Raw genomic sequence first — 144,129 nt, 5'->3', positions numbered from 1 at the left:
GCACAGAGAATGAAAGTGAGTATTACCCTAATTACAACACTGGAGCAGCTAATGAAGCTACATTTTCAAGTTTAAAAAAAAAATACATTAGGAAAAAAAATTAAAGTACTGGTTTGGAGTAATTACTATTTAGGGGACTGAAACCACTCAAAAAACATCACACAGAATAGAGGAGGAACAAGAAGAAATATAGGGTTAGTCCAGATGAACTGCAATAGCCTCTGGGGTCCTTTAATCAAAGGGAGTGTTGTAGAGAAATAAAAATACAAGACGGTATGAAGATCCCTGCATGATCAGATTTACACAATAGATGGATGCCTTTTGTTATTTTAGATGACAGACACAGAGAGATAATGAGCCTTGTGGTTAAACATCAGCAAGTTCTACAAATTAAGATTTCTCAAATCCCTCAGAAACTTTGTACCTCACTGGACAGATAACAAAAACACAAAGAATTTGCCTTGTTTCTTCCCTACAGAATCAAAATCACATCTCCTCACCCAGTCCTTTTCCTCCTGTATACAGAGGAAATATATTTCAGACTCAGGAAATTTTTTTTATGCTTCATTTTGGTTGTTATGCTTTTTAAAAACACATGTATTGGCTGAAAAGACACCAACCTGACTGAAGACTGTTTACATATGTAATTTTCTGATATTAGATTAAGCAGGGACTTGTAATGGTATTTGATATTGAGGACATTATCACCTTCTTCAGAGTCTGCAGCCAACTTTAATTACTTTTCTTAGAGAGCTAGCAAAATTAATAGAATAAGGCTGGTAAAATTAAACAGAGTCTGTGGACAACACTGGAGCTCAGGTAACAGATGACACCACATCTGCAGGGAAGTGGCATTTATCAAAGCATCCAGACTGATTTCTGGATCCCATGGTGAGTAAAAAACCTGGAAGTTCAAAAAAACCCTCTTTAATTGTAAACTGTGCATGTGATATGGAATAGGAAGGACAAAACAAAGAATGACAAAAACTCTAAAAACAGAATCAGTAGATACAGCTAAATTTCACACAGCAGATTCTCTTACAGAAAAGAAAAGTAACTTCCTAAAATGAAGGGCTTTAAACGCACCACACATTTGGACAGACACTGTTGCGGAGGGAAGGCCAGAATTCCCAGAGGAAAATTATATTGTTTGTGTGTAACATACAAAAAAATGGGTTTACACACTTCAGTGGCTGGAAGTCTAAAAGCTACAAAGCTGGGTAAGACAAGCAGTATGGTCCTTTACACCCTTCTCTGCTGAAACAAAAAAACTTCTGGTTTTACTTTGAAAAAAATATTTAGCAGGTTTTGGTTTGGCTTGGTTTTTAACTCATCATTTGTAAATTGCCCTAACTTCTCCTAGGGACTGAGGGAGGGCTACCACAGAAAGAGCTGACTAGAGCCAGGCCTTGGCTTACTACAGCAATACATGGGGAATTGTGAAGGGATGGGTAGCTGTGTGTCAGCACATCACCAGTTCAGCTCAAAACCCTGCCTATGTTCTGTGTCTTGATGCATTCTGAGACAGCTCTGTTTAGAGAAGGATTTGCTTATTAGATACAGAGGTGACAAATCCTATTATAAATAAATACATAACAAAAATAATAAATACTTTAGTAGCAAAACAATGGAGCTAAAATTGCAGCCAAGAAGATTCTAAAGCTCAACGCTGAAATGTCAAAAAAAACCAAACCTGTAATGTTTTGTTTCACAAAAAAGAGGAAGCAGCACTACTACATGAAAAGTATCAGGAAGAAGCTTTCAGGAGGAGGCAGCTGCCATGGAAGCAAGAATAAGTCTACTGCAAGAAAACCCCTGCACAGCCCTAGAACAGTTCCAGAGAAGGAAGTGGTAATGTCACACTTTGGACATTACATATTCATGGGATGTTAAAAAAAACCAAACCCAAACCTCCCCATGTTTTGTTAACATAACTAAAGTTATCCGATGATAACTTCTGCTCTTCCAGAATGTCACGTTCAACAGTCTGCAAACCTTTAAACGATAAAAATAAGGTCCATGCCCAACCTCAGCTCCCTCACACAGATGACACTTTCTATAAGTCCACTGTGTGTCTTTTGCCGATTGTAATTGCACTGAGTTATTTGAAGCCACATGACAGACCTGATGGCAGCTGGGTTTCCCACTCTACTCCCACCTGTGAGACAAAAGGAGAAAGTGTACAAGGACTCTGAAAGATCCCAGTACATGTAACTGCAGGTACGGTTTCTTTATGCTATCAGTAGATAGCTGTGCTGCTGAAATTTTCTTTCCCACAAATAAGCAAGGTGGACAATGTTGTGTGGGGAGAAAGTAAGTGTTGAACTACACTGTCCCATGTAAGACTGCATAGTTAAACAAATTACTGGCTTTCACAGCAGTGCTATAAACAAAGCTTTTCATCCAACTGTTTTCATAGAATAAACTAAAAGATATCATAACCTAGGGATAATGCTATGCCATCTAGCAATCATGCAGAAATATAGGGAAATATTATGTAATTTCTCTCCTGTAGCCCCAAAAAGTTGTTGTACCTATTTCTGATACTATAGGTTTAGCTTAATAAATTTTCAACTTCTGAGACCCTTCCATGGGTGTGGATTATAGATATATAATTCAAGTTTTCTCCAGGACATTGGGAGAAGAATAGCACTGGACACTACCCTGAATCACTCACATTTATTAGTACTATTTCTTCATAGATATAGTTTTCAAAATGGAATGGGAAATTACGTGATACACAAGTCATAATAAATGAATCCCACCAATTCTCAAGTGTTTTGAGTTTTTATCAAACTAATGTTCTGAAAGGGAATGAGATTTAAGATTGTTATATTTAAGTCTAAGATCTCCCAGGCAAACAAAAAGTTTACCAGGTCTGGTCTGCATACATTTATAGAATGCTGCCCCCCAAAAGTGCAAGAAGATGCCTACACAGTATCTCAGAAAAAAAGGTACAAATAATAGTTCATGGAAATAAGAGGAAAACTTGTTAAATTCAAGTCTGGAAGCCACACTGAGATACCATTAGGAAACTAACTTAGTTTGGGTGCCACTCTTCTGCAAGTGGCACCTTGCTAACTTCTAGGTTTTACCTGAAAGATCTTTTTATAGAAGTTACTGACCGAGTAAGAGGTCAAAGACAGCACAAAAGCATGCCCTTTACTTGCTCCATTGGTCCTTTTCTGAATTCCTTCCAGTACCACTACAACCTTTGTTCAGGCAGGCAGATCACAACTGTGCTGAGTTTCAGGTTTATAAAACAGGAAATATTTTTGTTTTCTAGCCCTTCTCTGTTAGTTCAGACTGGTAGATGAGGTCTTAGAGCACTGAGATCTTGCAGCACAAAAGGAGGAGCTGCTGCCTCTTCCAGCACTCTCCATCTCCTAGGACACAGAAACCCACCTGCCAAACACCTTCCCAGGTGCCAAACAGTGCAGCCCTGACCTGAGCTGCTGGCTGTGCCTGCTGCTGCTGCCACACACAGACACTGCATGTGCATGATGGTGCACAGGGAGAGGAAAGGCGTGGAGAGAGTAGTACAGAGTCACAGGAAACAGTAAAGTTTCAGTTTTCTTGCATTGTATCTAAGTTGTTCTGCTTTCAGTAACTTAAATAATTATACATAGAAATTTAAATTAGCACACCAAGAAGCTATTTTAAAGTTATTTCCTAACACAGAGGTAAAGCAACACCATTTGTAGCTGTATTACTCCCATTATTGCAAAAGAAAGTGCAATATGCACTGTCCGTGAGGTGTGAACACAGCAAAATCAAACTCCAACTCTTATGCAATTTGGTTATTTTGGAGCTGAGTAAAAAGAAGGTTTTGACTAATTGTGATTTTAATGTCACTGTTTACACAGTTCTGTAGCAAAAAATATCAGGTAAATAGCCCATCTGTTGTTGGTGTAGCCAGACTTTACTCCTGTTTTATTATCTTCTACCATAAACTAGAAGTATATCAAGATAACCTGGACAGAGCTTAGCTTTCAATCAGCGTCAAAAATCCTATTTTCAGCATACAGCATTCAGTGTTTCCATATAACAGCATGACTCTAAAATCTCAGTTATCTACAGCGCAGAAATTTTTAAAACATTTTTCTTTCTGCACATAAACTTCCAGATATTGTTTTTATCTTAGTAAAATTAAGTCTACTGAAAGCTAGAGAAATAAAATAAACAAAACATTAGCACATTGAGCTATAAGCCAGATCTCAAAAATATGTGTACTCCTGGGTTTGGTCTGATTGTCACTGCTTGCTGTTCCTTATTGTTAACTCATTTTTTCCCCTTCACACAACAGACTTCAGACCAATGCAGATGACTGTGGCACTTGTTGAAGCCCTCTCAATACTTCCACCTGTTGGGGAGATCTGTCAATGATACTCTGTTGTATGCTTCTACCATATGGTTAACAAATTATAAAAAGCTAATTATAAAAGTTAAAAATTATAACATATAACTGTCACCTGACAATTATATCAGGGGATCCCTCCACAGCATCTTCAGAGCATCTGCTTGGCATCCAGCACTTCATCCTATTCTCAGTGTTGTCCTCCTTTCCTGTTTCTAGACCTTACTGTTAAAACACCCATTCTCTACCCTGCTACTGGTTTATTGAGCTCTATCAATTCTCTCATTTTCAAATGGCAAAAGGAATACATAGCACATCTGGTGTTGAATGAACCCACACCACACTGCTGAAGTGGCCTTCAGACAAATTAAGCAAAATCTAGGGCTTCACTACAGAGTAAGCTGAACAAAAATATGTCTAAAACCTTCTGATAATGAACTGGCAGAATAAACAGCAGTATGTGGTGACATGCAGGGGACAGATGTGGTTTCCATGTAGATGCAGTAAAAACTTCCCTTATAGTCCTCACCTCATCTCTTCTGCCCCTGACAGAAAACAGACAGAGAGAGGGCAGGAAGGCACAAAAGGCTTCATATAGTTGAACCTGCTTAATACTGAACATAACCTTGCTACAACATTTGAATGTGCCATCTGTCTCATCTATGCAATACTCTCAATCACATATATGTATTTTCAGAGCTGACAGTGCAAGAAGATAACATAAAACTAACCATCTTCCAAACCTGTGTCCCTGCTACAAACATGCTGAGATTTTAAGATTCCAAATAGCAACAAAAGTTGTTTTTAAGCTGTCATGGACTCTACTCAAAAGCTCCTGTGGTTAAGAGGTGAGGAAACACCTTCAATTAGCCTCAAAATACAGTTTTCTTCATAAACCTTATCTGCATCTGCCACTAAGTGTTGGACTATTCAGTCACAGCATAGCCTCAGCACAAGTCTGGGATGCTGGCTCAGACTGATCCCCACCTTTCAACCTCACAATCAGCATTGTCACTGCCAAGGTACAAGACTGTTCTCAACTCAGAAGGTGTTTCTCTGGCTTACCTTTTCTCTTCAAAATTATTCTGCAAATTTACACACAGAGCAACACTGTGACTTCTGAGATGTGAACTCTGATGTAATTGTGATTTCTTGACTATAGGTATCATGTAGTACAAAACCACTAAAAATGAGAGATTTGATTGCAGTCATGTAGATACCATGCACTGAGACGAGTTTATTTATCCAGTAGTTAGCAGTTACTGAAGAAAAGGTTTCAATGCATAAGCAAATATAAAACAATTTCTCAAGAGCAAACATGTCAAATAATATTCAATTACTTGGTTGCTATTGTCATGGTTAAATCTCAACTAGCAACTGAGCCCCACACAGCTGCTCACTCACTCCCACTCGGTGGTACAAGGAGAGAATCAGAAAGGCAAAAGTGAGAATACTTGTGGGTTGAGATACTAAAAACTTAGTAGGAAAAGCAAAACCCACAAACACAAGCAAAGCAAAACAAGGTATTCATTTACCACTTCCCATGGGCAGGTGGGTGCTCAGTCATCTCTGAGAAAACTGGGCTCCATCACGAGTAACAGTGACTTGGGAAGACAAATGTCTTTGCTCTGAATGTCCCACTCTTCCTCTTTCTTCCCCCAGCTTTATATGCTGAGTACAACACCATATGCTATGGAATATCCCTTGGGTCAGTTGGGGTCAGCTGTCCCAGCTGTGTTCCCTCTCAACTCGTGCACCCCCAGCCCACTCCCTGCTGGGGTGGGGCGAGGAGCAGAAAAGGCCTTGGCACTGTGTAAATACTGCTCAGCAGTAATGAAAACATCCCTGTATTAGCCCTGTTTCCAACAGAAATCCAAAACACAGCCCCATACAAAGTACTGTGAAGAAAATTATCTCTATCACATCCAAAACCAGCACAGCTATCCAGAAGGAGGTGGTCAACAGTGACAGTTGCTGAATGTTTGGGAATTCATAGAGGATGTGACAGAAGTTAAAGACAAGGTGTCTTGCCTTGCACCAAACATCACAACAGGTACTGACATTGGTTTATAGCACTATTTCTTCCAATATAAAAAACTGCACTCATTATTTTAATTTTTTTCTTTTAAAAGGGTCACACACAGATTGTTCCTGACAACACTGCTATGCCAAACAAAGACTAGCTTTGAAGAGAATGACACAGTGAGAAAGAGACCTACGTTAACAGAGGTAGGAAGATGGTGAAGAGTAGAGCAGATCTGACCTAGTTCTGTCACATAGCAAAATAAGCTTCCCAGCAGTAGTTTATGATAAAATTCTTATGAAATGGTTGTGTTACCATATGAAGTTGCAGCCCTTGTGAAAACTAAAGCAAGGTCTAAGAAATCTGAGAGGCAGAGCACCAAAAACATAAATCTGAAAAAAACCTTGCATTGGAAACAGGAATCATACCAAAGCGTCACAGACTCCCCAGACAAGTAGGAAGGAGTCAATGTGCTGCACAGAAACTGACAGCATCACCACAGGCCATGAGAAGAGATAGGTACACCAGATCTGCTCTCAGAAAGGCATAAGAGGTATTGCCGGATACTTATGCATCAAAACAGTGCGAGAACAATTTTAATTGAAAAGGGATATCTTAATTAAAAACAGAAAATCTAGTATCACATAGCCAAAAGTTAGTAAGAGCTCGAAAACAAAGTCCCTGAACTAGTGTTAAATACAGCACATTTTAAACAGTGCTACTGGAGCATATGGCTAATAAGGTCCTTTTTTCTTTTCTTTTTTTTTTTTTAAGGTATGGCAGTGATGTTGATAGAACAAAAATTGAATATTAGCTTAAAAAAAGGAAGGTTTTTGTTCATATAAAAACAGTTTACATGTGGCAAAACATATGTGTCTTGGTTTGTGAGGGCTGTGTTCCAGTCCCAAGCAAACGATCCAAGTATTTTGCTAATGTGTAACAATCAAACTATGCCCTTTTTCTCTCAGATGCCAAAGCCACTGATCATGTAAACAGTCAAAACACCACTTGCATATCAAATGGAATCTTATCTAGATAAAATTTCAAATAAAACAAAAGTAAAAAATGCCAAGCTATGTGAATAATTCTCCTTTTAGTTCAAATTTAATTAAGACATTAAAAGGGAGATTTAAATGGATATTAAACCTAAGCAAAGTTTGCTCTTTAAAAATTCAGTTTAGCTATAATTTACATTCACAAGCCAGATGTATCTAATTATATGGTGTTCATTCAAAGAATCATATTGATTTCTGCTTGTTCCAAATCAGTTTTAAATCAGTTTATTATTTGCCTAAAGCTTAGACTGAGGCCACAAAGAATCTGGAAGAGTACTTGCAAGAGCTGGATTTCTTCTAGGAAAATATTAACTAAGACTATGCTGAACAAGTGCTGAAAAATCAATACCCAAAGAAATTTAAGAGTTCATCATTGATGGCACTCTGGGAGGGAAGATTTTCAGCACTTGCTTTCCCCAGTTTACGGTGCCATTTTTGTAACTAAAACATACTTTAGAAAACAGTACTTCAGGCTGGTCCAAGTGAGAGTGACTTGTCCACCAGAGCAGAAGCATCTTCTGCTTCTTCTTCCTTTACACCTACCATGCCAGTACAGGCATGTGGTGTCCACTTAGAGAAGATCTCAGTTATAGCTCACCTTTAAAATTTTTTTTCCTTTGGCTAGGAGAATTTTAACCTAAACTAGCTCTCTGATTTTTTTTTATATAAATATATAATAAATGAATTGTGGCTAAAAGTAAGCATTTCTCTCAAAAAGGCGGCCTTGGATGATCTCTAATCTAGTTATGACAACTGAAAATTCCTTACCTTGATCATTTTTCCCTATATTAAGCAGGCTTACACTAGTGAGCAATGTAGGCAAATTTCAGATATAAACTCTGCTTAGCATTTCAACATTACATTAAAATCTCAATATTGGACTTTTATTGATTGCTCTAAGTTCCAATAAAAACAAACAAAACACATCAAAATTTTAGCTGGAGCCTAGATGAGTTTATTTAGTAGAAGCATGTCTAACCTTTCAAGGATTTTATCCACTTTACAGGAAACTCTTACTTCAGCTCTTAGAATGCTTTAGCAACAATAATAACACAGTTTGCATTCTGAGGCCAGGCCAAACTGAATACCATTTCACAGGGTTATTGCAATACTTTCATGAACTATTTCAAGTATTCACTTTCAAAAAAAAAAAATTCTGGATAACAAAATCTAAACAAGCTCTTAGTCTTATTGCTCAACATCTCATTTGCAGAAAGCTGAATTACTGGCATATAACTAAGATGATTTACTTGTTCAGGCAGATGGTCTGTCAGGGCTGTGCTACTTCAATTCTTCCTAAAGGCTGAGGACTTCACAATGTGTTTCCAAAATCTGAGGCTCAGTACGGACAATAGCCGATATCTTTGTCCACTCTAGAAAACAAATGGGACAAGAAAACAAATAAAGATTGCCATTGGCTCTGCCACTCTTGGCACATAAGAATCTGGCACTTTGATCAGAAATCCCATGTAACAAACTTCCAAGTGTTGCACAAAGATGAAGTCTCATAAGAAATCCACCCACTCCCCTCTGTGCATCCCACATTCACCTCACTCATGACATCTGTCAGTGACTGATTTAGATCACAGAGCATTTGCTGGTGGTTTTGACCAGTGCCACGAGGTGGCAACAGTATCCTGAGTCAAACAGAGCTGGTCTTCAGGACTGTGTTTTGCTCCAGACTACGGAACAGAGCAGGACCAGCAGCAAAGAGTGGTACAAATGTCAAGTGAGAGGCTTCATGTACAGCCTGGCAATAGTATTTCATATTGTAACTCACACATAAAGGCTGAAATTGTGACTCTGCATGCCGGAATGGCAAGTCTGGAGAACTAAAGGTTTCTGAAGTGGCGGCCATCATCTGAAATCAGTCGTCAGAACATCAAGCAGCAGCAAAAAATATCTATCATTTTCTCCAACCTAAATGCCAGATATGTTTGAAAAATATATCTAGATGATACTTACTAAGACTGCAATACAGCAGACGTTACAGTGGTAACAGCTTGGCTCCATGAAGTTAAAACCACACCAAAATTTCAAGTGTCACTTCAAAGTATGGATACAACTGTGCTACTCGTGATACTCACCCCTTGCTCTCTGTTTCTGCCTGCCACAACTTGCTTCAGCCCTGCTCTGCCTGCATGCTTTTCCTTTCCCTATCCTGCCACTGCACTTCCAGAAACGGGATAATTCTTTCTTCCTTCAGAGGGGAGGCACTGAGTTACTTATAACTCAACTTTCCAGCTACAGAGTCGGTGTCAGCCCTTCCTCATACCGAACACGCAGGATTCTTTTGCAGCCAGAGATAGTGAATAAATCAGGGGGACAATGGATCATTGAGGGGGACAGTGGATGAAACAGGGGCCTGGACTGGAGTAGGTCTCTTCTGTTTCAGGAATTCAAACAGGATAAGAGGGACTCTTCACTGTAGTCAGCTCAGTGAAGAAGTAGCCATGCCGAAAGCTCCTACGTCCCCAACACGGTACAGATGGGGTGCAAGAGCAGTAGGGAGGACAGTGTGGGAAGGGAGAGATGAGTTCCAGCGCTCATCAAGTCATTGGGAATCCTGATGGCCCCTCACCTGATATCTAGCTGTGATACTAGGTCTGATGTCAGGAAGCCACAAACAGTAGTGATCTACTGTGCAGAATTAAAATGCCCACCATAAACAAGGAGTGCCATGGATAAAGACTGCACATACAACCTCAACTTGGCCAGCAAAACAATCCCAAGTATCAGGCTTTTCTTCATGTTACTCCCAGGAGAAGTCAGTGTCTCATTAATTCTGTCAGAATTCAAAAGTTCAAAACATTTGTTTATTTCTTCTGAAAACTAAGAGCAATTCAAATGGTGGAGAAAGGACGGTATACCTAAAATTAGATAATAGCTGATGTCTCTGTACACTGTAAAACTGCAAGTATCTCAGGACCACACCCCCCTCCAATATTTTTCCGCCAAATATTTTTTCTGCACATCAATTAAAACCTCTAGAAGACATTTTTTTTAAAAAATGCAGGTAATTTATAGAAAGAGATGCAAAAAGAAAAATTAGGATATTCTAGTTTAATCAGTGCTGGGTAGAGACAACTGCCTACCATGTTTTTAGATGTGTATGAAAGTAAAAGAAGTACTAAATCTATGTTTTCTACTTCCTGGTTGCCTTAGAGCATTTAATCCTAAATGTATGTACAAATGCATTCACATTCCCCATCAAAATAGATGAAGCAGGAACTGCCACCACTTAAACACCACTTTAACATTCCCATTACTCAAAACAATCTAATCAAGTAAGATTTTCCCCAAAATCTTGATCCATATTTTAAGCCAGTGTAGAGTTATCAAGTTTTTCATGTCTGTAACTGAAACTGAAAAAACCAAATCTCCATTCTTTAACAAATACCAGAAATTACATGCTTGTCTTAACCGTGGAACAAAGAGAATGGCACCAGAAAACACATTAACTGAAAGCAATAAAACAGCATCTATTTAGCACAAAGCTCATAAATTCACTTGGCTACAGAGCTGTTTCGTTCAAATTGGATTTTTATAACCAAACAGGCTTACTTGATCTCAGAACAGTTGACTGCATGTAGAGAACAGTAGCAAGTCTAGTTGATGAACCGAAAAGCAGAGCTGAAGTGTAGCATTATGAGGCCAGGTTACAAATATATTTGACTCAACGCTAATGCAATGTCTTCCCAAAACAGATTATTCCAACATCTACATAACACAGCTAATTTTTAACATCAGGAAAAAGCCAGAAGGAACTCACCTGAGAGTAAACAGTGAACATGTTTGGGCAACATAATACTAAAGCCATCATGTTTCCCCATTTCCTGAGTGTTTGGTTTCACAATTCTCTGTCATTTTCACTCCATAGTTTATACTGTAAATGCAGACTGACCTTCAGGCTTGTGACCAATCCTTGACAGCTCCTCAACAGTCACTGCACAGATAATCTAATTTCTTTGCAAAATTCCTATGGAACTTAAACACAGCAGACTCCATATCTGGAAATCTTTAAGTATATCAGTCTATCAAAGTGAATCAGGGATAAAGAAGAGAAAACGTCTTTGCAAAAATCACAAGCATGACAAAAAAACTAAGGATAGTGTTGATCCTAATGACTGCAAGGAAAAAATGAAAAATTCCAATTTGTCATAGTGGGTTTCTGGTCTTTATTCAAATATTTATCATTAACAGGTGAAATACAAATACTTAATAGTGAATGATTAGGTAAATAAAGAAAAAATAACCTACTACACTAAAATATGCAAGTATCTAACACCAATAAAGAAATCTGTCTTAATATAAAACTTGGAGAAAAGGAATGTCAAAAACTTTTTAAGAAATTACTACTCAAAACTGAAATTTTGTGACAAATGATTTCTTTTGTCTGAAGAGTTGTGAACTTGATTTTCTTATTTCTCTAGCTTTTAAGAAGCATGCAAGTACACTCAGGGAGAAATGCTGCATTTTGAAGTCTTAAGGTATAACAAATGTCAGTATCCCCTGCATGATTCTGGACAACAGAGATTCTACAGAGCCTTCACTGATGATGCAGTCATGCACACATGGAGCTCCTGCGTGGTACCTCCTTGTCTGTCTATTTCTTCCGGATCCTTTAAAATACAGAATCTATGAATATTTACCTTTTGAAGAATGTTACACATTAATGCCATCTCCTTCTTCTAAATCCAGCTTTAAAATTCTTTGCAGAACTATAGATGTACTCAGACCAATGTGCGCAACAAAAACCAGAAACCACTCATAGTTAATAACATTTGTGCAACAAAGACCTGAAAGAAAGTAATGTATTTGATGACCACAGAGATTTATGCTCATCTTATCTGATCTCCAACTCAAACCTACTTATGGCTTTTCACCAATTGGTTTCTAAATGAATTCAAAATTGAACTGGATTACAAATGCTTGACCTTGACTGAGACTTGAAATAAGAACCCTTTTATTATCTTGAAGCTATTTCTAACCTCAGTATATAAAGAAAAACAAACCCCACAAATGACATTTAGTCCAAATTAATGCATTAGCAACTTCCATGAATGGAAAAGCCTTGTTTCAGAGGTCCAGGATATGATTTTGTTTTGGAAACAGGCAGTACCTTTCCATGTGAAGTAGGACATCTCTCTCCAGAGAGAGGCTAGGACCTCATGCATGTCAGTTTCTCCTACTGATGCCCAGGAAAGTCCTTACCTAACCTACTGGTGGCTGTGAATCCCATTTAAGTTGTCCAGCTCTCTTCAAGGGTGTTGATGTCTGACGCAGAGCAGTGTGCTGAAATCCCCTTATTCATGCTGTGAATGAGGCAGCAATTTCCACCCCCCACCCCCGTATTTCTTACAGCAAAACCCTCTGGTATAAAGCAACAGATTTTTCCTTTGACATAGCACTGATTTCATAGGGTAAAAACAGAGTAACTACAAATATCTACTCTAAAACTCCCTCATAGGGAAGTTAATTATTCACAGATGGTTTATGCTAAAACTCAAACTAGACATAAATGTTGTTTTGACTAAATAAGACAAATGAAACTGTATCTTCTGCACCTCAGCAGAACTAACAACCCCCAACAACTAAACAGTATCTCTTTTTGCAGTGAACCGGAGACTAGCTCTATTGATCAAAGTGTCTGATATACCCTCAGGGAAAAAAAAAAAAAAGGTTAGCAACAGTCCAGGTAGTGACAAAACACATCAACAGTCAGCATCTGTGAAGGCACTCTTAAGGCTCTTGTTTAACTACATTTGTAATACCTGATATGCCATCAAAATGAAATATATATATTTCTACTTTTATATACATTTTGGTAATTACAAAGTTTTGGGAACCAGTTTCATTACAAAATTTAAGTAATTTCTTTTTAGCCCAAAGGCTTGTTTTGAATATATTCAGCACTCTACCACAAGCCTATGTCATCATTCTGGTCTGCATAAACCTTGATTTATTATAAAATAAGACAGCAGTATTAAACAACTCTCTCCCTGGTATACTGTTCAGAAATAGTCCTAAGACATGCACACTTCATTCACAAAGCATACTGCCTTCCAAATTTAACTCTGCTGTATTCCTAATTGTTTATGTTGGCAGTAACCAATACCACTCACATTATGACTAAGTACGACTGGAGATGCTGGGTCAGGAGAAGTGCTCCATCTCCTCCCTCTGGGAGGACTCAAATAGCAGGAACATGCTGCTGGATTCTTGGTCTCTTTACAGTCTTTGAATATTAGAATTAGTTGACAGCACTTGAGGCAGAAAGCCAGAGGACTATGAATAAGAATGTGGAACATATCTGAAATTATCTGTAGTGATTAATAAACAGCCTTCGCATCTCCTTCAGACAAGTGCTCATTCATGTTCACTATCCTTGTCCCCCAGAAGAAACAGCAGACCACTCAAGGTTGCAACCTTGAAAGGCTCCTCTCCAAAAGATATCAATGCCTGATTAAGGTGCCCTGTGAACTGCTATCCCTGATCAAAGGAAAATACTAAGGAACTAATTTGACTAACCCTGTGTTTAAAACTGACAAGTACAATTAGTGGGACTGAGAAACACACACATTAATGCATCTGAGACAGTCTAGTTGACATGGGGAAGCATTTGGTAAGGGAAGCTGTCCCAGCATTCCCAGGATTCCTGACAGTTTTTTGAAGATGAGGCAGAAATGCTCAGTGAAAACTCATACCTCATTTCGTTTAGGTAGAACACATTGATATTCATTGCTTTAGACATCTGGCAGCAGCCTATTCCAATCTTTGTAGCATTCAGACACCAGAAGAAAGCCTCAGAGCCTTTGTCAGTCTTCAGACTGGTCACCATACATTTCAAGAGCTTTGGGAAAGGCCCCAAACTCTGGTAGCAGCAGATGCTGGAGGTATATGCCACCATTGACTGAGGTGGTAGGGTGAACACTATCTGAGACTGAGCAGGGAGGAAGGCATCCAGTTGCAGTGCTAGGAATCAGTAGGCTCAGAAATAGAAAAGCCACTGCTCTTTAAAGTAAAGTAAAGTAAAGTAAAGTAAAAAAGAAAGGTAAGGCCTAGGAATTCTTCTTTCAAGTTGTGTTATTTTGAGCTTTTGTCCTGGGCCTCTCACTAGAAGCCCAGATGTTCAACCAGACTTTATGTTGTAAGACAACCTCCCAAAAGTCAATGACTTTCCTACATAGGAAAAAGATCTCATACTTTTGTTTATATGATACATTATGGTTGTTGACTGTCAACACTAAAGCATGATAGCTGTTCATTCAGTGGGCAAATGCTAGACATTCCTCCACACTGCACGGAGCTGCTGTGCAGAGGTACACAAAAATGCTGTGCCTTAACCACCCAAGTGTACTACTAAGCTGAAGAGAATAGCTTCCATGTCATCTGAATCTGGATAGGTTGTTCCCCCCAAAAAGCCCTTGTCTAGCCTTGCAGCATTCAGAAAGAACTTAAAATTCTCAGAATGACTGCAATCACAGCTATCTTCAGGGATTGTTGATGCCTTGCATCATTTTATGTGGAATATGGCAGCTGATGGCATCACACACTCCACTATAGTTAGACAGGATATCATAAATCTAAGAATTGATGTTCATGATTATACCACTGCAATGAAATGGAAAATGTACATTCTGTGTCCAAATGCATAACAGAGGAAGAAGAAAAACACACCACTTCTGGCAGGCACCCAAAGACGTGGTGGTGAGATAGCTGGAGGTCAAGACAGGAAGAGTATCAGCAACAGCGCTGCTTCCTTTTCTGAATACATGGATGAGTACAAGTCGTTGTAATGTTAAGTAACAGAGGCAGAGTTTGCGGTTCTAGAGAAGGTGAAATTATGGTTTAGCTTCTTTCAGAGACAGGGAAGAAAATGAAGAGGAACACCTCAGTGGCAAAGCTCTATCCTCGCAGTTGTGATTCCAGCATCTCTTGTAGGGAAAATTCAAAGCAAGATGATCTTCTGGAAGAATAATGGAATCAGCTTACTTCTTTGAGGAAAGGAAATTATTTTAAGCATTTAAGTCTAGTGAATATAAACTATTTCAATAGTTTATATTCAAATACTTGAATATAAAATTATTTCAATTTGTTGTACTAACATTTGTTGTGTTTAGTAGCTTGGCAGTACAAACTTTAACACAAGCATATGCAGATTTCTGTCAAAAGAGCAGAGTAAAGCTATCTTCTTCACAGTCAATAGTACCAGGCAAGTGAGTTCAAGATGGATAAAGAAGACACCAAGTTAAGCAGTAAAACCATGTGAAATTTGTGCTTTCCAAGAATTTCGTTTAGGTAGAACACGTTGATATTCATTGCTTTAGACATCTGGCAGCAGCCTATTCCAATCTTTGTAGCATTCAGACACCAGAAGAAAGCCTCAGAGCCTTTGTCAGTCTTCAGACTGGTCACCATACATTTCAAGAGCTTTGGGAAAGGCCCCAAACTCTGGTAGCAGCAGATGCTGGAGGTATATGCCACCATTGACTGAGGTGGTAGGGTGAACACTATTTGAGAAATCACTGAACTGCAGCAGATGAAGAACAAAGCATGGTTACATGCTTTCATGTCCCTGTATAAGAAGAAGCATCTTGAGGTTGTATGAGTACAAATAAACTAAAATTTAAAGAAATGAGCTTTAAAGTACTAAAGGAATAAACTTCAAACTATTAAAAGAAATAATTTATGTTTTAAACTATTTTTGAAGCAGAGTGAGGCTGACACACATGATCATACATACAAGGAAATCACCAGAAAGGTGATTTCTGAATTCTCTGAATGCCAGAGAGTACTCTGCCACCTGAGTTAATCTTACCTGCTCTGAAAGGAGCTGAAGAAATCAGCTATCAGTAAGCATCTATCTGACACTGGAGAAAAAAAAAATGCCAGGGGGCAGATTCCTCTGCAGTTTCCTTACTCTACCTTTGAACCTCAGAACATATTAAGCTCTTAATTAAGAAAAAGATATGTTCTTTACAGTACTAGAAACCTCCCAGTTCATGCACTGCTGCAAACTTGAAGGTCTGGCTGGGTGACAGAAAAATTAAGGATACCAGTGAAGCATATGCCTTCATAGCAACTTTTGCTGTTATGAACTTACACTTTTCTAAAAACATAGCTAGGAGTTTTCCTCACTCTAAACATTAATCACTTGTGAACATAAAGAGGAGATCTACCAGACCAGACCAAAGGTAAGTTTGTCCCAGGTCTCTGCCTTCAACAGCAGCCAAAAGCAGGAAGAGCACAAGACATCTAAAAAGGTACCACAACCAGTCACCATCCTGACCACCTGCAGTTCAGGATCCATCAGAGGCAGAGATGGCAAGGCTGGTAGGTAGTTACATGCAAAACAAAGGAATTTCAGAAAGCAATTGAGTTAATAAATAAAGAAAAACATAACAGGAAGGATTAGGAACATATTTAAAAGTTCATAAATCTGTAGCTTGGGAAACACATCTCATAACTCATTAGGTTAAAGCTCTTAGCTCGTATAATTCGTAAACAACAGAGGACACCACCATATTGATCACTAAGAATTATGACAGCATTTACTTAAAGGATTTACATGGAAACTACTTACATACTGAAACATCTGTGCAACTTTTTCGTGTTTTAAAGTTATAAATGCATTATTTATTATTTGCTGGATCCAGTCCCAGTACCAACCTATCTACACTTCTTAAATATTACAATATTGGACAAAATTTATTCTAAGTCTTTAAGGACTAGCACTTAATAATTGTTTTAATTTACAGCAATTAAGGGTCCTAAAAATAGGAGTTATCTGTTTATACTGTAAAAGTAAACCTGAAATTAGAACAAAAGTCATATTAATTTATAAAACATTTGAAATATCTACTTTTGCTCATTTATGTCAATGAAAAAAAAATCCCTAAACAATGTACTCTTCAGCTTGAAGAAGTCAGAAAAAATCCTGAACAGTGAAATCATACGTCTACAGCTACCAAGCCTTCACCACTCTGCTTCAGCAGATAATTAAATACAACTGTAACAGGGAAGCAACTCGCAGCAGCTTTGCTTCTCTGTATGGTCTTGTTTTGTTCAAGTATCTCTGTCACAACTAATATTACTTCAAGTGGTTTCCCATACTGTGGATTTTAGAGAACAAGAGAAGAATTGCAGCAAATAACACAGGACTTAGTCTAACCAGTTCAAGAACTAATACAAGTTTAACTTTCTCGTGTATTTTGAAAACAAGACTGCAGATCAGGATTAAAGTTTTCCTCCCTTAGTCCAAGTATTTTGAACAATCTCAGTCCTTCCTTCACATCCTATTTGCCATTTGCTACACAAAAACAACTAAACAACTGCTAAGGAAGCGTAGTTTTAGAACTCTCTATGTTTGCTAGTATAAACATAAAAATATTTTGACATGCATATGTATGTCAGCTACACATTGTTTACTAAGATGTTTAGACAGCAAAGGGCTTTTTTAAAACACAATATCCACATGTGGATTGCAGATGGTACATAGGCCCTTCTCATATACATCCAGCAATTCAACCCTGACACTGCTGATACTGAGAGGCAGATATTTCTAAGAGCTAACTACAAAATTAAATCATTAAACATAGCCAAAAAAAAGGTTATGATTAATGAAAAAAAAACCAGTGTCTGGCATCTTCTATTTTCCTTTTATCCATTGTACTTAAGCATTCCTGGGTCAAATGCCCCTGCATTTCAAGGTAAATCTCTCACTTTACTGTGACAAGTGGCATTAACAAATGCCAAACACTACTGTGGCACAACATACACGTTTCGGATCATAAGCCTTACTCAAAGGGAGTTTTTTTCAGGTGTACAAGTTAATACTTGAGAAACAAAGCCAACCTGTATCAAGCACTGAATGTTCCAATGGAAAAAAAAAAAAAAAACAACAAAAAACTGGCTTAAAGAGGATCAAACACTCTTCCTAAAAATATTTCAGAATCCAAAAATTGTACAAAATTTCCCCAAAAATTCTCATACACAGATGATGATTATACTGATTTAAGGTTGAATACATTATATCTGTAATTTAGGAAAACTTCAAAATATCAAACAACAAAGGGGAATGGAAAAAGGAAAAAAGAGACCTGACCAACTACTACTGCCTCTTGGTTTACAGTAGTGTTCCTGGTTATGCCATGCTTTTTAAAGAGAGGTTAAAGAAACTGAAACATTATTCAGAAATGGTTATCTCAAAAGTAGGTCATGTGAAAACAAGCTGTTATCTTTCCCAATTCAGACTTATTATATGGAAAGCTACTAGTGAACAATTAGTGACTATTAATGCCTAGTTAGACAGTGGTCTTGCTAAAGGAAAAATGGTAACAGGAAGTACTGGGAGGGTATCAGACTAAAATAAGCCTTCTTCTACAGTTTAGGTAAACTTAAATCTTGCAACATATTTAACCTCAACTTCAGTAATATAACTTGGCTCAAAAGGAGGTGAGCGTTTGCACCATGGCTCCCACAAAGCTGAAAGACTTCCTCAACACAGAAAGACAAAACACAAGTCCCTCTGAGGAGGGCTGGTTTCAGTGAAGTGGGATACAGACCAGTATATCTAAGTGCAAAGTCACACTGAGAGACTTCCATGAACACAAATTTTTAAGCATTGCCTTCAACTGAAGAGGTTGCACAATTCCCAACCTTAGTTACACTCACTCTGTCTTCTCCTTTCACCCAGTCTGAGAGCTCCCTGCGGTAGCAAAAGCATGTTTAGCTGTACAACACACCACGACTGAAGAACTGATTCACAGAAAAAGATTGCCGAGGGAAAAATAAAAAAAGGCTAATTGATCTCATAATTGAGTTCCTCAGTCTGATGAACATGAATGTTTTTGCTGACACAAGGAAGGAAATAATACAAGCATTGGAGCAGGACTGCATGACATTTTTGGCAGACAAAGATGTGTGTGAAATTAGTGCTTACTGACTTGAATCCTTCAGCAAAGAGAGGATATCATCAACTGGAAGCAAAAGGAAAAGGTACTGTGCCACAAGATCATGCCAAACCAACCAATCTGTTACAGCTCCAAAAAAGATAAGACAACAATGGTGAGACACACAAGACACTCATCTGCATACAAAGGATGATACGGACATTTGGTATGTGACTAAACAATAAAGCACAGTTTCAGCTCTTCTGTAGAGACTCACCAAAGTTACAAACTGTGTGGGCTTAAGGATGCCTTGTTTCTTATCCTGTACCCAGTCATGCAAGTATCACAATCCTCTAACCAATCAGAGACTACACAGGTAAAAACACTGCTCCAGTCATCTCTTTTCTGTTCTGAGGTTGAAAATTTATTAGCTCACAGTATTTCCTTCAGTTATGCAGCCCTTGACTGCAGCTACCAGTCCAGAGCTGTATCTGTCATGCATAACCCTTTGCAGCTTGATTGCGCAGAGACTCCTGCATTTGAAGTAACACTCGTACAACATACTTTTTGAAAAATTCTACTGCTGCGTAGCCTAATTCTCAGTTCAAATTTCCATTACATTCAGTCAGGCATTAAGCATTCTCAGTAAGCAAGGGACATTATCTGCCCTCAATAGCTTTTCCTAGGTGTACTGCATTTGTTACTATCTACTGATACTGAGCCCAACTTTCATTCTGACCATCTCAAGACCTAAATTCAGGCCTGCCACGACAATGTCCTTAGCTTGGATATCATTGCATCATACCTGCCTGTCAGCATTGATGACTGATCCCATTTTTCATCAACCCCTACTTTCATTGCATGGCACGCAGTTCTCATGGTGGAGGTGGGCAAGAAGATGACACCAGAACCACTCCCCACAATATCCTGGGTGATGTGCCAGCACGATACTCACCCCACAGGTTTCCTTTGAGGCTCACATATCCACAATCTCAATACCTACTGATGCTTGAAATGCTGTATTTTTCAATATAAACAACCATCATCGAGCTTCTCTCCTGCTGACAGGGTATTTGTCTTATTAAATTAGGCCCTCCTCATCCTCAAGCCAACTTTAGATGAGCAGCTACCTCAGCAATGCATGCTGAGAACAAACACTACTTAACCTTCACTTGAAATAAAGATAACTTCACATGCTCACAAGTTTTCCACCATTTCCACCAGCTCAAATGGATGTATCCTGACTACATTTGCTAAGGAATTGGTCTGTACTCTTTCTCATTTGCAGAAAGTGAAGGAATCAAATATGCTGCATCTCCTTTTGCTTCAGTTACCACTTTACAGCCTTAACTATGCACCAGGACCTCACCAGGTTTACCCAGGACCTCACAGCCCCATATGCCCCTGGGCTCCAAAAGCGGCTGCGACACCATCACACACACTGCTCAGAGCAGCTGCCACAGCTAAGCATGAAGAAAAACATGTCTTGTCACATGTTTGCTAATATGTGCATAAGAATCTGATAGTAATGCAGCCATATGAGCCTGCATGTTGATGATTAGTGCTAGAATCCTAGAATCATTCACCTTGTAAAAAGATCATTGAGTCCAACTGTCTTCTAAGCTGTAACAGAAATGCTGCCACAATGCAACAACAGTTAATGCCAAGGTGTATGTATGCCTGTGGCAGCACAAAAACGCTTAGAGGGGTTGATCTCTGTCACTCCAATAAAACCAGGAGAGAAAAATCATGAGCAATGATTCCAGCAGAGACAGAACTTCCCCAAAGATGTTATTTATGACAGCTGTGTATGTATGTATGCAAACAAAAGCATGTTCTTACCTACATTGCTCAGGAGAGCAGGATTCAAACCACAGGAATCACAAAGTCAAGGGGAGGCAATGTACAGCATGCAGTAGCAGGCAGAAGAGTTTTGACATATTTACTCTTTCAACAAGCACACTAATTACAGAAGACCTCAGTCTATAAAAATATCCAGGGTCTGAACAGCAGGTCATAGAAAGAACTAATTCAGCTCATGATATGAAAACAAGGGAGAACAGACCAGCCACAAAAGACAAGTAATCATCAGAAGCCTCCAACACTAGAGCAATCCTTCATCCACCTCTGTAAATAGTGAAAATGCCTGTGCAGAATTAAAATTATGTTTGATCACAATGTGAGATGCAGCTGCTTGCTACAGGGCCACCTGGAGCCTGTGATTCAGAAGGCAGGCTTCTTCCAGCTATCTCTTCCTAAAACACAGACATCATCATCAGCCTAATAAGACTGGTATAAGTTTATACAAGGCCAGGACTAAAGCAATAAACCTTTCTTATAAACCTTATAAAAAAGAATTAGTCTTAATTATTAATGGCAAAAATTCTGCCAAGTGTCACTAATTTCAAACTAGCAGCATAAACATTAGGAAAAAACATTTAGTTTGCATCCCAAGGTAATAAGTGATAAAACATCAGAAAATACTTTCTATGAGTCAAAGTGAATAGCATTCAATATTAATTGAAAAACAGCAGTTAAATTTATGTCCGAAACATAGTACTATTTTTTTAAAATTGCACAACCAGCAGAACTACAAAAATTGACCATAATTAGTTTGATTCTGATGAGTTTGATATTATGAATATCACTTTTTAAGTTAAATTTCTTTAAACCCATATACCTACTGAAAAAAAAGAATCAACATTTAGTAAAGTTGTAAACCCTTCTCTACTTCTGCCATGCTAAAGATTATTTTAACAGACATTTAGGCTTTTTCCTAAAAGCAGCTTGAGAAGTGAGGGTTTTTTTAAAGTCTCTATTTGAAAAACAATGGAAGAGAAGAATCTGAGTGAAAGTAGCTGATGACTGCAACATGAGAGCTCATTTCAGTCTATGACTGGAAAAGCTCATGCTGGTTTTAATATGCATCATCTGAAACAGTCTCTTAACAGTTCCAGATTCTTGGCTTCAAACTCTCCAATAAGGAAACCACTATCAGTCACCAAGGGATTGGTCTCCCTGCACAGTCTCTACAACAAATATATTCATTATTTTCCAAGAGGGCAAACAGCTGCACTTCCTGGAATGTGCTGTAACTAGTCATCTTTACCTCCAGGTAATGTTAGCAAAGCTCAATGCATTTGAAATAAAAAGACTTTATCCAAAGGACTCTCTGTAAAATTTCCTTATTATATGGCTATTGACAAGGTACACTTCCTTAGGGTTATCTGGTGCTAGATCATAGAATCATAGAATCAACAGGGTTGGAAAAGACCTCCGAGATCATCAAGTACAACCACCACTGTGGTTACAAGGAGGTGCTTTAATTGCTCCTCTGAGTTACTGTTAAAATTTCATTCTAGGCTACACAAGTAACTTGTCAGTAGGGTTACAAATTTCCATAATTTTACCTCTGAAAAACAGGTTCTCAATCTTCATGTGCTACCCAAGCAAATGTGTAAGGGCTGAAAGCATTCGCTTCCCATGGCTGACAAACAAAACAGGGGTTCTCACAAAACAGGAGAGGTGCATTTCCTTTACAGGTAAACAGAACTGTAAGAAAAAAACACCCCACACCAAAAAGCCTGGTTACCCTGAAGCATGTAGTACCCTGCACTAAACTATTTTTCTTCTAAATGATCTCAATAGATGACACATTTCTACTTAAAGCATCTAGAAGTCTGATATAAATTTAAATTTTTTTCACAAGTTCCTAAAAACTTACATTATACCAGAAGGATCTGGAAGTTTCATAGCTGAACATTAAATGAATTAAGACTTATGCAACCTCCATTTTCTTTTTAATTAGCTAAGAACATCTCTTTTGGGAAATGAGACTCTATTTCAGTCGCATGTCATTCTAAATGGGAAAATCACAAATATAATAAAATATTCTTTGGAATTTCTTACACCAGTGGGATGTTGTCAAAGCCACTAAGGCTATCACCTGGTACAGCCACATGACTGTTTTCACTGTTCTCACCTTATTTGTTTTTCCTAGAGGATTAAGGCCATGCACTGGTTTTCATAATATTAGGCAAACTTTTCCTGAAAAGAATATAGGCTGGTAGGATTTAAAGCAGAATAACTTTTGACTTTCATTACAGGGCCTTTCTGGAACCACCTATTGCCCATCTGTAATGTTTTAACTGCACAGACTAATTACCAAGGCGGGAACTGCAAATATGGTCAAGTGTATGCAAGAGAATCTAAAAAAAAAAAAAATAGGGAAATTTGGACATAAAGCTGAGAGGGTGTGCTTGCAGCCCAGAAAGGCAACTGCATCCTGGGCTGCACCAAAAGCAGCACGGCCAGCAGGTCAAGGAAGGTGATTCTCCCCCTCTGCACCACTCCTAATGAGATCCCACCTGGTGTAATGCATCCAGCCCTGAGGTCCCCAAAACAAGGAGGACATGGACCTGCTGGAGTGAGTCTAGAGGAGGCCACAAAGATGATCCAGAGACTGGAGCGCCTCTCCTATGAAGACAGGCTAACAGCTGGGGTTGAAAAGGATCTGGGGCAAACTTTTTCCAGCCTTTCAATACTGAGAGAGGACTTAAAAGACAGATGGTGAAAGACTTTTCACTAGAGCCTGTAGCAACCAGATACGGTAAAATGGCTTTAAACTGAAAGAGAGTAGCTTTATATTAGATATCATGGCTGGGCTTCGCGAACAAAGATTTGGGGAGGGCCCTACCCACGTTTGTTACAAGCGCACTGGTGGTGAAAAAGGCCAGTACGAGACAGGTACGACCAGTTGGAAAAGGCACAGCAGAAAGACTCCTTAGGTGGTAAATTCTGCAAAGTGCAATTCTTTCTGCGCTGTCTTTTCTCCTCGAGAGTGATCCTGTGTGCGTTCTCAAAAGCATCAGCAGCGTTACAGATGGTGTGTCTCCAGACCTCCCAGTTGGAGGCCAGAGTAGACCAGTTATGTTGATCAATATGGCCAAGGCTGAGATGTTGTTTCAGGGAGTCCTTTCAAGTCCTCTTCAAGGCTCCTCTCTTGCGGCAGCCGGTGGCAAGTTCACCATAAAGCAAGATCTTAGGGAGGTGGTGGTCCTTCATCCTGGAGACATGCCCTGCCCATCGCAACTGTGTTCTCAGTAACATGGCCTCAATACTTGTGACTGCTGCTTGTTCTAGAACAGATGTATTGGTCACATAATCTGACCAGTGGATGTTTAGGATTGTACAGAGACAGAGTTGATGGAAGCGTTCTAAGAGTCACAGGTGGTGGTGGTAGATGCCCCATGATTCAGATCCATATAAGAGAGTAGACAGCACAATGGCTCTGTAAACACTGATCTTTGTACTTTTCTTCAAGTGTTTACTTCGCCAAACTCTTTTAAGAAGCTTTCTGAAGGCACTATATGCCTTTGCTAACCTGTTGTCTATGTCTATCTCTATATCTATATATTATATATAAGGAAGAAATATTTTACCATAAGGGTGAAGACCTGGAACAGGTTGCCCAGGGAAGCACAGGCTGTCCCAACCCTTTGAACACCCAAGTGTTCAAAGCCAGGCTGGATGAGGCTTTGAGCAACACCATCCAGTGAAAGATGTCCCTGCCAACGACAGGGGCCAGGGTTAGACCTAGGCTATCTTAGAAGGTCCCTCCTAACATAGGCCATACTGTGATTCTGAAAAAATGGGAGCACACAGTTAAGGAAATAAATAGAATGCTACCATGCTGGAATTATCTCTATACTAGGCATTTTCCAAGTAAAAACAGAGATAAAGTCTGCTTAAAAACATATGTCAAGAGCCATGAATGAAAATGCAGGTCTGAACATCCTGAGTTCTTTCTTGAGTCCTATACATTGAAAGAGCAAGGAAAAAATTAGGTTTTGAGAAGAAATCTAACTTGTGGTCCTAAGTACTGAAAAGCTTTAATTATAGTAGTTTCTGTATGTTATTAAGGCAGAAGAGAACACTGTTCAGACATACTACACTTACTTCATGCATATGTAACTACATGCAGCTGTTACAGAGAAATTTAGAGCAACCTGTCTGGATTTGGCACTCTGTAAAAAAATCCAAAAAAACTCCAAAAAACCCAAAAAACCCAAAACAAACAAAAAACAACAAAAAAAACCCCCCACAAAAAAACCCAAAAACAAAACAAAAAAAAAACACAAACAAAAAAACCTCCAAAAAACAAAACAAAAACCCAACAAACAAACAAACAACAAAACCAACAACAAAAAAAACCAAACCAACCTACAAACAAACAAACAAAAGACAAAAACAAAAAAAATAAGAGATCTGAATCATGGGCAGAAAAATAACTTTTAAAGCACATTCCATTTAATGAATCAAATCAATAAAAAAACATTACAATCAGATGTCTGAGAAACATTTCTGTGCAAATTATCTCCTAAACTGTGTATAAAAATTGATGTGTTAGGTAAGAAAACTATCTTAAATTATACTAATGGTCAAATGCTACCAGTTACTGAAAGCTCTTAATCTAAATTATTGCAAAACACAATAGAAACCAAGCACTTCTATTTGACAGTGTGGAAGGAAGTTTTATCCAAATAGAAAAATCTTAACTGTTCCACTCACATAAAGCAAAACAAGCTTAGAACTTTACAGTGAAAGGTTTCCTCCAACAGACTCTTTTCACCTCAGTTTAGACTTGTTCAAAACAGACAACACTTCAACATCTCGAAGATATTTACCCTGGGTCACACAAACAGCTTTACAGTCACCAGTACTAATTCACTTACACACCTCTACTGTCAATAAAAGGTTTTGTGTACTCAAAGAGGAACCTGGTTTACTTCCTTTAGAGCACTGAAAAAAAGACAGTACTAAGGAGGTAGGCAAGTTACTGCCTGAAGTCTTTCCACAGTTTTTGAATTTCATCTTCTTATTTCACTAGCCTATGTCAGAAGAACTTCATTAGTTTATCTTCCCATTTTCTCTCAGCTGTTAAGCTGCACTGCAAAAATATCATTGCTCTAACACTTTTCCTAAACCACATGGATTTGTGAACCACCCAGGATTCCCATTTTAAGTAACAGAACTACTCCATCAATGTCTGTTTATAGATAAAAACTAAATTATGCATAAATGCTACAACTTGAAATAATTTTAAGGGAGAAAAAACAGAGGGTCTCATTTTAAAGCACTTCACTGACTTACGTTCCCTCAAAGAAATCTTGCATTGAAATTTTCAAAATCTAGATACAAAATAGGAGTTAGTTTTGCTATAAGCTGCCACGCATTGAGTATTACAGAATAACTGCTGCACAATAAATGTGTTTGTACAGACAGCTATTTCCTACTTCAAACATTACTGTATCCAGCCAAAGTCTTCAGATACAGGAGCATAACTCTGGGACACAATCACCTAGTGCTGTGCTCTGCTGTAGGCTTTGAGGGTCCCAAAAGTTGGTACTATCAGGAGCTGTGGGAGCCCGTCGCACACATACCCTCATCACCCACCATGTGATAACCTTTCATATGGGTACCTTAAACATTACATCTCCTAAAACTGTCATCAGACAAAACTGATACTCCAGCTCTCAAGCAGACTATACACAGATACAACTTTTGTATGTCAGGTTCTAAGAGCTAGTTATTCTACCACCATGCTATTTGGACAGACATAGCAATGGATGTACCAGCCAGACAAACACCATCAGTTTTTTTCTTTGTGAGTTATTTGTTTCTCAGACAGATTCATTTAGGCAATCTGATCTTTAGCTGCTCGTGAAGGACTGTGATGTTAAACTAAGGTGACCACTACTGCTGAGTTGAACAAGTTTTCAAAGATGCTCTGAGGTCACTCAGAAAAAACAGCAGATAATGTCGCAATGTGCTTTTTAACTGTAAAGTTAGGTAGGATCCAACAGTTATCTGTATGTTTTATTTTGCAGAAAGTTACTGTTCTCCTAGTACTTTCCTTCAATAAAAGGGGTTGAGAGTGGGATCGGGGCTCTCCAAAATACAAGATTTCCCCAGCTCTGACTATAAAGGACTTCTGCCAACAGAAGCCAAAGCTTTCTGCAAGCAGCACTTGCTTCAGAGCTTGAAAATCATAATTACAACACGGTCTTGTTTAAGGTATAAACAAGCTTAAGGCATGTTATTTTCAGGGTTACATTGCAGCACCACTAAGCAACTGAACAAATTGCCTCCAAATTAGTCAGGCACAATAGCATTGCCCTTGAGGGAACTTCAGTTGAATTTGCCTGAGCAGAAGAAATTAAGCAATGGTCACCAGTCTTCATGCTATCTGTGTTACATAATTGACAAACTGTTTATTTCCCTCAGTTGTCCAGCACAATGTAAGATTTGTACTTTGTCACCCACCTGAACGCAGGAGACACAAACACCCCTGCCTGATACCACAGCATTACTGAAGGTGGGTGGTTTCTCCAGGCATTATCAATAACCACAACCTCATGACACATGTGAGGGCTTTCCAAGGCACTTTGTGTGATGTGCCTGCCCCCCTGCAGGCCACAGCCAACAGCTGTGGCACATCAGATGCTTCTACTCCACACATCCCTGTTGTCTGAGGCACCACACCAGCTACTGACCTTCAGAGAGAGAAGTGTCCCAGCTGTGAGCTTCATTTAATGGTACAAAGGGGTCAGACAGCTTTTCTTGATGCGAGTGCAGGCTCTAAAGCCAACAAGCCTCTAGTGCCTTTTTACTGTAGTGCTTTCGGCCCATATGCACCCCAAAGAGAATAATATCCATAACACCTTTAGTTCACTGATTCCACCACTTTTGCATAACAAGCCCTTGGTTCACAGAGCACAGAAAAAAATCTGCATGATCAGATAGTTTCAGACTGTCTTGCTGGGTATCTAAACCATGAAGAAGCTTCAAAAAAGAACTCTCTTCTGCCTGGTATTGTTACATGTTTTATTAGCTTTAGTGTACTTCATTATGGTGCTATCCAGTTCTTCATATTAAGAAAAAATAAAGCCTTAAACATACATGGATTTTTTTCTTTTCAGTCTTTTGGTTTTCATCTCAAGAAGTTCATTTAAGCTTCTCAAGGTTCTCCTTATCCTTATTCCAGTATTTGAGCAAGTTCTGAATTTACTCCTCCTAGCTAATTATTTAATTATGGCTTATAATTGTTAATAATTATTTAATTATTAACCTATCTGTTATTTGCCATTTTTCTCCATCAATGTATGACACAGAACACCAACTTTCAGATTTGTGCTGTAGCTACTAATTTATTAAACCATATATTTTTAAGACAAATAAAGATGAAATATGTCTCGACTGCATTTTCAGCTGTGGACTCCTGTACTTGTTTTCTCACATGCAGTTGTAAAGCTGATAGTTGAATGCTGCATGATGCATTTAAGCTTGGCTAGTAGCGAGGCCTGCTTTCCTACAGTGTTAAAATTCAATTTCAAAGTCCACTGTAACAATACACTCTCCTTCCCCAAACTCAGTCATGTACAAAAAAACCTCTCGTGCTTCAGCAGAAAACAGGGCTGTTTTTGTGACATGGTTTCCTGCGTACAGAACAGCAGCACATAGTCTGGTTTTAGGCCCTTGCAGGTTTTATAAGTCTCAAATGCTGATTCCCCACCAGGTGGACCCACTCTGAAAATATTGTCAATTCTATGATCACTGAAATAAAATACCTGACTTGATATGTAGAACTGGGTACTTCTTGTAAAGCAGGATCTTTACACAAATGTGAGGTTTACACTGACCTCATGTTCAGTATTCCTCCTTATCTATTCCCCAGTTATCCTCCTGGTATTAACAACAAAATTCACATTTCAAGTGACTTTAAACTATCCACCTGCATATTCAAAACCACGTGTACAGCAAATACTGCTGGCAAACCTGCACAAAAGCGTTCGGTCGCAATCAGCATACTTTCTGCATCACTGAACAGTGTGGTGTTTTGCAGACCAATACAACACAAACTCATAGCTTGGATTACACAGTTTTTTCTACAATTCAAACGTTAATCACATTTCCACTATTATTCAATGCTACAAGTAACTTCCAATGAATATTATAAGCACAGAGCAAAACCAGATTTTAATACTACTTCTTCTTTAACATAAGAGTAATCTAATACACTGAACAAACTAATACTACAACAAACATTTTAATGGAGAACCAATTAAGTGGGTACGCCTGGAAGTAATCAGTTGAATTCACATAACACAGCAGATAAGACCTTGATATATAATTCATGGCAATGCAAAAGTATACAAACTATTGCTAGAATGAGCTCTTTAAATAAGAAACAATTCCACTTCTCAATATGTTGTCAAGTGCTGGAGGAAAAAAAAATCTGGTAGCTAAAAAAAAATCCAGATTCCCACTGCACTGCTTATAACAGATCTGTATTATTTCATTATGTCATCAGAGAGGAGGCTAAAGCATTCTGTCATTTATACACAATAACTTTAAATACTACTCAATGATACAAGAAAATAAAACTACAGTCAAACAGACAAAGACCATTAGCTTCTGCTCAGTGTGTTTAAATTATTCTGAAACTGCTGGAAATCACAGGAAGATAGAAGCATTGAATGTTATGGCATTGGAAGGGACATTACAGATCACCTCGCCCCAGCCCCCACCAGGGACACATCCCACCAGACCAGGTTGCTCAAGGCCTCGAAAACTGCCAGGGTTGGGGCATCCACAACCTCCCTGGGCAACCTGCTCCAGTGTCTCACCACCCTCACAGCAAAGAATTTCTTCCTAATATCTAAATTAAATTTACTGTCTTTCAATTTGTACCCATTTCTTCTTGTCCTATCACTACAGTTCCTGACGAGGAGTCCTTCTCCAGCTTCCCTGTAGGCTCTCTTCAGATACTGGAAGGTTACTATGAGGTCTCTATGCAATCTTCTCTTCTTCAGGCTGAACAGTCCCAACTCTCTCAGCCTGTCTTTGTACAGAAGGGGCTCCAATCCCCTTATTAACCTTGTGGCCTCCTCTGGACTTGATCCTATAGTTCCATTTCAGTCTTACGTTGGGGAGACAAGAACTGGATACAGTACTCCAGGTGCGGTCCCACAAGAGCCGAGAAGAGGGGCAGAATCACCTGCCTTGCCGTACTGGCCACGCTCCTTTTGATGCAGCCCAGGATACGGTTTGTTTCATGGGCTGTGAGCACACACTGCCAGCTCATGTTGAGTTTTCCATCAGTCATCGACCCCAAGTCTTTCTCCACAGGGCTGATCTCAACAGATGTTCACAAAAGCTTTGCTACACTCATCCTGAATCCACTCATGACTTCTGCAGAAGACACCCCTACAAATGAACCTCACATATTTTATATAGTTGCTTTTTTTAACTTTTAAGAAGATGGGGGAGGACACATGAAATATTAAACCACCAATGCAGATCTGTTCTTTAGTTCACATACAAGAGAGTCATTTAGCATAACAAGGTTAACAAAATAAAACAGCTCAGCTTCTTGATTTTGTTACACAAAAATTTCAAGTACAGCAACAATACAAAAAGTCCTTGATCTGTATTATTCCATGTTTCACTGTAACATAGCTATAACTAAACAGCTAAACATAAAGGTTATCAACTACCACCTTCTAACTTGACTTACAAAGTTTTGGACAACTAAGCAAACTTCAAGGCTCCTACAAAGCTCAGCTTTGTCTCTCTTGCTCTATCCTCTTGTCCTCTTCCCTCTAACTCATGTAAAAAAGCTTCTACCTTTTAATCTCATGAAAACTATAACTAAGTTTCACATGCCACTAAACTCCACCTAGCCACCTACAAAACATTCCAGTCATGCCAAAAAGATAACACAACTAAAAGTTCTAGCAACACTATAAGTAAGATCAACTCTAGACTACTTGAGACACAGATTTTATGTCTGGAATCCCAGACACTACAAGTTGGAAGGCTCAACAGTAGCAAAGTACTTTCTTCCATATAAACTGAACAATTAAAATATATCAAAGACACAAAGGTAGATTAGATTTCCTTGGAAAGGGATTAATTTTTTAAACAAAACAATTCTGCAGTTAGTCATAAACACAGTACTCTACACATCAGGATTAAACAAAGTCTTAATATCAGCAGTTACTGACTATAAAACAAAAAGATGAGCTGGAATTTTAAAAAAAAATTTTGCTGAACAGTTTTTGTTCATTTTTGTTTCTCCTTTAAATCATGAAATAAAAAAATTCATCTGAAATGCAGCTGATAAAATGCAGAGTTTGTGTTCCAAACTGAGGAGGAAGGATGTGGGAGGAGCTTATGGTGGGCAAAGGTTCTTCCACAGGACTTGAAAATTATTTTAATACACTAAAGAAAACGGGCTACGCATATATACAAAACAAATACTCTTCTGCTTAGAAGTGGAAGGATATCATAAATAAACACATCTAATTATGAATGCTTTAAACTGTCTCAATAATCAGGGCTTAACTGCAGGTCATTTAACTAGGCTTACCTTATCTAGGTTTTTTATGTGTGCACTACTTATCACTCAGAGAACCATCTGCAGCAGATGAGTCAGAAAGTCACAGGTACCTTTCAATACCAACTAAAATTTCTCTACATTCTGAAACCACAGTATCTAAACACTCAAAAAAATCTACAAAATGTTTTGTAAAATATGGAAGTATGGTTTTGCTACTTACTTCATATTAGTTAACCACAATATACAGAGAGAGCCCTAAAAACTGACTGCTTCATATGAAACTGTGATGCTTTATTAACAGAAATTAATGTCACAGCAACTTCCTCTCTGTTCCTCAAAGCAAAGTAGCAACAAAAATCCCTTCAGAACTGTTTGTACAGAAATAACACCATGTGTTAGGTTTGTGTGGTCAGGTTTTGCTAGTGGGGAGGGCCTACAGGGGTGGCTTCTGTGAGAAACTGCCAGAAGCTTCCCCCATGTCCTGCAGAGCCAATGCACCCAGGTCCAGGATGGACCCACCACTGGTCAAGGCCAAGTTAATCAGGAATAGCAATAATGCCTCTATGACAACTTATTTAAGGAGAAAAAAATTATTGGGCAGATGTAACTGAGGCCATAGAAGAGAGAGTGAGAATATCTGAGCAGAACAACTCTGCAGACACCAAGGTCAGCAGAAAAGGAGCAGGAGGAGGTGCTCCAGACACCCAGCAGAGATTCCCCTGTGGTGCAGACCATGGTTAAGCAGGATGTACCTCTGCAGCTCATGGAGGACCATGGGATGCAGAGATCCACCTGCAGCCTGTGGAGGAGACCAACATTGGAGCAGCTCGATGCCCCAAGGAGGCTGCGACCCTATGGGAAGCCTGTGCTGGGATCTGCAGACCCATGGAGAGAGGAGCCCACACCAGAGGCAGGTTTTGTGGTAGGACTTGTGACCCTGTGGGGGACTGCAGATTGTGCCTGAAGGACTGCAACCTGTAGAAAAGTGACCCACGCTGGAGTACTTTGTGGAGAACTGTTGCCTGTGGGATGGACTCACATTGGAGAAGTTAGTGGAGGACTGTCTTCCTTGGAGGGACCCCACAGGAGCAGGGGAAGGGCTCCTCTCCCTGAGCAGCAGCAGGAATGGCATATGACAAAGTAACCATAACACCCCCCCCCCCCCATTTCCGTCTCCCTGTACCACTTGGGTGGAGGAAGTAGAGCTGGAAAGGAGGAAAGGAAGGGATCAAAGTGTTTTTAAGATTTATTATCCTGCTCTGATTTTATTAGTAATAAATTCAATTAATATCCTCAGTATCCTGTTTTGCCTCTGACAGTAATTGGTGAGTGATCTCTCATGGACCTTATCTGAACTCTTGAACCTTTCATTTTATTTTCTCCCCCCTGTCCAGTTGTGGAGAGGAGTGATAGAACAGCTTTGGTGGGCGCCTGGCATTCACCCAGGGTCAACCCACTACACAGTGGAATGCTTTCATTAAGTCAAGAGGCAGGTATATATTTTAGACATTGTAACAAAAAAGTTGAATCTCATCTTAGGTCATGTCACTATTTATGGCTGCTGGGGATAAGCCTTCTGCTACACAATGGACCATTTATGGATGAAAAAGATTTTCTGCAAAACTCACATCTTGAAATTGGAACACAGCACAAGATTTATGAGCCCAGACATATCTTTTGGTTTTATACCTTCCATTATAAAGGTTAACATTTTCAATGCCCATGTCCATAAGAAAACAGTAGCAACTATTTTATTCCCCCCTCCATCCCATCAACAATAGTACAGTGATAACAATGACTTGGTTATGTCTTAAATTTCTGCAGAACTGGCAAAAGCAGGAAGTTAAGGTTTTGTTTCTTTTAAAACTGAGTGATGGCAGCTAGTTAGCACACCCACCCAACTCCTGACAGAAAATGCTCCTCATCACCTGAAGCCTAGTTTTTAATGTCTTTTTTTTCAGGATTTCAAGATTAACTTCCAGAACTTCAGCTGTACTCGTAGGTAAAGTAAGTTCTTCAGGCAAGTATAATATTCTGCAGTAATGCCAATGCACTTCTGATAGCTCAGTATCATGCATCAAATTGAAAGTGGGTAACACTGTGGTATGAGAATTCGGTCCAAAATAACTTCCTGCAGCCAGAAACCAGAGTGAAATTCCTCTTCATGGAGAATCAGAGTGGTTACACACATTGTATTTCACAATTGATCAGTGAAATGTGGTAACATTTTGTTTGACAAACTCCAATTAGCCTGTATTTGGAGAAAATTACTATTTCCTTCTTAAATAGTTTTTTATCTAACAGATGATTTTTTTTTGCCTTGCTGGATCACTTATTATTACTTAAAAAGCCTTTCAAGACAGTCAATTTTTACGACCATATCTGTGTGTTACATGTATGCTGGAAAGGACAAAGGGTTTGAAAAAATCTGGTAACTAGAAGATTTTATTTCCTTCACAAATTAGGCATTCAACTTCAAAGCTCAAGGGACAAACATATCTGAAGATCATCACATGCAGGTATAAGCTTTTTCAGTTTAGGGCTTATTTTTCTGCTTCTCAGTGCCTTATAGTTTAATATATCCTTTCCTTTTACATGTATATACTATGTAGAAGAATAACATGAACAAGGTTTTCTTGAGTTCAGTTATTCAAGACAGTCCACCCCAAATGTATCTGAGCCCCAGTAAATTCTGTGGACAAAACAGCCAGCAAGAAAAAACATCTTGTCTCTATAAAAATACTTGATTAGCAGGAAGTTAGTTTATAAATACCAGATGAAACCAACTAAGAGAAAGTAAGTATGTAAAATCTTCAACCACAGAACACCATCCACTTCCGTTTAAAAGAGTTGGCTTTACTCTTCCATTTCCCGAATTCCTCTCAAGACCAAGTCCTTAGGAGGGCACAGCATTCAGACAAGCTCCTGTAAGGCTGTAATACTGCAGCAGAAAATAAGCTATTAGTTGGGGAAGGCTTAAGCACACCATACAATTAAAATCTTAATACTGACCCAGGTAATATCAAATCTATACGGTAAGTGTAATTTCCACAAATTCATTCTGAATTCTGAGGCCTCCAGACATGGATACAAATACAAATACTCTGCTGTGGATGTAGAGAGCACAGCCCACTACTCACACACACACCTCCTCCACATGATTTAACAACCACCACTCACTCAGGGTCAGACACGTATCCAAACTACTACCACCAGCAACAAGGCTGATTTCCACAGGCTAACATTACTGCACCCCCGCATTCTTCACTGCAGTATTTCATAAGTGGGTGAAAATGCCAGGTTTTAACATATTCAGTTTTGTTGATCCTGTAACACAAAATGAACTTCAAAAATATTTATTTAAAAATATGCAATCCCATTTCTGGAAGAAAAAAGAGATTTTGGACTAAGCCAGGCATATTTAAAACTAATATTCAGCTGTCAGAAGATATGCTTTTAGTTAATGAGAAGACATTGAAAGAAATGCAGATTTTGGTACTAATGTCTTCTGGACTTACTCCTCCACATACATCTTATTAACTTACCAATGCCAACTACGGGTTTTATCATCTAAAAGGCATGTAACACCTTTTAAGTCCCTGTGAGGTTTGCATAAGAGCTGAGACACTCACTTTTCTCTATCTGGATTTCAAAATAAAAACAGAATTGAAATTAAGGAATAGCTTTTTTAGAAGTTATGTACTCTGTTTAATACTCCATCTCTCACACCCACTTTACTAAAGAGATCCCAAGAACCACCACAGTGAACTAAAGAAAAAGAAAGAAGTGATGTTTTGGTCTGAAGTGACAGTGTCAATAATCAGTTCAGAAAACAGCACCTGAAGCACAGGATTAGGAGCTTCTAATTTAAATCATGTATTCTGCAGTTCTCCCCCTCTTTGAGGTTTGTTAAGAAGTGCTAAGGAAACACCCAAGTGCTACCACCGCTCTGCAAATTGCACGCCTCAGTCTCAGAGCACAGAGCTTGCTTCTCAGTGGGGGGGAGGTCAATCTTCAAGTTAAAAAAGGAAATTCTGGTTTGAGCAAAACATTACTTGAAAAAGAATGTGTAAAAATGCTGTGTGAAACTTCCTGCTCACATGCTTAACTGACAAAATGCCAGCTTAACTTCTACTTGAACATACATAACATTTACTCTAGGTCTTATGATCTGAAGATGCTGGAGGCATAAGAGAAAAAAAATAAACATAACTGATTTCAAGGCCATTCTCACTTCCTCTGATTACAAGGCCAGTCTCAAATAAAGAGGCCTAGATTTTGCACTCCATCACAGTTGAAGAATGTTGTAAACATTTTTATTACAGATAAAATTGACAACATGGCTGCTCAGGGCTGTGAACAGATGGACACAAAAAAACCCCCCACACCAACCCTAAAAAGTCCCCTAGTTACTTTGCCATTAAATCATCAGTTCCTGGAGCACCATTTACCATATACTGGTACTCCAAACAAAAGACAAGAGCGCTAGAATCTGGCAAAGTGAGATATACGTTACCAGAATATGTCTTGACACTTACTCAAGCTATATTGTGTACAAGAAATACTTTCCCTATGAGAAAATTCTTCCTATATACTTGATTTTCAGTAGAATTTCATTTTGTTCATCAGATCAATCTGATTCACGAAATTTAGAAAAGGCAAAAAAGAAAGCATAAGAACAAACTTAAACAAAGCATAAGGAATTTGTCAGTGGAAGAAGATTAAGTAGTTTAAATTACCTGCCCAATGGTGGGAAAATATAAGAAATGGCAAGAAATCTACCTACAAAGGAAAAGAAAGACAAAAAGAAGAGGAGCAAAGTCCAAATGCCTTGTGTTATATTTTAGGGATGTAAGAACCTATAACCAAATTTACCCAGACAGTGGTCAAAGCTTCTAGAATGTAATCAATACAGAAGAAAGCTGTGGGAAACATACAACCAGCCATTTAGATTAAGGAGGTTGTGTAAATGGATATATACAACAGTAATATCATAACAAATACCACTTGGTGAGGTTTTTTCCATCTTCTTACCTTTCACATATGAGAATTATTAAAAAACACACAAGGGAATTCTAGGCCAAAACCTCTATTAAGAGGTAAACTCAAGAGTGAATATCTGCAACCTGGAAGAAAAGTAATCCTAAAAAGTAATTTATCTCAAACCAGCTACTGTTTATATTGTTATTCAGTACTCCTGTTCTTTGTATAAAAATAATCTGTAGGTATCCCTTATCTGCTTTAATGATTATTAGGCATTTTACTGTCCATCATTTGGTGGACTCATCTTGATGTACTGCAATAAGACACCGACTAAAGTTGAGAATTCCCAAACATTTGATTATTTCCTCAGCCTTTACAAGCAGCAATTATTATTCCTTAACCTAGTAGCAATTATTTAAAGAATACTCAAAATAGACAAATTAAGTCATAAAGTACACTGAAATCTAGGTATGGTCAGATTAGACTAGTTACTATTTAACGGAAATGAGCAGCTTCCTGTTGTCAGGCAAACAGCAAACAACTTCCATTTCAAGCTGCAGCATTTTACGCTCCTGCAAAGATCTGCACCATAACTTTCATTTCAATAGTATTCCACGTGAAATTTGCTTCCAGACGAAATAAAGACAAGTATGGAAATATACTAGAACATTTTAGTTCGTTCTTCCTACTTTTAAGCATGTCCCAAGTTCACCAAGTTTTGTCTTCCAAATACAGGTCTTGGACCTCCTTCCACTGCAAAACTCCCCCTCTCTGGATTTTTTGCGCTTGGTTCCACTATCAGTGCTCTTTCAAAGCCAATTTCCTATTTAGAGCTGACGAGATAAACTGAGTTGGCAGCAGTCAGCCCAGCCAGTGAGTGCTAATAGCTCCTCACCTGGCGTATCCAACTGCTCGGGGAAGTTCTAACCTGGTACTTTGCAGCGTGAGTGGTTTTACTACGGAGTTACGTGAAGCAACTTCCAGAGGAGCACAGCCGAAATACGACACGTGCAGACAGAGCATCGCTTGGGCTGCTCTTTGCTTCGCCCATGTGTTTGTGTTGCCAGGTAGGGCTTTGAACGTGTACAGAAGAGACACGTGTGTCTAGAGACACACAGACCTCCAGCGCGGAAGGTCTGACCATCCCGGCTTCTAAAAGGGAAAAGCCCACACTGAACCGTGATCTCTTTCATTTAATTAGTAGTACGTAAATAAGATACAACTAGTTCTACTGGCAGAATTTCAGGATTTTTTCTTGTAGTACTTCAAACCCAAAGTCACGCATCTCAGAAAAATCTTTTCTGAGACTTACAGATCAACAGCATCACCACACTAGCCGCCCCTGCCTCAAGACCCCCAGATCAGTCCTGTGCCCAGGTACACCCCGGCGAGGGGGACGACACTCACTCCGGGCGAGCAGAAACACTTCTGGAAAAACAGCAAAGAGCTACCCGGGAGGAGCGGCGGAGCTTCGGCGCCCCCGAGCAGCAGCCCCGTACAACCTCCACCCACACACATCGACGCGTGGCCAAACTCTCCCAGCGCGGCTTTGGGCGGCTCCCACCTGCAGAGCGGCTCCCACCCGGGGCTCCGCCGCACCGAGAGCCGGTGGGGCAGGAGGCGGCAGCGACCCGGCCCCAGACGCAGCCGGGAGTTCCAGCGGCACGGCCGGGGGCCCCAGCGGGGCGCACAGAGCAGGGGCCGGGCAGGGGGCTGGGGCAGGGGGCTGGGGCCGGGGCCGGCCCCCGCGGAGCGGAGCGCGCAGCATTACTGTGTGGTGGCGGGGCGGGGGCGGCGTTGCCTCCGCGGGGCAGCGGCGGGAGCGGCGGGGGCGAGGCTGTGCGGGCACTGCGGGCGGGCGGCGATCGCGGCTCCCCGGCGGGGCCGCGGGGCGGGGCGGCAGCAGGGCCCTGCCCGCCCGAGCCCCGGGGCCGGAGGCGGGAGCGGAGCCAGCCCAGCCCCACCCGCCCCGCCGCGGGTCGCACCCGAGCCCCGCCACCGCCTCGCCGCCGCTACCAAAGGAGGAGTTGCAATTAGTACAAGGGCAAGCCCTGCATGCTGAGGCATTTTAAATTTTGGCAGCAGCTTTCTGCCGCCGGGCTCGTTGCGTGCTCTACTCATGCCCAGTGCACGACTAGAACAGGGGAACTGATCCTTGTACCTCTGCTAAAGGTGGGAACACCAGAGGGGTGAAGCTCCCCAAGACCCTCAAAGGTTTTCAACTTAAATGAAACAGAAAAGGGATTTAAAAAGTTAAGTTGTGGCAGACACAGAGCGCCATCACTACATCGACCTCATTCCACTGCAAAATGACTTAGTTGTACTCGGTTCCGCCAGTTACACACTGAAAAGAAAAAAAAAAGAAGAACACACAACCCTCCCAAAATACCAAAAGGATACAAGGAAAGCTAAGGTACGAGAAGCTAAGGCGTGCGGGGGGGGGGGGGGTCAAAACCATGCAGATTTTAGACCTAAGAGAGGGAAGGAATAAGAAACATCAAGAAAGTTGGTAAATCAATATCTTTATTTTATAGAAAGTAGTTTGATCAGTGTGCTGAACCTGCCATTAGCGGTGGTTTTGCTATTTTTAATAAAAATAAACATTTGAAAAAAATTACCTTAGAGAAGTTATCATCTCCAAGCTTATCTCCATTTAATCATTGTTGCTTTTTTTGTAACTATTGCAACTAATCTAACACTGGGGGCTCTTAAGAGGAAGGGAGTGGTACCTAATGTAGGATATCCGAACAGTTTATTTCCTGCAACTGGTAGCGAGGTTCCTAAAATGCAGTAGAACATGTATGACTTCACACTGCACCACTGTAGCATGGTACAAAATCTGCATCTAAATTCCATTTTTCTCCATAAACATCCTGCAATGTCAGCTGTCAGGTGAGAATTTGCTAGTGAAAAGTCACACAGCAAGCCAGTTTAAGTACCCAGATGGCCAGAGTTTTAAACTTCCACAAGTTACTGAAGTAATCCTAAAGAATGTGGATCACGTATCTGTTTGAGGTAACTGAATCAGTTAGCAACACAAGAATGACGCACTCTGATAGCATTATGTATTGCTACACAGACAAACACAAGTCACAACTGCCAGTCTATAATATTTAAAAGGGACATTATCAACTACATGCCAAGTTATTTTGTCTGGACAATAAATTATTTTTGATTAAGTACTCGTAAATGCAAATTTTACTTTCAATCTGTGCACATGGCTACTTTGAGCACAGAACCCTCCACAGGCACTGTCACCCTTAAGTTTGAGTAACTTGCATAGCAACGGGGAAGAAGCATTAATTGCTGGAGGACAAAAGTCAGTGGAAGTTGTTAAGGGCAATAGCTGGAAGACTTTTAAGTTCAGTTCTCCAATGACTAGATTTCAAGTTGAGAGTGTCCCTTTAAAAGTTTCAGTTACAACAGAAGTTAACTCATTTTGACTCCATCATTACAAGAAAACTACCAATAATTTGTCTTACAATAGTTAAACATCAATGAACACTATACAAGCAAACAACTGATTCATAAATGAAATAGCAGCAACATGGAATTCTAGAAGGTTGAGTTTCTGCAGGATTTATTGGAAAGATTATAAAGATGTGGCAAATACATTGTGATTTTACATAATTTACTTTTGAGAATAGCTTATAGTAACTATAAACATTATTGAAAATGTCTGCTCACGGTCAGTACTATTCTGTTATAAGCATAAGTTTGCCAGGATTTTTCATAGTGCAGCTTTACTCAGAAAAATGACAACATTGTATGTCTTGGCAAATTACATATAAAAACTGCTCAGTTCCCAGATGGTAAGACAGCTTTTTGTGATTGCCAGTACAATAAACTTGAGCTTGAAATATTAAAGCTAATGAGATATAAATATTTAAGGACAAAACATCTAGGACATAATTATATAATACTGCCATGATTTTTGCACATGTAACTTTTTTAGTTCAGTGGATGTATAAAACTGATGCATGTATATAAGCAGCTACAAAGTCACGGTTTCAGCTGATTCTAAAGGACTGTGCTACTGTTTACTTCACTGTTTTCCTTCTTCCATAAGAACACAGGATATTAGAAACTCAGCCACTGAACAGACACAACATACCCATTGGGCAAGTCTGCTTTGTAAGGTGGTGTCACTTTTAGTCACTTTTCTGGTCCATCACTGTACTTAAACTGTTTTGTTATCAAGTTCGATTTCAATCTAGTGTTAAGGAAGAACAAATACAATTGAATCACTGAACAGCTGTACCAGCTTGAAATGCTGTCACATGTTTCTTCATGGCAAAACATTCACATTCTTTTTATTGCACAATTTGAAAATTCAGGTTATGTGCATAAAAACCTTCATAGTGTTTGCACTGCAACTTGCGAAACATACATTTAAAATGACCTTAATACATTTTACAAAATCTTTTTAAACAACTTTATATTCTTAAGATAAAAGCATCCTGAGAATGTTACATAGTTCATTTTACAAGCCCTTCATTTCTGCTAAGCTTTGTTTATCCCCATAGTTCCTAATTTGACAAGTTTATTTTACAGTTAATATCTTGGTGCTATATTTCACAAAATATCTTTTAGCAAAAAGTACACCACTGGCATTCAAGTAATCCAGCCTCATATCTAATTTACAAATTAAACCTCTGTCAAGCTCTCAAGTAAGGAAAAGTAAACCAAAATACAGAAACAGTTTAGCTGACTAAAAAAATGTAAAGGCCTTGCGCATTAATAATTTGGTCAAACGTTTAAGTTATGCAGTTTAATATTTTGGCAAAAAATACCCCAAACTCCATCTATCCTTTTCTAATTTTTTTCTTTCACTTGACACCAGATGTAAACATACAGTACAAAGCCTGACACTGGTGAAGTAATTTGCTGTTGAGTTTTTTCCTTTTTCCTTTTTTTAAAGTACTTAGGAAAAGCAGACAAACAAGAATGTAAGTGCTAAGAATGAACTGAGTATCTTTGGGCTAAATAAAGACTCTTACCGGAAAAAAAAAAAGGCAAAAATAAATTAGGTTGGGTTTGGGTTTTTTTTCCTCTACATACAGCTAAATAAATAGTCTTTGAAGAAATTCTAGTGCCATATCCTAAAGCAGTATCTTCCTGTATCTTTTTGATCAAGACTAAGGCTTCACACATAATCTTGACGATTTTACTAGGAAGATATCCATTCATATTTACATTTTACTTTTGTAAAGGGAGTGTTCAGGATTAAAAATATATTTACTTTTAAAAGGTAAGCCTGCCATCCTGATGGCAGTGATTTTAGCTATAGAACAGAAGACAAGTTACAGAACATCCTTCAGTTTCTTATACCCAGATGAGAGGAAGGAGATCAGGCAAGTTAAGAGAGGTAAACAGCCTGGATTCCAGGAATGGATACAAAGAGTGGCTCGTTACATGAATGCTTGCATGACCAGGAGCATTCACTCCTACAACTTTGTTTCTCTTCTACACACAGGTATAAATTTTTATTGTCAGCTGACTAAATAAGTTGAGAAGAGAGACAGTTATGGTTGCCACAGTGAAAAAGAACATTACCTAAGGTTTCCATTTGGACAGACACGCTTTTAGAAGGTGGCCAGGTGTTGAATATAAGCAGAGGTCATGCCCAGATGGTACACTCCTGGTGGGAGTGTAACTACCTCAAAAGGAAGAATAAACCACTTCAGCAACATCTTAATAATATTATAATTATATAATTCGGAGTCCTATATAGCTTTTATTTTAGGCAACGATCAAAATCTGAAGGACTTTGTTAATCTTTAAGGCATTAGTGCATCAGGGACTAAAAGCTCCAGGTAATAAATACAGGGTTGGGGGGTGGGGGAGTGGGAGGTCAAAGGGGAGAAAGGAAAAACCAAAACATCTTTGTGTCACAAGCTATCCTTGTGCATCTGCTTTGTTGGTTAGTGCCAGGAAAAGCATTTTCAGGGATAGCAGAAAGGGGAATGTTATTCACTATTCTGAGAAAAACATTAGATCATAAATTTCACATCATTTTTCAACACATCCTTTAAAGGGCTGAATCTATCAGGCAAGATTCTCATCTTCACTGTTCCATCAGCACCACAGGAGAATATGTGATTTGCTGGTCCTGTCTCAATTTGCATGACTCCCGTCCCAATGTTTCTGAAGAGAGACTGTCGAGCATGCTCATTGATGAAAGTGTGAAGAAGATTAAACGTAGAAAGACTCCACACCTGAAAGACCATCAAAACATCAATCTCTTATAAGGAAAATTACAATGATCTTAAAATTCAGTAGTCATGAGTCATGGAGAAACTGGACTACATTTTGCCTTTATTTTCCTGACACTAACTGTAAAAGAAAAATATGTAGCAATATGTAATGACACAGTTATAGAATATCAATATGCATTTTCTATAACAGGGAATATATATACAGCGACTAAGGTACCACTAATTAAAAGGAAGACTGCAATGTAAGACTAATATTTCGTAATTAAATTAGTAAATACGAAAGTCAAGATTGAGAACAAATGCAGTACATATGACATCTGATTGTTCCACACCGGTACCAGATTCTTTCTGAATGTACACATCATCTCTGCTCCCTCCCCCTCATTAGTACCTTTATGTTGCCTTCAGCAGATCCTGTGACAAAATACTCTTCTGTAGGATCAACAGCAATTGCTTTGACTGGAGAATCATGACTCTGAAGTAACTGTTGCTGCTGTTTTTGTCGAAGATCAATTACACATGTAAAGCCTTTTCTGCCTCCAGATATTAACAGCTGATGTTTTGGAGCATATGCAAGCACAGTTGCTCCACTATCATGACAGACAAAAGCTGAAAGCCAAACAAAGGAATTTAAATAAAACACAGTACTAACTTCAATTCTCCATCAACCTTTAATGGTTGAAGACAGTAGCAACAGTGACTTTGATGCTGTAATTCAAGTGATCACAACCAGCCCATTTGTTCCAGTACCATATATATGTAATCCCAGGTTCACATCAGCCATTCTCAAGCTATAGTATTCTCAAAAAAATCCTTTTCTTTTTATCCTTGTGTAATCACAAACTATTAATCCCTGACCAGAAACAGATTATTTTCAAAGTCTCTAATGTTTGTTATTTTAAGGTATATAATTTCCATCAGAAATTCCTCCTAAACTACTTGCCCAACTACCTTACAAGTTTCCACTGGTTATTTTACTGATAATTTGGTGCTTTTCACACTTATTTGGATACGTCTACTCTCCCAAATGAGTGGAGGAAGTGAATGAAAATTACAATTTCCAGAACAAAGCTCAATATAGTGCACTTGTAGTTCAAAGGGTCTCCAAGTTTCTATTTAGAGATTGCATATGTCCTTCACATACAATCAAACATTCATCATACTGTAAGTAAACTCTCTGATCTTAATTCTGTATTTCAGATTTTGAAATCTGTTGTATTTCTTGCAACAAAGTATAAGTAATAAACCTAATAAAACCTTGCTAAATATTATATCTCAAAAAGCATGCTTATATGAATAACTCTTCTAAAGCATATTTGTAATACTATTTCTGGATACTATTTATCTATATAAACCATTGACAGTATTTGGCACAGAATAAAAGTGCCATGGAAGTGGACAATCTTTGAGGGCAAAAATGCACTACAAGTAGAGCAGTTAAGTTCATCTCTTAATTCAACTGTGAAATTTACTACACAATTGTGAGATCTTATTTGTATATCTGCTGGTTCAATATTTTCATAAAAATATCAATATTTTCTATAAAATTAGGTGTGTTTATTCATATACATATCTTCAGACAACTGTTTTGTAATCATGTCCTCATGTCTTTATTTGGTCTAATATTTAATTAATAAATTTTGGGTAGCAGCACGGATTTATGAATACAGACACAGCTACAGGAACTTTAAACAGGAGGCTGTCGATGCATGTTGTACAAAAACATATAACCATGCTAAAAACTGGGGTTCTGACAATGTTATAGCTATTGTCTTCTCAATATGCTACTCACTACATGGGGACGCTGCTCAGAACCTTTTAAAAAGGAACAGAAATGTTTAGCTGTCAGGGGTTGCCCTTGTGGTGCAAAGACACAAGGTATGCAAAGGAAGGTGCTCATGTGCATGAAACTGATCATTTATACAGAGCACTAAACAGTTTCTCAAGAATCTGGTTTTATGTTCCTGCCAGTGCACTCACACAGAGCAGTGTAAGATGCTTTACTGTTAATGCTAAAATTACTTCCCACAATAACTTCCATAAAGATAGACACAAAAATACATTTTTTTTACTGTGATCAAATATTTTGGTGGTTGTATTTTGCTTACCATGCACCAAGCTATTTGTGGGTGAAACCAAAGTATCCCAAAGACAAATATTTCTGTAGGAAAAAAAATGCAGTTTAAATCAGTGACAAATGTTCTAAGGTATTTTGAACACCTGAGAAGCCATCTGAACCTTAAAAACAGTCTTTCAATGATTACTTTTGAGCAGACCTCAAATTACTTCCATAGTTATATATATACTGCATGAACATGCCTTCTACACAATCATTCTATAACTGGCTTTTCTCATAAAGGATTCCTATTGAGATGACAATCTGTTGTAGCTGAACTCACAGGAATGTCAGCAGTTGTTGATGTTTCTTGATCAACACTTACAAAAATAAGTGTGAAATGAAGAGCTATGCTAGTTGTAATTTAAGACAGGCTCCTATGATAAGAACAGAACAGAATAATTCAGCTGGAAGTGACCTAGAAGGATCATCTAGTCCACCTGCTTGACACCTAAGGGGTGATCAGAAATTAAAGCATGTTACTAAGAGCCAAATGTCTCAAACATGGAGAGGCTTGGGGCATAGACCACCTCTTAAGGAAGCCAGATCCAGTGTCTGAACTCCCTCTTGGGAGAGAAATGTTTCCTGATGTCTAGTCTGAACCTCCCCTGGCACAGTTCTGAGCCATTCCCCATCCTATCACTGGATCCCAGGGAGAAGAGCTCAGGATCTCCTTCTCTCCCTCTCATAGGGAACATGAACAGAGTTTTGTGCTTTCTTACGAAACCTCCTTTAATAGACATATGAATTTAGATGCTAACATTGCTTCTTTCCCCCTCCCACAAAGAAAGAAATCAAGTAGAAGTACAGGTGGCTCTTAAACTACTTAAGAAGAATCGTCAAAAAAAACAAAGTGGCAGAGAGAAGGTATCTTCATGCATTATCAGAGCAGTTCTTACCTGTTGTCAGAAGACAATCCCGCTGTGGCTATCAAAGATGATGAACTGATGAAAACAAAGTCATTGGCTGTTTTGTTATGACATTGCCACATCTGAAAAATTGCAGTTTAGAAATTAATTAAAAGGGAAACGTATTTTGTACAAGCGTGAAATATTAAATCTCCTTGAGAAGGTATGCTGTTCAAAAGCAATTTAAAGAACATGGCATATAAAGGTATTGGTATGCCTTGTGAAACTCTTAATTTTTCATGAAAGTATACTTTCCAGCCCTGCATAACTGTCAATTACAGAATCACAAAATGACAGAATATGCCAAGTTGGAAACGACCCACAAGAATCACTGAGTCCAGCTCCTGGACCTGCACAGGACCCTCCCCAAGAATCACACCATGTGCCTTGAGAGCATCGTCCAAGCGCTTCTTGAACTCTGTCAGGCTTGGTGCTGTGGCCACTTAACCTGGGCAGCCTCTTCCAGTGCCCAACTACCCTCTGGGCAAAGAACCTTTTTCAGCCTAAACTTCCCCTGACACAACTTCAGGCTATTCCCTCGGGTCCTATCACTGCTCACCACAGAGAAGAGATCAGTGCCTGCCCCTCCTCTTCCCCTCACCAGAGAGCTGTAGACTGCAATGAGGTCTCCCCTCAGTCTCCTCTTCCCCAGACTGAACAGACCAAGTGATCTCAGTCAATCCTAATTTGGCTTCCCCTCAAGGCCCTTCACCATCCTTGTTGCCCTTCTTTGGATGCTCTCTAAACAGCTTAATATCTTTCTTATATTGCAGCAGCCAAAACTGCACACGATATTCAAGGTGAGATCGCACCAGTGCAGGACAATTAACTGACAACTAACAATTACAGACTAGTCTCAATGAACATTAAAGTTACTTCAGATCTAACATTGCATTTTCTACTCTCCACTTAGCAAGTATGATTAGAACATAAGAACTTGTCTGTCAGACATATCACAGAATGGGAACAACACATAATTTATTCTTGATTAACACTGGTTATCAGCACAATCCCCACTCTCTCCTAACTATTCTGAAGGGGTAAAGAAATAAGAGAGCACAACACAAGGTTATGGAAACTAATTTAGTTTTCAGCTTACCAAATACGGCTTAGGAGAAGTTCCAGTAAGCGGGCAGCATTTCCAGTTTGTCTGATATAAACTTATATATCCATCAGCATCAACAATTCCAAACTGAAAGAAAATATATACTCATAGTAAATACATATGTATTGCAAAGAAAATGCCCACAATTCTTCGAAACTACTTTAGATTTGAAGAATGTGAGTTTCTGTTAATTTGCAATTATACTGGGGGGAAGAGAGAAGAGAAGAGAATAATTACGGAAACATTCTGTCAGTTACCTTATTTCCCTGGTAATTGAATCTCATTCGAGTTACCCTTGAGTTGCCACCAGATCGAAAACAAGTGATTTGCTGAGCATGACCCCATTCAAACATTCTTACACTACCATCTTGAGCACCTGTTAGGTCTGCAACAGAAAATATTTACATGACTTTTCACAGGTGTTGTAGCTTTTAAAATTTTAAAAAATCTCACACCACCTCAAAGTTACTAGTGCCAAACTATGTGCCATAGTACCTGGCTTGGTGTAGGAGTAGTAGGTACCACTGGAACTTGTGTTATTCATTATTTAATTAAGAACTATATTTAGATGGTACTGAAATATGAAGCTATTTACTTGGAGATAATAATATATTTGTCCCACTATCTTTCACTCAAGTGACAAATGAAACAAAAATACTTTTTGCTATAAAAATATCCCTGTTTCTAAAGGCTATTCTAAATCCCCTGGTATTGTTTTTTAAAATGATAAATAATTTCACTAAAATACAGCTTACAAACAACTTTCATATAGTAGATTGCCGTGCTAGTATAAAGTAGCATACTGAGAAACAGGCCAATAAGAAATATATAGTCTTTAGATAACTTTTCTTGTTTTTTTTTAAACAAAACTGAACTTACAATATGGTAGTGTTGGGTGAGAAGCCATTCTTCTGACGTTATTAATAGCTTTCTTGAGCATCTGTTAAATATACAACAAAATAGAAAAAAATTAACAGTACTGCTGAACAAAAAGTTACTGAACTGGAGAATAATTAGTGATTGTGGAGAGTTGTCTCCTATCAAATTTCTTACTGAAAGCAAGTACTGGGTTTAGAGATTAAGACAGAAGTCAGTTTCTTCCAAGACTAGTGCACATGTTAACACTTCTGCAGCTTTATACATCTAGGTAAATATTAAATTTTTGCTTCAGAAATGTATGGATCCAAACATAAGCACTCCTTAGACTGCAATCTTACCTCTTTTCTTGCCAATTCCTTTCTGATTCCATTAAATTTATTGGAATATTCCTGAATATTGTAAGATAAGCAAAACAGAGGCAGAAGCATGTAAAGAAAGAGGTAAACAAACTTTAACAGAAGTAAAAAATAGGAAGGAATATATTTATTTTCAAGTCTAGTTAACTTATTGCCATTGCTTGGAAAGTGGTTATTTGTGGCCATCCAGAATAAGCAATATACCTAGTAACTGGCATTAAAAAATAAATAATAATAAAAACTTCAAAACTTTCTGTAACTTTGCAAATACAGATCCAATGACTTTTCAGAAGCACTTTTGTTCCTATGCTCCACACTTCGCAAGGTGCATTGCCAAGATCGCTGTTAACATTGCTGTTTTTCTTATTTTATTAATTCTTACTGGGAAGAATTCAATGTATGAAGAGGCCCGGAGACATTAGACAATTATGTTTAAATCTCATCTAATTAAATTCTATGCCCAACCCACAAAAGGAAAAAAACCTGTAGGGATTTTTTCATCATAGAAATATATCTGTCCCTGTGATCTCTCTTCCTTTCTTTTCTTTCTATTAATGTATGTCAAGGTTGAGTTTTCATTCTTTTGTTTCTTGATAGTTCTTCTCAAAAGTATCTGACTACTTCGAGGACTGTCTTTCCTCAGAAAATTGTTGGACTCTGTCTGCTCATGTATGTATTATTTACCTGAACATTTGAGAAAGGCATAACGTTATATTTGAGCCAGGTGCTAACTTCAAATGAGAACACAAATGAAATTTTGTTGCCAGAGCACGTATCTTCAACACAGCAGCTTACCACTACTTACTACACACCAATATCAAGCTGGCATTGAATTACTTTCAAAGAATCATTTAGATTGGAAAAGACCTTTAAGATCGTATTGAATCCAACTGTGACTTTCAAGTGCCATAATTTTGTGCAGTATTTTGAAACTGCTTGTCATGAAGCAGTAGATAGTGATCAGTATTTCAAGCATAAGATTCTCCCTTGCCTCCAATCATATCAGGCTGTCAACTGGAAGGAGGTATGAATTACAAATTTTCATGTGTTTTTCATATGATCCAATGAGTAGAAAAGTAATATTCTCTAAATTATCAAAAGCAAAAATGAGGAAAAGCACTTGGAAGGTAAATAATTTATTTTCTTGCTAAAATTTCCCTGAGTTTGGATTAATGGAGAAACTGCATGCTCTTGATTACATCTGGAAGCAGATTTAGGTATTTTAATTCTCAAAGCTTTATTTCACAAGACTTTCCTAAAGATAAAAAGATCTTCAATTATGTATTTTCCTTTTTATTTTCTTTAAGTACTTTAAATGTCAAGGAAAAATGTCAAATGGTTTGGTAAAAATATATACACATTTTAAGGTTTAGGACAAGACAAGAGAGGATGATATTCTTCAAACATTTACTGATTGGTGCGTGCATTTATAATTGCAATACTTTGTTCCCTAAACTTACAGCTTATCTCTATGAGGAAATGGAAGAACAGTTATTCAGGTTCACTCTAATTCTCCACTAAAATGAAGGGCTCTGTTGAGTTTTAGAGCCACCAACTTTTACCCAGAAGTTAGTGGAAGTCATTTTCCTTCATTCAACAGACAAGCACACATCACAGTCTCTTAACCCATGATGGATTATGCTTTGGAAAAATGCAAACTTACAGAAACATGCCTTTGAAAGACTGCTAACATAACTCTCCGGTGCAGCATCTCCAATTTAGAAGACATGCACAATTATCAAGTGCAAATACTTCCATTATTAATATAACTGAGATTTGAAACTGCTAGCCCTTACTTTCCCCTACAACAGCTGATGGCTAGAACACTGGTTACTTTGCTGGAGAACTGGGTGCTTTGGGTCTAATGTACAGTAAGCCTGAAAGAATAAAAAAGCTCTTAAAATCCACCCCACTAGTTGTTAAACAGGTAAATAATGGTGTGAGTCACAATGTCTTGTATGACGAGCTGTTGAGAACATTACCTGAGTTTCAAAGCTGTAGCTACATACTAGTACTTCAGTGCCCTCTTAGAAACACCTCCTGCAAGAACTGTGTGAACACATTGTGCTGAAGTGTCTGATGGTGAGCCTCCTTACTTACCTTGTATGAACTGTGCAACAGGAAACAGTGAAGAGTAACAAAAAAAACCTTAGAGCTAATAAAACATTAACTGCCTGAGTATCATCAGTCTAATAGTCTCCCTTACTGATAAGAGTGAAGCAAAGAGAACAAGACTGAGAAGCCAGTTATGGTAGAGAACAGTGGGCTATAACTACTAAATGGGCTGCACATTATGGAAAAGCAATGATGACAACAAGAATCAGAAGTAGTATCCGAAGGAACAAAGTAGTAAATAGTAGCAAAGGAAAGATTTTAGTGAAGCTGCTTTTCTTCCAGGTTTGAGTCCTTCCACAGCAACATTATTTTCTCCCAAGAATCCCTATATCTTCCTGCATTTACTTTGTCCTTCATTGGGTACCTTTGTGTTTCTTCCCTAGTGGGCAGGTGTCGTTCTGTGCTGTGCTTGGTTCTCTGCCACAGTCAAACAGTATGCCAGACAAAATTTAGGTCCAAAGTTTAACAGCAAATGCATTCAACACAAGCATAACTAAATATCTTTAAGAAGAAAGTTCTACTACATACAAAATAAAACGTCAGATAAGTACAGTTTACATAATATATAATTACTTAACATTGAGAAACATACACACAAAAATTCATACATACTTATATATATAAATGGAAGTGAGAGGAGAAAGCAGTGAAGGCATTCAAAGAATACTTGCAGAAGAGATTGGGGTAACAGAGCTGCAACACTGGAAACTAGGATCAGTATTTCCTAAACAGAAGGCAGAGGTGTAGGTACGGGCACAATACCCACTTCCACATGTGGATAACATTATCACTCTTATAATGCTTATTCCTTATTTACTTCTCCTAATCAACAGATATTTTCAAAAATCAAATACAATATTAATTAACGTATGGTTATTTCATTCTGCCACCAGTTATAGACTTGCTTTGAGCTGTTAAATGACACAAAATGTAGCCAAGTCCCAAGACTTAATGCATTCAGTTATCCAGGAAAACTCCACATCCGTGTGTAGAAAGATCAAGAGATAATGGTGCCTTGTATGACCCTTTCAGCCCAATTAAGTGTCTCCAAATAAGCATCTCCCAGCTAACTAATCAACAGATCTGCATTATTAGACAGCATCTATGCTGCATAGGAACTAAGATAATTGTAGTCTAGCCATTGACATTGTTATCACTTGATCTGAATTAAATTTAACCTAATAGCTTTTTGCTCAGGGCCAAGCTTCATTCCAGACACAAAATCATTCCTAAAACTGAAGCTGAAGATCACACTTAAAATAAAAGCTGCTTCAACATTTCATTTAAATATTTCTACCCAATCCTTACAAATTTACAGCCTGAAATCTGCTGAATATACTCTTTTTAGATAGAGCATTTGGCTTCAAGCCATCAAAGAACAATTTAAGAAGCAACTTCTTACCTAAACCCTGATTCTTAATTTTTAAATTATGCATCATAAGTAAAGAAAGCATATATGGCTTGTCTAAAGGCTTTGCTTGCTTAGTTGGTGTCCCCTAAATCATGTGCAGTATTTGTAACAGTAATCTATTACGGGAATTGTTATAAAAAAACCCAGCTCATCTTTATTACACTGACAAGCTACATTTACTTACACGCTAGTTGTAAAATACAACTAGCAACACTGAACAGACAAAAGGAGATAAGCAGATAGAATACATGAAGGTAATCTTTGACAAGTGACTTACCACAGATGCACCCCTGCCAGTTTGTGTACTACCAAGCCAAGGCATATTGATAGGTGTGCCAGGATTACTATGAGTATATGGAGTAGTTCCCTGAACATTTACCAGATCATCACGAGCATGTATAACTAAGAAATCATCAGCCCTGTAAATGAAAAAAGCACTGTAAGTTAAGATTCCAAACAGCAACATTAAATACCATGCTTTGTTACTCTGAATTATCCACAGTCAAAAGTGTGATATTGAAAACAAAGAACATATACCCTTTATTTTCTATTTCCACATCATCATCAACCCAGGTATAGATTTGCGTAGCTAAAATCGCAGAAACATCTAACTCTTGAATATCATGACTTGATGCTATTGCAATGCAGTTCCGATTTGCCTGAAAAAAAGTAACACACAGAATGGGAGATACAAAAGGAAACCTCAAAAAGGGGCTTATTTTAGTTTTCTATGGTTATGGCACCATTGTTCACACAAATACACACTTAATTTATAAAACCCCAAACATATATGTCTGATCTATATATGTTTAAACTTGACTCCTACACACAAGCTTAAAGAAAAAGTAGACACCACCTCTCCATTCCCTCAATGTACTGCACAACAGAAAAAAAAGTCAATTTGTAGTAGAAGCGCTTAATTATGAAAAGGTAATTATGAACGGCTTTTGAGAAGGGAGTGCTAAAAGTCCTGTGTGCTAGAAGTAGCTAAAGGTGGTGGCTAAGCTTATCTCACACATTCACAATGGGGCTACCATCAGTGTTATCAGGTGGAAGTACAACACGATTAGATTATTCTACCTCCTTTACACTCACCTTATTGACTGCAAAAGCAGTAATGATGTCAGACTCTTTATGGATTATTCTTGCCTTGCCTCCTGGGTATCCCATATCTGTTTCTATCTGTATTTAAAAAGTAAAGCACAATTAAAAACAAACTTTTATGCAACACTGCTTTTTACGAAAGTACAGAGACCAAACACTGTCTCATATGAAAACTCTTTTTTTATTTCATTTGAATTCTAAGAAAATTCAACAAATACATCCTGTAACAATTATGGTAAATCTATTTTGTGTAATAATCTACTTCCAACTGCCATGTTGAGATCACCACAGCAACAGAGAAAGTGTAATTTGTCACAGAAGTCACAGTTCTATGTTCATTTCAAGTTTTTCAGGGATGCTGAAAACCAGCAAGGCTGCATACACACTTGCTGTTGATGACTAAAATTTTGAATCTTGATGTTTTGCTCTCAAAAAATTTTGTTAAGTCTTTGCAGGCTCTTAGTAAACACTTTTTGCCACTGAAACTGATGAAATAGTACAAAAGAAGATACTGGCAAGCTCCTGAGCCGGAAAATAAATTTGAACTTTGTCAGCTTACCTATTCACATTTTTCCACAATTGAATAAATCTGGAATTCTGTACATTGAAGTATCACAAACTTTTTACTATTACATATTCTTTTTTTCTTTCATTTTTCTTAATGTGATCTAATGTTGGATTTGAGTATCATCTACCATTTTGTATTTTAGAAGTGCACTGGGGTATGTGCCAACACACACAAAATTCTAAACTCTACCAGCACTGTAGCACTTCTGTTCAAAACTAAAGAGCTCAGCATTGCAAGTATTACACTAATTAAAGACTCAGTCTATCGCAGTTACAAAATTATTTTACAGTAAAAAAAAATGGCACTGCCAAACTAATGGTGATCTGAAAATTTAAACCTGAATTACAAATGTAAAATCTTATATTTTCTTCAAAACACAAAGAACTATTCCAGAACTATTCCCAGCTCTCATCTTCAAATTCTTAATCTTCTGACATTTGAAAGAGTTAATCAAGGATATTTTACTTGAAAAAACAGTAAGACTGTGCTGTCAAAGATCTGCAAATCTTTTTTGAAGTCTGAAAAAAGTCTATAGCTGTTACAGACAAAGAAGTGGAATATTTTTTTATGTCAAAACAAAATTGATACCTTGTTGACTTTATGTATGTGACACTGCACAAAACTGCAGTGACAAACAGATACGAAACCATGACCTGTGTGTTATGGTGAACAAACCTGCATGAAATTAAAATTACTTTTCCCCAGTCGGTTCCAATTACCTATTTGCTAATACCACTTTATCATATAATTAATAATAATAAGGTAGCCCAAGGACATCACAGGATGTTCTTGTTTGTCTTCACATTAGTTTTGCAAAAGAAAGACTGAAGAATACAGTATTCATTTGAATTTCTAGGCAGAATATTATACCTTTTCAATACCAATCTTCCAAGAAACTTGCTACAAAAAAAACTGTTATATGGATTCATTTGTCACCATGTTTAAAATAAGGTTCAGGGAAAATTTTCGGTAGCAAACTAGTACCATGCTAACAAAACTGCTGTAACTTCAGTAAACCACTTCCACTTATAGGAAACTATTCAGACATCTGATATTGGTGAAAGGTCCTGTATGTACTATATATCATACTGCTACTAAATCTTTGTCACTTGTGCAAATCTCAACTTCAGCTCTTCACTTGCCAGAGCTACAGAATTTGATACAACATATTGTTCATACCTGGTTGCTTGATGCGGCTTTCTAGCATAATTAAGTTTCAGATAAACTCTATAACAAGACTAGTTTAACTCAATCCCTTGCAAAAGTGATTTTTTAAGTTTGCTTGCTATGACATCAAAGACTTTTTTTAAGTGAAATCAGCACCATCTCAAAAAGAAAGTACTTCATAATGATGTAAGATCTAATAAATTTGAGGATTACTACTGTGTACCTTATTGATGATGTGCTCCTCCACCACAGAATTTTTCATGGTTTCATTGTGCTCCTCTAATGACTTCACCAAGGAAAGAACAACCACAGAACAAAGCATAAAGGTAAGACATAACACACAAGGTATCAAGGAAATCCTTAATTCCTTGTTTTTTACCCCAACACAGAACAACTGAAACACAGTAGCATGTTTGCACACACACATTTTATGTAGTAACAATAATTAACAAATTCTAAGCTCTGTATTCAGTACAAAACATACTGATTTACCTACTCTGTGATGTAACAGTATCTTGTCCATCCCAAAAGTCAAATTTATTGGAAAAAAAGCAATCTACACTGACAAGATAAAAAATAAAGCCAACACACCTATGCTCTATAAGGTTGTACATGATCCTCCTTTGAAATATATAAAGCACATAAAAAATCTCCCAAAACACCTGTCCATACAGCATAGCAACACAGCTGCATTAACATGAAGCATGACCAGAAATGGTGCATCTTTAAAGGACAAACAATTTTCCTTTTAATTGCAGTCTGCAGTGAACACAATTAGCCAAACAAGCTAATATTCTAGTTGTGACAGAATGAAGGTTAGGTCACAGAGACCTCTCTGCTGCCATATGTCATCAATATTTTCTAGTCATAAATATTCTTTTTCCTGCATGTTTAATTGGTTCACATCTGCTGCTTTCTCTTCTGTTTATGCTACTCCACACTTTTTCTATAATACCAGTAATTCTTTTAAAATACTGGAAGTATGGATGAGTAAGAAGAAAAAAAGAGGAACTAAACAGGGAGAAAAAGAAAAACCTAAACGTCCATTACAGAACCACGATTTAAAAACATTTAACTGAATCTGGAACCTGGAATCCAAGAAGGCACTGGAACAATTTATCAGAGACAGAAATAATAACTGTTGTATGACCAATTTTCTTACTAAAATCAAATCATAACATGACAGAAAGCAGTGGATAAAAGCCAGAATGACTGTGGCAGGGAAAAATTCACAGTTTTAGAACTGTGGCTGATTAGGTTACTGGTTTTAATCTTTGAAATTTTCGAGTTTGTCACTCTTTTGAGGTAGCTTTACTGAACTTAACGAACAGGCTGACTATAGCCAAGTTGTGTTAGTTCTCATTCTATAATCACAGACTGATTATTTTTGTATTCTACAAAACAATGGACAAACATTTTTTATTACAAATACTGCAGATTTAAAGTCATAACCAAGAGTATTAATCATTCATGCCCTAGAAGTAAACATGCCAGCTAAATAACTTAAGTAAAAGTTCACAGATTGACCTGCAATATTTTCTCCATTTTAAACACCATACTGACCTCATTTAGGCATCGCTTCTTTGTAAAAATATTTCTGATAAAGGTTTCCTGCACTTCTTCCTGTTTGACCAAGTATTGCCAGAGCCTCTTCACTGATAGTGCAACATGACTGCTAGATCTACAGAATAAAGTCAAAATAAATATTTACACACTGCTCATACTTATACAAGAGTGCAATATCTTACACTCGAATCAAACGATAGTCAGAAGAAATGCTGAAGCAAAACTACAGATCTATAGAAACTACACAAGATCTATTTGGAAGCACTTTAATACCCTCTTCCTGAAAAACCTACATGTGAGAGAAGGCACAAAAGGAAGAAGGAAAATAATATGTACCATTTTCTCCTCCTATTTTGGGACAAGTGAGAAAAATCTCTTCAAGAAACTACACAATGATAAGGATACAGATTATTTATTAGTCCAACTCATTCTTTACAACATGGATAATTTCTGTTTAGTGCTAATGATTGATCCTATCACATGGGCAGTGAATGACTAACTCTTCCTGTTAGAAACATATCATCAGCTGTGCAATATTTCTGAAACACCCATGACTTTTCAGTAACAAAATTGGAAGGACTGTAAAATCAGATCAGAATTCAAATTTTATGCTTATCCCTAGAAACAATATGCTCAAGCAAAAATTATAAATGCAAGTACAGTTGCTTATGACAGGCCAAAAAAAAAAAACTCTGAACTGCTTTAAATCTTAATTTAAAAATATCAGACGGCAGACACATGTTAAACTGTGACCTTTTAATCAAGTCACATTACTAAAACTAAGTATGACCATAGTAAGATATTTTACAACAAAAAGACAGACTTTTTGCTAATTCTGCAATCCATAGGTGACAGTAAGACTAAAAAAGTAGATATCTATTTAAAAAATTATAATTTAAGAAACTGAGCACACTTTTCTGGCTGAACATGCAATTATGTGAAGTCATAACTATGCAAATATTACAAATAGTAAATATTTCTTCTCTGATTTTAGGTAATAATACTGATAAGAATGTGATAACATTACCTCCAAAGGTGGGGCAATTATTTCATTCATTGTCTCTAATCCTTAATTATCTCTCAAGGTAAATTTTTTATTCTTTAGTTTATAGTCAACCATACCTTTCCAAAGACACTAAAAATCTATATGTTAAGCTTCAATGAAAGAACTTAAAAAAAATAGAAACTGTTGTTTGCTTTTCCTGATCTTGCTCTGATCAGAGATGCATGAAATCTGATCTGCACCCACCATTTCACAGTGGATTAGAGCAAATCTTAAAACTGGTATTTAGTTATTGAATTCTATCACATGCACTAATAACCTAATGCTTGATTTATATTAAAGATATTATAGTCAGTACTCATATAAATTAGACTCACCTGAAAGGAGTGTTTGTAGGTTCAAGTAAAGTTTTATGGCGAAGCAATGCAGGACCAGCAGCTAGGGAATCTTCAGAAGCATGAACTGAAATATAATGTTGAGGTGGACCCCCATAGAGCTCAAGACGTCGGAGAAGAACTTGTTCCCAGCGCTGCAAAGTTTTCAAAACTGCATGGCATATTGGGGAGCTAACTGGAAGCTCTAGAAAGACAAGTAAACAATAATAAAAACCCTCTCTTTTCCATTATGATCTTGACAAAGATAATTCCGGCAGCTGAAGACTGAAGTTTATTTCAGTATCCCCCCAATTAAGCTTTATTCAAACCTCAGTTTGATATTTACAAGTATAAAAAGATGAACTGCTTTGTGTTATCACTGCTAAATACAGGAACAGACTTCTCCAATGCTGACAAAAATTAAATATTGGAACAGATCCTCCTGGAAGCTATGTCAAGGCATATAGGTGACAGGCAGCTGATGAGAGAAACATGACATTCCTTCATCATAACAGGTAAATTGCGCCCAGCTAATCTGGTGGCATTCTATTGTGGACTGACTGCACTAGCAGGCAAGGGAAAAGCAATGGATGTCCTCTATTTTTGACTTCTGCAAGGCCTTTGACATAGTCCCACACAACACCCTTACCTCTCAACTGGAGCAGTAAGGATGGACTATCTAATGGCTGGAGCTGCTTGAATGATCTCAACCAAAGAGTTACATTTAATGTCCAAATGGAGATCACTGGCAACAAGTGGCATCCTTCAGGGATGCATACTGGGATTAGTACTGTTCCATATCTGTGACAGTGATACAGTGGTAGTGAGTGCACCCTCAGGAAGTTTGCAGGTAACACCAAGATGAGAGGTGCAGTTGATTTGCTGGATGGAAGGGATGCCACCCACAGGGATCTTGACAGGTTTGAGGAGTGAGCCATGTGAACCTTCCAAGCTTACACAAGGACAAGTCTACCTGAGCCAAGGCAATAACCAGCACCAAAACCGAATAAGTGATGAACAGATTGAGAGCAGCTCTGTGGAGAAGGACTTAAAAGGTATCAGTGGATGAAAAATTGTACAGGAGCCGGCAATGTGCGCTTGCAGCCCAGAAAGCCAACCACATCCTAGGCTGCATCAAAAGAAGGATGGTCAGCAGAGTGAAGGAAGGAATATGGCCCCTCACACCTGTTCTCATGAGATTCCACCTGGGGCACCACACCCAGCTATGGGGCCCCCAGTGTAAGAATGACAGGGACCTGTTTGAGTGGGCCCAAAGAAGGGCCATGAAAACAGGTCAGAGGGCTGAAACACTTCTCTTGTGAAGAAAGGCTAAGAGTGCTCAGCCTGGACCAAAGAAGGCTCCAGGGAAACCTTACAGCACCCTTTCAATATTTAAAAGGGACTTAAGTTAAAAACAGAGTAAGACTTTTTACCACGGCCTGTAGTGATAGGACAAGGAGTAATGGTTTTAAACCAATCAAGGAGATTTAGATTAGATATAAGGTTGACATTTTTTATGATGAGGATGGTGAGACAGTGGAACTGGTTGCCAGAGAAGTTGTCGATGCCCCATCCCAGGAAGTGTTCAAGGTCATGTCAGATGAAGCTTCGAGCAACACCATCTAGTGAAAGAGTCCCTGTCCTGCGGTAGGCAGGGCTGGACCTAGATGATCTCTAAAGGTCCCTTCTAAGCCAAAACCATTCCATGGTTCTACAAATCTATGAAACAAGGAGTAGGAAGGTTGTTACTTGAATTACAGAAAGCCTATAGTGTTTCCATCAAGAAATACATTCTTACGTGACTAAGAGGCAAAGAAAACATAAGTATGCAGAGACTGCTGCTAATTACTGAGCATTCCTTTTCACCCATTCATTTTATCCACCCACAATATTATTTCATAAATATGCCTGTATGATAAAGAGTATCAGAACATTTATTCCCAGATCACTGAAAAATTAATAACTTTTGAACTAAAAATAAAGCTACATTATACGTTACTGATTTAAAGTGTGGTAATTAGGTATAAAGAGACAACTCTGCTGTTTATTACCTGAAAGATCATGTCCAGCCAAAGGGTAGAAAATCTTCAAATTGTGAAGTACCAGCTGAACCATTGCCAATCTCATCAGTGACCAACTAACAAGAAAGCACTAGTAAGTCATTTACTAATAGTAAAATAATTTTTTCTCACTTATTCAATATTAGGATTTAAATTTAGAGCTTCAAATCCTCATTATAAACTACTAAAAACTAAAACCCATATTTTAGAATATTATAGATACTCTGAATTCAAAAGTCATTATACTATATATTGAGTAAAATAATCATTGTGAAAAATTAACTACTAAGTTTAAATAATGCATTCCCGTGAAATATCAAGTAACTGGTGTATTAACTTAAAAATAAAAGGCCAGAAATACAAGCAGACATTGTAGAAGATCTTACATTCTAAAGCTACTTACCTGTAAGAATTTGAATTAGAATGCTCTTGATTACGTGAATTTGATGCACACACATCTCCATCAATGTCTTCATCATCTTCATCACTTTCCTGACTCTCTTCTGAATCATATTCCACTCTACTTTGTGAAGGAAGAAATGGCTGAAAATTTAAACAATATTCCTTAAATTATCTTCTTTTATCTCATTTTAAATTACCTTTTAAAAATTGAATTGTTATAATATTTAATGCTTTTTATAAAAATGCAGACACATCATCTTACTCAATTTAGTAACATTTGGAGTTTGTACCTCATGAAAAGGGTAATTGTCCATAAGCACTATATGCTTAAACTGTTTAACTATTTTTCATATTACTGAAAATTCTAATGCTGAAAACACTAACAGTTTTCCAATTCTTATTTTACTTTATTCATATATTTATAGGTCAAATATATCAAACAAGACATAGGACACACAAGTTGGTCAGAGAGAAGCCAAAAACTGAGTATATTGTCTCTAGTTCTTCCAAGGGCTCAGAGGACAAAAGACCAAGAAAATCCTATCCTTTCCCTACAGAATTCAATATATGACCAGCCTACTATTGGTGCCTCACTGTGTTTATTCAGTATTTGCAATTTCTTTTTTGTCCTTGTTCCTAAAATACAACTGACATATTTATTTTGCTGGTATAACTAACATATGATACAGAAATGTGCCATTACGTACTCGTATACCATTACGTAACTTTCTACAAAGAAAGATCTGCCACAGCAGACTTAACAGGAGGCAATATAATTTGATTTCTAGTAAGCTTACATGTTCATTTCATCCAATTGAAAGAGCTGACAAAAAGCTTTTCACATTTCCTTGTTCACCTAAATAGCTGGCCCATAACTATCTATACATTTGTATGCTGCAAGAATAAAAAACATGTTTTGTTCATACCATTACCTAAAACCAAATTAACTGAATAACAACAGTTTTTAAGAAAACTATTTCAAAATATCTATTTAATGTTTTAGAAATATCCGTGTTTCAGAAAAAGCTAAATGCGAGCAATAAAAACCAGCACATTTTATCATATCAATATCTAGAATAATGACTAAGATAAGAAAAACTACTGGTCCAGAAGTGACAGAAGACATTTAATTATCATAATAGCAAAAAATTACTTTTGCAATGAAATAATCCCAGATGCTAAGCTCAGGAGGGATAAATCTTTCTTTGTGACATGGAAATTCTTGGTCTACCAATGGCAATGCAGGTAACTGAGAACTCTCTTTCGGTGAGGTTTTTGATGAAAGCCTGTAACGTTTTTGCTGTTTCTCTCCATCATCTATGGAAAAAGAAAATACAGTATGTTGCTTTAAACCATCTGCTTCACCTCCCTATTGCTTTTAATAAAGGGATTCATAATAGAAAGTAAAAATCTTCATTACAAGTATTCAAAATTTTAACGTTTCTGTAACAAATAAAAATAGAAAATGCTGATCCTCAAATACATAAAACTGATACGTAACTAGAACTCCAGAACATGAAAACTCCCAGCACAAATAATACAGAACAGTAGAGTACACCCATAACTGCATACAAGCTCTCTTTCTACAAAGATGACAAATATCATTTCTCAAGCAACGATATTACAAAACTAATCTCTTTAATAAGAACTACTGAATACTGACAATGCTTGCTTTTAAGACAAGCCAAAAGTCTTCTCTTTCAGAATGTATATTGCAAATATGTAAGCAATATACATTCTTGCCATTCTTACTCAAGCTTTAATTCCATGTCTCCTTGTAGTAGAGGTCTGTATTTTTTCTAAATGGTACAATTCTGCTAAATCTCTACGTCCCAACAATACATTTCTCCAGCAAATATGAAAGATTCCGTTTTAACTAACGCAATCTGACATATATCTTATTAAATAGGGAAGGACTAATTATTTGTAGTAACACCCAAAATCCTAGGAGTAGAGAGCTCCTCTCGCTTGCCCCAACATTGACTTTTTTCACACAAAAGAAGTGTCTGTGGGAGATTTATCTGACTTACATTCTTGATGATTACAGTACTCAAGGAAATACTTTATCCAAGCTTTCAGGAATATCTTAATGCAGTTATATCACCTAATAACCTGAAATCATTCTGGACCTTGTTAGGTGAATATGCCAATACAGCCTTTGTGTTAGTGGAGGAGGAATGATACCTGTTGTCACTGTCCCTGAGCAATAAGTTAGTGTTCTAGTTCTCCAGAACACATTTGAAGTGAAAGGGACAAGGGAGAAAAGAAATTTTATTTGGAGACTTGATACAACATGCTGACCATCACTCACTTTCATAACAGACAAAAGGGACTTGAATCAATTTCCTACTTCATTGTAAAAGGTGGGTTTTTTTTATTTTCAAGTAGATATATGTAAGGCACGGAGATTAGTTTCTATAGTGGAAAAATAAACGGGTTCAAGACTTAAGTAAAAACACAGAAAGCTAAAACATTAGGATAAAAAGGAAGTTGATTTTTTGAACTTCCTCTTGGAATCCATGAAATTTCCAAGACTTATTTAATCGAGTCTTTTTTCTTCAGTAGAGGGCAATATGGGTTGTCCTATGATCCAAGTTTTTGGCTGACCTAGCAGCAGTAATAATTAGGATCCTAGATGGCAATTCTGCAGTCTAAAAGAGCTGACCTGGAGAATGGATATTACTGTCACTGAGTACAAGCATGAACATTACCATCACAAGCAGCTGAACTACTGTGCTAGTTTTGGCTGGGGTAGAGCTAATTTTATTCACAATGGGTCACATGGGGTTGTGTTTTGGATTTGTGCTGAACACAGGGTTGATAATACAGATATGTTTCTATTATTGCTTAGCAGGGCTTACACTGAATTAAGGCCTTTTCTGCTTTTCATACTGCCACGCAGGTTGAGGAAGTTGGGGGTGCATGGGAGGTTGGGAAGGGAAATAGTTAGGACAGGTGACCCAAACTGACCAAAGGGATATTCCAGACCATATGACATCACACTCAGCATATAAAGCTGGGGGAAAAAGGAGGAAGGGAGGATGTTTGGAGTGATGGTGCTTGTCTTCCCAAGTCACCTTTATGCATGAGGGGGCCCTGCTCTCCTGGAGAGGCTGAACACCTGCCTGCCCATGGCAAGCAGTGAATTAACTCCTCGTTTTGTTTTGCTTGTGTGTGTAGCTTTTGCTTTCCCTGTAAAACCACCTGTCTCAACCCAGGAGTTTTCTGGCTTTCATCCTTCCGATTCTCTCCCCGATCCTGCTGGTGGGAAAGTGAGCGAGCAGCTGCATGGGGCTTGGTGGCTGGCTGGGGTTAAACCATGACAGCTACAAAGTAATTTATGTATAGAATCAAATAAAAGATGAAGACACCTCATCTTTCATCTTGACATAGGGATATCATAACAGTATGTGTTGCACTAGTACACTGTGTCATAATTTTTTTTTTTATCCTGTTAGGGATATTATTTGAAATCCACTTACCTGTACTAAAAGTCAAAAATGCAGTAACTGCAGTAAAATTTTCAATTCATTATTTAAAGCTTACCAGTTAAGAAAGAGCATGCACATGCATCACTATGAATTTTTAGCAACTGCTCAAAAAAAAAGAAATTCACTAGCATGAAATAAGGAGCACGTGTTGCACGATGCAGAAATAAGCAAGTATATGTCTGCAGGTTGTTTTTTTAAGCAGAATTCAAAAAGCAAATATTTTACTTTAAAACAGTACTTTATTTCCTTCTGTTGGATCATTCTTTGTATTTTTAAGAATACTGCTAGCCATTGGAAAAAATTCAGTATTTAAGGCAAATGAAAGTACAACCATCTAAGGGGTTTGAAATACCTACTACAAACGCAGATTTCTTTTTATGCATTCTAAAAAAATTAAATACAGTAACAAATTCATTAAAAATTCCAATTTGTCATTTGGGAATTACATTCACTTTCAAATTTGTCATTTATTTCTAGTTAAAACCCTTTTTTGTGGGTTTTTTTTTGTATTTAAAGCATTCATCTTTGCTCACATTTTACTTATAAGACAAATGTAAAATTTATGTTATTTCTCAAGAATATTGGATTATTTCAGACAAGGAAAATCCTTTAATTTCTGCCAAGTTATAATACACGCAATGATAGTCAAAAGATCTGCTGCCTCCCTTCTGTCCCTGGAAGAGCTAAAAGTTCAACTTCCCCAAAAACTAAAACGCAAGTCAGAGTTACTGTATTTTACTGATGACTGTGTGTATGCATGAAGCATCAACAGCCCAAGACCCTACAAAAAACACAAGTCTTAATGAAGATATATGAAATTATGAAGCTCTCCTCTTACAAAAGCATCCTCCTTGACTGCAGACATCAACAAGTACCAGCACTGCTGAAGCCCAGAACCAGAGTGTAATAATAAAGATACTACAAAGAAATACCAATTTTGAATCACACCTTGAATCATTTTAGTAAGTCTAAGCCCTGCACAGATTTCTGCAATTCTTTGGGAAGTTATAAAAGCAAACTAGAACAGCAGCCTGGTGAAATTCTACACTGCTCCATATCTCAACTTCAAACTTAGAAAGAATTTGCATTTTTTAACCTGATAAACCCTGAAGCTGATATGATATTCTGATTACAGGCTACAGCTCGTGTGGCCACAGTGCTGAATTTAATGAATTTCCAATCAACAGGAGCAATAGCAATTAAAGTTCCCTAAGACGCAGTTTGGTGATTCATTACAAAGCTTAAAACAAGGTATATATTACACTCTCAGATATTTATACTAATAATAACAACAATAATAACAACAATAATATAATTATTCACATTGTGGGCATTTCAATAAATTGTGAAGGGAAACCTCTTGAAAAATTAAATTATTACAACAAAATACTTGGTGGCATACACAAACTTTCTTGACATTTTCTGCCCTCCAAGACATTTCCTGACCATCCAAGACTATTTCCACTGAGCTAAAGAAACTCCATCATTTACAGTGCAAATACTTCAAGTCAAACTTCTATTTTGTTTTAAAAGCTGACTTAGCCAAGAATAAGATAGTAATAGTGAGAAGTCAAAGACTTAAATATAGACTAGAAAGACCATACAACTAACAAAGCACTCAGTACTTCAAAGCACCATAAGGAAAAAAGCCCAACATTGCAGTCTCTAATTCTGGAATTCAAGGCAATTAATCTCATGTTGATGTCAAAAATTTCACTACTAATGGGATCACAGGGAGTTCTGCATTAAAAAGGGGCAGTTTGGCATGGCTGTTACCTTATGTAAGCTGGAAGGTTTTAAAACTTGAGGAATCTGTATTCTTTCATCTATTCTGAGATTAAGCAATTCCTGAAGATAATGTCTAAACACTAAGGCTTTTTACTATTTCTGACTTGCTGGTGAACTTGAGTGCAGTAACACAGCACTGCTTGATCTAATCTGAAGCACTGTTAATGCAAGTTCAGTTTCTGTTGTTTTGTTTTAGATTTGTGATGAAACCTACCTCACAGTAAGTAAAGTAAGCAGATAAATGCAAAAGTTCTAAGGAGTGGGGTGTTTTGTTTTGTTGGGGGCTTTTTGTTTGTTTGGATTTTTTTCCTTCTTTACAATGACCTAAGAAAAACTTGACTTACATGACCTGTTACTCTAAGTCAGACATTTGTAAGATCTCTAATGACAATTTGTTTTCTAAGAGAACAGGAATAATGGTTTGTGAAGAGTAAGCAAGAGCTACGAATTAATTCAGAGGATCAAACAAGATAAAGATGTAAGTAAGAGTGACAGCAGAACTGAATATCCTATGGACAAGTTTTATGTGCACATCCTCATTATCTAGGCATCTGTTTGTCAAAACCTCTGGCGTGTCAGGCAGAACTCAACATAGTAAGAGCTGACACGTCATCATTTCTCCCTACCAAAGTACTCAGAAATTATATTTGTGTTAAAACTTAGGACAATCAGTGGAGAAAAATAACTTGTCTGAATAGTTAAGTATTTTTAGATTTCTGATTTTTTACATCTGAAGCCCAACTTTAAATGTATAAAGTGTACTGGTAAAATACTCAAATTTAGAAAGCAGTTCTACATTTCATCTGCTTTTGCAGCATGGAATATACAAAATGAAATTATGGATATCTAACTTAAACCAAAATTCAAACTTTTCCTTAAGAACCCTCTAGATGATAGACAACTTACTGTCTCTATATAGACTTAAATTATGTAATGGTTTTCTAGGGTAGTTTTTAAGAGAAACTATATGGCAAATACAAATCTGAAAAGATCCACTACAGTAAACAACAGGATTATTTTTCAGATGATAACTGCATCTTGGAAAACAAAACATCATATTCTAGCCCTCTTTGCCAAAATCATTTGCTGCAATTGCAAAACCAAGAAACATGGCTGGAAAGTATAGTGCTATGCTCCAAATTGCTATGCTTTGTCTGATCTTTACTTGACAGAGGCAATAAAACAAGTTTTTCATAGAAATTAATTGCTAATAGATGTTAAGATTTCATAAGACTACGAGGTACAAGTTTTTGGTTTCTGTTTTTTCAGTTTGCGTTGAAGAGAAATTTTATATCCAAAGCTATTACATGCTCAAGTCCACTAAAGCAAAGAGCAGAAAGGGAAATCACATTGGTCAGCACCGTACATAATGTTATGATCTCTTAAAACACATTTGAAACTTAGAGATCAACATGCCCATTCAGATATATACTTAAGGATTGGAGGGGAGGCAAAGAGAAGACATGTAGGACATATAGTATTACCTCAGAATTTTTAGTGTTAATAATTTTTGGCTTTTAATCTCTATTTGAGAGTGGAAACATTTCACAAAAATCTAAAAGTAAACATAAGAGAAAGGAGTCTAGTTATGCATAACCAAATGAGGAGCTATAAAAACATCTAAATAATACTATGGAAGAACATGCCATACTTGACCTGAACAAGCATTCCAGGCACTTATCAGAATTTGTTTCTGGGTGTCAGAAGAAAAATTAAGAAATGACCGTAAAGGCACAAAAATATAGCTGATTTGAATCCTACTGCTCTGCTTCACTGGGCGTCTATTTCTGGGGGTCTACTTTTTTTTCTTTCTTCTTCCACCATTTTTTTAAAAGTGACAGAGAAAGATATTTCTCCAAGAATTTTTTCCCCCAAATTTGCTCTACATAAACACATATTAAAAACGAATAATAACCTGCAGAATCCTAGAATTACATCGGTTGGAAGACGCGTGGTCCAACCCCTTGCTCAGAACAGGGCTAACTTAATTGACGGCATTTGTTCAAGCTTTTGAGTAAGTCCAAAGATGAAGACTTCGCAATCCCTTTAGACCCTTTTTTCAGTGTTTGATTATCCCTACAAACTAGTATTTAAAGAGGTCCCTTCTTCCCAGAAACTTTCAGTTTGAGCTTCTTCATTCTTGCAGCAACAGTTCTACTAAATCTGTAATCAGACAGCCAGCATTCATCTTTAAGAAAAACATACAGCAGACAGGCATTTAGTATATGTTTCAGAACACATTTCTATGTAAATACATTTATCATTTTAAAGCAGTTGTCGCAGCAGTATTAACACACCCTAGTATACATAGTTACCAACATCTAGGAAACAGAACTGTCAACGAAAGAAGTTATGGCTTCTAACAGTTCTGTAATGGCAAACATATTTACCTTATCAAAGTGATACTGAGAAATACTTGTTCAATACCACAGAAAAAATTGATCAGATCCGGAATAACAGCTCCTTTTTGATTAAAGACCTCTACTCTGAAAATAGTTTCCCAGAAGTCTGATAAAGATGGTATTTAAACAGATCACATTTACAGTTTTTCTTAAATACAAGGTAAGGTATTTTTATATGTAAAATACATCTAATATCAATAACAAAAATAACAAAAATTATATAAACTTGTATTTTATCTCTCTACATATGTCTTTAGATGTGATGTACAAAGCCAACAAGTAAATTTATCTTTAGAAAATCTTCCTTTAAAAAAAATCACATAATCTGCAGTATTTTTGCTCTTGGTTTTATAGTACTAAATTAAAATGCACAAAACTGTACCAAAGAGAAAAACATTACAGGAATTAATTCTGGACTTCAGCAAAATTTATCGTCATCTGACTTTAAAACTTCAAGAATGTTTACTTTCCTAAAAGGTTCTCTGAATATCAAATTTGAATATCAAAAAGACACCTTACATTTGTATTGTATAGAATGAACACTTAGAAATCCACATGCATAATAATGCTTATATTCAAAAAGCGAAACAAGCAGCTCTCCAAAGATATGAAACACTTCTGATCCTTTCAAACCATGGTCAAAATAATTTTATATTTAATATTAATTTCAAATGAAGAATTAGTAGGAAGACTACAACAGCATTGACAATTTTCTTTTTAAAAAAGGCCCAATTCAACTGCTGCTTTAATTACAAAACTTTAAATTTTGATGTCATGGCTTGCAAACAGAAGGTTTTCTGTCTTTCTGCATATGCAAAAAAGCCCCACGCATAGCAAACTGCATGTAGAGGCCTAGTACTAAATCTATTATCTTGCCTGAAGATTTGGCAGGACTATGAGTACTGAAGGAGGTAAGGGATTTGGAAAACCCCACGCATTCCATGGAGAACACTACTACCTGATGTGGGCTAGGCATTGGGAAGTGCCTACCTGTCAAAGAGAGAAAACATACTGTATTTGTAAAATGGGAATATATACCTGTTATGAGAGAACTGGAAAGCTTTAAAATTGACATAAAAAAATTGGCTGTAACAGTACTGGAAACTTTCTCTTTAAGATCAACTAAACTCCCTCACATTACAGCAACTGTGCTACTTGGAAATCTTATTTTACTAGCATTCACTTCTGCTCACTACTTCTACCCAATATCTATGCCAATAATTTTAGATCCTTGTTTTTCTGTGTGGACCTAAAACCACACTGAATTCCTACTGAACACAAACCACTTAAAGCAAATTACTCCTAAGCTTTCAGCAGTCACATAATTTTCTTAAAAATCCCAGAAGACAATATAAGTCAAACAAGAGAACTAACCAGGTTTTGTCTTTAATTGCTGTTGTCCTCTGCTGGGTGTATGAGCTCCTCCTCCAAAGACAGCAGACCACATTTTGTCGTTCAGTGGATGAGCTATAATTCTATACAACTCGTTGCTAGAATGTGTTGCAAGGCCATGGATGAACAGACTTAGATAGACCGCAGTTAGAATTTCACAAAGTAAAACTGTGAGACCTGGTTGGGCTTCCTCACCAGCAGAATTCAAGAGATGTATTAGAGCTGTCATTCCTGTTTACACAAAATAAATACATTCCTTAAGAAAGCACATATATGTGTTTGTGAGCGTACTCCAGATTATCAAGGGTATTTTGACTGGTAACCTATGTTATTTAGTAATTTCTAGTGTAAAAAGATTCCAACTTTTAGATAAAACTGAACACTCCAGGAGAAAGAGGTATACTTTTTATTTTTAACAATTCATTATAGCTTTTCAGCTTCATGTTTTGGACTAACAGTTAAAGAAATGCATAACAATTTTTCAGTTATTATAACTACAGCATAACACTGTAAGTTGAAATTATGTCTTCTCACTTTACAGTGGTAAAACCAATCAAAAATCATGGGCATCAACTTTAACTAGACACTGTCTGCCAAGTGTTCCTTCACTCAAGTACTGAGTATCTTGTGTTTTGATGCTCCCACAAAAAGCTGTTGTTTCAGATGTGGCTTCAACTGTTACACTGTGCACATAAGTGCAAGTGCAAATAGTGGTGGCCAAATAATTCTGCTTTTTTGTCATCCTCTCTAATTTGCTCATAGAGCATGTGAATCTATTAAAAAAACAGAGATATCAGTTCAAGGTAATGTTACTTATAAGAAAAACTGCTAACAATTCCATGTTCCGTTCATTAGAAATTTAACTCTGCAACTAATGAAATAAGGAGAAAACAGATCACAATCTGATTTCTCTCTAAAATTTGTAGATTTAGTGTCAGAACATTTTGCAGAAAAGAAAAAACAGCATGGCATCAAACACAAAGACTGCTTGAGGCTCTCCAAAAATATTTTTAGTGTGAAACTTTCTAATTTAAAAAACAAATACCATAATAAGTAAGCATATTTCTTGGTTATACTTACAGTAAAGTTAGCGATGTAAACTGGAGCTCATACATATATATATGTATGTATGTGTACATATGCATATATTACATTGCTAACACTCCCTCTAATGTAGCTCCCTAGTACAGCTTCACTAACATACTTTAAGAATTACCTGAAATCTAACATGGATTTCAGAACTACAGAAAAACTTAATTTATTATAAACTTCTCATTTTCAATAAGTTCAATTAGTTCAAAAGTCTGAGTTGGAGCACAAACTAAGACAGCTTTTCAGGAGTAAGGAAGTACAATACTGGTGCGACTGATTTGTTGCCTCCAGGAGGAGCAAGTAGAACACAGGACATGACTTCACCTTACTTCCCATTTACTTGCCCTTCACTACAATCCCCACTAACATTTTTAGCAAGAGAAAGCAATATGAGCCAACTTGACTTAGTGAATAACCAGAAGCATTAACTTAGAGGTTTTGAAAAAAAAAAAAAAGGACAAAATTTTAATCAAAGAACCCAACTTTACCATACAGCTGTTATAAATACGACTAGAAAATCCAGAGCATAGCTACATGCGCTTAGAGTGGATCCAGATAACTCGGTTTTCCTTTGGAGGAAAGAAATAAATCAACTCCAGATACCTGGCCACTGAGCAGGTGATGTATTTGGAGTCACTGTTTCTTCTAAGCTTGCTGTTCTTAAAGAATGGCGCTGAGTTAACAGGACTGTCTGATACACTGTTCCAGTGAACTGATTTGCTTGAAATGAGCTGTGAAACAGGAAAGTGAGAAATTTATACAAAAATATTATGGTTACAACTATTCAAAGTTCTTTCTAGACAGAGGCAAGTGTGAGCACTGCCTTCTGGTGCACTACCAATTACAATCACTACAGTGAGACAGTGTGTCAATGGTTCTCTAAAAAGCACTTTTCCTAACCTTTACCTGTAGCTGTGGCCATCACAAAGACACTGGTAGATGCAAGCGGAGAGCGACGCTGCTAAGGTGTGCATGACATATATCTGTAAGACAAAGTTTTATAGAACATATTACAGTCAGATTGAGCAATGGTTACAATGATAGCCTTTCTCAAACTATGACACATGCGTACAGATTTGTAAAGTGAAACAAGCACTGAATACAGAAGGTATAAACACACACTTAAAAAGACACATTTCACTTCAGAATTTATTTCAGATAAATCAGTTCACTTTGAATGAAAGGGATGGGGAAGTATTCCCTTACCCCACCAACCCATATCAAAGCTCAGCTGTAGCTGAAATGTTTTCAATGAATAAACAGCAATGTAATAAACCTCTACACAACAGTCATAAGTAATTACACCCTAAGACAGTAGCAATATGCTGGCTCAGAATACAAAGACTTTGCTTCAGAATGAAACAATAATGCAGCTTAGCTTTTGATCAATTCCTGTACAACTCTTGTACACACAGGCACTTTACTCAGTATCGCACTGATCAGTATTTTTAACATAGCTGATATTTTTCTTAAGGTATCACAAACCACATTTAGACAAAAAACTAGAATCTGCTGATCAAAAGGGTTGTTTTAAAACATGAAGGGTTTATAATATTTATTTGCTTGTTCCCTCCAACGAACAAGCAAATCTCTTAAGTGTTCTCTAGAAATCCCTAGTAAAAGCAAACATGATTTGGGACCTGACACATATAAAACTTTAGGAAAGACTTAACCTAACACTTTAAGTTTGACTTCCAGTCAAAGGTTAAAGATAGAACAAATCTTACAGAAATATAATTTTTAAAAATACTATATTTACTATACGAACATATATACTGTTTCACAAAAAAGTTTACTGCACTTTGCCAATAATAAATTTTTATTCTTCAAACTTTCATTTTACTTCAGTCTGGGAATTACCAGAAGTAATGATCATATTGTCAAATATAATAATTATAATCATATATATAAGACAAATATGATACTGATAGTATAGTACAACATGTTTTCCAGAACAGATGTCATCTTGGACAAATATCCAGTTCTGAGAGGCTAATCTTCTTCAGCTTGCTTAACCAGATGCTCAGCACCTCAACAACAACTTATAAATCAGTGGACATCACTTTAGCTCAAGATCATTACTAGAGAAAATAATTACGTTTCACAGTTCTATTATTTGTCACAGGAAGGCACAGGAGAAAGTTTTCACGCTGTTAGAAAAAAATTCACGACTAGCAAATTAGACAATGACAACAACAACAAAACGTATAAAAAAAATACATACCTTGTTGTTCTGAGTATCTGGATGAGGTGGGGAATCAAGGTTTATTATAGCATGTAATATATCATGAGTTAAATTACCAAGATGTAGCAATGGATTAGCCACCACTGTTTTGGCACTAGCTGTGCAAGCAAATAGGAGAGGTATGGAACTTTGCTCTGGTGGAGGGCTGGAAGGCATCTGTACCGACTGCTCCTAGAAACAAGCAAGAAATGAAAAGTGATAGTACGTATTCTTAAATGGAACATAAATATTTTTGAAAGAGGGGAAAGGATTCTAAATAACAACAACAGCAAACACCTACAGAAAACACAACCTGTTAAAAACAGATTTACATTTGTTATAAAACAGGTGCATGCTACAGTAGGAAAACTTCAACAATAATACAAAACACACTCAAATAAACCTACAAACCTGAAGCAGAGAAAAAACAAACTAAGCTCCTCCACATACCTGCTGAGATTCCTGCAATAGCAGTATTAATTCCATTCTGACAGATGCCAAGCCTCCACCATGTGAGCCATGAAGTATACAGTAACTAAGGAACATTCTTAGGAGAGATTGGTACTTCAGAAGCCACTGACGTCTTTTCTGAAAGTCTTCTCTCCGTAGCACATTTTTTTGCTGGTCAGCTGTGTCTTCAGTGTTTTCACATAATGTGGTTTCCTCTGGCATTACTCCAATTCCTGACTGTATCTCTTCCACTTCAACATTATAATCACAGGTCTTCTGAAGAGCTACCACTTCTCTCTCAAGCCACTGATAAAGCTGATATCGCAACTTCCCACCATCTACTTCATAACCCGTGGACAGTGTACGAAGCTCTATAGTAAGAATTTTCAGGCATGCTCTAAACTTCAGCTGTGCTGAAATGATATCTTCTGATGGACTGAGAACATCTTTGTCATCAACTGCACTGAAAGATTCTGTGTAGCTAGAACTTGTTTCACACAATTTTTCAGTTTTCTTCAGAGGTCTTAGCTCTTTCATTACCAGGGAGGAATCTTCACTCTCATCATTTTCATCACTGTCTGTCTGTAGTTGCAAGGGTTCATCTTGGAACACCAGACTTGGCTGACTCCAGTCAAAGGAAAGAGTTGAACTTGAATGTTTTCCTGATGAACAATCTGAAGATGAACCGAGACCATTCCATACTGGCTGTGACCAATCAACACTGGAAGCTTGGTCTTTTGTTTCAAACTCTTTAACTGGAGAAGATGGTGAGAAATCTTTACTGGTATCCATTAAACTAGGGGATCTATAAAAAGGCTTCGATCTCTTGACAACTTTAGGCATCTTTGATAACACTTCTAAGGCCAACATAGGACAACCAGCTTTCAAATGAGCATATGCAGTGGTAAAGAACAGCCGTCTTTCACCTAGGTTGATTTTATCAGCTAATCCATTTTCTACTGTTAAGCATATGTGTGTGGAAGATGTATCAGAAGAGCCAAAATGACGTCTCAACAAGAGCGGATGTGTTCTTAAGTAGTTATAGAAGTTAAACACTGCAGGGTTACAAGTTGATGAACCATCTCCTTCACCTGAAAAGAGATTGCAGCATGAGGAAAATGTACCATTCCATGAGAAACATCAATCTGCAAAATCCTGAGTTCATCAGAAAGCTATCAGGTCTTAATATTAATTCTACTGTCTAATTCATACATTCGTTCTACTGTTTCCTTCACTGCATCCCCCCTTTCCACCTTCCTTTGCATCTTTATAATTTGAATATTTTGGTGGGGAGGACACTGCCAAACCAAAACACTACTAAAAAGAGAAGCTTGAGTGGGACAGCAAGTAAGATTTTTTAAATTAAAACAGATGCCACTACTTTTCCTTGTACCAAGGACAGTTTTGCTGCAGTCAAACAAGACCACTTTTCTATTCAGTATAGATTTCTAAACCAGCTACCTCTAAATGACAATAAGATGTTACATTTTACTAAAGATTTTTAGCTAAAGTCTTTTTTTAAAATTTTGGATTAGTTTTTTTTATTTTGTCTACATCTTAAAAAAAACAAACTTACCATAAAATTAGGAAACCTGTAACATTTATACTTAATGGTAGCAGTATGACATACAACTAAATGAATTACACAGCAGTGCAACACCTATGCGTTTTATTTTCATGTTCACAACAAGAAAAACCCTTAAAAGATATGAGCACCAAAACAGGATGAGTCACTCAGTTTTCAAAGAGTCCAGGTTAACTGAGAAGAAGATAGACTCTTTCTCTCTCCTTCATCAGGAGTTACGGCACAACTAGTGACAGATAAGAGGTAAATGAAAGAGTACCATTTAAGTAAGAAAATAAAGCAAGACACAACAAACAAGCCACTGAACTGATCACAGAAAAATTAGTAACATTTTAAAATTCCTTAACACAGAAAGATGCGACCAAGACAGAAAAAACCAAACACGATACTCCTCATTTACTCAAAATTATACTGAGGCATGTAACTTCAACTGAAATCAGTTTTTAAAAGTAATTACACAACTATAAGTATTTGAGTCTTCATTTGTTCCCCTCAAATTTCTCTCAGTAGCCAGGACCAAAACCAGCTAGCATGGTAACTACCAGGGACTTGAAACACTCAACTTCCTTGACAACACTAACTTTAGGAAATAACATAATTGATTCTTAGAAGCTTATAAAATTAGCAAGTGAACATAGAAATTAATTGCTCTAGGAGACCTACATGCTATTTCAGGCACCACGTGGGCCTCCTTGTACCATCCTAAATATCAAAATCTTTTTGTTGGCAGTTTATGTTTTCAACTACTTTTCCAATGATTAAAAGCCACAAAACACCCTGTTTTCTGGACTCTCCTACGTAACTGTGCAATCAGAAATTTCTTTTTAGGCTGTGATGGAGTCAAATTAACTAATGAAGTTAACTTCTCTCTTCATCTTTAAACTGCTGCTTTAAAAACAACTGCATCACTGTAGGATCATCCCATTATCTTGATATTCATATACTTAAAGAACAAAGTATCCATTCATGGGACACAAGATAAGGACAACACAATCACCGTATCTGTTATTAAACAGCAAGCTATTTACTAACACTGTGAAGAACTACGTGGTACCTGGTTTTGTTCAGATGATACTTCAAGAAACTGCTGCTTAAAGGAACAAATAGTTAAAACAAATCTAACAGATAAAATACTTATATTCTTACCTCCTTCATCTTCAACAGAATGTTTAATCAAAGTGTCAAGAGCCTTGCTATAATCTTCCAAAATCCAGTATGCCATACTTCGCAGAAAAGGGTCACAGTGTATGTTTCCTGAGCTCTCTTTTCCAGTAAACGCACTTCCCAAAACTCTCTTCTGTAGTACAGATTTATAAGTACTAGATACTTCAAACTCTGACTCAAAAAGTCTTGATATTACAAGAGCCAACTGAATGTCATGCAGTTTTTCAAGGCAGACCTAATTGAAAATAAATACATTCAAGAGATTAAACTTCATAATTTCTTCTCTCTTTAAAATGATCACAAGGCAGGAATTGACATGAATCTGTTCAGACTAAAATAAGTAATTCTATCAACCCCAAAAAAATCAAGCAGGAACTATGCAGAATAGGCATAGCCAGCTATTACATGCAAGATCTGATATGCATTTCTTCAGTTTAAGTGACATGACAACAGATCTTTAAAATTGATGGGCTTCAAGAGAACAAATCCTTCATTATCAGAGATGAATTTCCTCACAACTTTTTAATTCAAACAGATCCCGGAAATACTTTTTTTTTTTGTTTGTTTGTTTGGTGAAGGGATTTTAGGAGCTAATACACATCACTGCCAAAATGCCAGGTCTCGAATTTCCTGATGAAAACTCTGCTGTCTTCATGAAGGACTAAGCAGACAATCTGAAAGTAAGATAATGGTAGGTAACGCCCTTAATTGTAGGTATTATAATAATAATATATTATAATAAATTATTATATGTTATTAACAGAGAAATTAATTATGTGACTTTTTAGTATCACTAAGATGACAGCTAAAAAAGAATCAAAATGCAAAAATCAGTGTTTTGTATTTGGCATTAATTTGGGGGGCTAGAGAGTGGGAAAGAAGAGCACAAACCAGATGCATCAGAAGCTTCAGGGGTCATACTAATAATGCAAAATGCAAATCACATTCCATGTATTTGTACATTTGGGACAATATAATAGTCTTAAATATAAAAAAGCAGTTCATTTTATTACCTCCACTGCATCTTTTAAGTGTCCTGCCAACAAGAAAAATGCTGCAGAATGTTCAAAACGCTGTTTGCCGAGCAGAGAAAAAGCATTTTTTAATGCAGCTTTACGCCATCTGTCCTCAGTAAAGTTGTTTCCAAAAAACTGTGTCATTTTAGTATCTTTTTGGGACCTGCATATTGAACATAATTGATAAAAATATTATACATTTTATTAGATGCATCATGGTTCTTTACTTCCTCAGATGCCAGTATAATTTTACACAGATCTTTACAACAGGAAATACAATGTCACTACACTGGGAGAAGGCTTCATATTTAAAAATAACAAACGTCAGTGAATACAAAACCTAATGGTATTTTCAATTAACCTGATACAAATACAGAAAATCTCATTTTTCCCAGGTGAGCTTCTAAGAGTATGTGACAATGCAAACTACTTTTCAAGAAGTTTGAAACAGTGAATGGTGTATTATGAAACATCCGTTTCAAAGACAGACATAATTCGGTCCCCCGAACTTAGGGTAAAATTTATAACAAAAAACACTTTTCTAAAAGACAGATATATCATGCTGTATCATATCATATACTACACTACACTGCTAATCCTCAAAAGTAAAACAGAATTAAGCAGTGACTGAAACTACAGTAGCTTTGAGACTAGAATGTGAAACATGCACCTTCAGAAATAGCAACTAAATTACTTCAGTAAATATAAGAAGCTTAGAAATGAGTCACCGAGTGTAATGACTAATTTAGCAATCAAATCTCAACTTTCAATGGTAATATTTGTGTTCTTTTGGATTACCGTCGCATTCAACCTTTTTCCCAAAATTATACCAGTGTGAAACTCCACGTAACAGCTTGAATGTTTCCTACCTGTATAATCCCCAGATAACAGCCTTCTTCTTCATTGCGAGGTAAAAAATGGCTGCGTCAAGTGGGTCATTGTTTCGCTGAAACGCTGCTTTAGCCACCTGTGAAGACAGTTCAACAGCAAAAAACAACCAAAATTTAAATACATCTGAAAAGAGATTCTTGTTGCTTCTGGTATCCCACACCCCAAAGTGCTCGGAACTACTCTTTAATACAGGATCCCTCCTCTCATTGTGAGTCTGATGCAAACGTGAAGATACAAGAGCCCTTTTCATATCATTTAGTTAATGCTCTCCCAGTTCTAGAAGATTTTTGGAAGATCAGGTGGGAATCCCTGTATCTGAAATCAGTTCCTGAAATCATAGCAAAATTAATTTATTAGTTGCTCTGGTAATCAAAGGACATATGAAGTCTTGAAAGACAGGCCGGGACCAGTCACAACAGGAGAAAAATTGTTTACAGGAGATTACTTTGGAAGGTTGGAAAGCAATAAGGGGTAAGTGGCAGCAAGAATAGTCCAAGACCTATGTAAGATAACCTGAAACTCAGGCCCAGAATACCTGGAATTTTTTTAATGCAAGGCAGTTAAGTTTTATAAAGTGAAGATTAATTACTAAAGATTGAAAAGTAAAAGTAGAGACATGCATTTTACCACTTCGTGCTTTGTAGTCAAAGTATCTTGTGCATGTCATTTTCTAGCTCAACACACTTGGCTTTTCCAACAGCTTAAAACAAGTGATAATGAGGTTAGGCTTATTGCCACATCTGTGATGGTTAAAATATTTAATATAAAGAAAATGAACAAAACCCCCAACAAACACACAGAAAACCCCACAGGCCAAAATAAAACAGTAGAAGGTTTGTTTATCACAAAAATTAATCAATTTGCAAGACAGATGTACAATACCTAAATTGTTCCCACTTCTGATAGCTTTCTAAGGAGAACCTTTTTCCATAACTTGTTTCTCTATCTTGCTATTAAAAACAACTATATGCTCCATCTGTATCTTGAGCATCCACAATAAGCACTGCACATTACCACCTCCAAAATGGAATATCTAAAAGCAAAAAACGTATTTCACGGTGGAATTTGACATCTGAAGTACTTAAAAAAAATAGTTGAATACAAATGTTCATACTCATATAAAAAACTATACATACAAAAAATACAGCACGAAACATTCAGAAACGTTTAATATATCTAAAACTTTAAAACCCCGTAAATAGAAGGTAAACACCACAGGACAGCTGTTTGAAAAGAGTTTGGTAATTTTTTTTCAGAACGCTATGTTTACCTTTTCTATGCATTTTCGCAGGCTGTGGATATTTCGAACCCACCATCCTATCCCCATAGCTCTGAGCTCTGACCATGTTGGATCTCCCTTCTGTACTGCAGGGAGCATACTCAGCAGTTCTTCTTCTGCTACTGAATGAAACGCCCAGGCAAAGTGACTAGTAGATAACCCTGCATAATAACACATTAAAAAAAAAATTTAAAAGACATCCATTAATAAAATATTCTAGAATCTGAAGTCAAGGGGATGGGAAAGGGAGAAGGGAAAAAAAGTCAAACTCTTTATTTTGCATTTATAAGTGCATTGCTGATGAGGCAACAGAAATGTAAGAACATCTGTTAGCACTGCATATCTAATACTAAAGAAAGATCATATAGCTAAAAACAATTTTTCATCTGCCAACTCTTTATGTAAGTTTGAAAAGAACTGAGTTACTAAACATCAAATATATGGATAATGGTGGCACTAAGATTAGCCATGATACAAAGCACAATGTACTGATTACATTTTTCAAAGTTTTGAAAGGTAAGTTTGCTACTTTGACTTGGATTTGAAAATGCAAAGTTTCAGATAATCAGAGCAGAAAACACATTTGAGGACAGAGATACAAAAGAAAACATGAAATAAAAAAATGTCAGGAGAAAGACAGCATTTATTAAGCAGTAACACAGCTGGTTATGGATAATTGTAACTCGAGTGACAGCCAGACACTTCTTTGTAGAGAGGCACACTGAACTGCACTTCTGCATGTGTCCTGGAGGCACTTCTCACTCTCATCGATTTCTGAGCAGAAGTATCTCAACTAAAATTAGTTCATCAGAAAGCTAACTCTGCAATACTCTGCTGTGGCATCTTGGCCAAATGCCAGTCTCTGATTCAGCTGAGGGGTGACAAGTCATGAGACTGAAAATGCCATCAACTGTCATGATGGCTAAAAGAGTAATCGCAGCCAGTTCTTTAGATTTGATTATGACTAATGAAATCCACCTCATTCAATTGCCTGCAATATCAGGATGAAAACAGTTAAATTATACAAAAACCCCCACATTTGAAATAGTTCACTCTATAATTACAGTAAGCATATAGAAATATTTAAAGTCCAAGCAGTCTGTAAAATACTTTTTTTCCCAACAGGCACTAAAAACCTAAGTAAATATGTACTACTTTCTACTGCTTATTCCTGCAGAAGGTTATTGGAATGATATGATACTAGAAGTACAGAGAAGTCAGTTCATTTGGGGAAACAGAAAAAAAAAGTAAAATTAAAAATTTGTTAGACAAGAAATTACTTCATTTCCAAGACCAAAAATAAAGCATACATTTTCTGCTCTGGCATTTATTCATATTGGACAATTTTTTTTAAAAAAACCCAATACATTAACCCATTGGTTCTGTGAAGGTATGTCAACAGCACACCAGTCATATGTACATCACCAAAATCCAACTCATCTAAGAAAACACATCAGTTACCTTGGTGAAGCAGCTGAGCTCGATGTACAGGAGGAAGCGCAGTTGTCAGAAAAGTGTGAAGCCGAACAGCCAATAAAAATTTTAAACCACACTCGTCAAGAGTTTCTCCACCTGGAAATAAATATTTTTACATACACTTTAGTGAAACTACTTGAAGTTATTGTGTGTCTTAATAGAAGAAATACAATTTTGTGACTACTAACATTTTAGATTTGTAAATATAATAGCATAATTCACAATTCTTCCCTTCAAGGGAAGGGAAAGAAGATTTCAAATATAAAAAGTTTTGAAGCTTTTTGTTCTCTTCAATGCAAGAAACAGAAGAAGTGTTATATTAAAAAATCGCTTGCAAACTTTATTTCTCAATTTCTCTGAAATACATAGTCCAACAAATATTCATCATTAAGAAAGCTGTCCCTTCAAAAGTGAACTAAAAATAATCATGGTGTGTGGACTGATGGATAAACAGTGGCATTAACAGTGAGAAAAACAAAATTTGATTCTTATCAAAGCATTAAGTCTTGAAACTCTAGTTAAACAGTAAATACTGTGATGGTACAGTAAATAATACAGGCTATACTATGAAATAAAACTGTAAACCACAAAAATATTCCAAAATAGGAAAAAACTCTCCAAAAGGGTTGTGAAGCACAGTAGTACATTTAACTTGGAACAGACCCCTTACCTTGACTTCTGTCTCTGCTTTCTCCAATGTCAGTACTGGTAGTAGCAATTGTATCTGCCAAGGCAAGCAATGACATTTGCTCCATCCTAGTCAGACCTGGCAAGCTTGAATGAAGTAAGTGACGAGAAAGAACTTGAGCATGTTCTGGTCCAAAGTAAGTTGGGCTATACTGAGAAAGATCGATGACTTTCGGTTTCAAACTCTCTTCTTCTGCATCAAGTGTAACAAGATCATCTGTACTTATAACAGGATTTTGAAAGAGATTTTCATAATTGTCATTGGGTGTATCTTTTTTATTTTGACTACTTTGATTATTAGTCTTCTCTGAACAGGAATAAGATGAATCATCATCCGCTGCAAGCAGAGCATACAAAGGCAATGGCGGAACAGAGTCTATTTCAATATAGTCTGTAGTCTCCGTTTTGCTGAATGTTTTTGGATCTCTCGCAGTACTTCCGCTAGCACTGATTGTCAGAGATCTGAGCCTCTTATCATGATTAGGCTCAGATTCATTTATAGCAACAACTTCTCCAGCAATGCACTTCACCAAATGGGAGAGAATGGCTTTTGCTCTGCGTACTTTACCGAGATCCATGAGTTCCAGCAGTTGATATGGATGGTACTGAGGTAAAGTTGGAGATAATGTATGAGCTGCTTCAAAAAGACCAGAATCTTCCATTTCCACGGAGAGATCAGAGGCAGATCTTTTCCCACTAAGTTTCTGTGCAAGGCTGGTCATAGATCTGGTCAAGGTTCTCTTTGGTGGATGTAGACCTGAGGCGGCTGATTGGCTTTGTTTCATTAAGCTCGTTATACATGATATACTTCCACTGCAGGAATCCATACTAACTAGTTCCTGCTTAGCAGGAGATTGCCACTGGGAATAAACATGCATTTCACAATCCATTCCAACTACAAGAATGCCATCGCGCACCCAAGACAAGGAGACGGGAAAAGGAGGTGATCCTTCTACAGATGAAACCAAGTCAACACAACGCAGCAAAACAAATCCAGAAAGGGTTGTGGTCTTAGTGCTGCCACTATGGGAGACTGCTACAATCTCATTACTATTTTGTTCTTGCCTCTTCCCAGACAGTTGACCAAACATATAAAGTTTTGATCCAATTCCTACTGTCAGAATATGTGAACCATCTTCCCTAGACATCCAGTCTAAGTGTACCAAGTGCTTGCTGCTGGGTATAATACTCCCACCATGAGACAGAAAAGTGTCCTGCTGGTTATATGCCACTAAATTGCTGTCAATACTAACACCAGAGTCAAACGTGGTGCCTATCTCATCTAAATTAAGAGTCTGTTCTAAAATCCAAGAAGAACCCCCTGTAGATTCACATTCAAAAATACTAACATGCATTACAAAATCTTGATGGCTATTTTTAGATGCTACCTGCTTGTATGCTACTGCTAATCTGTTGGTGTGTGCACAGCTGACTTCAGTTGGCCTTCCTGGAACACTAATAGCACTACTGCTAGGAAGTCCATCCTCAATCAGTAATGGCCATTCTTCCCATACATATTTAACATCACCATGTGTGCTGTATTCCGGCATGGAAAAACCTGATGATTCAGTGACAACTCTGCATCTCCAGAATCGAACTTTTCCATCAGAGCATGAAGTAGCCAGCAGATAAGGTGCACGACAAACAGGATATATGGAAGAAGAACTGAGATGTCCTAAAATGAAATAAAATACATTTTCACTGTGGGAAATACTAAAAAGCAAGCACAAAACTAGAGACGTTTTTATACAGCTACCATTTTATTATTCTGAAATTAAAAAAATATTACTACTTCCTCACAAAGAGGTTGTTTACAGGGCCTCACAAAGAAGACAATGTGACAAAAATACCACAAAACCATTTTACCTTTTGATTCCATTTCATTCTCTAGAGGAAAGCCAAATTATATTATTTGAACATGAATATTACTATATATTATCTCTTCCATCAAACATGCCTCCATTCAAAAACGTAAATCTATTATATTTCTGAAAGATTACTGATGAAAACCTTAAAACTTATAGATCCTACAAAAAATTTCATGAATGATTGCAAAACAAAATTTGTGCTTGTATAATTCTTTTTATTGCAAGAATGTGAAATTCAATAAATATTATACCTTAAAGAAAAGTTTTATTTTTGTATTAGTTCCAGGATGGAGATATAAAGTTAGGGAAACAGGTTTTAGCAAACCTTTTGGATCCTATAGGTATTTTAATTTTAACATCAAATACCAAACTTACTACTACTTCGTTTCTATTTTAAGACCAAAGTCAGAAAGGCAAGGAGTCCTAATTTTAGTCCTTTTTGAAAAAAATTACAAACCTGCTGACGGCTTTACACTTATTATCTCTACTGCTTCTGGCATATTCAGCTCTTGACTATACACCATTTTGGAAGACAGAGTAAGCCGGCTGGTGCTCTGAAGGTTTGCTCTACAGGCCCGATACTTTTGAGTAAAAGGTGATTGGATCTTCTCTGGATCAGGTGAAGAATACAATTCTTCTGTTTGTGTTGCTTCTTCAGGTGGATTTGAACCTATCTTTTCATCTAAAAAAATTTTGCATTGTTTATTTTAAAAAAACAATGATTTCTTTTAACTCAAGAAGTAATTTTACTCACCTTAATAGTTCCAAAAAAGACAGATAAAACATGACTTAAAATTTTACTTTCGTTCATATTCAAAGAGGAATGCTAGCATATTTCAGATTAAACACTTCTGAGATTCTATAACTGCTGGGAAATTATAAAAAAACCAATCAAACTATAACCAGAAAGACCAAAACTGCAGACAGAGTTATGCATGTGGCTACCCACTGAAAATAAGGTTTCCATGAGCACAAAATATCTGCAGGTCTAGAAAATTAAATGAAGATATCCATGGCTGTCCTAGTTAGAACAGCTGGGACTAGTTCATCACTGTATGGATGTAACCCAAAACTGTGTATTCTATAGCCTTCCATGCCATTTCCCAGAAACTATTATCAATAGACCATTTACACCATCTGCCCAGAGCAGCTTGACTCATCAGGCTATAAACTGGGTGTTAAGAGGCCTGCGAGACAGGAGGATGCTCCTGTCCTCATACCCATTGTGGAACTCCCTGCCCTGAGGGAAGTTCTGGGCATTCCTGCCTGAACTGGAGGATATATAATCTTGAGAGTCTTGGGACTTCTTTAACCACTCCTGGGATCCAGAGGAAGACTGCAGATCACCACTCTCAACCAGACTGCAGACCATCACTCTCGACCGGACTGCAATCACCACTCTTGACCAGACTGCAACAGCTCTCCCACCAACAGGCTTTTCCCTCTCCTTTTACTTTGGACTCAGGGGGCCCAAAGAACACCACTCTGTTCATGCCCCAGGGTGCTGGGTTATACATTTGGGTTTTGTGGGTTAAAACCAACTGTCTGTCTGTATAATTGTACTTATTGTATTATTTTATTAAATTGTTATTCTGATTTATAATCTCTCCTTTTAGTTGAGTTCATTTCCCCTGCTGGTTTACCTTTAAACCAGCGCAATGTCTTACCTTACAAAATGGGGAAAGTTATTTTTCAGAAAAGTTTTATTACAAGTTTATTTTATCGCTTAAAATGTAGGTTCTCAGAGATTACATAATATAAATTTTCCCTTTTTTTTAAATAAAACTCAATAGTTGAAGTTGAATTTGATGGATTTGGAACATAAATAGCCAAACACATTTGCTGAAAAGCCTTATCAGTAATATCCTCATCATGTAACCAGATCACAAAATTTGGATCTTTTTTATTCTCACTATTTTATAAATTAATTGCAATAATACTTATTTCTGCCTTTGAAAGCAATAGTAAGAAATACTAATTTAGTTTAATGACAGAAACATGCATTATAATAGATTCCTCCAGTAAGTGGTGAGTCTCAAACATGTTTTCTTCAAATCTTTAAATGTTAACAGAAAACTACTGAAGTATATCTTTGCTTACTTTAAAATTTTATAGTTTTAGAGGTAGTTTGGTAGTTTGAAAGAGAATCAGCAGATTTCAGAACGTCAAAATTGTTTATAATTATGATGACATCACTGATGCTTAGACGCTTCAGACCATGATCCAAATTAAAACATGTAAACGCAAAAATTGCATAAGAAAAAATTATGAAAGTAAAACACCTTGACTTTTAGACCATATTAAATAAGTTTAACCCAGTTAAATATTTCTGCCCTTAGAATGGACAAAAAATACCAAACTCTGGGCTCAGGCTGAACCCAAAAGCTTCATCATTCTGAAGATTAAGTAATCCAGAAAGAATGGGTTGTGATAAAAGCTTGTAATCAACTGCAGATTCTTTTCAAAAAGATGAAATACAATTCAGAATACACTGAACAGCAGATATATGAACAGCAGATATATTCACTAGATAGTAACTTACTTCTTAAAAGGAAAATACGAGAAAGCTTACCTATTGAGACAGGAACTGACTTCAAATGTAAGTGCCACATATGTAGTAATGAACGGCTTTGAGTATATTCTATTACTATTAAGTAGAATTTTTCGGAGAATCCATTCTGCTGGTTTCCTGATGAAATTAAGAAGAGGGAGATCTTAGGAGTTATTCACCTGAAAGCAGAACTAAATTTTGCTGGTTAGCAAATAATCACATTAAGCTCCGACAAACTAATACCGAAATGCAATGGTCTGACTATATCCAACTGTTACTTTAGTTTTCTCAGTATTTTACCACAACTAACAACCACCACAATAATGGATGCACTCATGTAAGAATTGTCAATGTTTTCTTTTAGAAATAACAACATATTTGAGTGACTTTGCTGTGTATAATAAAGCTAGATCCCAGATCAGCTTTATTGTGTATAATAAAGCTGGATCAGCTCTGGACCTTTGCCTTTTACATGTTTGTCTCTCACAGTTTCTTAACCATCTGTTAGCGGTAACTGTAACAGTTACAGAGGTCTGGCCTTCATAAAAATTATACAAATTATATCTAAAGAAGAAATGCCATTGTCCACATTTCTGAAAGTCACAGCTTGGTCTAATGGCTAGGCTCGTTGGTCACAACCCAGCCAGACCAATTATATATAGACTAGGCCTACAAACAGTCTGGAACACACAAGAGATGTAATGCTTCTTCCCAAGAATTAATTTACTATAGTTTCACACCAAGAAAAGAGGACACAAGTTGTACTATCAATAGGAGCCCGTTTCTGGACGGTGTACCTGGCCATTCTCCCTTCTTAGTATCAAAGTAAACCCATTAGGACCAAGAAGGAATAGTTTAGTGATCATCTTTCCTCTGTGATTCCTCTAACCCTTCTTTAGCTGTGTATCTACATAAAACATGATCAAGAATAAGTTGTATTTGCCCTGTGTGTTTGACACCGTGGTGCTTACGGTACTACAGAAAAACAAATTAATTTGTTCTTTTTAAAAACAATCTTTATGCATTATTAAAGATGAAAGAATGTTCTTTTAAAAAACTAGAAGGCTTTAAAGGACTAGAAAATACCTTCAGATTAGAATGTATGCAAATGATCCAGAACTAATTTACAATTTTCCATTTAGCCCAATTCCTTACATGGTAGCAATCCATGCAGAACTTCAGAACACATACACATATATACAGTTGTTTTTTCTAAGATCAAATGTCTTCCATATTTCTTTTTAAATCCTTTTTGTGTATCATATTCAAGATGTAAACATACAATTATGTGTACAGTAACACTTCTTTTTGTTCTCTGTTTTGTGCCTAATTTTCAACATCTCACTTGCATTTTTTGAACTCTGCTGAAGGCTGGGATTATCTCCACTACTCCAAATCTTTTCCTCAAGTAGAAACAGCCAATTCATAAATGATCACTATGAATATAAAGTTCAGGCAGTATGTTCCTTGGTCCTTTTGACACTTTTCCATGCCTTTGTTTCCTTTCATTCAGGACTTCCTTTACTATTTTACTACAAACTTTACTCTGACTCTCTTTTCCCCACTGGAACAGAACACCACAAAATTGTGATGCCTACATAACAGAATCACTGGTTCACTCCACCAAGGAAAACAAACCATTTATTCCACAGCAACTCAGATCTGCCCAAAGACCTACAAATCCACACACTACTCATAGTATTCTAGTGAGGGGGAATTATTTGGTCTGCCATTTATTATACTATGCAAGGCCTGAGGAGCAGTATTTAGCTGATATAAAGGATGAACATCCACCATGATAGGATACAATAAGATTTCTCTATGTCATACTTTACCACTACAGGCTTCACATTTAAAACCCCTTCCCCCTCATGTAAGACAGGTATCAGTAAGGGACTGCTTAATATACTACATAAGGGGTATCTCATGATTTAAACTACTTTATCTAAAACTTAGTTGCACATAACTCAGAGGAAGTGAAACACCCGTGAATTCCGTTAGACTAGAAATTCTTCTGAAAATCTCAAAGTAAGGTATTTGACCTTAAAATGACAAAAGCTATTTATTAGGAAGTTTTGTTCTGCAGAATGAAAATTTCAATGTTCTATGAAAAAGAATTTTTTACCAGAGTCGGATAAATTGTTCTTCTTTGCAGGCATTTCCTTCTCCTGGTTATGTAAAATGAAGTCTTCTTGAAAAACATGGAATAACTGTGTTTTCCGGCCATGCTAAGAAAGTAAAAACACAAATAGGAAGAGAACATTACAGAATGTACTGCTTAAGCTCTCTAACATGAGAGCTTCTAACTTGCTAAGTTATACACATCAGTGAAAGATTTCTCATGAAAATGCACTTTCATTACTCACATTCTTTTCACTTACAGGTACTACTGAAAACAAGAGCAAGTATACACCACAAGCAGTCTTTAAATACCTCATCTTTACCTGACAGAGAGCTACAGGTATCACGTTTACTATTAAGACTTTTTCAAAAAAGCTAATTACAGTGAAAAATGAGTATAGGAGAAAATCTTACAAGCTCTGTGATAGCATCCAGTTCAATGATACACCCTGGGCGAGCCGTAGATTGCTGACTTATGATGTTAAAAACTTCACCAACATACTTCTGTTTAAAAAGAGTTAGAGGAGTGGTCTTGTTAACTTAGTTTTGTGCATTTCTGTGACACAGCCTGCTAGGTAGGTGCAACATCACTACACAAATGTTAACTAAAGCACTAAATATACACTGGTTGTGATTCAGTAAGACTATTCCCCATTTTATTCAGGTAATATTCCCCATTTTATCAAAAGCACGTATGATTTGGACGGGTGAAAAGTGACAAGAATATCTGGAAAGCCCCACATTTAGCAATGTATTGTCCCTTCCCCAAGCTGCACTGTCATCTCAGCTTTTCATTAGGATGGCAATGCACACACACAAGTATTATTCCTTGTAGTGCAAGTGTTTCAGAGGTATTTTCCAATCAAACGCTGGCCTGCCTCAATATGCAGAGTTTGAGATTAAATCATATACAGTGGCTAAAAAAAGTTTTATCTTATCTGCTTTTACAAGCAGAATCACCTGTGAAATCCTCAGCAACCAGCTTAGTTACCAATACGTTTTGAGCCTAGTGAGACTGAATGAAGTTGTAACATGCAAAAACTTGAGATGGCTTTTTACTTACAGAAATTTCTGGATTGGAGAGCTCACACAAAAGTTTCTTAGCATCTATCACAGCTTGATATAATTTCAAATGCTGCCCATCACTAGCCACAAAGCAGGCACTTGGAGAATTACAGTATGCACCTGAAAAGCAGGAAGGCAAAAAGTACTCAACTATTCAAACACTAATTTGCTTCCTTTTTCCTTTTTTTTTTTCTGGACAAGAGGCAATTTTGAAGTTATGACAAAAAACAACCCAGCATAAAAAATGTTAACTTCCATTCACAAGCAAGAATCACAAAGTTTAATGCTGTGTTCAGCAATCAAATCAAAGCATATTAAAGGAAATGAGAATCCCATTTGCAAACTAGAGCTAAAAATTTTCCTCAGCTTTTAAGTGTTCAGTGTGCTCTGAAGAATGCACTAGTATTTAAGAACTTAACTACATAAGCTCCTAAAAAATCAAATACATAAAATAAGACAGAAGAGCACAGCAAATCTTCACATAAGAATAAAGAACTTCCAAGTATCAGCAGCTTGAAAATTTGTGAAGGGCCCATACTTAACATTTTTTCCATTACATTCAAGTATTTCTATATTATCTACTTAAAAGCATTATTAGGTTATTTACTTTTATTCTAAAACACTTCACAAATCAGGAAACAAAACTCACCAAGGCAATAGCTGGGTATAAGTGTGGGCAGCCACGCAACATTAGAAAAAGCTGAAACATGAAGAGAATTGATCCGAGCAAGTTCAGAAACTCCACCAGAAAAGGACAAAGGCCCAACAGGATCTACTCTCCAAAGAATAAGTTCACTGTAAACTGCATTGGGATCCTGGGATGTCACATTTGCATTGGCTCTACTCTGAAGTCTTACTGGTGACTCCTGAGACCTCAAGGAATCATTTGCCTGTATTGCATTCTCAACATCTGGTGAAATTAGAGCATTGTGATGTGAGGTTGTAAGCAGCAGTGGTAATACTGAGTGGCAAGCCAAGTCATTAAGATGAAAACGGTGACCACAATATCGAGATTTATGTGAAATACTGAGTACGGTTGAAAAAGCAGATTCCTCAGCAAAACTCACTAGCCACTGGTTCAATGACCCATCTGCATGTTTGGAAATCATCATAACATTAGGTGTGAAGATGCTTAGTTTTAAACTGCTGGTTGTTTTACTGTGTCCAGAAGAGATAAGCATAGATGATGATCGCGTAAGGCCAGGAGGCTTTTGTTTGCCTTGTTGAATAGCTAAGTCAACATTTTTGGTACAAGCATACATCACTATACTCCTGCAAAGAGAGTTTGCATCACCCGTTGGAAATGCAACAGGAATTCTTGAGACAAATGACACCTGGAATTTTAAGAAAGGAAGAATAAATATTAGTTATTGTCTCATCATACATCTCACTGAGTAACTAGGTACAATGCAGAAGAAATAAAGTACCTGCACCTGGCGAAACATGCCGGGCTGGTATTCATCTAGCCAGTCCACATGCCACACCAGCAGTGAACCATCCATAGGATGTATACTGAATAGCATGTCAGCATTTTTACTCCATTCAGAGAGCAGAACTTCAATTTCATGATCAATAATAGCAGAAGATAAAGGAACAAGGCTTGAATTTGGAGTAGTTTTCTCATCGCTCAGTTCCTTCTTTTCTTGGTTTCCTTTTTGCTCATCCCCATTTTCATCAGCTTCTAGAACACAGAGATATATATATATATTATATTCAAAACCAGCAGTATAACAAGTGGTGTTATTCAGGCACTGGAGCACCTTTCAGGTCTTTTATATGAGAACTACTTTAAAATTAAAGAACTAATCTAAAAGAATGAAAATTATAACAAGACCTTATGGTCCTTAATGTCCAATAAAACAAAATAATTTATATTGCACCTTAATTTGAAATATTTTTCTTTTCCACATTTTATGCAAATTTTTGCATGCACAGACAGAACATGAGCACCAAGCTCTAAAATATATAAATTAATTGAATATATTATGTTACAGAATAAAGCTATATAAATGAAGTGTATGTTAATATCTAAAAAAAGGAAGTTAATTCAAAGTATTGCACTTGCTTCCTTAATATTAAAGTAACACTTTTATGCAAAGGCCTCCAGGTCAGCCTAAGTAAACAGTGCAGTTTTCAGCATGTATTAACTCAAAATTTCTAGAACAACCATAAAAAACCCCACAAAAACAAGAAACATAAAGAAACAAAAAACCCCCCAACCAACAGCTTTTTTAGATAGAGATTTTTTAAAGTCACTTAGGTACTTTCAGCATATGGGAAAAAAAAATGCATAAAACTGCTACTGTAATATGTCTTCCATGTCAAGTTGCCCACCTCTAACTTCACCTGAAGGAACATTACAAACTACTTTCTAAAATGAAAGACATTTTTCTGAACGGTATATGTCTCTCTAACTTTTACCTTCTTCTGATCTGCCATCCATTTGATTAGATTCCTCAGTATTAGTCTCAGGAGAATGATGTTCAAAACTCCTTTTAAGTTGTTGCAAAAACACTTCCATAGATAAGGTAAAATGAAGTTCTTTGTTGTTTAGCCAGTGCACAACAAAAGGTCCACTTTTTTCTTCATTTTCACCAAGACTCAGAGATGTGATAGAAGGGAGTAGAGGGATATCTACCAGAAAAAGATGTTGACATTTTTTAAAACTAAGTAGTTTGGTCAAAAAATCATTTTAGAGAAATTATTTTAAGCAGAAACCCTGTTATGAAAAAAATACACGTAGTGTATTGCCACTTGCCATTCCTTTCACCAGTACGATCTGTTTTCAGCCACCACAAGAGATGTTCCACAGAGAGGTTCTTTGTAATGCTTACCTTAGGATCACAGTACCGCCCTGTGATATCTTCTTGATGTAACACCGTACATTCAGGTTAATTTACCCTGTCTTTTGCTACTACAGCTCAGTATGACCCAAATAATTTACGCATGATTTTCAACATTAAGTCCACAATGGATGCTGCAGATATACATTGTAATCAAAGACTACAGGTTTACACAAGCAAAAAATAGTACAGTCAATAGATGACACCCTCTGTAACACCATCACAAAATTCCACAATTTCTAATTCTGGTAGATTCTGTTATTTGACATTGCCCTTTGATGGTAACCAGTGCCCCACGTTGCTGTGAAAAACAGAGCAGTAATCACAAAGTGTGTGACAGAAGCAAGGATCAGACTGCTGCAGAGTAACATCATCTAAATTAAGCGTAGCTAAAAGGCAGCTAGGTGATGTACCGAAATTTCCTCAAATCGCTGACGTTAAGCAATATGTTAAAAGCTCAACCTGCATGTAATTCTCACCTTGAAGCCTCTAAGTATATTCTCATCTCCTTCTGCTCCCTATTACTTAAATTCCATGTCCTGGGAGATTCAAAAATCAAAATCACTCAAAATCTGTTGGTTTTAATCAAAGTCAATGATGGCTTTGAATTACTAATCCTCCAATCTAGTCAAAGAAAATTATAACTAAGAGCACACAGATAAAACGAAAGGACTACCAGGACAGCCAGCAATTTTATTGTGGGAAGGGGATGCAGCAGGTGAAGGAGGCAAGAGGAGCACATATGACTTAAGAAATACAGTCTGTCTTCCTAAACAGGCCAATGCCTGTCTCAAAAATAGCATTATACATATGGATAGTAACAGATCTTGGAGGGAAAAATTCTGTTGACCCCTTTTCGAAACACAAAGCTGAGTAAGGTGATCTAAAAAGATTACTCTTCAGATAAGAAATCACTTTTTTTTTTCCATTCTCCTACCTCAAAATTACCAGTTTCTAACTGATGCTCAGCTCTGGACATTATCCCTAGTGAATTTCTACTTGCTTCATAAATCACAATCACTCTTTCCAGAAAAATACTAATGTCTTTGGATGGAAGAACTTCTTCTGAAATTACCTAGAGACAATTTTGTCGTAGTAACCACCGTTTATTCCTTTCACTGAACTCCACCCAAGCTGAATATCTGTTGAAATAACACCATCATATAAAAGCAGGTCTCAAGGATTTTGTCACTAAAAGAAAATTAGTTTCATATACTATATGAAATTTTATATTTATTCTTACATATGACAGCATTATTCCTCAAAATGCGAAGCTGTTTTGGCCTTAAGTTTTTATCGACTATTTTAAAATGTTGTCGTAAGGGCAAATTTTCAAGTGAGAGATCACAGACTGATTTGTTTTAAATTAAATGAAAGGAAATACAATTAGGTTTTCAGATTAAATCCAATTTCAAAAGGGCAAACAAAAAGGCCTACTTAGAAAATCTCATTAGATTGACATACTTAAGGACTTGACTGTGAGGAAGAACACATACTTCTTCAAATTAAGATTTAGAATGTTAAAGTTACTTTAAAAAACAACCTGATACCTTCCAGGTAACTGAGTTAAAGACCAAGTGATCCAAAAGACAGTAATAGACACAGATTAATACAGATAATATAAAAAGAATATACGATTAAAAAGGCCAAACACAAGTTTTGAGTACATAGGAAAATATTTTTCCAATCTTTTTCAAAATTATTTTTATTCTCATTCTGTGAATTTCCTGTTCGGTGAATTTATATTGCAAAGGCTATTAAAAGCAAAATCAAAGTTTACTTAGTTGTGCTGGGTAGTTTTGGCTAGGGTAGTTAATCATCTTCGCAGCAGCTGGAATGGGACTGTGTTTTGGATTTGTGCTGAACACAGGATTGATAATACAGAGATGGTTTTGCTTGTTATTGCTGAGCAATGTTAGCGCTTATACAGACTCAAGGCCTTGTCTGCTTTCTGTACTCCCACACTGGCGAGGAAACTGGGGGTGCATGGGAAATTAGGAGAGTACACAGCCAGGACAGGTGACCCAAACTGATCAAAGGGATATTCCAGACCGCAAGACATCAAGCTCAGCATAAAAAGTGGGGGTAAGGAGGAGGAAGGGAGGATGTAAGGAGTGGTGGTGTTTTGTCTTCCCAAGTAGCCCTTAACATGTGATAGGGCCCTGTTCTCCTCGAGATGGCTGAAGACCTGCCTGTCCATGGGAAGCAGTGAAATAATTCCTTGTTTTGCTTTCCCTATTAAACTCTATTAAATCAGGAGTTTTCTGGCTTTCACCCTTCTGATTCTCTCCCCAGTCTTGCTGACAGGGGAGTGAGTTGAGTGGCTGTGTGGGGCCCAGTGGCAGATTGGGTTTAAACCACTATCTATTGTGTATAAAAATAATAAGAAAAGACTAGGTACAAAAAAAAAAGTGAAAGATTACGTGCTAGCCACATGAAAAGGTTATCTAGCTCCTTGTGTAATCTGCAGATGAGAAAGTACAGAAGAAAACTACAAATCTTCAAGACGTTTTGAAGAAATTTTCCCCTATGACATTGGGTAGTAATACATGTAATGACTGGAGACTTTTCCTGCAGACATAGGATAGCACTGACGGTACAACACAAAACTGAAAGAAGTTTCTGTCTGGTAGGCTTAATGTGATTCTAGTCCTATCTGTTAAAATATGAACAAACCAATACTAAAAGCGTTGAAGATTAATCTTAGAGGAGAAAGGGTTTACAGCTTTGCCTAGCACAGCAATTTTAATGGAAACTACTTGTTCTTTACAATCATACCAAAGACTGTACAGCTACAAATATGAACTCATCATGAATGCCTTTAGACCAAAATTGCCTTTCAAACAAGGGTCAGCAGAGACAGAAAAACAATTGTAAATACTATAAGACAGAGTTTAACTAGTTTAAGGTAAGAATTACATAATACATTTGTTCTTTAAGTCTAGACACAGAAAACCACGTAACAGCAGTAAAACCTTAATGAAAAGGCCATTTCTATTCTGTTTTGCAATGAGCAGACATGCTCATTCACTTCATTTTCAGCATACACAAAGATTACGAAAATAGAAATATTAGCAACTATAGAGGAGTTTCCTCAATGCTTATCAACATGTTGTTTGAGTGCTACACAGTATTAAAGTTTATGGAATGCAAGATGAAGGCGTGTTTTGTTTTGTTCAGAGACAGAAGTAGTGGAACATGTAGTTATTTCACACACTTAGTGTCCCATACTGATTTTAATCAGCTTGGAAATTTTTCATCGCATCAGTGCACTCCCAGTATCATACACAATTCACAGTAAATTGTAGCTCCAGCTACAAATACTTACCTTACTCCATCTTAGACCACTATGAATCTCAGTTAAAAGATGACAAAATGAAAGACAGGATTACTGCAGAGAAAATTTATTCAAATGATTTCATTACTGTAGAAGGTTCTTTCATGCACAAATGAAACAAACATACTAGCAATTTTGCATGATCAGGTAAATACTGTACAAACACATTTGTTAAGCTTCTACAGAGAATACATACCTACCAGAAATTGCAGTTCATTTTGCAGCAAACATTGATCACGTTTCTTACCTGTGGCTGGGTTGATACTGGCAGCAATATGGAAGTGACAAAGGGCATTTGCATGAGGAGCAATGTTCCTGTGAACTTCATGGGGATCTTGTTGATGCAGAGCATATCCAGTATGTGCTACAACAGCACTTGACCTCCTCCTTCCTCGTCGGAAGTGCCTCAGGTTTAACTGCATGAAGAATAAGGTGTCATTTTAATTCCTTTCAAAAAGAAAAAGCAGATTTCATCTGTAAGAGGTTTTCTAGAAACTAGTGAATTGTATTTCTCAGTTTAAAAGCTACTTTAAAGAATTAGTGGAGTTTCTTGCAAAATTACACTGTTCGGGTGGTGTCTGCAGCAGAAAGATAGCAATGCCTTCAGATTTATTTATGAGGGTCCATAAAACACCTTCACATAAGTAACTACTTCATATTCCAGTGTGCAGACAACATTCATACAGTTTTTACACTTAAACAGAAAATACTATTGTATTTCATAAACATATACCATGCTTATTGAGGATTCTGAACAAAGCAGCAAATTTGAGTAGCCCCATTTCAGAGACTGAAAAATTGGATTTGGATTTTGGACCTAACTAGATCAGCACTTCATAAGGGCCCAATGAGTTTTAAGGTCTTCATCTTTTATGCAAATGCATGTTTCCAAGGCAAAAAGTAATATTTGATTTTTAAGACTGACTTAGTTCAAGTCCATTGTGCTGTAGGCATCTATGTAAGCACATACAGGTACACGAAGATACACAACTTGCACTAAGGACAGTATTATACCCTTGGCATTCCTTTTGACTTGCTTTGCAAGTGCTTTGCATCTTAACATAGCATGCCCATGTAAACAGTGCTTCCTCAATTCTCATATAATTGTGGTTTCTGATCTCTAATATTGCCTCTTATTTTCAACAGAAACACAGAACTGTCTCCGACTTTTCCCTTCTCTCCCATCTTTTGACTATTTTCTTTGCTGTGTTGTGCCTTTCAGCCTGTCATATTTTTCATGTATGCTGTATGCGCTAAGAAAGCACTATAAGCATACTAAACACGTCACTCCATTAAGATGAAAGCACAATGCCCACATAAGCTCTACACAACTTTGCAGGAGACCACTACTGCTTCACCTTCTTCCTGATTCTCACTGGTTAGAAAACATTATCTGGCAAGGATCATTTGCCTTAAAGTTTACAAGCAATTTGCTCTACTTGAGGACTACTGCAAAAAGGTTGTTTTTATTCCCTCCATATGATCACTGTTTTTCCAGTTGCAGAAGTCAGAGAACATCTCACAACTTCAGAGGTAACAAGTGAGCCCCTACCATACATTTTAAGGCAGCATCACTCCTGAGTTTCACATAACCTATATACAGTATGTGCTCCATACTGTTCCTAGCCCTTTGAACTAGATACGGTAAAGCATTTTTCTTCAGTCATCAGACCAAAATAGGCAGCTGGGACTTTAGAACAGTGTCTCTTCTAATGTGAGAAGCTCAGTAGGAGAGCTGTCAGCTTAGATTTCCCAAGGAAGATTTCAAAGAAACTCACCCTATTATAGCATTTTTATCCACATCTCTGGTATAAAAGATTTCAGTTTATGATACATATCTGAGTTTATAATTATAAACCTAAAATTACATGTTTGTACAAGTGTTTATTGTCACTGTTCAATTTCAGTTCTTACCTCTAAAGCACTTTGCACTTTTTCTTTGCTTGAAATATTTCTCTTGAAGTTATTTGTGAAGTTCACAGCTTCACTCCAATTGCTGTATCCTCCACCATACAACAAACTGTCATTGGGTAATAAAGTCTCTGCCCAGAGACGACAAACATTATCCTTACAGCAAGTCAGGAGCACATTGCAGACAGCACCACTAAAGAAAGAAAATTTAAGGTATGAAAAAGCTGCTTACTATTACATAGCATCAAAATAAACCAACAGTTCCAAACAGTTTTTGGAATTGCACCAAGTAACTTAAACATACTAATGAAAGAAAAACTTATCAATATATTCTTAAGAAAACAAATGATGTATCAAAGGCTTTCCTATCTGTTCAAGTATCTGACTATAAATTACCTCAAACTTCATCACATAACAGCGCAACAGCAAATCATGGATTTCAATTTAAAGAATAATTCATACCTGTAATAGCAAAATTTATGTTTTTCCTTTTAAAGCTCTTCGCATAAAAAGCTAATAATATTCTAGATAGCTGTTCTTAATTCCAGATCTTACTGCTATCTACCACTTACAAAATTACATATACAAAGGACAGAAACCAAGTAATACCAGGGATACAACAGCCAATTGAAAGCTAGAATTTCTTCTTAATTACTATTTTTCCAAATGCAACTTGTGTTACATATTTGGCCAAAAAATCCAATTACGCAAAATACTGGAAAAAGCTATGCAGATCATGAGGTTTCCAGTTCACATAAGTTTACACTTGAGCTTTATCTAAGGCTCAAAAGATATATGGATCATCTGACCAGATTGTCAGCACAAAACTCCCTTAGGAATCACAGAGCAGATGGATTTTCAGAAGTGATTTAAGAACTATAGTAATGGCTTTATGAAGAATCTTCTGCTTAAAGGGTGGCATAAAGGACAGCATAAACTTGCTCCACATAAAGGTATGTAAATTTGGCTACTATTTGGAATAATATAGCCAAAAAATGGTTGCAGGGCACAGAAATGCTAACGCTATTTCAGTTTGAGACTGCAAGTACCAGTGGAAATTAGGGACAGGTAATTTTGAATCAGAACATACATCCCAAAAAGCTCAAACCCAAGATATCAGTTCCAAATTATTATTTCATTTGAATTTCCAGATACTGTTTCTGACAGAGGTCTAGTTTTGTACCAGGTAGAGAAAGAAATTACAATACATGAAAATACTTGAATGTTTGTGGAAGAGGACTTATTTTGATTTGCTCTGATTCCATTAAGATGGAAAGGAACGAGCTGGGATTAAATGAATGAATGGTCATTTCAGACAGTGCAATCAATACGATGGAAAGAGACAATTTTCCAAGATCTGATTTCATATTTAGTTCAATGCCTAAGTCAGTCTGTGAGACTCCCTTCCTAACTTTCTAGTTCTTTTCAGGTAAGAGGATGCTTACTTCTCAAGAACACACACAGACAGTATAAAATTAATAACTGAAGTAAACCATACAATTTGTGTGACTGTTGACTGTACAACTGGGAACACTGTATAGTTCAGGGGTTTCTTTGGGTAACTTATGAACTTCATGTTGTTAGAACTACTGACCGTGGCATGAATTTACTGGTCTTCCTCCATGAAAATGCATTTACTGACCGAGGATGAGCCAAATAAACAAATGAAAAATCAATCTCTTTTGCTTGGTTTTCAGGATTGGCACCAGGTGGTGTTATGGTTGATCGCCAGCTCTCTGTGTTGTACCATACTTTCACAAGACAATCATCCTGTGGAAAGGAAAAAAGAAAAGACAGTAAATAAAACTACCTCACATAAGAGTATGACACACTTCAAGTACTTCTGGGTTTGTCTCTTGAGGTTTCATTCGTCTTTAAAATACTTTTGTGATCAGAGTAACACAGAGAAACAAATTCAGTACAATTTACAGAAACAAGTTCAGTAAATATAACTTTAAGACTTGATCTTAAAGAAAACACAGTAGCAGAGTTTCCATTTAACCTGCTTGCCATTACTAACAGGATTTAATTTTGGTCCTCCTGATTAGTTGCCAATTTTTAACCACAAAAATTCAAGCTGCATTAGCTTGAAATGGTATTCAAATGTTAATACAAGTAATTGTACCTTGGCAGAAAAGAGCCAAAACCCCCCAGTACAAATTTAAGTGTTAGATAAACACACAAAGGTCATAGATGCCATGTCAAAAATCAAGCTCAGCACTGCTCGATCTGCTTTTGTCAGATATACACAAAAATTGATTATGCCTTCAAGGACTAGATAAATTAATCTGAATCTAGATTCATGTTGTTGATCAGCTATTAAATATGAATGGCATTGAAATACTGTATCAACCGATGACCCTACTGGGAGGAGGGGGTGTTTGTTTTGCTCACCAGCATTGTCCTTCACAAAAAACTAAATCAAGAAACAAAACACAGAAATAAAGATGTGTTTGCAGATTCTCCACGCAGGTAACCGACTTAAGCATTTATGGTAAAAAAATACATTATTAATTTTCCTGCTTATTAATTTTTCTTACTTATTCAGTAATTTTGCTTTGAGTGAGTTTATAATGTAAGAAAACACAACAGGACATAAGACATTCTAGTCAAAAATTTTGCAAGAGTATTACCCCTACAGAAGTTATTTGCAGATTAATTAATTTTTCACCAATTCTATCAAATTATAACATTGGAATCCATTAAAACTTGACTTAGAAAATAAATACTAACTCCTACCCATCAAAAAAAATGTAATACATATAATGTATATTGCTGACAATGATAGAACACTTTTTTTTTTTAACAAAACATGTACTCAGACAATTTTTGTAACTAATAGTTATCTGAAACGTGGCTGGAACGGCTCTTTCAGTCAGCATATGGCTAAAGGCACCACAGAACATATAGCAACCAATGTAACATCCAAATAAGCAAAAAAAGAATGGAGCATTAGGACTTGCTTCTTTGTTATTATACAGAATATAATTTATCATCAAGGAAGTCAAGTACTCTACTCCATATGTTAGAAGCTAGTCAGTTGGAATATAGTTTCTCTAGAAAAAGAAATCTAGGTTATTTTACAGATTTATTACATCTTTATCTCTTCTTTAAAGATAGCAAATGCCTTAAAAGTTACTCTTCCAAGCAAGCATGATGACCTGAAATGGCAAGTTTAAAGCAAAAAACAAACACAACTAATCAAGATATGCATTACTCATCTGTTCCTGATGCACATAAGTGAATCATGAAAATATGCACAACAACTACCTTTCAAAAGCAAGGTTCATTTGCAGACTGAACCATCCTTGAATCTTTGTTTTTCAAGCATGTATTAAGGCACATTATGATCCAAACAGCAAAGTTCCACACTCTATTACTAAATTAAATACTGTTCTAACCATTCTTTACATGTACACACTCATTTTTCATTCATGCTTCCAAGACACACCAGACCAGACTGCAAACTGTCTTTCATTCTTCAGTCTGAAACTCATTCTGTCAGGTTACTACTGCTCAGGATTCTGTGACACTTAAACCAGGTTTTCACTAACTCAGCAATTGCATTGCCCCAATTAATCTTACACACTAGTATTTTGTTTCCTTTGTAATAACTGTGCAGCCTTTGCCAGGTTCTGTAGTTGGCAGCACAAACTCAATGCCTACCTGCATCTGCTAACCTGTGTAAAACCGCTTATACTGTTTTCAGTTACTTTTTTTAAAACAATAACCTGAAGCCAGTATGTTTGTTCCACAATCTACTTCGGTAATTGCATAAATTCTCACAAGATGGATATGGACATTCTTATTCTAACTCTTTGACCAATGTCAGTGTGATTCTCTCCTCAAATAAAGACAATAGTATTATGTGCAGAATAATCTCACTCAAATTCCTTAACAAGTGATATAAATTCTTGCATGTACTTGTCACGTTTGTTCACTTATCCTCCACACAATCTTGATTTTTTTTTTCTGCTTTGACTTGTTAGGACATTATTCTCTTACAAACCTCAACAAGTTTTGGAATATAAATAAAAGATTAGTTTGTTAGTTTCAGGAAACGAAAAGACAAGACTGACTTTTTGCGTTAATTTTTTTTGCTTATTTTGCCAAGGGGTTTTGCTTTTGCTGTTAAACTGCCCAGTGCCGCACACAGAAGTAAACTGTGAGACTGGCCCCAAACACTGACATTAACGATGTGTGAACATACCTATAGAGGGGAGGGTGAATTCTCTTCTATGTACACAAATAGGCATACAGACACATTTGCACAAAAACATATGAGAGAGCTCTTTTTTACTAATGGTGTCACAGTAATAGTGAAATCCTGAATGTATTTCCTCACTAAAAGGATATCTAGCAGCAATCCCATCCACAGATCTCCCCCCATTCCCCAACTCTTTTTTTTCTGATGTCTTATAATTTGGTACCAATTAAAAATGGGTATTTTAAAATAGTAAGCAGTGAATACGTGGTGTGTTGCCTGTATACTTCAAACTGCTTTTCTCCCAAATTCCTGTTTACCAAAACTTAAAGATGCATAGACAGATACGCCAAAAAATAGAAAAAAAGAATTTTTTAATTAAATAGGTGCCTTTTTTTTTTAAATGTGTTTTTGTTTGTTTGCTTTAATAGCTTATCAGAATTGGTAGAATACCATCAGGAAAAAAAAAAGCTTACCTTTCCAGCAGTAGCAAAAAACTCCCCATCTGGTGAGAATTTCATTAAACAAACTTGAGAAGCAGTTCTATGAAAAAAAGACAGAAAGAAAAAAATTTTAAGAACTTTTTTAGAATTCTAAACAGTTTTTTTCTCCTTGAATTTAGGAAAGTCATTTGATTATTAAATACAAGTGTATATTGTGTTTTGTGACAAAACTTGTGACAAGTTTTAACAAAGTCCAAAAGGACTAGAAGGTAAACTCATGTGCAACACATTGTTGTGGTCACACAAGAAAACCAGAAAACCTGAGGGTGATACAGTATCCAATATTCAAAAATATCATAAATGAAAAACAGTTAACAAATTTAACTGTTCTACTTCCATTTTGCAATCATTAGGATTTCAAACTGATGTCTGTTGTACCATATTATCTTCCAACTTAACTGAAAGACAGCTCCATTTCTTATACTTCCTACAACTCCAGAAAACAAAAAGGTGTAAAAAGAATAATTAAGTTAAGAAGTATGAGACAGTAGTTTTTACATGAATGGTCACAGTGATACAAGATGCCACACTAAAATATTCTAAACCTAATTATGTGGTTCATTTCTGTAGTGTCTTACTTTAATTGGAAATACTAATATATGAACTCCTTTTACAGGTTTTGAAGAACTGAGTTGTTGCCTAAGTGGCAACGAGAACATACGGGTATTTAATTGTGCAGCACAGATACAGTGTATACTTTCATCTCGAATTTATTAGATATATATAACAAGTTGTTGATCCTAATTTTCAGGAAGGACTAAGTTCGCCAAGAGGTCAACAAAAGCATGATGCATTTATTGTGTGCAGTAACAAGAGCAAGGCAATTACAAGAGCCATGTATCAAAGAAATCCACTCGGGTTTAAGCAAAATTCTCCTACTGGGGCAAATACAAAGACATCTGGGAATGTTTCCTTCAGACACTAAAAATTATTCTGGCAAAGAGTAGTAACACAAAATCACCCCTTAAGAAAAACCTATTCTAAATCTAACTGCAGTAAAAATGCCAGAAAACATACAGGCATAAAAGGTGAACACAGAAAGCAAGTTATGTTGACCCTTCCGAGGACCTACTAGTTCAAAGAAGAAAACACTTAGTTCCGTCTCGAACAAAAGGTTTTAAAGAGGAAAACAGGTGGAGAGCTAAGATGACTTCTGTAAGTCTTTATACCTGACAAAAATGCAAAACATGTTATAGAAGAGACAGAGGAAAAGCACTACCTGTATGATCTTGACTACTGGTACCACAACCCCAGATTCTAAAGCCATACCCCGCACCATTCCATCTGCAGGCTGACTTCTCCCCTTATTAGGATGAGAGATGAGCAACCAAGGGTGTCACAATAAACAGAGTAAATCTTCAACCTCTTATATTTAGAAAGTTCATTGTATGCAAAGAGAAATTTTTCAGTTGTCATTTGGATGATCTTGGGATTTTAAACACATCCTTGATAAAAGTTCAACTACAGAGAAAAAGAAACAACTGAAGGATTAAAAAAAAGATGTTCTGGTTCATCCAGAGAACTGCCGAAGCAATGCTAAAAGCTTCATGAAGCATAACCTCAGGTGAGCCTGTCCAGCCAGCCACTTTGGGAAACTTATTTAGGAGACTGCCAAGTGAACAGTGCTTCCAAGCAAATAGCACACCCAAGATACTAGAAAAGTCTTCCTATAGCAGGAAGGACCGTCATTTAAACTATCTTATAAACTGAAGCACTAAACTAAAACTGTTCTACCAATACACAGACACAAATATTAAAATCAACATAAATACAAGAAGAGCATTCAGAGACACAGTAAACCAGAATGTATCAACCTTGGCATGACTGTTCCAAATATCCAGAACACAGAAACAGTAAAAGGTGCGTGAAAGGAGGGAGATGTTACACAGAACACAGAAGAAAGCTTATTTTCATCAGTCCTGCAAGTACAATAATTTTCAATTGTGCAGCTTTCACCTTACTTCTTGTACAAGGAACAGTGTCTACTGGGATAGTTTCAATAGTAGCCCCCCCGTCGGTATATTGAGATTGTGTGAACAATTTCCCTTGCATTTCTGTGAGTCTTGCTTTAGCATATTTGGGTGTGAACAGTTAGTTAAAATGGCTGCGGGAGCTGAAGTTAGAACAAAGGTGGCTTTTTGCCAAATGCCAAGGAGGAGTTTTGGCAGGTGAACAAGTTTTCTCATCTCCTATGACCACCTGTTGTGATCCAATTAGCAGTGGACAACAAAGTATGTTTTCCTTATGTATCCAATGTAATGTGAACAAGAACTGAGCGTCATAAGCAGTATATAAGGTGTCTTTCTTCTAATAAAGCAGACATTTTGCTGACCATATTGGCCTGTGAGCATCTGTCTATACCCCTCTATCATTACCCCCCTCAATATTTTACTGGTGTTCGGTATAACTGAAGAACTGCCTAAGAACACGAACTACCCCAAAACCAATTACAACTGATCTTGTAAGAAGAAAGAAACATCACATAGTCAAGGCAGACACAATTCAAGTTTATCACACATCAATAACATTTATCAAATAACAGCATGCAATATAATTTCACTGAACTACATTAGATATTTTATCTGAAAAGTATGAATAAGCAAAGAAACAGGAATTACTTGTTTTTAAATGCATTTCTTACTTGCATTGCCAGATACATCTCCACTCTCCAAGTCCAATATCTGTTCTTTCTGTACTGTCATTGTCAGAAGGGTTTTCCAAAGGAACATTGGACCAAAGTTGAAGACAACTGGAACCAGTCAACAGGCGAGTACCTAAAACAAATATTTATAATAATCTAACTCCAAAAACAGTAGGAAGATATAGACTTCTTTAAAGAGAAAGAGGAAAAAAAAGTTTTGCAAAGCTGAAACTGTAAAACAAAACACGGCAGATATACCTTTTCTAGATTTTTTTGGTAGATTTGAGCATCTACAGTTCAAATTGTGAAAGTTAACCAAATCTTAGCAATTCCCTAAAAGAAACACCTACTGTAGACACTCCTTTTTCTCAACAACCACTACCATTTAATCCATGATTATAAACATTAGAAACTTCTGAGACAAGAACAACCAAGTCAGACCACATAGATGCACTTAGTATTTTAGTTCTCCTGTAATAAGTGACAAAGGGTAGATTTCACTCCACTTGGTGTTCTCCATCATGCTAGGACAAAACAAAAATCTTTTCCTTGTCCCTTAAAGAATGGTAAAACTTATATAAGAAATTAGTATCAAACAGATAGATGTTTCTTTTATTCTATTCCTACCTGTGGGATCCCATGTTAGATTATGTACTGTGGCTTCCAATGTGATCTGAGCACTCTTCTGCCATTGATAATGTGGCACCTGAAATTTTAAGCATTCACAAACATGAGCATGAAAACACTTCCTTCTATTAATAATAGAAATAAAACATCTTCACTGCATTCTCCAACTTTTATGAAGGATGTTTAAAATACATTACTGTTTATCTAATAAAAATTCATTCATTCTGTCTTTGAAACAAAATAGTTTTTCACTAATATGACCATACATATAGAGTTTCTAACTTCCTACTTTAAAAATATAGATTGAAAAAACTTCCATACATAAAATAACCATTAGTAGGGAAGTGCAATTTTATTTTGGAACAAAGAAAATATATATAAAAAATGAAATGTATTAAATGCACCTGGTGTTTGATATCCATGCCACTGTTGAATTAGAGGGTTTCAATAAGCTTAGGATAACATACAGGATTGTTCTTCCCTCCCCCTTCTCCCTCTTGTTTAATATACAACAGGACAGTCAATTATCTTTAGTTTTTAGTTCACTCACTGGAACAAATTGAGAATTGAATTCACAAAACATTTATGTGGTCTGTTTCCACAGCAGACTGCAAAGATTTTATGCCTTGAATTACAGAAGAATACATTACTCAAAATAATATTAAGAGCCAACATGTTTTTCTCTTAATTCTCAAAGACAGACTTCTTTAAAGTAATCATCCTCCACCCCAAAAATATCACATCAAATAGATGTGAAAGTTAAAATATGACTGCTCAATCTCTCGAAGTTTGGCAGAAAACAGAAAGAAGTATCTGCTAATAAGGATCTAAACAAAACATTTCTGAAGCTAGTTATTTTTTTGTTGGGCTTGTTTTTTTTTAAGAATCTGTACATTCTGGTAAATGTAAGATGGACACAATCTTAAAATAACCTGGAACAAAATATTGCAGAGAGGCTAACCGAAAGAATGAAGTAACAGAATATTTCTTCAATTATACACATTTGAAAGCAAATCATGGATGGTGAGTGCTTCCTCTCCTGCCCACAGCTACTACACTAACTTTGAAGTTTCAAGTTAAGTGTACTGTTTACCAGTCTAGAAAAACCTTCAGGATGGATTCAATGGTTCCAATGCCCAAAAATGAGAACAGTACTTCTAAAATGTTCGTATGAGCTTAGGAATTCACATTTTACCATTATTTTATTTCACTGTTTTTCAGTGATGTAAATTATTATATATGTTTATATATTCAATGCAGCTACTTAATTAATATATACTATACCACAAACTTAAAACTACGCCAAGAATCACGTGACTGAGTTTGTTAGTACAAAGAAGGCAATCCACTAGATGGCCATATAAACAATTTGTTAATACAAATGGAGAGACCAAATCCACCAAAAGGGAGAGAGAAGCTCTTTGAGCAACTGCAAGTCAAAGTTCTCATACAATCAAACTGACTTTAATTAGAATCTAATGCTTCTGACTATATGAGTATTACTCTTCATGTAAGAAGCATGGCTAAATAACTTGCTCTAAATCGTATGATTATTTAGAAACTAAGACTCTGGATGTTAATCACTGAATTATGCTGAATAAATACTGTTCTTATTCAGCATTCTAACACTGAAATATAAGCATTCAGTCAGATATTCTAAAAAAGCCATAGGTTTTTGAAACTATTACAGATTTGGCCAAAAGCATGTAGTTTAATAAGCAAAAGTTAAAGTAACAACTGTAAAACACATGAAAAAGGAATTCCTATTGTAATGGCTACACTATTTGCAGAACAGGGCTGTGTATGTCTTTTTGGGTTCTGGAATATTTCAGTTATAAGCTGCAGGGCTACATAAATAAGTACTACAAAGCAATACAGTAAAACCTTCTTTCTTACAACTATTTCAAATAATAGGCCTCTGTCCTTATCCCACCATTTTCACTTCCCAAGAACCACCTTATGTCTCAATTTCATTCTAGCATTAAAAGAAGACATTGAAAAAATCTTCAACTTTAAAGCAAACCAGAAAAATGATATGGGCTTTATAACTGCTCAAACGAATCAAGGAGTGATGCAATACTTACATTATGATGACTGCTGTTCTGCTTCAAGAGGCTGATTGGCTCAAAGATACAAATCACCTTTCCGTAAGAAGCTGCAATCTAAAGCAGTTTATATTTATATGTACATAAACACACACAGAAGAAACAAGCTATTGAACAAGAATAAAATGCAAACGATTCATTTTACTTTTAACCCTCCTTGTAGACAAATTTGAAGCTCATTTCCTTTTGATAACAGAAAAAGGATATCTGGTTAAAATCATGAACTGGTGTAGAAAATAAAAATATAACCCTTACTCATTAATTGTGATGAACTACTGAGACTATAGGTAGACATGAGATTTTCTTTTAAAAAAAAAACAGATTATTAGCAATATTATTTCCATATTAAATTACATAAAGACTCAAAAGAGTCTGCAGAGTTCACCTTCTCAAACACAGAACCAATATTGTTTCACAGTGCTTTTGTGCACTTCCCTAGCACTAGAACATGTTGCCTCATAAAAAGTTAATTCAGAAGATCCAAACTACACAAGCAAAACACCCAATGCAGAGAACTGCAAACAGAACTACTACTAAAGGCTAACATAAAATATTTCCAAAAAAGCTGCAATATAGTCAGCTTTAACTGGTAGTTCAAAGACTTATTTCATGAGTGGTTACCAGCCACCTCAAACTTGCATTAGGACAAAATTAAGAGTATTTGATCACAAGATACCTATACAAAAGCAAGCCTAAAAGACTTGTTAGGAAGAGCCTAAACAAGCCAAATGTATGCTAAAGACCTCAGGTAGAGAGCCTGAGTAAGCTGTCACAAGGAAATGTTACCTAGAACTACCTGAAATACAGATTTACAAAAATTAAGGAGTTTGCATACATCATGCATAATGGACATCTTGCATTCTGAAGTGGTGCTTGCTGTTAAAAGAACATCTACAGTTATGATATGCTGTAACAGTTAATTACCTGTTTCTGTAAAATTCGGCCTTAGGAAGTATTCATAGTTTTTTTTAAAAAACAATAAACAGAGTCATATATCAACCACAGAAGCTTTCAAAAAAAAATAATAAACTTTCATACTCATCGTATTTACAGATCCTTTAAATACAGATTAAATTACCCAGGCAGCCTCATCTCCTCGGATGGTAAGATTGACGGAGAGATAGACAACAGGTTAGCAAAGGCATATAGTGCTTTCGGAAAGCTTCATTAAAGAGTTTGGGGACACAAACACTTGAAGAAAAGTACAAAGATCAGTGTTTACAGAGTCATAGTGCTGTCTACTCTCTTATATGGATCTGAATCATGGGGCATCTACCACCACCACCTGTGACTCCTAGAACGCTTCCATCAACGCTGCCTCCGTACAATCCTAAACATCCACTGGTCAGATTATGTGACCAATACATCTGTTCTAGAACAAGCAGCAATCACAAGTATTGAGGCCATGTTGCTGAGAACACAGCTGTGCTGGGCAGGGCACGTCTCCAGGATGAAGGACCACCACCTCCCTAAGATCTTGCTTTATGGTGAACTTGCCACCAGCTGCCGCAAGAGAGGAACCCCAAAGAGAAGATACAAGGACTCCCTGAAACAACATCTCAGCCTTGGTCATACTGATCAACAGAACTGGTCTACTCTGGCCTCCAATCAGGAGGCCTGGAGACACACCATCTATAACGTTGCTGCTTCCTTTAAGAAAGCACGCAGGATCACTCTCGAGGAGAAAAGACAGCGCAGAAAGAATCGTGCCTTGCAGAATTTACCACCAAAGGAGTCTTTCTGCTGTGCCTTTTGCAACCAGATGTGCCTGTCTCATACTGGCCTTTTTAGCCACTGGTGCGCTTGTGTCAAACGTGGGTAAAGACCTTTCCCTAATCTTCGTTCGCAAAGCCCAGCCATGGTGGGGGTGGGGGTGGTGAAATACAGACGTACATGATCTGTACAAACGTACAGATTCATTCAAATCCTACAATCCATAGATCCATGGCTTCAAGAGAAACCCTCTGCATTAAAAGAGCAGATAGTTAAATAAATTCCTATCACACTAAGAACCTAAACATCAGCCTGACCCAAAAATGCCAAGAGTAATTTTGTCACATTTGCAAGGAAAAAGTTTCTTCAGGCACTTTCCATCTCAGATTAATATTTCCCTTCTCTAATTCTCTTTAATTATCTTACTTACTCTTTTATTCTCTAATAACTCCATTCCACACCCAACAGCAAACATGGACACTTTTTCCATATTTTATTGTTTAATGGGTTTTTAAGACATATGAGCATTAGCATTCCAAAATGCTAAACATAGTGTCTAGAGCAACTGCTATGCACTTAAACTTTACACAGGCTTCTATAATCATACAGCCACTTGGCCTAGTCCTCACTGAGGAGCTGTTGCCAAAAGGAATAATGACAACTTGTTGAAGAATTTCCCAAACTACAACAATAATTACTCAGACACCAAATAAAAGCCTATAGTAGTCCCAAGTTGTGCTATTAGAAATGAGATATGCAGGGAAGCATTACTGCGTTGTAGGACACTACAGTCATTCCTAATGACATGGACAGTAGGACTGAGTGTACCCTCAGTAAGTCTGCAGACCACATCAAGCTGTGTGGTGCAGTAAACACACTGGAGGAAGGGAAGGGATGCCATCCAGAGGGACCATGAGAGACTTCAGGAGAGAGCCCATGTGAACCTCATCTAGCTCAACAAGGCCAAGTGCAAGGTCCTGCACCTCAGTCAGTCAATACCGACTATCAACACAGACTAGGGAAATTAAGGGATTGAGAGCAGCCATGCAGAAATGGACCAGAGGATACTGGTGAACAAAAAATTGTACATGAGGCGGCAACATGGGTTTGCTGCCCAGAAAGCCGATTGTGTCCTGGGCTGCACCAAATAATGTGACCAGCAGAGTGAGGGAGGTGATAATCCTTGCTTTAGTGAGACACCACCTGGAGTACCACATACAGTGTTCCCAGCACCAGGAATACATGGATAGGTTGAAGCAGGTCCAGAAAAGGAACACAAAAATGGTCAGAGAGCTGAAGTACTCCTCTGAAGATAGGAGGCTGAGAGTGATGCAGTAGTCAACACTTTGTTTTGTAAACCAAAGAGAAATCTGTGTGTCAGTACTAATGAAGAAGGTGGAAGAAAAAATTCCAACCTTACAACAGTGAACTGGAAATGCACTGATCAGTCTGGTCAATAAGCAAATTCCTAGCCAATCAGCCAATCCCAGTATTTCAGCACTCTGCAAATACATCCAGTTTGCTGACAGCAAACAATATAGACTTGCAGAATCACAATGATCTCATAGGTCTACTCAGGAAACAAAAAAATTCTGAAGCTTAGTAAGCCTTATAGTATGATATATTCACATGTGTTAATTCACAATTCAAGGACAGTTTGTCCTTTAAATGCATAAATAACAAATATCATGCAGTCAAGATGACCTTGCAAATTTATAGAAATATTTTTTACGATTAACTGTGATGTGTGATCTACATGTGTGTTTCACCATCTCTTAATATATGCCCAGTGAACTCAAAAACCAAGTTTCTAGTTAACAGCAGCCAGTGGAGAAACCCAGGCAGACTTTATGGCTATGGGGTACCAGAGACACAGAGAAGAACATTTTCCTCATTTTCATTTGTGTTCCTTCACTACCATTGCAAGAGTTCATCGCTCAATTGCTAAAAAGCAGGAACAGGGAGTGGCTGGGGACTTATTAGCAGAGACTTACATGTAAACATGAACTGGTTTCCATCAGAGGTCTTGCCTCAAGATGGACACCAGAACCTAATCAAAGCTCTTATGAACTCATAAGGCTTGTAGTAATGTGAAGAAAGCTAATATTATCTCCTTACTAGGACAGGCTTAAAGAAATAAAAAAGGTAGAAAACCCCTCTTACATGAGCAAATATTTATCCAGACACTTCAGACCAGTTTCTACTGAATTGGTCAATACTTAATCCCAGTGACATCCCAATGGACAGAATTACCTGGTTATTTCTTTTTTACTCTGACAGAAAAATTAGGAAAGAGCTCTGTTAAATGGACTTGAAACCCAACACTGCCTAAAATACAACATTTCTGATGAAGGTTACCTACATAAGAAAAAGAAAAGCTAAGAATTCAATAGCAATTTTAAGCCTTTATGAATTGCTGGAAACAGATGTCATTTTTCTGGATGATCTGAAAGTCATTTTTGTAGGAGTACTCATCTGCTGCCAGCCACTAACATGCCAAAGCACGTCAACAACATGCCCATTAGCTCAAAGCCATAGTGAATAAATTACCTTCGCTTCCAACTCAGTCATCTTTTAGCCAAATTCTTGCCATGCCCTCTATGCAGCCCTATATCTATAGCCTTCTGTGCAGTCCTACATATCTCCTAAAATCTCATATCCATTTTACATTCATTCTGCTGCTTACCACAAGACAGAAAGGAATCAGCCATTTTACTACTCCCTGTAGTGTATTTGCCTTAACTTGCAAGTATCCACACTCCTGAGAAGGTGCTTAACATTACATTGCTAGAACACTACTAGAAACACTGGTCTACATACCTTCCCCTGTTGCATTGAGCAGTCCACACATCCCACCTGAATGTTTCCATGTTTTGCTCCAGGGATTATCTGTAGTCGTTCAAAGTCAGTCCCTAGTACCACAATATCACATCCTGATGCATATGCCTAAAATAAAAAAAAAAAAAAAAATTAAAAAAGAAACAAGAATAAAACTTTGGCTACTTACAGCATATCAGTGAAGAATGAAACAGTACGGTCCACGTATCCTATCCATGTAAAACACAATATAGTCAGAAGTATAGAAGTATTTACAGAGATAAGAGATGTCTACAGTTTAAAATCAAGCAATAGTACTGGAAAAGGACTTTTTCTCCATACTTAGAAGTGCATCGAACACTTCCATAACAAGCAAACAGGGGTTCCAGATAGAAGAGGCAAAAAAAAAGATGGGAGTTATGAAAACTTCTAGAAGAAAAAGCATGAAAGGAAGTTCTTGCAAAGTAGGAAAAAGTAATATATTTCTTACATTGGAGACAGAAACTTTTTAAATTTTACAATTTTTGAAACTTTTGAAAAGGGGGAATAGAATCAAGGAGCTAAAATGGTACAAAGTATTTAGTATGGAAATGAAGGTTAGTTATACAAAAGCAAAACTGTGCTCTCAGACTTTTTGAGTCTCCTGTTACTCGCATTAATTTTATTTTCTCTTACATTTATAATGTCTCTAACACCTTCACAGAGCCAGTTCATTGAGTACTGCAATGTCTGAGACAAAATTTCTTCCTGTCTTCTTGGAAGTTTTATTAGAAACTAAATACAGATTAAAATGGAGAAAAACATTACACACTGGAGAAACTTGTGGAAACAACAGTGAGCAGAATCATCCAATTAGCACAGGAATGCAGCATTCAAGGATGAAAGTCTAGAATAAGGAATGCACATTCATTAAAAAGTTAGAAAGACAGTAACAAAATTAAGAGCACGAACAACAGTGTTCTGTTAGAGAACAAGAGAATGATAAAAGGTTCAAAAATGCCATGTTAATTGGCTAAAAGATTTAAGAGCAGTCTCACAAACTCTGGAGAAGGAAGATCTCCAGATACTGACAAAAATTACCATGATCATCACAACCAACCCTACTAATATCTAGTATATTAAATAAAAACTGTTGACTTGAAAAAAAGCAGAAAAAGTGAATGTTAGATTTACAAATCTGAAATATGAATGAGTACTTTTACGAAGCCTGACCTAGACTACAGTACCATTACAAACATGAAAATAAATAATAAAATAAAAAATATGGAGATTTTGTTCCAAAGACATTTTTCTGCACAAAGGGTGCAGTAATGCTTCACAAAACAATCTTACCCAGAACACTGTGATCACTATCTCAGCCAATATTCAGGTATCACTGCAATAAGCAGAATACCAGGCACCCTTTAAATAACCCGATAACTGAAAATGCTGTCTGTAATTCTGTAGACTAAATACAACTATATATTTATTTATGATCACTTATTATTGGTCAGGTTTTTGAGCCCCTTCCTGTCCTGTCCCCTCTTCAATTTCAAGAAGAGGTTCAAGCAATATAATTCCTCCTGTTGAAAGAGCAGCATTTATTACAAATGGACATACTAAACTGCAGATTCCAAAGCAGTCTGAAAGGGAAAATTTAGTAGCAATTTCATTCAAATGTTAAAGTGATCACTTTCATATTGTGATGGCATGAATTTTGGATCTGCTCATCACAGAACATTTTTTTTCTTCAGTAAAAAACCATCTTACCTGGTGACTCACTGGTTAAGTCCATAGTTCACCAGAAAAAGGTTATTCAGAATTACCATATAAACAAATTTTCCCTAAGCCATTTTGTTGAATTTAGCATTCTGTAAGGAGGCAATTTTAAGGAAAACAAATACTATTAAAAAGAAGTGTTTCACTGTAAAGATATGACATAGAAACATTGACATGGCTTTATTAAAAATGTATATAAAAGACAGAAGTGTCAAACACTGTATGTATGAAGCCCACCTGCTCTGCTGTATGCCCTCTAGGCCTCATCAGAACTTCACAGACTTACTATACTTCTCACATCTGATTCTCTCCATTTCTAACTGAAATCACACAGTGTCACACCACCACAATCATTGAATAGAAACAGAATGTTTTGGGTTGGAAGGGACCTTAAAGATCATCTAGTTCCAACCCCCCTTGCATGGGCAGGAATATCTTTCACTACACCAGGTTATTCAGAGCCCCGCCCAAAAAGGTCTTGAACACTTCCAGGGACTGGCATCCACAGCTTCTCTGGACAACCTGTTCTAATGCTGCACCACCCTCACAGCAAAGAATTTCTTCTTAACATCTAATCTAAACCTTCTCTCTTTTAGTCTGAAGTCATTCTCCCTTATCCTGTCACTACACGTCCTTGTAAAAATAGCCTCTCTCCATCTTTCTTGTAGGTTCCCTTCAGGAACTGGAAGGTCACTTGCAATAAGATCACTCTGAAGCTGAACAATCCCAATTCTTTTAGCCTTTCCTCATAGAAGAGGTGCTCCATCCCTGTAGTCATCTTAGTGTTCCTCCTCTGGACTTGCTTGGAGAGGTCAACGTCCTTCCTGTACTGGGGACCCCAGAACTGAACACAGGATTCCAGTGGGGTCTCACCAGAGCGGAGTAGAGGGGCAGAATCACCTCCACTGCCCTGCTGGCCACACCGCTTTTGATGCAGCCCAGGACACAGCTGGCTTTATGAGCTGCAAATGAATGTTGCAGGGTCATATCCAGCATCTCCTCCAGCAGCACCCCTAAGTCCTTCTCGGCAGGGCTGCTCTCGACCTGTTCACCCTTAAGCCTGTATTGATACTGGAGGTTGCCCCAAACCAGGTGCACTACCTTGCAGTTGGGTCTGACGGTAACACACACCACTAACAGCAATCTTGAAATTCATAAACTAACCATTTTAAGGGGATCAAGAACTCAATCAGTTTTAGCATATAAAAATAGTCCTGAGTACACTTAGCATTTTGCACTGAAAGAATGCTACAGTAACAGTAAGAAACACTATACAGCGGAGTCTTGAGGAACTGGTATATTCATCAGCGTATCAGGAACAAGGACTTAAAACAGTATGGTAGAATATGCAGAGTTGGAAGGGACCCATAAGAATCATCGAAGTCCAACTTCTGGCCCTGCACAGGACCCTCATCAAGGGTCACACCATGTGCCAGAGTGTTGTCCAAACGCTTCTTGAACTCTGTCAGCCTAGTGACTGCTTCTCTGGGGAGCCTGTTCCAATGCCCAACCACCCTCTGGGTAAAGAATCTGTTCCTACTATCCAACCCAACACCCCCCTGACACAGCTTCCTGCCCTTTCTTTGGGTGCTGTCACTGGTCACCCCACAGAAGAGATCAGTCCCTGCCCCTCCTCTTCCCTTCACAAGGAAGCTGTAGACTGCAATGAGGTCTCCCCTCAGTCTCCTCCTCTCCAGACTGAAAAAACAAGTGACTTCAGCCAATCCTCATATGGTTTCTCCTCTAGACCTTTCACCATCTTCATAGTCCTCCTCTGGACTTTAATAGCTTTATAACCTTCTTATATTGTGCTGCCCAAAGCTCAGAACCCAGGCTAGGTCCTGCTAAATCGGGCTGTGATGGACAACAGTAGCTTAAAGAGGTATGCAAGACGTATTCTAGACCTGCTGTTGCTTGAAAATGTTCCCTTCATGAACACAAGTCAAGAGCTATGGCTCCCCCTCTCTTTTTCTATGTTGAACCATTGTTATTATTTTATATTTAATAGTAATTTCTCACCCAAATTCATATGCTGCGTGTTTAAAAAAAAAAAGTTTGTCAAATTGGGGATGAACTTTCTTATGAAAAGTCAGGGAGTACATTCTCATCCTACTAGTTCTCAGTTCTAACAATTTATTTTAAGTTCACTTGTAAGAAGGTGGGGGTGAGAGGAGTGACCCTTCAAAATCTTATTTCTGGAAGAAAAATACAATCATTGACCCTTATGTTCTGGTATTTTTCCATATTATCTAAAAAATTTGATATTTTAGGGAAAAAAAAGAATCACTTCTGACATCAGTCTGTTCAGAGGGATTAGATAATTCTTGGTCACATTGGTTTCCCAATGCCCAATAAGCTGCAGAATCACTGACTAGCTCCTAAGCCTGTAGAGCTGATTTGTTCTCAAAGAGATAGAAGAAAAAAAAAAGGCCTTTTCAAAGAGCTTCCAAATATAACTACAGCCAAGCAGAAGGATGATAACTTGGAGGTTATTTTTGATGTTTAGTTAATGTTTGCCTGCAGGAGAACCACAATTTCAAAGACAAAAGGCAAAAGATGCAGAGAATAAGGAAGTTACACACTACAATTAAAAAAAGTGTCTGAATAAGAAGGTGACTCAGTTGTCTGGCAAATGAAACTGCAACGGGCTCCCTTTCCTACTGCTGCCCACCATTCCCTTTATATCTCACACTGACCAGACACTTTAGAAGGGAAGCTTGAGCATCTCCCCTCCTTCCAAGGTGTCCTTGCTTTGGTTCTTTGCTGTCCCCTCTGCAACTCAACTACTAGACTGTACCTGTGCAGAGACGTCAGATCCTCTTACACATTCACTGGATCTCAGACTGCAGCTCTAATGAGGTTTCCAAGTAGTAGTATGCCATAAAGACATTTCTCCAAAGCCAGTCCACAAAATTAACTACTGGGCTAATTCTACTCCTTTTTTTTTCACTGCAGAAATTGTATGGGTCATATTAACTTAATATATAATGAAAGACTGTACTCAGGAGTAAGAAATAACTTCTTTATTTGTTATCTGAGACAACAAAAATGAATTCTGCCTACCAGTCACTTTATCTAATTTTTATAGCAAGAGTTATCCACGACAGCTCACGTCACTCATTTTCATTTTGACAGAAGCTAATGTTTTTCTATAAGCTATGGAACTGAGAAAAGAGGTAATTCTAGTCTTCTATTATGCATGGGGCAAGAAGCAATCTTACAGTATAAGAATTTATTTTATATATACTTTTGAGTACATTACTTCGCCCTTGGTGGCAGGGGTGGAGCACAAAAAGCTGCCATATAGTTGAATAAGGAAAGAGTTCCCAAATATGTATTTTAAAAAATAATAATAATATAAAAACTTCAAGATGACTTTTCAAAACAAGCAGAGCCTCTATGTCTAATGCTGGCAAACCATAAAAGCCTTTCACCTTAAGAACGCCCTGGAACATTTACAAGAAAGTTGTCTTTGCACAATGAGACAAGCAGATAATGTGATATTATCATGTTCTTGGAATGTTTATTAAACAATGCTTTGTTCTTCTGTTACAGAAATAAACAAGATAGAACTAGTTCAAGCTGCATGACCATGGATCTCTCTGCTGACATAACAAAACAAGCCTGAAATAAGGGAGTGAAAGATGTTTCAGGCCTGTGAATATAAATGTGATTTTGCATTGCAGTACTGGGTTTTCACACAAATTCTACGCATTCTTTTAATCCAATGTCAGTTCTTATTTCTAAATTAATACCTCTTAGAAGAAGATTAACAGATATTTTGACAATAACAGTGGTTTAAAAGCATTGAGTTTTAACATACAATAGTATAGACAATTATATGAACTATTCTGATTTCTTTCTAAAATGAAAGCCTGATATACACAACTCAAAATCCAAGACTGGTACTGGGAACTCTCAACAGAAGGAAAGCAAATAACCACGGGTCTTGACACGGCACAGCATCTCTAAAGCAATTATTTCCCTTACACTCAACCTTCTTGATATATTTCTTCTATGTACTGACAGAAGTTTTTGCTGTAGTTTCTGCTACAGCTACATAAGGACTGATACATTACCTTGTACAACTTGTGCAAGCTTTATTTAACCTACATCTCCTACAGGAAGGGCACAAGTACACCTAATTGCCAGCTATTATCCATGGGTGAATGCAGCAGTATGTGTGTGCACACATACATATTTATAAAGTAATATATATATATAAACCCAGGCAAATACACAGGGGATGAACATACAGATTACAAATATAATGCACAACTCAGCAGAAGTTAGGACAAAAATTAAAGGCAAATAAATCTATAAAGAGGCAATACTGTGACAATGGCTGTATTTTTTTCCTTTGCACAGAGTGGTCAAAATCAAAAAGCACAGCCATCGTGAATTATTCTATTCTTTTTGGTGTGGTCTCTCTCCATCCTCATTTTTGCATCACAACTTACATTAGTCTAAGTGTTCAATTTTAAAATCTTATTTAAAATAAATAAATTCTTTTGTTAAGATGCTTAATTAAATTTTAACAACTACTCCTTCATCATGTTTGGAAAAACCCCCAACTTTCCAAACTATGCAATACTTTATTATAGTATATATAAGTAGCAAATTGATTGGCCATGCAGTTACAATCATGTCTCACTGAAACTCCACTTTTCACTGATGTGTAAAATTTTATCCCCCCCCTTTTTTTTTTTTAAGATTAATTCAGTTAAGAAGATAGTAAATTTTGCAAATCCATAACAGCTTAACTGGACATTATTTTTTAAAAAAAAGTCTCCAAAAGGTTTCCTTCCCTTCACTAAATCTCAATCAAGAAGCAAGTGTAAACAGCGTAATTCCTTGCTTGAGTCTTACAATCACTCAGTTAATTTTCTGGACTACAGATATCTGCAGAATTCTAAATACAAGTATTAAGTATTTTCTAGACAGACAAGTAACCATTTCATTGAGTCACAAAATCTACTTTTATTTATCAAAAAAGTCTGCAAAATGGGAAATCTTTATACCTTTGAAAAACTCAGTCTTGACCAAGCTATCTGATGTGGTCTTGATGAAGCTATCAATGCCGCCCCCCCCCCCAAAATTTTCAAGTGCTTTTCAACTTCAAATGTTAAATTCATAGTTTTATCTATCGTACAAACCAAGTCTCAAGTCCAGAATGAATTTAATCTCACAGAGAGAGGAAATGTGCCAAGAAAATGTTTTGGTCCCATTAAAATAATCCATGTAATTAATCTTTCTTTCACAAATTTTTACCCTTACAAACAATCGCTCTTTTGTCACTTTTCTTATCAGCCTTAGGACTTGTACTTGTAAAGTTGCTATTGCTCACAGTCATTTTGCTCCCCCATCTTCTGCTACTTGGAAAAAAACAAAAAGAAAAACCAGAAAAAATATTACAGAATCAGAACTGAACAAGTAAAAATGCACAAAGCCAACCAATCACAAAAGTGCGGGTCACCCAGTAATTTAAATACAACTTCAGCAATAACTAGTTCAGAGTAACCCTATTTGATGAACTACACGAACTTTTTAAACTTTTATTCTAATATTTCAGATCTGAAATGAAAAAACGAAGGATGTCTTCCACCATGGACAATTACACGGAAAATAAAACAATTTCAATTTCAGGGGGAGGATATAAAGAATAAACAGTTAAATTCTGACATCTGAGGGCCAAGGTCTCATTCATTTAGTGTTACTACTGCCTGCTCTCCACAGATAAACAACAGGCATGCTTATAATAACTTGATGATTATGAGCCTTTTTCTATATATAAATAAAAGATGGGCTAAAGACTCCTTATCAAGTGTTCTCTCCAAGGAAGGTCATGCTCCACTTTACACTTCACATCCTAAAAATCCAAGGTCAGAACAACAAACATGTACACCATTAGAACAAATACACCACTAGAACAAGTATCTCAAACACCTTCTTAAAACAACTGAACATATTCAAAAAGGTGCATACAATTCAGCGGGTACAGGCATTTTTTTACTAGTTTTGCTTCCAGTTTTTCAGAGGTCAAGAGAAGAATCTGATATTTTTAGCTTAAAACTGTAATATCTTAAGTATTTTGCTTCAAATATTCAGTGCTGCGCATCAGAAAACATTCTGAAGCATAGTGTATACTAAATTAAAAAATCAAAATATTACAGACCAAGTTCTCCTGTTGGACAAAGATAACTTGCCCCACTTGTACATAACCCTGAAATATCAACTCTCATGAGTTCTCAGCCATGAAAACTGGAAGCATAGAAGCTTAACATGAAGCACAGAAGTCAGACATGTTTGGATTTTTTTCTAAAACATAACTCAACAGTATTTATACTAATTAATGCTTATATCATAATTTCAGACATGGAAAAACAACTGTCAAATTTTTTTTCTTGGATTTTTTTAAAGGTTTAGTCCATCATTTCTTCCCAAAAATGCAGAAATTAGCTTCAGTACCTTTCACTTAATCCTTCTCAGCAATCTTATTAACTTAAAACGGTAGTACAGAATGAGTAACAACAACAAAAACAGCCCTGAAGCACTCAAGGATATTTCTGTTAGCAGTTTTAAATCTGAGGAAAAGAAATCCATTAATAACCTTCTGGGGAAAAGGACAAACTAAGGAAGATGAATGAGCCTATGGGAAACATTATTATTACACATTAATAAACACTGTTACTATATTTATGTGAAAATAGTTCTTGTAAAAAAAAAAGACCACACTAACAGATACTGAAAACTGCACTTCCCAGTCATGCCTTTCTCCTCAAGAAGAGATTCCTACTCTTCTTACCCACTGGGGAACTCCAACACTTTTGATAAGTTGGGCTGTAGCAGGCAGAAAGTGAGTTCAGTGACAGTAATGATTCGAATTATTTCCCTCAAAAAAGAATGAAACCAAAATGGGAAACTTATGAGAACATACTTTGAAAGCCTACTAGCATTTCACTGCAAAGTAGACCTCCTTGTCTCTTACAAAACAGTGTCCCACCACCTTCAGTGTGTCCTTGATGAAATTTCTGGATACATAAAACCAGAAAGTTTGGCACAGTTGGCATACGAAGTCCCAACTGCTGTAGTTTAAGAAATCTTCCAACATGAACTTATTTATAGGATCCACTTTTTTGGAAACAAGCACATCGCCGGACAATGCTGCAGAACTCTCACTGTCAGCCTAACCGTGGGAAGGCATCTCCTCGCCCCAGTGCCTCAGAGCGAAGCCACAAGTAGCCAGATGAATTTAACTGCACCTTCCAGATAGACAGCAAACCGTAAGTTTCTTAATTCTTGCATTTCTAGCTATCATTCCCCTATCAAACTGAAAACCACGCCATGCTGAAGGTGGGGCGGCCATAAAAGGTAAGGTTAAAAGCACTCAAAACCTGGTGCCCTGAGAAACTTTTGCTGCATCTTATTTTATTCCTCTTCGGGCTCACACAGAGGGAGGGTAGGAAGAAGAACACAACAACATAACTCTGTTTACAAAACAAAAGTGAAAGGGAAGAAAACACATACTAATAAAGCATTTGGCCTTTACCACGTACTGCAAGTGTTCTCCTTCCACTCTAAGCACAAACATCGACAGGGAGACCAAATATGCTTTGAAAATCTTACCACCACGGCAGGGTACTCCAGCACCGTCCCCAACTATGCGCAGTGGAGATTTCAACCCCCTACCCTGACCGCACGCCAGCGCCGAAACTCCCTAGCACCGAGAGCCGCACGTCCCGGCCGCCGTTTATGTAATCTTTTATCAGAGCCACCACCACACCGCGGCGTCCCCAAAGCCCCTGGCGAGCCACACGTGCCGCCCGCCGCCCGCGGGCTCCGCGCCTGCCGGCACCGGGCCGGCAGCGCCAAGCCGGGGCCGCCCACGGCAAGTTCTGCGGGTCTCCGCCACCGCCGGGCCCGCGACCCACAGGTCCCCCCGCGGTGCGTGCCGCCGCTGGCGACGCGCCCCGCGGCTCGCCCGCGCCCCGGGCCGGCCGCGGCCACGGCCTGACGCAGCCGCTTTGGGCGCCGGGCAGCGCGGGCCCCGCGGAGGCGCCGCGGCCGCGGCGGGGGGGACACTCACGTGAAGGGCTGCTCGCGCAGGCTGCCCACGGAGAAGCAGCTATCGCCGGGTTCACGGCGCCCGTCAAGCACCTGGTGCAGGTTCATGGCGGAGGGCGCGGCCGCTCGCCACCGCCGCTCGTCCCCCCGCGCCGTGCGGCGGCGGAGGCGGCGCGTCCCAGCGGCGGGGCGGGGGCCGCGCATGCCGGCGCGCCGCGGTGCCTGGGCGGGGCTGAGGGCTCTGCGTGCGAGGGCGGAACTTGACTTCGCCTGCTAAAATAACTTGACTTTCCTGTCAAATAGCTGTGGAAAGCGCTGCGGCCGAGGCCCTGCGAGGGGACCGACGCGCCAGAGCCAGGGGGTGGGTGACGGAGCGGACTCACGGGCAGCGGTGACCCCGAGCGCAGTCCCTTCCAGCCCCCGCGCCGGGGCTCAGCCGCAGCTTCCTCGGCGGCAGTGACAATGGGAAGCACGTGGCAGCGGGACGCTTGGTCCCCCGAGGCTCGCTTGAACATCAAATCACCTGTAGGCAACCGGGCTTTTCGCTGTCCTCATAAAATGAGAGGAAAAGGGAGCAGGGTAGGACGGGCGCTGCTTTACGTGCAGTTTAAAAGCGGGTTTAGTGGAGCCCAGTTTGGCTCGACGAGACGAGGAAAGGTCAAGTCGGGCCCGAGAGCACCAGGCAGCCTGACCTCCGAGACGAGATGGCGGGAGGCTCTTCACGTCCACCTCACCATTTCAGTAACGCTTCGCCACCAAATGGACTGACAGTGTCTCGCCATTGTGACACAGCATGGCCATTCTTTCTCCGACACTGAAAGCACTTTATAATATATTTTTTCCACCGTAACTAGTTTTTAGGATTCTGTAAATTTCTCCTAGGGACTTCAGCATCACTAATGTTTTCCCTTGTAAATTACAGCACTCACGTAAAATTTTAATTCATCAACTGTTAGAGCATCTTTCTGCCCACCAGCTGTTTCAAGAAATTATACATAATTAAAATAATTTCACAATGTTAGGCATAACTTTGTGTACCACATCCCACGCTACTTATAAGATGATACTATGTATCTGTACATGGCAATGCCTTTTTTCCTTTTGTAACTTTTTCAGTCTCTGTGGAAGCAAGGTCAATTTCATACCGTTTTGGGCACTATGTCTTACAGGTCATTTTAGTAAATATAAGCCTTGCATCCTTTGAAAAGCAGAATGAAAAGCATCTCACCATAACACAATTTCCTGCAATAATTATTGCAAATAAAATAAAGATTTCTTACATTTTTTAAAATCTCCTGATAGGAGAAAAAATCCATCAAGTTTGGCAATCTGTGCATATCGATGTTCCTTCAAAGAGCCATGGTTTTCTCATGGTAGTTATAAACTGCTATCACCATAATCACTTTTGTTTGCAAAGGATAAAAAAGCTTATCCAATTATCCTATCAATGAATAGTAATCTTACCCTTACTAGGAGTTCTGATCACTGATAAGTGATTTTATTCTTCTGCCAGCTGTAGAATCTCATAAAGCAACCTTAGTGGATTTTTAAGTTAACAGAAATTCTGTTCATTGGGTTCTAGGCAAGCAAGTGAATTGTGACTGAAACAGTAAGAGGCCCTTATTTGGCATTTTCAGCACAACCAGCTACTTCTGGGCTCAGACTGTGAGCTGCTCTGTTCACATTTGCAGCTAGCTGGGACTTCTTCTCACAATGGCTGATGTGGAACACACTGGACAGAAGAGGTCAGAGATGCTGCAGAACTGGATTGGTTTTTCGAGCCTTATTCAATCCACAGCTGTAAAGCACATAGGATTTGCAGCATGATGAGAGAGTAGGGTAACAGGAGACAGCCATCCCAGACCTCTGTATGAGGAAGATGAAGAATTCAGGAAAAAGGGAAACTCAGGACACCGACTAAAATAATGAAAGGAAGAGTTTTACTCTGCAGTTCATAACTGCTTTTTAATCTATATCTAAGTACAACACAACATGACATGTTTACAACTGTCACACCCTAACACGCTGATATGCTAAGAAAATACAGAACTTCTCATTTCCTTCTTAAGTGGATTTGGTCTTTGTGACTACTCAGATTAATATGTTTGGCTTACTTCATAACAGAAAAGACATTATCTTCTGTTCTCTCCTCTGTGAATAGAGGGAAAGCCCATGTAATGACCTGTCAGGCACATATATCCATATCCTGGCTCACATCCCCACAAGAATGGGGCACTACCTTTCCCTTCCCACATCTGCTGTCAGCAGTGCACTGTCAGCACAGGAGATCTCACACTTCACCTCACTGCTGGTTCTTGACACTGCTGCTGGACCTCTCCTACTTCTCAGCTTGGGGAATGGCAAGGACAGCCCCCAGCAGTGGGACTTGGGCACATGGCCTTCAGTTTGATGCCCTTTCTCACTTCTGTACAACATCTGTGAATTCAGCTGCAGACAAATTATGTACTGTATATTTTATTTTAATGTCAAAGTGAATACACTGTTGGATACTTGCATTTGAAAAGAAAAACTTAAAATGATTCAGTAAAACTATAAGTGTATTTATACATCATCTTGTTGAGAAAAACACAGAGGTTGGTTTGCTCAGAACTTGAAAACTTGACAATTTCTGGAAGGTAAAAAAAAAGGCTCAACAAGCTAATAGTTGCTACAAAAGTGTTTTCTGTGGTTTTTGTTAATTTTGCATATTTTCTCACCTTCTCAGTAAACATCTTTTTCTTTTAAAAACACTTTTGTTTCACCTTTCACCCAGAGAAGTCTAAAAAATGGAATAGGCATTGAATTTACCTACAGGATTACAAAATTCTATCACAAGCTCCTTTTCATTGTTTTTTCCCCTAACCTCAGTAAATCTTCTTTCTTTGAGTCTTCCAGGAACTGCAGCTCTTGTCACAAGCTGATGACTCCTGTCATTCACAACTCCTGAGCATGCTCACTCAGCCCTTGCCTTCGTTTTTCTTAAGGGGCACTATACAAAATATTCTCAGTATCAGAAGAGCAAAACATAGAAAAGGCTATCACTATCCAGTATTTTAACATACGGTGGCTGTGGCTGTTCTGAAAGCCTGACAGAATTTCAGTATTTGTGCATGCACAGAAGGGCTTAGAAATAAACAATTTATTGCTTTTGGATTATTGAGCAAAGTGTTAGTTTTGCAATAACACTGAGGTCTTTGAATGCTTCATAGAGCAATACCAAGTATATGCATACACACTTTTCATTAATAAATCCTGCTTGTATTTCCCTAACAGTATCTGAAGAAAATCCAAATGACAATTTTATACTGCCACAAGTCTCTTCTAAATTCGAAATTGCACATCTGCAAAGCAAATCCATATTAACAATATTCTTCAGTGTAATTCAGTAGAAAATTGATGTATATATGTAAATTATTTCACTTTCAGAATTACAATGACATGCTTTCTGTTCTTTCTGTGCAATAAACATCTGTGAGTCACTCATTAACAACAGCAAGGTTTCTTATGTCAGTGATATACAGGCAGCTTTGAAAGAAGCTGGCATTTTAAGTAGCATGTTCAGAGTTTATATACACTGCTAGAAAATGTTCTTCTTCCCTTATTTCTTAATAATGAGCTATCAGAAGGTAACATACCTTTTCTTAATATATTTTATCTTTTTTTCCTTAAAAAAAACAATGCACTGCAGCCAGCAATAACCCACCTCATATACTCTTTGACCTTGTCTTTGTTGTCTTTGATCGTTCTGCAGGGTTTCTTTGGTTTCTGAATAACCAAAGCAAAAGTCAGACCTTAGTGAGATCAAGACAAAAAAGCCTGTACTGATCTTAGGGTTTGGAGTTCTCCCTCTGTGCTCACACTGGAAATCAGTTGAAGAAGTACTTGATTCTCTTCTTGAACTTTTGTGACTTTTAACTGTGTAAAAAGAGTCAAAACACAGCATGGCATCTTGGGAAAATGTGAAATTCATAAATACATAAACGTTGACATTTAGTAGTGAGGTTCTCAACAACTGACCACTTTGTGAGACCTTTCTTTGCAAAAAGCTTGCTTTATTCATGTCTTCAGTAGCTTGTGTTTTCTATCTGTAGCCTGAAGGTTGGAGTGATATTTGGTTTTTTTTGGTTTTTTGTCTGTTCGTTTGGTTTTTACTGTTTTCATTTGGTGAAAGACATTTCATAACAGCTAATGTTGTTGTCACATCTCCTGTACAGTGCAGTACATCCCCTTTCACTTCAGTGATCTGATGTAACCTTTTACTTGGTGAGGAAGATATATACTGACTGGTACCTTTTTTACAAAATATTGGTAAAGATGTTTTCATTTATTAAATTTGGGGTTTTTTTGCTTTTGCTGATACTTCTGTTCCAGCTCAGAGTATCATCAGTAGTTGTTTCCAAGGTAGAAGTCAACCATTATTAGATCCTTCAGGCTTGCAAATTAACAGATAACAATTAATAGGCTTTTAAAATTTCCATTCATATTCAGGGTTTTGTATTGATTTCACAGACTGAGATTAAAGCTACTTTTTAAGAAAATCGTGGAAACACTGCTGGATAATACATTAACTGTCCACTCCTTCCCTGTGTATTTATAAAATACCCTGTGATTCCTGACAGAGAATGCCGAGCTGAACTTCATCTCTTGAGTGAGGGTGGTGGGTGGCCCTAGTGGGTCCCCCCATTGCTTCCCAGTAGACTGCTGCCAGGACAGGGAGCTGCACTGGAGCAGAGCTCTGAGAGCTGCTGCGCAAAATATCCACTGGTAGACTGTGGTGCATAGATGAGAGTGATCTTGTGTGTCATGTAGGAGTCCTGTCCTGCTGCAAATGCTAAACAGTGACAATTCCCAGATACACCAGTCAGTTTTCAAATGTCATCAGTCTCATGTGCACAGGGTACTTTTTGTGCCCTAGTGCAATAGTTCGTATCCTGGAAATCACTGAGCTAGCCTTTCTCCACCCAAATACAGATGCCATTTAGTTGGTCAGTTATTTGTGTAGACCTAGGAGACTCAGTCTGGCCTTGGAGAAGTTCTGCTGACAACTCACCTGCTGGCACTGAGCTCTGATTAGGCTGCTTGTGTATGGTCTGTTACTTGAAATTCACATGAAAGGCTATTGAAATAGGCATTATGAAGTACTATCTACCAGTATGTATTTGTCCTTTTTATATAAAACCTTAATTATTCAGTAAGTCTATTCTTTTTTTGATATACTGCCAATTTCAAGTTGAGTATAATAATAAATACTATTTTTTTTAGTTTACTGTGAAATGTTAAATTATATGTAAATAAATATGAACACTCCACATTCATATAATGAATATTCATATTGTCTGTCTATTCTAAGGAAGAATATTCTATTATATGTTTTAAACTTTCTGTGGTATTTCACATGGTACATGTTTTCCATATCATGTTTAAAAGGGTGGCATCTTTTATATGTGTCCATAAGAAACTTACTTGAGGTATAATGCAATCACTTTAGTGTTCCTTTCATGTTGGATATATATGTTTCCAAATTCAGTATCAGCGTATCTCCACAAGTCTGTTGCATACAGACGTTTATATTTAGGCCTTTAAAATGCCTTAGGATGCTCAACAGCTAGCCTGAAAAAATAAAGTCATTTTATGCTATTTATGCTTTTATCTCTTTAAGGTAAACCTTTATGGTTAGGTTTTAACCTCATAGGAGGATTTGGTTAGACAGAGGTTTGGTTATTCCCCATACATATACACAGACTTAAGCAGATGGCCATTCTAGTATTGGGAAAGAAAAACAAAAAACCCATTTTTCTCTCCAGTTGCAGTGGAACTAACAATTTCCCCTCAAATGCATACACCCCCTCGTATCTCACAGCTACTTTGTGAGGTAGCCCCACTTTTTGTTCTTTTGCCAGCAGTTTTAGTGGTATGTAGCTCAAAGTTGTTTCTTTTTCTGCTTGCTACATTTCACTAACAGAGATCAGGCATTCCTACATACAAATGCAGGGTGTCTGAACAGTTAGGTATACATGCTTTTTTAATATTAATATTACCTTCTTGGTATTGCTTTTATTCCCCAAAGTAGGAGGGAGAAAGTAAGAGCAACCAAATGAAGGGGGGTTCATCTCTGTGTTACTGCACATCCCTTGCACCATTCAACAGCATATTCATAGCTCTGTAGAAACATAAAATTTAATAAAAGTGCTGAGACAAATGAAACACTAGCTTGGTAGTAGATTTCAGCTTGGTAGTAGATTTGCAGTTGACTCCTATATGATGAATAGAAAATGGCATTGCAGTTACTGATTTTGGGTGGAACAAACCACACTTACGGGGCTTGCAAAAAAAACTATTAAAATTGCTGTCTTTCTCATTACTTGAACACCTGTATGACATCTGTTTTTCTTTATATGGTAATAGAGTGCTTGTGTTTTTATAGGAGAGAATGGCATTGAAACATCCTCCATGTTATAAACAACAAATTATAGGATTTTTTTAACATAATGGTTGACAGGAACTAAAATTTATACATGCACATTTTAATACATAATGAAGAGTGGTGGGTTGTTCATCAGTACCATCTGTTTTATAACTCAAGAAAATGAGCTTTGACAATTAAGATTTAAAAAAAAAAAAGTGCATGCAACTTCCTTGTTTAAAGATTGTTAAGTGTGTAAAGTGTCACTGTGTTTTATGAAGACTGTGACTTTCCTGAAATAGCATGTGGGTTTGTGGTGTACACTGTTTAATCTGCCCAAGAGCAATATTGCTTCCTCGTGACTCTTCCTCCACCACATATTGTACACTCCACCTCAATGAACTGATTTTATTTAATGCTGAGTCAATATTTACCACTTTGCTACTGCCTGCAGTAGTTGTAATCCCTATCTGAGCAACTGAATGGTACCAGTAGCTTTTTAAAGCATTTAGGCCTTAATCCAGTCATATTCAACCTGTTTCTAATGAAAATTAAGGGTCCTCAACACCCCAAAGTGCTACAATGCCTTGGTTATTACTGTTTATTGCTTGTATTGCAATAGCCCTATAAAACTTGATTGAACAATGGGGAGATACTTTGTGAGGTAGGGCATGTATAAAACCTAGAACGTGCTTTTTCCACAGTGTTGTTCTAACGCCATGGAGCAACTAATAGGATTTTTTTCCCTGCATGTGTGAGCAAAAGAGATCCTGTTGTACCAGAAGCATACACCTGAGAAAGAACCAAACATAAGAGAAAATATGAGAGAAATTAAATAAAAGCAGCCATCAAGAAGCTTTGATACACTAAATCACTTTGTAAATGCAGACTGGGATCCAGGCAAGCCTGGTTTCTTTCATGTTAGGTATATGTTCTTGCAAGCAGTTTATTCTGGTAGGTTATCAGTAATGATTTAAAAACACGAAGTCTAGTTGAACCATACAGATATCAAAATGCCAACACAGCAAATGAAAAACAGCTGTGCAAAGCTTTATTCCACAAGTACGTTTAGATCACGTGTAACAAGCTGGAGTAGACTGTCAGCTGTGTTGTAAAGATGATGCCCTTAAACACATTTTGGAGGAAGAGAAATAAATCGCTCTTCTGCAATTCCAGTGGCTTATTCTATACATTAACTAAGTTTCCATTGCATTGTGGTTCAGTGGCACTGATAAATACACTTAGAGAGCTTTAATCAATACCCCTCTCTACAAGGAATTTTTCTTTGAACTTTACTCAAGTATCTCCCTTTTTTCTGAGAGGCTTTGCAAAGAAGCAGGTAGCTAATACAGTCACAATGCAAAAGAGAAGCATGATAGGTATTCTGTGTTTGCAATTACACCTTACTCTATCTTCTTTCTAAATAAAAATAGAAAGACACAGTCTTGCCCCAGGAGGAGAGAGAAATAAAATTGATAATAATCAGATATAATTAGATTCTGTGTTTAAATACACTAGTCCAGAGAGGAAAATAATTAATAACTAACTAACTCAGTGAATAATGAGCACTCAAAAGCCTAAAACTGACAGTTCAATCTAGGAAATTGTTTCCTGCTCTTGAGTTCCACGTAAATATTGAACCGCCCTGTTTATTTCTCTGGAAGTCTGTGTACAGATGTGAGCATCCATATGTGTATGTTTTTGTGTGAGAGAAAGAGACTATGAATCATCACTAATGCATGCTATTGGCATGTTTTCAGAATGCATAGCAATCAACAATGATTACCTGAAATATAAAGATATATGAATGCTTGACTGTCATTGCTGGATGATTCAAACAACAACATGTCCTGCTTTGGGTTACAAGATTTTTATAGGTCTAAGAGTTCACAGTGTTTTCACATTACATAAGAAGTACTATCTAATATAAAAAGGATTTTTTCCGAGATGTAGCACTACGATTTTTGCGTTAACACCAGATGATTATTTGACAAATCAGTATTTCATTATTCTAATGTACTCTGTAATAAACAACAGAAAATACAAAACCATATATCAAAACCATTGAAATCAACAATTTGGTTTTTGCCATAGATAAAATCTACTGTGACAACTGTGATTTTCCATTGAATGATTGAAATATATATAAATAAAAATAACTGTCCTCAAGAAAGTTCCAGTGAAGTATTATAGCTTGGTTTCAGTACTGCTTGCACAGTTTTAAACTGTCATCACCAATAACTTAAAAAACTGTAAGCAAAGGCTCAAGCCCAAGAATTTAGAGCCTCAAGAACTCTTTAAAAAAACAATGTACCCATTTTACCAAAAAATATGTAGATATTTCCTGGGGGAAAAAATGGCAGGTTCAGATTTCATATTCTGTGACTTCCACATTAACTTAAACTTGTTTTAGTTCTGAAAGCTTTTAATTTATGGGACTCCAATAATACTTAAGACTTAAATGTTATAATTTCATTCCTTTTAATGAAGGTATGTCACATAATGAAGGTATGTCACATAAAAAAAATTTAGGTTTGGCAAATAGTAATTGCTATAAGGCCACTTTGCATAATATTATATTAAATAAAATAATTGAATTGGAAAAAATTTAAACCTTTATAAAAGAAGAAAAAATGAGCAGACTTGCTACACAATTGTATATTGTCCATTGGTCTGATGACAGGAATGAGAATGGAAATTAAAGCACTAAACATATCAGCCGTTAGTTTTATCACTTTTGGAGAACTCTAATGAAAAAAATATCTACAAATAATTTCATTCTTTCCTTTGGTCAAGTGTGCATTTTATTTACCAGTGGCAGGAACTGAGAGATGGGTCTGGAAATTTGCCAGACCTTTTCATAGATACTAAATATACACAAAATATACACAAAATAAGAACATTAATCTCTTTCATGTAAATCAAATAAGTGACATCTGACTTGGGGTGTGAAGTTGACAGGTATTAAGTAAATAAATATTGGTCAAACGCCTTACAAGGCAATATGCCTGGGAATCTGCCAATGGCATGGGATGAGAAACTCGCTATTGCCCTCTGAAGACGGTATTTGTTTGCCCATCAATTGCAAATATTTGGCAATTGTCCCCCTAGGAGCCTCTCACAAGACTGGACAGGACTAAATTAACTGAGTAAAGAGAGAAGTGTGTCCTTTCTTTTCCTTTACCACTGTTAAGTGAAATATGTGCCTAAGATGGCTGGGACACTACATTTATTCATAGGTGCCATTATTAGGATATAAGTTTTTATAAACTTTTCTCCTAATGCTTTGCTGACAGGCATCACTGCAGCAGCAGACAGCAGCATAAACCTGACTGTCATGTCTGTTCAGCCTCAAATGCAACTCCTTTTGTTGCTGCTTTCAATCTCCTTACAAATCTGCCATGGGCACGGGACCACTCTGGTGGTCTGTGGACTGGTATACACCAGGTTATTTTACAGTTAGCTGCTCTCCATTAAAAGCTGCCTACACTTCTCTACCTCTAAACAGAGGCATCTAATGCACATGATGAGCACCTGAAAGTTATGTAAATACATGTCTCCAATAATTTGACGTGCTCATTTATACACTTCTCTGACTTCACAGTGTATACCTCACACCAACAAAATTTCTGTTGCACTGTAGTAAACAACCTGTGTGCAAATCAAGGTAATCTGAGGATAAACCCTTTACAAGTTACCAATGAATTTGTCACCTTTGTTCATATCACCACATGCTTTTTAATATAGAGGCTGTTTTATTAAATTTGCACCTGAGAATGACACTCAGATTTGACACACTACAACTTTTCCTCTGTTTCCTCTTTGGGTGACAGCACCACAACAAAGACCTTTGCTGCACATGATCGCACAGATACACAACAGCAAATTCAGTGTCAGATGCAGCTCAAACTACATAAGATTCTGCAATGTGCAACTTTGTGTAATACTCTGCAGCCACAAGTCACACTAATTGCAGTATTTGTGTTGTTTGGCTGCTAAGTGGTTTTTCTTTCAGCATTGAACACATTGCTGTTGCTTATGCGCCTTTTTTCCTTTTCACATGAATGTCACCTTAGCTGGCCTTGAACATGCCTGAGATATATTCCTTCCAGCCCATTTCCCACTCTTCACTGAAGTGAATGCTGATTTTTCTTACTGTTCTCAGTGGAAAACCATTGAGCTATCTTTGCCTATCTCACAGCAGTTCTCATATTCTGTGGGCTGCAGTGTTGTAACATGGGATTTTGAATTCCTCTGTGCTTCAGATCATACCTGTCATGGGAAATGATAAGGTGTGATTATTTTAGGTCTGTTCAGCCAGGTGCTTCCAAGTCCTCAAATAAAAATCTATATATGTAGAGAATTAATATTATTAAATAATACTGCTTTAAGTATTACTTTTATCCATTGGATTTTCTTTTTTTTTTCCACAAAATTTTCAGTGTTTACAAGGGGAAAATGGGGATTTTTCAAGTTTCTTAAGGAAGCAGGCCCATAGCTGAGCTCACGGTTCAAATGAGACTGAGCACACAACAGCAAATGGGAGAGACTCTGATGATGTGACTTACGGAGGATATGCCATGGGGTTCCCAGCACTGTGTGCAGTGGCTGGTATGCCAGGGCTGGCTCAACCTGGACAAGGGGGAAGCCTTGGGGGCATCCAACAGCAGCTTCCAGTACCTATGAGAGGCTGTCAGGGAGCTGGGATCTTCTCAGTGGGGCACAGTGAGCAGTTGAGGGACAGGAGAGGCCAAGATTGGCCATTAGGAAACCTCTCCCCAGGAGGACGGATGAGCAGTGCCCAGGGGTTGTGCAGGCTCCCCCCCTCCCTGAGCAGCCTGGTCTGATCCCATGGCTGACCCTGCTAGGAATCATGTCTTGCACCAGCCACTTCCTGAGCTCTCTCCTCCCCTGGATTATCCTGTGGCACTGTGGTCCTTTGAACCTAGTCCTTGCTCACTCTTAAGGATGGTGAGGCTATTCTTGACATTAACAGAAAAAATATTTAACCTTGTAATTTTTTATTATAACCTTTTGCATTGGCAAGCATTTTCAGTATTAACTGTCATGAGAGTGCTTAGGAACCCTTTCAAGATTGTACTTGAAGGAATAGATCCCTAGAAGGCACTTCTTTCTCCCTTCTGCTTGATGCAGCTGCTGACTCCTTTTTCATGTGAGAGCTGGTAGAAACAGATTTCTACACTTGTTCCACTTTATGTTTGCTTTGCTGTTACATGTTCTTCCTTCATATCGCCCATGAAGGATAAAGAGGAAATGACAGCTTTTTCCTGAAAGACTGTAATTCAAAAAGCTTGTGTTTCACAGGGATATGGGTAGGTTCCCCAGTAAAGATAGACCTCTAAGCCTACCATATGCTGTTGTGCACATAAATCTCATCTTAAAGTTTTTAATTAATTTGGGTCAAATATGTTTTTGCCATCTTTGCTAAAGAAATATTTCTGGCTAATATTTGATGTTAATTAACAGCTCTCCTAGGGACGGTCTATATTTTAAGGCACAGTTCAGCAGAGCCAAGCTTGGATCCTTTGTCGAAGGCTAAACTTTGGAAAACATGCTTGCTCTTCTATTGTTGCACTTCCCAGTAAACAGTATAGTGGATAATATCTGGGAATGTATGTTTCTCAGTTAACTCTTTAATCCTTCACTATTTCTTTAAAATCCTGACCACTTATGATGAGCTGCTGGTAGTTGCATCAATTTTAATATTTTATCTTTGACAAATACAGATTTCTGATATGCTATGGCATGATTTTTTATTAGAGTCTCTGCTAGTGTAATTACATCCTAATGGCACAACGTTATGACATCATCTTTGGTGGAATGTACACACTTTAGAGTTTGGCTTCTGCATGTCCAGAACTGTATTTGTCCACTTTAATAATTTTTACAGGTTTCATACTTAATATATTTTTCTTCTCTCTTTTACAGCTTGTTATACTCTGTGACCTCCACATATTCTTGTGAATCCTACTTGCACTGACATAAGTTTATTACCTTAAGTAGTAAGTCATCAGTGATATGTATCTCTGAATTGAGCTGGTAATAAGAGGCTCAGTGTGTTCTTCCCTGTCTGCCTTACTGAGATGAATTTAATGAATTTCTGCAACGCCTAATGTTTTGCTGTGAGTGCTGCAAATTTATTCCTCATTGTTTCTGAGATCGGATATTCTACAGAAATTACTTGGCTATAAAAGCCTATCATTTTCAAATATAATTGTCAAATACTTACCAAAGTATTCATCTTATCAGCTGCCTCATCAACATTTATTTGCCTGTTTATATCCTATTAATGAAGCATAGAGTAATATTTGTGGGGAAAAAAGACCCAGTCATTGTAATTGGCAAGCATGCCCATTTATTTCTCCTTTCCAATGTATACTGTGACTTTCTAATTTGCTTCTATCACAAAGAATATCTCAAAAGAAATGTCATGTATTTGATTACCCCCAAGTAACACGGTGTACTTACTGTAGTTGTTGTATCTTTTCTCTCTAACACTTTTTTTCCAGCCAATTTCTTTATTTTACCTAACACACCTAGAAAGTTCAATAAAGGGTATCAATCAGTCTATTCCATACTTGGTAATCTTGATTCCACTTATGGTATGATATCAAGTAAGTATAATTATTATAAATACATGGAATTTGATGAAGTGTGTTTGAATCCTTATTTTAATCAGTTAAAAAAATTCATTAGAGAATTCTCCTCCCTGGTGCAGTCTGGTGTGAAATCTGCATTTTTTTCAAAAGAAGCTTTTTCTAGGAATGTATTTATCCTTATATTCTGCTTACTGTCTATAAAATCTCACTACTTGCATTCACATCCTGATTTGTTAAAAACTCCAGCAATATTCAAGAAAATCAATAGCTACTATGAGTCTCCTTTCTCCTTGGATCCAGCTTGTTAAAAGTCTTGTGGCTTTTTCCCCGGGATCTCACAACATTATGAGTAAGTTTCAAGCCTTTTTTTTTTTTTCATCTCAAAAGTCACAGAATCATAGAATCAATTAGGTTGGAAAAGACCTCTGAGATCATCAAGTCCAACCCATGACCCAACTATGAACCATGTCAACTAGACCATATCACTAAGTGCCATGTCCAGTCTTTCCTTAAACACAAGTCCTCTTGGAGGATCACACTGCTGCTAGGGAACAGTGAGTGGAACTCCTCTGAGGTGGAGGGCTGCATACAGAGGTAGATTAGGGAAAGCTTAATGGTATTATATTCAAATAGGAGGGTGGTGCTTGTGGGCCACTGACAACCTTCTCAAAATATACACAGGTGACAGAGTCTATGACAGCTCAGCTCATACACATACCTATTCTTTACACATGCACACCTCATAGTGGATTTTAGGCTATGAGAGATAGTGATTTTTCAGACTGTGTCAAGACTAGTTCAGGACAAAATCAGGTCTTGGTCTTGGAAAGCAAATGATGCCAATAGGTTCTTTGTGATTCACCACTCCCACTGAAATCAAAGCTGGTTCTGATTCTCCAGAGAATACGCTTGTTCTTGAAGTGTCTGTCCAGTATCACAAGTGACCATGCTCCATCTTACCAGACAATACACACCTTAAATTCATGGTCAGGGTGTTCCTTAAGCTGTGAGCTACCTTATAATAGTAAGACATTCCCTACCTCCTGTGTCTTTCTGCTATTTTTAATCATCTTGCTAGTCTGGCACCTACAGCACTATATAAAACAGCATCCTTCTGTCTTCCCCATCTCTCTTATGCAGGCTCATGACTGAAATCATCTGCTCCATGTGCCTGAAGGAACACATTTGGTGTCAGCATAAGCGCAGCACCATTTAGGTGTGCAAGCACACCTCATCATGCCATCAAACCTCTTCTCTGCTGTCCTTACAGAGACTCACCTTGCTGCCCTTACAGAGACAACATCAGGGAGAAATCAATCCAGCATTCTTTTAAGAAAATCCCCATTGTGACTTCTTGCAAAGTGAGAGGGGTTTTGTAGACTGCCAGAAGTCAGGCTGAGGTTGCAAATGAAAGATAATACAGATGCCATGTCCTTGTCTGGGGAATGCCCTAGGAAGTATATTATAGGGCCATTATGTCTACATTACATCAAGGTTTCTACTGACATAATAATGTTAGGCATTGATCTTGCCTACAACATTATCTATCAAGCAGATGGTAGAGCTGCAGTAACACAAACATACTGACACTACCACAACTATTTACTGTGCAAGGCCACTCCATGGAATTATGTATTTGGGTTATTTAACTCCGTTCAAAGCTTTTGTTAGAAATTAAAACTTCTTGGGGGAAAAAAAAATCAGTCCAGTCCAATGAAAAGAATTTGGTCAGGGCCTAGCAAAACATTAAAATCAGGGTATTACAAAAGGAATCTGTTTGTTCAAAAAATAGCAAGATTTCTAAAATGAATAAGGTGGTTTATTTTTACTCCCTCTGATTTGTCAGCTACTGGAAAAAAGAATGTGTTTTACCTGACAGTGCTTTTTATTATATAAACAACTTTTTGTAGGGGAAACAAATCCATTAACTTCAACTTAATGTCCTTAAATGCCTGATACTAATAAGGATATTGTTGGGATGATGAAGGATTAGTAAGTATATTGCCAGAATTAGCACAATGATCAGAACCAAAGCAAAACCAATATCCCAGAACCCAAGATGTAGAGGCAACTAAGGGGATATTAATATGTCATGCATCACTAATAACATCTGTCTAAAAATTATCTTAATTGTTTACATGCATCCATTTAACAACTCAGGCTTAACCATAAGAATAAATATAAAGTAAAGATATGGCTGTGATAGATGCAGTGTGTCTCAGTGTGTAAGATAGGGCCCAGAAACTATGTAATAGCACCAGTTTTGGAACATCTGCTCTGTTAGATGCAAAGTAATAGAACTGTGACAGTGAGCTGGAAGCATCCAAAATATGTCCTGACCAGGAACAATCCTGAATCATTCCACTTAATGCACTTGCCAAGACTTTCTAGCACAGAGGCAAAACCAATCTGCTGTGCTATGTGCTTTGCTGTCTAAGACATAATTTTGTTCAAAGTTCCTTCTACTGGAAATATGTGTCTCACTAATACAGCTTTTTTTTTCTATGTCATATACTATTGTCTTCTCTCTCACTACACAGGATGAACTTCTGTTTTCATAATTAGCCCTCTCACACTTTACTACGATCTGTATTCAAACTACAGCCTAGTCCTAGAGTAGCATGGCAGATATCCACATATACTATTTAATACTAATTTAGTGTTTGATCTACAGATCCAGGACAGTTGTGCTGCATGGATGATGCTTTGGAAGAAGAGAGTTTCTCTGGCTTACTGTATGCTTTCACATCTGTCAATAATTTTCTTAAGCAGTCTAGAGAGGAAACCATGAAATGCTTGCATTTTACAGACTGATATTGCTGCTTTCTTACTCTTACAAAAAGACTCAGCTGAATGTCCTCTGCTATGGCTGTAACCTGAGGCTTTTACTCCATTTGATGAAAGCTTGTCCAGAAGACTGTATTTCCAAAACCAGATCCTATATTGTGCATCCGGTCTGTGAAACTGCCAAAAATGAGAAATGACAAGATTTTGATAAGCACATGGGCATGAGTAAAGTTGCCCTGACGTCTCCCCTTTGCATTGTCATGTTTTCCAAATGACCAAAACCTCTTGGATTTAAAGAGAGGGATAATTCTCCTTTTCAGAGGTGCGTCCCTGTAGCTAAGAATAAATCATCTCTGTTAGCTGCGTGTACCCTTCTGATAGAAACAGAGAACAAGCTGAATGTTACATTGCAAGACGGGTACAGTTTGGACTTATCCTTAAAGCTATTTGCTTGATTGTTTGCTAAGAGCAGAAGTAATTCAGCTACACTTACTGTGGCAGTTAAAGAATAGGCAACAGTTTCCAGACGTATGGAACCTGCCTCCTTTGACCACCTAGGGTAGGACATACCATTACTGACACTGGAGTAGGAAACACTAAAAAAAAAAATACTGTAATTATGGTGTTTGAGTGGATTCCCCACTGTGAAACTTCACACTCAGGTGATAATTTTCTTACGATTTTGAAATGACTTGCTGAATGTAAAGCTTCTAAAATGAATGGGAAAATGCTTCTGACATGTCAAAGTGCCTTGTAAAGATAGAGCTGATTGGAACATTGACTTCAGAGGTCTTTAATAAAAATTCAGAGTTAAAGATTTTAATCAGTATTCCTTAAACAGTGTACTCACAATCTTTTCTCTCCTTGTGACATGCCACATCAGCATCAGCAGTACAAGCTGATACAAGTGAATTCTCTGCACATGCTTGTCAGTGTCCAAGAGACTTGTAACATACAGAAGTCTCCACTCGGTAGTCCTAAAAACAGAAACTCTCTGGTTTAGCTCTTAAGCTACAAAGCTGTGGAGGACATGGTGGCCCTTACCTAAAATATTTTAGCAGATACCACTTCAAAGGCTATCTCTTGGCTACTTATTTTAACCATCACTCCTAAAGTTCACCTGGTTTGTTTTGCACCTGCTCTTTGTATTTTCAGCTGTATTTTACAGTGATGAAATGACATACACAGCATACCAAGGTTATACGACTAACTATACTTGTTTTTATACAGTGCATAGATTTTGATTTTTGAACCTGATTTTAGGCAAGGATTTTGAAATGAGCATCTACTTCTCAGTTACCTATTTCTATAATGTGCTCCAGGTCATCAGAGTTACAATTAGAGCTGCAATTAGAGGTTTAGTGATTGGAATTATCTCTGTTATTAGCCCAGTGTCATGAGTGAGACCATGGTGCCATCAGAATCCTTGTTACCAAGCTTTCAAACTAGTGACAAAATGACTGTGTATGAAAATGTGTTTTCACTTTACAAATGTTTGTTTCCATCTCTTATGAAAGAAGTGAATGAATGTGAATGATCTGTCACATGCTGTATTTCACTCACCTCGGATGTTCACTCTAAGCTGTTTCAAAAAGGAGATGACACTTACATGTGACCAAATAGAATAACTTTATGAAGTTCCATGTGACTTTCTAATGCAACATGTGAGATCTTCTTGCAACAGATAAAACCAAAAGCAGCTGAGAAGGCAGTTAGTTTTTACAAGCATAAAAACAACCACACTTGTGAGCCAAATTAGGCTACCAGAGCAGTACTTTGGTGTATTTTTCCGGACATCTTTTCTCTTCACATCTTTTGCAACCAACCCCTATCAAAGCAAAACAAAGAATTGAGTACACAGAGGTTTTCTGAATCAGAGAAGCACGGTACAGTGTGATGTGGCATGCTGGCAGGGAGCACAGCCCGAGCATCAGGCTAGCATGTTGTTTCACAGCCCACTGTAGCATGGACAAGATGAACACTCCAGCAGTAGAACAAGAAGAAAGGAAAAGTGGTAGCTCAGAAAAGGAAGGGTGAGAAAAAAACCCCATAAGTACATGAAGAGTTATTTTTAGCTGGCAATACAAGGATATGTTGCCACACGCCCTTCCAGCAGATTATGACTGTACTCTGCACAGGGCTGGCCCACACCAAGACAGTGACTGGGGATGGAAGCCAACCTCTGCAGGCAGCAGTACATGCCTGGGGAAACAGTCCATTTCCGTCAGCATTTGTACATTTTTACTGGTCTTTTACTTTTTTACTGGTACTAGAGTTCTGAATGGATCAGATGGACATTTTTCTGCTCCTCGTTCCTCCCATCAGCACGCTTATGCCAGCACCAGTGCCTGGCTTGCCACAGGGTAAACTCAGCTGACCTATCTGAGAATAAATAAAGAGAAAGAACATTGCAGGGTGGCTGTGTGGGCACATGATGACTCGTGTTAGCACCAAGGGAGATGGGGAGGATGGGAAGACAAGCAAGATCATCACCTCCGTCAGCTCTGACAATTTATGCGAACCTTCAAATTATTTGTTGCATTTAGAAATAAGCTACAACTTCTGAAGGTTGCTGAATAAATGTTGGCTTGAACAACATGCTCATCTGAGCCTAATGGAAATTGGCTGGAGGCAGCCTGCAGCAGCATCGTCTAACACCTGTTACCCTGCCAGCACTCACCAGTTCCTGAGCCGGGACAAGCGAATATTGTTTCATAAAAATTCAATGCGTGCATGTATGTTTACAATTCCCATTAGGAGAAGGAATTGCTAATCCACCATTAAGAGTGACTACTTTATCAGGCACAAATGCCTGCAGAGCCATTGGCATGTGCCCACCAAATGCAGAATGCTGAACTCCAGGTGCAGGTAGACTGCAAACAGTAGCAATATTTATTAAATTCAATTGGAAGTAGCAATCTTTCTGTGCAGCTAGTAACACTTTATAGTAACAAATGCAACTGAAATGATCAAAAGCTGCCTCTCAGTAATACCTGCTGGCATAATTGTATCTATGCCAGAGGCTTAGGGCTCTGATAGTATATCTGTGTGAGGTAAAATGTATTTGCAAGTGATGAATGATAACTGCACAAGTGTGCAGTTGCAGACCAATATTCAGACTCCTCATGGTTTCTCTCTTGAAAGTGAGGCTAATCTAAGCCACTTAGACTAAGCTGGGTGAGAGTTCAAAAACAAGTTCCAGTCTGTACTGATATTTGTCCTAGCCTGGTACTTCCCATCTTCTCTGAAGAAAAATATTACAATGTCAGTACCCTAATATAACTTAGTTGAAATTAGTTCCAATGCAGATTCACAAAAAGGTTTCACTTTTGTAAAACTGAGTAAAGAAATAAGGCTCTACTCTCAATATGTATCATTGTCTACACTATTATTTTTTCTAAAATTGCTGGTAATTATCCCAAAGTGAAAGGGAGAAAGAGGAAGAACACTTCCTGGTATTAACAGTATGTGAAAATATGCAAACCAATAGTTTTGTGATGTAGTAGTTACCTTGAAATGTCACATCTTTATTATTTCACTGTAACTCATGTGTGTAGTTATGCCAAAAATAAAAGTATATATACAGGAGTTAGAATTAGATGGTTGGAATGGAATGTTACTTTATGCTACTTCCTCACATGAAAATAGTTCTTAATAGTGCTTTCTTACAGGGTATCTCTAGGCTGTGGGAAAAAAAAAGAGTTTCAGTGGAGGAACATTATTATTGCCCAAATCCTGTGATTCTGAGAAGGAAACAATGTTATGAAAAGTATCTCTTTTTTTGGCAAATGTGTAGAAGAGCACAGCAGTCAGTTCTGCAGAAGAATTTTCATCAGACAGAATAAAGGCAGAATCACTGCTGCATTTTGGACACAATTGCACAAATTTTAGTTCTTTGGTTAACAGAAAAAAAAATGCAGATGAAGATTAAGTGACAAACAGGATGTTTCTGTTGCTGCTGCTGTTTCTTTAGTTCATGTAAAGGACATTTCCAACACCCCAGTAGTGACTAAAGTATCTGAAATGAACTCTGCGTTTTTCAAGACACTTGCTATCAGTATTTACAAAGCAATGAGTTATCATGAGTGACAGATGAATCCAAAGACTTTAAATAGAATTGGTAAAGTCTGAAACCCATGGGTTCAACAGATTATAGGAAACAACATTATGCAATGTGCATCATTATTACATGACTCTTACAATGCAGTCGATTTCAGTACTGGATGGCTAAATGTTTTACAGCCATGTTTTTTGTTGTAAATCAGTTAGAGCACCTTCTAGAATAGAGACAGTCACAGACAGTTTTTGCCCTTAGAACTCACAGCATCTCTGAGCGTGTGGAAAAATACAGCACCTCCAGCAAGTCCTTACTGGAAGGTTGGAGTTAATTATTCTGGCCAGCTACTGTGTCTCACTAAACCATTCTTTTTCCCTCAAAAAGGACTGTCTTGGGAGACAAGTGTTATGACAAATCAGGTCAGTGCATGCTTGGGTCAAACAGAAAGCAAGTTCTTCTCCAAAATTCAACAGTTCCTGGTTTTGCGATCAGGCACCTCCAGACTTCACCTGCACAGAGCTCTACTCCCAGCCGTAGTGGTGTTTACCAACGTTACTCTCAACCCCCCTTATTTAATATATGGCTTCATATCTGCACATGGCCTTCTGTTCACACACACACTGACAGCTAAGAAGGGGCTTTGTTAATCCCACTCTGCTGTACAAATAGCAAGATGTCTGACTGTCTTCTGTTGTGAGGCAATGAGGCAGAATCACACAACAAAAACATCCTTCTTCCTCATTACAGCCTTTGTATGAGCATTTCCAAGCTCACCTGTCTCCAGCCTCGTTCCACCTGACTCACAGTTCTCAGTCCTAGTCAGTTCTCCAGGCTCACCTGTGGTGCTCTGAGACAGCAGCTTAGCTCATTATGTCTTCCAAGTTCCCAGCTCCAAGCCCCCTTACACAGACTACACCTCATGCTGACACCAGTGACTGTGCAGTAAGCCCGGTCAGACAGTCCCTCCAGCTTAACTGATGGCTTCTGGATACATCACCGGAATGTATGGACAAGTATGGGTATGGACGGGAACCACAAACGGCCCAAATTCAACATTTGTGAGCTGCAATGAAAGCTGCAATTCTCTACGAGGGCACAGCTTTCGCAAAAAAAAAAAAAAAGTAAAGAAAAAAAAAAGAAAAAATTTATTCCTCAGGATTTCAAATTACTTATGTCAGTATTTGAAACTGTGGGTCAATCCAGGCAGTTGAAACATGGCACTTGGAATTAAACTGGCTAAAGCTGCTGAGAAACTGCCATTTGAATATGCTTCTTTGAGAACTGCCATCCTGGCAGCTTCTTCCCATCTCTTAAAATAAATGTATAATAAATTTGTATAATAAATTTGTATAATAAATTTCTTGGCAGGGGTGGGGTGGCTTTTTTGGTGACTTGTAACAGCAAGAATTCTAACTTGTACTTACTCAGTAAGGGCTAATCCTAGAATAAAATAAATATTAAATCCTAGAATAAAAGAGAAATAGTCTATGTAGGGACACAGAAGAGGTTGGATGTACAGAGGAATGGTACTTTCCATAAAATTTAATGGACTTTCCATACCACAGTGAGTCTGCAGCTAGTCACTAAACATGTGACCATTCATGATCTGAAAAAGGGAACAAACAGTTCAGTACATCAAATGTATTAAATGCAAGTAAGAAGCTCCCAGACAGCCCATCATTTAGATCTGTAAATTTACAAATTGCAAACACTGGTCCAAAGAGATGCTGTGAATTCCTCAGTTTTCTAATATAATGGTGGAGGTGTTAATTTTGATTCAACTATGCACATCAAATACTCAAGGTAATCATGCATTAAAAAGATAGTGTGGACATAAATATCTCTTAGCCTGCAAAAGATTATGAAGATCTGCCATAAAATTTATTTTACTTTTTGCCTCAAATTTCAATATTCAGGCATTTCTCCTCTTAAACTCCTTCAGTTGTTTAAACAAGACTTCTGGCCTAAAAATAATGCTTCCAATTTTTTAAAATGAGTATTTAGTGCCAGATCTATAGTTTGTTGGCCTATAGTGTGAGAAGCTGCTGGTCTGTTAAGCTTTGGAACCGGACACATAGCAAACACTACTTCTGTTCATAAAGAGAAAAAAAAATCTAAAGTTGAGCTGGTTTTTAATCCTTTCTGCTATTGTTTGTAGTCCAAAACAGCAATATTCAAGTAACAGGAACCCTCTACCCTCAAGCCCAGCTTTTAGGCATGGTCAGTCTATCCTAACCTGATCTCATGCTTCTAATTTCCTTCAGGTTAAGCTGATTCATTTTGCACTTCAGATGTATGCACATAGAGAAAAGCACTCTCTCTACTGAGCCTCTATGTATTCCCTTGACATTTACCCATTCCCTTGACAATAAAATTACTTCAGGCAGTGTTATTGTTACATGTATTTTAGGCACCTATCAGCAGATCAATTTTCTCTTCTGTGTGGTCAGATCAGAACTGTTTACAGTGGTTTACTTTCTTCTGAACTGATGACTGAAGCTGATTATTCTTATCAGACCAGATAAAAAGTCAGTCTTTGAAGACACTTTTAGAAAGCTATGAAGGCATTTCCAGGCTACTGTCAGTACCATGGGGACTCTTAGTAAACTGGAAGTAGAAAAGTGACTCTGCACTAAGACATCAATACTCCTTCTCATATCCACTACAGCTGTGTTATTTCTAATAATCAGCCTAAATAAACTCCTTGTAAGTTATAACAATTCACCTTGTGATAAGGCTTTCAGCTTACTATGAAAGTTTCAGCTCTCCCACTCCTACACTAGTCCCCCTGTCCTAAATTAGGTGGCCTATAATTCTAGCAGTAACTTTCCTTTTCCTTACCTCCTTATGTATTTATTTTTAAACTTACAGTATGTAAATATACAGCTAGCTTCAGAATCACTGGTCTCTGATTTTTACTTTTTTTTTTTACCTGGTGAGTAAAATGCATTCCAATGTCTATACAAGAAAATGCATTTATTTGTAGCTTGAGCTACAAATACAAAACTATGGTACAAAAACACACAACCTAAAAGCAAAATCACATATTGTGCATATGTCTCATACCAGGAGGCCTGAATTGCATCAAATGGCTCTGAAGATTGTAAGTACATAAATGCAATAGAGTTTA

At 37.4% G+C, this 144,129-nt stretch overlaps 1 protein-coding gene across 5 annotated transcripts; it reads right to left on the bottom strand.

Annotated features, from left to right (window-relative positions):
• Window positions 1-40,273: 40,273 nt before the first annotated feature.
• On the bottom strand, window positions 40,274-121,267 carry DMXL1 (Dmx like 1). 5 transcript variants are annotated; one of them, XM_018085975.3, is made up of 45 exons: window positions 121,155-121,267; window positions 111,314-111,440; window positions 106,760-106,837; window positions 104,676-104,754; window positions 104,049-104,181; window positions 101,381-101,447; window positions 98,295-98,470; window positions 96,704-96,893; window positions 95,037-95,205; window positions 91,031-91,243; window positions 90,037-90,290; window positions 89,259-89,943; window positions 88,608-88,729; window positions 87,959-88,048; window positions 87,549-87,651; window positions 85,445-85,561; window positions 83,330-83,554; window positions 80,988-82,679; window positions 80,303-80,413; window positions 78,833-79,002; window positions 77,541-77,638; window positions 76,669-76,834; window positions 75,638-75,890; window positions 72,907-73,997; window positions 72,457-72,648; window positions 71,139-71,215; window positions 70,836-70,963; window positions 69,123-69,371; window positions 61,221-61,384; window positions 60,069-60,208; window positions 59,657-59,742; window positions 57,609-57,810; window positions 56,226-56,343; window positions 54,886-54,948; window positions 52,919-53,005; window positions 52,361-52,482; window positions 52,101-52,242; window positions 48,280-48,330; window positions 47,942-48,002; window positions 47,320-47,447; window positions 47,057-47,149; window positions 45,949-46,040; window positions 45,042-45,094; window positions 43,325-43,542; window positions 40,274-42,933 (listed from the first exon to the last, which is right to left on the bottom strand). In XM_018085975.3, exons 1-45 carry the CDS (start codon window positions 121,238-121,240, stop codon window positions 42,709-42,711), a joined length of 9,186 nt encoding a protein of 3,061 aa, XP_017941464.3. In that variant the 5' UTR covers window positions 121,241-121,267; the 3' UTR covers window positions 40,274-42,708. The 5 variants fall into 5 exon arrangements, with proteins under 5 accessions (XP_017941464.3, XP_029821331.1, XP_017941465.3 ...); XM_029965471.1 differs by having other exon boundaries at window positions 90,037-90,287; XM_018085976.3 differs by lacking the exon at window positions 48,280-48,330.
• Window positions 121,268-144,129: the final 22,862 nt, after the last annotated feature.

This window comes from Manacus vitellinus, unplaced genomic scaffold (assembly GCF_001715985.3).
Source record: "Manacus vitellinus isolate BGI_N305 unplaced genomic scaffold, ASM171598v3 scaffold_9_pilon, whole genome shotgun sequence".
Taxonomy (NCBI): Eukaryota; Metazoa; Chordata; class Aves; order Passeriformes; family Pipridae; genus Manacus; species Manacus vitellinus.
This window is presented reverse-complemented; position numbering and strand designations above follow the sequence as displayed.

What these genes read in the sequence shown, in the direction of transcription:
- DMXL1 (XM_018085975.3), bottom strand. Translation starts at nt 121,240, where the DNA reads ATGAACCTGCACCAGGTGCTTGACGGGCGCCGTGAACCCGGCGATAGC. An exon ending in AAGCAGAGACAGAAGTCAAG is followed by an intron (nt 80,414 to 80,987) that starts GTAAGGGGTCTG and finishes ATTTATTTCCAG; the next exon opens with GTGGAGAAACTCTTGACGAG. An exon ending in AGGAATTGGCAAGAAAAGAG is followed by an intron (nt 48,003 to 48,279) that starts GTAAGATTGCAG and finishes TATATTTAACAG; the next exon opens with ATGCTCAAGAAAGCTATTAA.